Source organism: Panthera tigris, chromosome C1 (assembly GCF_018350195.1).
Source record: "Panthera tigris isolate Pti1 chromosome C1, P.tigris_Pti1_mat1.1, whole genome shotgun sequence".
Lineage (NCBI taxonomy): Eukaryota > Metazoa > Chordata > Mammalia > Carnivora > Felidae > Panthera > Panthera tigris.
In genome coordinates this window covers 94,263,459-94,395,119 of record NC_056667.1, presented here as the reverse complement: position 1 = coordinate 94,395,119, position 131,661 = coordinate 94,263,459, and the positions used below count along the sequence as shown (strand labels likewise).

Below are 131,661 nucleotides of genomic sequence, written 5' to 3'. Positions count from 1 at the left end.
GTGTAAATTGGTATAAGTAAGTGTCCTTTTAGGGAATGGTTAGAGGGTCCCCGGGAGAATTCCAATCATAACTCACTTTCTTGTCTCCATCCTGAGACTAGGTATTCTGATTTGGAGGAAAGGTTGCTGTTTTAAAGCAGAAGTGGGCTCCCTGTCTCTGAAAAATGCAGATACAGATAGAGCCTCTCTTCTGTGGAGCATTTGGATAAACAGGGTCACCCACAAGCACACCAGCGTGGGAAGGCAGCAACCGGGTTTAGCCATTCAGACACCTTGCTGGCTTGCTGATTGGCCTCTGTGAGGTGGCCCCATCCAGCAGATCCCAGTAGCTCCTTTGCCAGGTCTGCTATCAGCTCACCCACCTTTGCCCTTGAGCGAGAGCCAAGGTCTCTGGAGGAAGGAGTGTGCTATTACCTTTCATTTCGGGGCCTTCCCAGCACGCACTGAGGTCAGGCAGCACTCAGCACTGAGTGGCTCCCAGGGTCTCGTGCATGGAACATTGTCACTGGAAAGACCGAGTCTCTGGAAAACACAGCCTTTGAAGGACTGTCAGTCAGGGCCAATAGTTGCCATCCTCACTTGGGACTTCTCTGACAATTTTGATTTTTTTGGAGTATAAATGAGATTTTCTTAGTTTCTCCTAGGCTTGGATGGACTCCACTTTAGAACACAGCATGTTTTTCATTTGGGCAAGTATGAAGAGGTACCACCTTCCTGTCTCTTTCTTGTGGTCACTGTTTCATCTGCATATAGTAAATATAGCTATATTTTCTGAGTGAATATTATGTGCCAGGAATCATACTTGCATACTTCTCATGAAAAAATGCTGCAATAGGGAATATCACCACCATTTTATAAATGGATGAATCTGATCATCAGAGAAGAGATAATTGAGAGCTTGATCCAGGGCCACTCACTTGTGGCTGAGGTGGGATTGGAACCCAGGTCTGTGTCAACTCCAAAGCTGGTAAACGTATACATTACGTTTGTGCATTCTACGTTATGCTAGATTGCCCTTCCAAGCGCAAATAGGATCTATTTTCTATTCACGTCGCTCCCTAATAAATAGGTGTCCAGAGCTGTGGCATAAGCACAGAGCTCTACCTTGTCGGATCTAAGGTCTCAGATTCTCCTCTACCTTACTAGGTACAAAAGGCATTTGCATATGGAAACTTTGGCAGCTACATTTCCTCAGCTACTAAGCACCATGAGGTCCTAGAAGTGGGTTACTATATCCCCAAAGTGCCTTATTTATGCTGAGGGTGTAATTCTAGCGCTAAGAGGGATTTGCTCTAATTGTGTTCAGAGGCCTGCAGAAGGAGCCAAACTAATCCACTTCTCTCCCACTGCAAGGCCAATGGCAGTCTCTCCGAGCTCATCACTGCCCACAAGGGAGGTAGGTTACTACTGTTTCAGTGCTTTTGGCTAGGTCTCTGAGGAAGAATCATCGATTATCAGGGCCGATTGGTATCTGAGGATTGCTTCTCTGCTGATGGTGTCTCCTCACGGCGAGGCCATTCTGTACAGTTTGTTAGGGCTGGCCTCAATTTCCAGTGTCTCTTGTACATGATCTTAATGATAGTCTGTGTTACTTGGATTCAAGCTCTCAATCTTTACGCAAGTTTATAACTCCTTTGTAAAAATACGACTCAGGATGGTTCTGTTAACGAGGTGATTTTCTAAAGCTGGTTGACCTTTGCATGACTATACCCTGCAATGGATGGAATTTTATTACTCATGAAAATGTGTCTTTAAAGGCAGTGTTTTTTATACTCACACACACACACACACACACACACACACCCCACACTAAAAAAATACATTTTAGACTTTTAATTCCAGGCAAGATGGCATAAGAAGATCCAGATTTGCTTTCCCGGCTAAAACAAGTAATAAACAGTGTTTGGACACTGTCAGGCCCTGAAGACGGTACTCCCCGAAAGAGAGAAAAAGATGATGTTAGCCCCACAGTCACCCAGATTACTTCTGGAAGAGTGTCTAGGTTGCAAAGCAGAGCGGAAGGAGCGAGGCAGAACCTGGTGATTGAGGAAATGGACACGGGAGTCTGGCGAGCTGAGGTGGCCAGAGTCTGCAGAGAGAAAGGGCTGGACACCACACAGGGTCTCCTCCTAGTTGTCAGCTGAGTGCTGGTCAGCACACGCATGCAAGGAAACTGCAGCTGGACAGAAGCATCAAAAGGCAGCAGAGGACAGGACCATAATAGTTCATGTTCCCCCCAGCCAGGGTGGAAAACTTCACAATTAATGGGATTTGGGGTAGAGATCTCATAAAGATACCACCTCGGTTATAGGACAGAATTAGCCCTAGACTAAAGGCAGCTCTGGTCTCACCAAACAATGTTTGAAGCAAGCCTGGAAAGGGTAAAACTGTTTCCAAGTAACTTAACCATGCTCCAGAACAGAACTCAAGAATATTTGCAGGAATACAAAAATATCTAGCACTAACAAGGTAAAATTCACAAGGCCCGGTGGCATCCAGTCAAAAAAATTACCTGTCATGTGAAGAGCCAGAATATGACCAAGAATGAGGTGTAAAATAACAATATAGTGAAAGCTTTATCACATTTATAGAAGTAAAATGTATGGCAATAGCACAAAGTCCAGGAAGAGGGGTGGAAATGGATGTATACTGCTTTATGGGCTTATGCTTTGTGTGAAATGGTATAATACTGGAAAGGAGACTATTCTACAAACTCATGGTTATAAAATAATAGTTATAGCTAATGAGTCAACAAAAGGGGATAAAATGGAATCATTACAAATATTAATATAGAAACAGAGCAAGGATGTCCTCTCCCACTCTTCTATTTCAATATTGTACTGGAAGTCCTAGCTAATGCAATAAAACAAAAGGAAATAAAAGGTATACAGATTGGGAAGGAGGAAATAGAACTGACGGTTTTCTTAAGATGCCATGATTTTCTATGTATAAAATTCCAAAGAATCAATGAAAAGCTCCTGGGATTAATTTGCTACTATAGCAAGTTTGCAGGATACAAGGTCAATATGCAAAAGTAAAATGGTTTTATTTGTAAAACAGCAATAAACAATTGGAATTTGAAATTAAAAACACAATGTCATTTACATTAGCATTATTATGTAAATATGAAATACTTGGATATAAATCTAATTAAATACACATGAATTTATGTGAGGAAAATGGCAAAACTCTGATGAAAGAAATCAAAGAACTAAATAAATGGAGAGATATTCCATGTCCACGTAGGAAGACTCAATATTGTCAAGACATCATTTCTTCCTATCTAGAGCTATAGATTCAACACAATCCCAGTCAAAACCCCAGTGTTATTCTATGGGTATCAACAAAATAGTTCTAAAGCTTATGTGGGGAGGCAAATGACCCAGAATAGCCAACACATCATTGAAGGAGAATAAAGTTGGAGTACTGATGATACCTGGCTTCCAGTAAAGCTACAGTAATCAAAACACTGTGGTATTGGTGAAAGAGTAGACAGATCAGTGGAAGAGCATAGAGAGCCCCAAAATAGACCCATATAGATACAGTCAACTGATCTTTAACAAAGGAGCAAAGGCAGTACAATGGAAAAAAGATAGTCTTTTTGACAAATGGAGCTGGAATGATTGGACATCCCCGTGCAATAGTAAATTTAGACATAGACTGTGTGCCCTTTACAGAAATTAACTTAAAATGGACCATAGACCTCAATGTGAAACGCAAAATTATAAAACGACCAGAAGATAACATAGAAGGGAATCTAGATGACTTTGGGTATGTCGATGACTTTTTAGAACAACATCAAAGGCACAATCCATGAAATAATAATTCATTTATTTCTGGACCTCATTAAGTTGAAATTTTTCTCTGCAAGGTCCATTGCCAAAAAAATGTGAAGATGAGCCACACAGGGAGAAAATATTTGCAAAAGGCAAATCTGATAAAGGACTATTACTCAAAATATACAAAGAACTTTTAAAACTCAGCAGTAAGAAAATGAAAAACCAGATTTAACAATGGGCCAAAGACTTGAATAGACACCTCACCAATGAAAATATGCAAATTTTCAAATAAGCATATGAAAAGATACCCCCCTCATGTTATCAGGGAAATGCAAATTAAAACAACAATGAGAGACCACTATACACACCTGGTAGAATGGCCCAAATCCAAAGCACTGACATCGCCAAATGCTGGCAAGGATGTGGAGAAACAGGAACTCTCATTCATCCCTGGTGGGAATGCAAAATGATACAGTCACTTTGGAAGACATTTGGTAGTGCCTGACAAAACAAAACGTAATCTTACCATATGATACAGCAATCACACTCATTGGTAGTTATCTAAGTGAGTTAAAAAAAAAATATATCTATACAAAAACCTGCACATGGATTTTTATAGCAGCTTTTTTCATAATCGCCAAAACTTGCAAGCAACCAGGATGACTTTTAGTAGCTAAATGAATAATAAACTGTGGCACATCCAGACAATAGAATGCTACTGAGCATGAGAGATAAATGAACTATTAAGCCATGGAAAAACATGGAGGGACCTAAAATGAAAGAACCTACTAAGTGAAAGAAGCCAATCTGAAAAGGCTTCATACTATATTGTTCCAACTATATGGCATTGTGGAGAAGGCAAAACTGGAAAAAGCAAACAAACAAAAACCACTGGGTTGCCAGAAGTTGAGGGGGAGGGTGGGAATAATAGGTAGAGTACAGAGGATTTTTAGGACAGTGGAACTATTTTGTGTGATACTATAGTGATAGATACATGTCTATACACATTTGTCAAAACCCATAGAATGTACAACACCAAGAGTGAACCCTAATGTAAAGTATGGACTTGAGTGATAATGATGTGTCCATATAGGTTCCTTGATTATAACCACTTGGTGCAGGTTGTTGATAGTAGTGAGGCTGTGTGTATGTGGGGCAGAGGGTATGTGGAAACTTTCTGTACTTGTCACTCAGTTTTGCTGTGAATTTAAAATTGCTGTTAGAAATAAAATCCTTTTTTAAAAAAATTCTAACAGGGGCGCCTGGGTGGCTCAGTCGGTTAATCATCCGACTTCAGCTCAGGTCATGATCTCACCTCTCATGAGTTCAAGCCTCGTGTCAGGCTCTGTGCTGACAGCTCAGAGCCTGGGGCCTGTTTCCAGTTCTGTGTCTCCCTCTCTCTCTGCTCCTCTCTTCTCACACTCTGTCTCTTTCTCCCAAAAATAAATAAACCTTAAAAAATACGAAAAAAAAATTCTAACAAATAGTCCAAAAGAAGGCATACAAAGAGGAAAAAGGAAACCCAAAACAAATGGAACAAATACAAACCAAATAGCAAGAGAGTAGATTTAAATCCAACTATATTGATAATTACATAAAATACTAGTTAAGGCAGAGATGTCCAAATCACATAAGAACCACAAGATTCAACTATATGTTGTTTCAAAGAAATCTACTTTAAATATAAATTCATAAATAGGATAAAAGTAACAGGATGGAAAACAATATACCATGGTAACACTAATCAAAAGAAAGCTGAAGAGGCTCTATTAATATCAAAGTTTATTTCAGAGCAAAGAATATTATTAAGGATAAAAAGAGTTATTTCATAGTGATAAAAGGATCAATTCATCAAGAGGACACATTAACCCTAATTATGTATGTATTAATAGAGTTTCAAAATAAATGAAACAAAAATTGATAGAACTGTAAGAGGAAACAGACAAATCTACAATTATATTGGAATTTAACATCTCTCAATAATTATTAGAACACATAGACAGAAGTCAGCAAGTATATTGAAAAATTGAATAACAACCATTATTTAACTGGGCCTAACTTGGTATTCATAGAACTATCCGTGCAGCAACAGAAAACATATTCTTTTCAAGTACACAAAGAACATTTACCAATAAAACATGAAATAAGTCCCAATGTACTCAAAAGGATTTAAATTATACAAATGGTTTTCTAGCCACATGGAATTAAATTAGAAATAAATAATATAAAAATATTAAGAAATTTCCCAAATATTTGGAAATTAACACACTTATAAATAATCTGTTACGTCACAGAAGATATAAAAAAGCAAATTAGAAAAGTATTTTGAAATAAATAAAAATAAAAATATAACATCAAAATTTGTGGACCCAGCCAAAGCAGTGCTTAGAGGGACATTTATAGCACTAAACATTACTAGAAAAGTCAAATCAATGACTTCAGCCTCTACCTTAAGAAAGCTAGAAAGAGATAAGCAAACTAAACCCAGAGCAAGCAGAAGAAAGAAAATAATAAAGGCTACAGCAGAAATCAATGAAATAGAAAACAGAAAAATGATAGAGAAAAAATCAATGAAATCAATGCTGGTTCTTTGAAAATATCAATGAATTGACAAACTTTGTAAAAAGAGAAGACGAAATTGCTAAAGTGGAGGACATTACTGCAGCTCCCGTACAAACTGAAAGGATAATAATAAGTGGATGTTACTTATAACTTTGCTGGTAAATTCAACAATTTAGAAGAAACAAAAAAATTTTTTAAAGACACAGACTGTCAAAGCTAAATAAATTGAATTTCTTGTTAAAAAAAAATCCTCCCATAAAGAAAACTCTGGGGCCAGATGGCTTCGCTAGTAAATTGCATCAAACTTTAGGGATAAAATATCAATTCCACCAGAACTCTTCCAAGAAAATTGAAGAGAATACTTCCCAACTCAGTTTATAAAACCAGTATTGATTTCATATCAGTATCTTTCATGAAATAGATGCCCAAAAAAATCCTTAAAATTTTTAGTAAATTAAATCTAACAACACATAAAAAGGATAACACATATGTCCAAGTGGAATTTATTCTAGAAATAGGATGTTGGTTTACCATTCAAAACCTAACCCATAATTTGTATATTAACAGACTAAGAAAAAATAAAAACCATATAATTACATCAATATGTAAAATCATATGTAAACTCTGAACACTGTAAACTATAAAACATTGCTGGAGGAAATATGAAAAGGCCTACTAAAATGGAGAGATAGATCATGTTTGTGGATTGTAAGGTTCTGTGTTTTTGAGATGGCAATTCTCTCCCAAGCTTATCTATACAATACCAATCAAGCTCCCAGAGGCTTTTTTGAAGAAATTAAAAAGCTGATTTTAAAATGTGTATGGGGGCGCCTGGGTGGCGCAGTCGGTTAAGCGTCCGACTTCAGCCAGGTCACGATCTCGCGGTCAGTGAGTTCGAGCCCCGCGTCAGACTCTGGGCTGATGGCTCGGAGCCTGGAGCCTGTTTCCGATTCTGTGTCTCCCTCTCTGCCCCTCCCCCGTTCATGCTCTGTCTCTCTCTGTCCCAAAAATAAATAAAAAACGTTGAAAAAAAAATTTAAAAAAATAAATAAATAAATAAAATGTGTATGAAAATCCAACAGACCTAGAATAGCCAAATAAACTTTGAAAAAGAACAAAGTTGGGACTCCAACACTACTTAGATTTCAAGACTGACTATGAAACCACAGCAATCAAGACAGTATGGCATTGGTATAAAAACAGGCAAATAGATTGATGGAACAGAATATATAGAGTCCAGAAATAGACTCACATGCATATGGTCAATTGATTTCAAGAAAGATGTCAAGGCAACTGAATGGGGAAAGGACAATCTTGTTAACCAGTGGTGCTGGAACAATTAGATACCCATATGAAAGACAATGAACTTCAACTCTTACTTCATGCCATATGCAAAAATTAACTTGAAATGGTTCATAGACTTGAATATAAGGCTAAAACTATAAAATTTCTAGGAGAAAACACAGGCAAAAGCCTTAGTGGCCTTGAGCTTGGCAAAGATTTCTTAAATATGACACAAAACCCACAAACTATACAAGCAAAAATAAGTAAACTGGATATCCAAGCAAAAAAAAAAAAAAAAAATATATATATATATATATATATATATATATATATGTAGTAAATAATTTTCTCTTCAAAAGGCATTATTTAAATAATGAAATGGTAAGCCAGAAACTGGGAGACAATATTTGCAGAACATATATCTGGCAAAAGACTTGTATGTAACAAAATATGTAAAGAACTCTAACAACTCCTTCAGAAGATGAGTAATCCAATTAAAAATGGACAAAATATTTTTTTTTTTAAGAGAGAGAATGCGAGTGGGGAAGGGCAGAGGGAAAGGGAAAGAGAGAGAATCTTAAGCAGTCTCCATGCTCAGCAAGGAGCCCAACGCGGGGCGGGGGTCGATCCCATGACCGTGTCATCATGACCTGAATGGAAATCAAGTGTCGGATGCTCAACCGACTGAGCCACCCACGTGCCCCAAAAATGGACAAAAAGTTTAACAGTAATTTCACCAAAGAAGATGTACAAATGTCAAATTAAACATGTGAAAAGATGCTCAATCTCATTGGTCACTGGGAATATGCAAATTAAAATAATGAGATACGACCATGTAACCACTGGAATCACTAAAACTAATGTAATTGACTATTCCAAGCATTGGCAAGGGTCCATTTAGAGAAACTGGAACTTGCCTTCACTACCAGTGGGAATGTAAAATGGTACAATCGTTTTCCAATGTGTTTTGGCCGTTTCCGAAAAAGCTAAATATACACCTACCGTATGATTCAGTCTTTCCATAACCAGGTGTTTACCCAAGAATACATATTGTCCACACAAAGGCTTGAATGTGAGTGTTTATGGATGGCACTTTTAAATGTAGTAGCCCCAAACTGGAAACAATCTAGATGCCCATCAATAGGTGAATGCATAAGTAATTTGTGATAGATTCACGCAGTGGAATCCTATCCAGCAATATCAATGAATGAACTATTGAGGCACACAGCTACACGGCCGAATGTTAACATAAGCAGGCTGATTGCAAGAAGCCATGTAAAAAAAGTGTGCGCATTTTTTTGTAGATACCATTTCTACACTTTTCTAGAAAGTACAGACTATAATGGCACAGAGCAAAACCAGTAGTTAGTGGGAAGGAGTGGGGAGGAGTGGGGAAGAAGGAGAAGAAGGGATCACAAAGAGGCATGAGGAAAGTTTGGGGGGCAGTGGATATGGTATCTTTTTTAAAAAATAGAATATATTTGGGGGGATTCATTAATTTTTTTAAATTAATCTCTATGCCCAATGTGGGGCTTGAACTCATAACCCTGAGATCGAGAGTCACATGCTCTACCAACTGAGCCAGCCAGGCACCCTGGATATGTTATCTTGATTGTGGTGATGGTTTCACCTGTGTATACATATGCCAAAATTTATCAGATGGTGTGCTTTAAATATGTGAAGTTTAAAAGGGTGACTGCGTGGCTCAGTCGGTTAAGTGTCCAACTTCAGCTCAGGTCATGATCTCATGACCTGTGAGTTTGAGCCCTGCGTTAAGCTCTGTGCTGACTCAGAGCCTGGAGGCTGCTTCAGATTCTGTGTGTCCTTCTCTCTCTGCTCTTCCCCCATTCACGCTCTCTCTCTCTCTCTCAAAAATAAATAAACATTAAAAAAATTTTTTTAAAATATGTGAAGTTTATTGCATGTGAATTATATACTTCAATAAGGGTGTAAAACAAAAGGAATTAATTTTAGAGTACTACCCACCATACACTCAAACATATACCTGATGAAAAAGAAATTAGTCTTGCTATGTGCCCTGTCATCTGATACACCCATTCCATTTCATTCCACTCCATTGAAAATACACTCTGATCGTGATCTACTAAGCTGATTTCATAATTCACTAATAGGTTGATGCCTGTAGTTTGAAAAACATTGCATGGCTTGAGTCCAAAACAGTCCCTCAGTTACATTGACAAGCCCCCTCCCCCTCGTGTTAGTTTCTATGTCTTTATCACCAATGGTCATCTCCCCTTCTGTTAATGTGGTGACAAAATTTAGAGCCTTAAAGTAAAAGACCTTATCTTTCAAATTCTTGCATTGGCGCCTGAGATCGACCCTTACCCTTTGCTACCATCTCCCCACTGACTTGTTTGGAGATTGTTAATTTTGTGATCTCATAATGAAGATTCTTCTGTGATGACTCTAGGAACACTATGGGGGCCTTTTGGGGGACAGCGAGATGGCAGCGACTGGCCACAGGGTTACTCTGGTTGCCAAGGCGTCTGGACATCACTAACATAAGTAACAGCTACTGTTAGCTATCATTTCCCTCATAAAGGAAAGCAAGGTGGCTCTGACACTGAACCTGCTCTTTGTGATGACTTATTTAGCTTCCTTGAAGAATTTACTTTTAGTTGTTGTTTTATCTATGCACAAAGAGGGCCATATGGAAAGTGGTTCCTCTTTCCTAACACACAGTGCGTTAACAGTGGTAAGTACCTATGTCTGTGCCCAGCAGGGTCCAGCAGAGAAGAGGAAAAGGCTAGAGAATAAAAATGATGGAAGAAACCTAGGCTTGGGGTGGTTTCAGTTCTGCTATGAATTAGAGCTCCTGTATGCGACTTTGTATTGATGTATCTGTCAGTCTGTCTTCAATGACACATCTTTCTGTGTCACAGGAAGCGGTGTCATTTGCAAATTCAGTTCCTTTTATGTCCATAAAGATTTTAATAAATGAATTCGGAACCAGGGGGAGATGAAACTCAGGCAGAAGTTGTAAGTTGTGATTCTGTCCCCAGCATTTTTCTAGACAGTAGCCAGAGACAAGTAACAGAGAGCCGCCCTTATTTCCCAAGACCTCAGCCTTCCCAAGGCTCCAGAAGAACCAGCGTGGCATATGCCCAAACCAAGCTGCGTGGCATACTCAGGGGACACAGGACTGTAAAGGAGAGCTTCAGTTCCTAGGCTCAGCAGAGTGGCCTAGGTCTCAGTTGATATAGCTCCAAAAATCTAAGATCTAGATTCCGTTCAGATAAGTAGCAGCCGGAGGCTGTAAGTTCAGAATTTGAACAGTCTTGGGGGCGGGGAGTCAGAGTATATTGACGCTATTGTTTCTGGGCAAATAGATTTCGGTATCAGGTTCACACCTTCCTTGTTTAGAACCCGGAGAGAGCACGATACAGTGACAAATACGTGGTCGTGGTATCAGGCAAACCTTGGTTCAGATCATGTCTCTGCTGCCTGCCAGCCTTGTGACCTTGGGAAAATCATTTAACCTCTCTGAACTTCAGATTTCTCGTTTAGAGCAGTAGTTCTCCACTAGGAGGGATTTTGCCCCCACCCCCACCCCGGGAACATTTGGTGACATTTAGGACAAGGGGTGAGAAGTGCTTAGTGGGAACGGTGGAGGATACTGTTCAACATCCTACAATGCACAGATAGCACCCCCACAGCAAAGAACTATCTGGCCCCAAATGTCCATAGAGCTGAGGTTGAGAAAATCTTAGAGATAACATATGCAAAATGTCTGGCATAAAACAGGTAGGCGCTGCCTCAGTGGTAGCTATCATTACCAAATCATGCATTCAGTGTGGCTAATTGAAAACCAGATTGTAGGGAAGCAAGGATCATGCAAGTCTATGTGAGGTTCAGGAAAAGTCCCCAGTGGTGGTACCAGAGGCCCACTGAACCAGTTACAGACGTTGTGGCAAACAGGTTCAAGGTGGTGGCTCTGGAACCAGTCTGCCCACGTCCAAACTCTGCCTCTGCCATGCACTGCACGTATAACCTTGGGCAAATCACTTAACCACAGTCTTATCCCCACTTAACCGGGGATAATAATGATATACCTGCCTCACAAAGGATGGGTCTGCGTAGATAGCAACCTGCTCACCTAATATTTTCTCTTGTTACAAGGGGAATAAATACAGAGCCAGTGCCCAGAGGAGCCCTGGTTTTAATAAGAAACTCTGAATTTTTTGATAGGAAGTATGGAGAAGAACATAAACCAAACATAAAATGGGTAATTGACACAGCAATAGAAAGTTCATCAACCCACTAAGGACCCACTATGAGCGGCTGGGCAAGGTGCCAGATGTTTATAAATATCATCTCACTGAATCCCCTCGACAGCTCTTTGAAACGGCTTCTATTAACCTATTTTGATCTTTTTTTACCGACATGGAAATAGGCTCTAAGCAATTAAAGTACTTTGCCCAAACTCTCCCAGCCATAGGGGTAGAGCTGGGGTTTGGAATCTAGGGATGCCTCCAGCCTGTGTTTTGGTGAGCCGAAATTCACAAACGCTTAACTCGGGGCAATTCCAGGATGTACAACATTCAACCAGCTGGGATTCTCTGTATACAGGAAAGGAAGCAAAATGTAAAGCCAGGCATCTATCTCTAGTACTGGCTGGGACTGATGGCCCAGGGCATGTAGGGACGAGGAAAGAGGAGCAGGACACCAGTGACAGGTGCAGTCCTTGCTTTTCTCCAGGGATAACTGCTACACCCAGAGAGCCACCTTGCATCACCACTGCAGCCTGAAGCCGCTTCTGGGAACATTTCCTGGTAACGGCTTAGGTCTGGCAGGTTGGGTTACTCAGCGTTGGTGCTTCCTGCCACGAGGAGATATTTTCTAGAAGATTCCTGAGATGCCCCTCCCCTCACTAAATGTTTCATGAGGGTAGTGCTGTGTGTGTGTGTGTGTGTGTGTGTGTGCACGAGTGCACATGTGCGTTTTCTGTGTGTATAGTGGGATGACAGGATAGCCTGGGACTGAGGAGCCAGCAGAACCAGGAAAAGGTTCCTGGTAGAAGCTGTGGCCCTTCCTCTAAACAAACAGCTGTGTTTGGAGAAAGACGGAAATAGTGCCTAAAAATAGCCAAGAGGCCTGAGTATATCCCAAGACTGGCAGTACTAAGGGGTCTCACACACTGACGCTCAGGACCGAGGCTGTGAAGTAGGTGCTGTTTTGTGGATCTCTGCTTTTCCTGAGGGTCCCCTTCACTCTGTCTGGTGCTGGAAGGCATCGCACCTGCTCGCGCCCAGAGAGCCATCTGGGCAGACCTCCCCAGCCGCTCGCCAAACTCTGGGCTCCGTTCACTCAGCAGAAGCTGAGGAGGAGCAAAGCACAGGCCACAGGGCCTCATATCATCCTGTGCCCTGTGTGTTCTGTGGAGGGCTGTGTTCTTCCCCTGGGCAGAAATGCTCTCCCAAGTTCACTAACCTGGTTGTTTAAATATAGGAGAGGAAACAGATGCTGGCTGGGCGGAAGTCCCTTGAAGACGGGGTTTTGGCGGTGGCTTGCTAGAGCTGATAAGGACACGGGGTGTGCTCCCAGATGGGCCTCTGCCAATTCGCTTTTGGGTCTTTCTGAGGCTGCCCTGAGCCACCACCATCAGAACATGGCTCCTCTCCAAGCTCCTCCTCATGGCTGACAAGGAGAGGAGGGTTATTTTTAAACTGATCTTTGTGACTTCCTCTTGGCCTTCCTCCTTGCTCTCCTCTCTCCGAGGCCCTAAGAGCAGCTTCCTGGCCAAGCCAACTAGAACTCCAGTGATGGGGATGTGTGCAGGGTCCTGGGAGGCAAGGGCTGGCTGTGCAGGGCAGGGACCCAGCCCAGGGGGTGCCAGGGCAGGCGGGAATACTGGGGGTACAGGATACACCCAGCAGGGGTCATGTGGAACCCACAGTTCCTGGACTCTCCAGGGCCACGTAGATGGGTACCGATGCCCTGAGCCAGGGCATCACCCTGCTGATCCCACCAGGGGACTGACCCTTCCTGGGCTGGGCTGGGCTGGGCTGACCAGGCCAGCGCACCCCTGCAGTCTGCGGGGAATGCCCCTCCAGCGGCCCTTGGCTCGCAGAGTTCTGGCAGAGCGCGTCTGGCCGGCTGTACCACCAGCATCCTCAAATTGTGTCGTGGCTGAATCATAGTGACAGCCCCACCCCAGCATCCCCCGTGGAAGAGGAGGGGAGCTTTGCTGCTGGCATGGGGACCTCTGGGGGCTGCCTGGGAACCACATCCCTGCACAGAGGCCCTGGGGCTCTGTGGCTACTGCCCCTGGCTCCCTCTAGCTCCCACACCCACAGCCAGGCAGCTCATGTACAGCCACGGAGCCCAGCAGCTGCCCCACAGTGGGCCTGTTGCCTCTGGCCCAAGCCACAGTTCCTCCCAGGGGGCTCCTTCCTCATGGCTGCTGGGAGGAGACTGACAGCACTCCCAGCCACCACTAGGAAACCCACAGCACCTGCCCTCTCCCCACTTCTTGGCCTGGCCCCACAGCCAGGACCTGAAAACACCTCTCAGCTGGTGACTCCTTCATCCAAGAAGCAGGGCTGAGGACAGGCATGTAACAGTTTGGGAAACTGATGGTTCCTCTCCAAGACACAGGGGAGCCGAGGCTCAGTCCTTCCTCGAGGGGACTCCTGGTTCTGCAGCCCCTTGTGAAACCAGGCGGGAAGAGCCAGGCTGTGTCCCATGGGCCAGCATCCATGTGATGCTCAGAAAGGCCTTTCCAGGTGAGAGTCTGGGTCGAGAACTAGGCCTTCACTCTGGGTTAGAGTCTGGGTCAAGAACTAGGCCTTGACTCTGGAGATTCCCTCTTTCGGGGAAGAGAGGCCCCTGGGGGCATCTGTCTGTTGAATTCAGAATTCTAGACGCTCAACCTCCGTCACTCATCTGTGGAGACTGGCAAAACCCAGCGCCCGGGGCTGAGGCGGGCCGGGCAGCATGGTGGCTGGGCCAGTGACCGCCGAGGGGGACGCTGGTTCCGCATTCACAAACAGGGCCATCCTGGGAAAGCTGCTTCACCTTCCTAAATATCAACTTCCCCACCCTGCGAACAACAGATGTGATGAAAATGACGGACGCTATGATACGGCCATGGCAAGGGTCAAGCGAGATAGGGCACTAGGCGTCGTGCCCAGAAAAGCCCACGGGAGGGCTGTCGCTGTACCGCTGCACGGGAAAGCCCCCAGCGTGGCTCCTGGCACACGGTCCGCGATGGATGCTTGTTACTGTTTTCCCTTCCTTTCTTCCTCCTCAACCTGACTTGAGGGGAGGTGACATGGAAAAGTGTGTGTGTGTGTGTGTGTGTGTGCGCGCGCGCGCACGCGCGTGCCCGCCCACACTGCACACACACTCGCGGTGTGTGGGGCCGGTGCCGGGTGCTCGTCACTTATTACACCTGCTGCCTCTGTGGGCCCTTGGTGTCACCTGTGGAACAGGGAGTTGGACCCACTGGTTTCCAAGATCCATCCACGAAAGGGTGGATCCACGAAAGGGTGGGCACGTGGTCTCTTCATTCCGCTACCACCCAGCAGAGTCGGGGCCTTCCTTCCACCACGGCCTGGTGGCCTGTTTGCCCTTCTCTGATGCACGTGCCCTCAAGTCCGTGCATCTTCCTCCCACGGCCTCTCCTCCCGCGTCCCCACACCCCCACCCCAGCCAGCAGCTGCCCTGGCCTCCCTGCAGATGTTTCCAGTTTACAGATTGCATGGAGGGCACGTTGGTCATTTGTTCCATTTGCTCAGAAACAACAGCCAGCATTATGGGCAGGAAATGCAGAGGTCGTGCCAAACTGCAGGATGACACAAAACGCCCTAGTCATGGGCACTGGGCGCGCTGGGGGTGGGGGGAGGGAAGGAGCGCAAGCTGGCTTGTCTCGCCGTGACCTGGAGCTCTGTTGTCGCGGTCACTGAAGCAAGGTCCGGCTCCCCTCTGGGAATGGCCCGAGCGGCCCGTTGACTCATCGTGGAGGGACAAGGACAGAGCGAGATGCTATCTTGGATGCTGGGAGCAATCGGGGCTCGGCTCCGCAGCCCGGCCCTGAGGCTGAACCTCGACCAAGAACAAATTCTATTTCTTTGTTCCTGCAAAATCAGGAAAGATTGCAGGGGTAATGAAAGATTAGATGATGTTTGGTGTTGAAGGTCGAGAGCAAACACAAATAAATGTAATGCAAACTAAATTGTGGGCCTCACGGGCCCCGGATGTTTGCCATGCAGCTATTCTGGCCGGAGCCGGCTGTGTGTTCAGCAACCCTCACACCCTGCTCAGGCGGGGGCCCCTTCATAGCAGCAAGTAGTGCCAGAATGAATGGCACACGAGAAATGGGCACTATGATTATTGCTCAGCGTCATCTGGCTCTCGAGACCCAGGCTGGAAGAGTTTCGCTTACAGCAAATTGGGAGCCCAAGCGGCTTTCAGGGGGTAGTGAGCTGGCAGGCTGCCTTTCCCCAGGCCCAGAGGAGTCATGGGTGGGACTGCTGGTGAACCCACCGGGCAGGCCTGCTGATGCTTTCCTGGGTAAGCAGGTGCCACCTCCAGTGTAGACAAACCACTCAGAATGGCATAAGCAAGGGACTTCCTGGCAAGTGTGAAGAAGGGAGAGAGAGGTATTGTAGCCTCTGGAAATCTCCTTTGCACAGTTCTCATTTCTGAAGCCTGGGACACATCAGGTGGAATTGGAACTGAGAAGAGCCCCTTCAGTGAGAGACCGAGTATCCGCACTGGAGAAACACAGGATGCAGGGGGCACATCCTTAGTGGATTCCCAGTAACCCTGTATCTCACAGTTTGTGGCAGGGTGGTAGGTATGGAATGTGGGGTTTTTTAATGTTTCTTTCTTTTTTTTTTTTTTTTTGAGAGAGACAGAGACAGAGCACGAGCTGGGGGAGGGCAGAGAGAGAGAGGGAGACACAGAATCTGAAGCAGGCTCTAGGCTCTGAGCCATCAGCACAGAGCCCGACATGGGGCTCGAACCCATGAACTGTGAGATCATGACCTGAGCCGAAGTCAGATGCTTAACTGACTGGGCCACCCAGGCACCCCAGTAGGTATGGAATGTTCTAATTCAGGATTTATCAGGTACCTCCTAAGTAGAGCTCCCGTCTGGGTGCTGGAGAGGCCCTGACAGTAAAACAGCTCCCCCCACCCCACATCCCGGAGCCCTCACGCACACTGGGGCAGAGAGTGGAGAGCCAGCACCATGGACCAGTTTCCGTGACACCTGCTGTGCCTATGTCACTTCACTTGGTCTTCACTCAAGTGTCTTTGTTACCTATCAAAGGGGCAATTGGAGACACAGAGAATAAACAATTTGTGCAACATCATCCATGTAGAAACAGAACTGACAACAAGAAAGACGGGTGTAGTTTGAAGCACATGGCTGGCACTGATAGCACGCAGGCAGGAGCACAGTGGAAAGGGCCTGCCCCCGTGTGAAGAGGCGTCTGGCTGTGGCTGAGCACCCATTGGGCGCATCTGGGGTGCTCTGGTGTGGAAAGGCACTGTCGGTGTGGGACAATGTAACTTGCAGCACCCACCATTCCCCCGTTAGCGAGGACTGACAGGAAGACCGTCAGGAGTCAAGCACGGTGAAAGACCAACCCACCTGTGGGCTTGGTTGGAGGCTCCCAGGCTGTGTGGCTGGGGATTCAGAGAGTTGTGGACCAGGATGACCAAAGAGCCAGCAAAACAGAACAGGCATACAGCCCCTCCAACAAGTCACTGAGAGAATCAGCCCTGACGAATCACAGGAACTGGGGAGGGCATTTTTATGGATTCCCAACCGTAAAGGTCCCTAGCCATTTCCTGGCTGCTTCTCGAGGTCTGACCTTGAACCAACCACTCCGGGCATCAGTTTCCCACAGTGCTCCATCCCTCCCCAAATCCCCGTGTCCTGGGACCCCTACACTGAGCACAGCGATCCGGGGCCAGTCCCCCAACTTCCTGAGTCCTGTTACATCATGTGTCAGAATGAAGTGGCCAGCCAGGGCCAGAGGGGGCTCTGGGATCTGCAGACAGAGCAGTGATGAGTAAGGAGGGGATGAACTAGTTGTGATGTGAAGGGGAAATGAGCAGAGTGAGACAATGAAAAACACGTGTGTGAGCTTGTGTGTACGTGTGTGTGTGTGTGTGTGTGTGTGAGAGGACACACCTTAGATCTACCACAGAGATGAGAGAATGACACAGGCCGTTGCACGTACAAATGCGGAAACCACAAAACGCAATGCAAATATCAGACATTCTCTCCGAAGGTCCCTTTCACTAGAGCTAACTGGTCACACTCTATTTTCTATCTGTACTGGTTTGAGACTGAAGTTAGATGCCAAGAAAACTATTTCTGCTGAGGAGGAGGGCTCCCTGTGTGCCTCCTGATTCCTCACTGGACGTTGAGAGGTGCGGTCAGCACTCTTGCGGGGCGAGGAGGCTAACATGTTATATGTGCAGCGAGGATTTATCCCAGGTCTTGTTTGGGCCGGGTTCTATTTTAGGCTCTTGGTACGTTGGGGAGAAGGGGAGTGGGAAGGAGATCTAAAGGGGAGGAAGGCATCATTTCTTACAGAGTTTGCTTAAGGAGTTTACTAGCTAGTGGGAGAACAATCATATAAATAAAATCACTACAAATGGTGTAATACAGGCTCGAATAGAGAAACGTGTCAGCTGGCTTGAGCGTACAGAGGAGGAAGCTATTAACTCAGTCTGGTAGTGACTTCAATCCTGTGTGGAAGTGGGTGGGGTGTACATAAATTAAAAAAAAAGTGTAACTGGGAGAATCATAATATTAGACCCTGTACAGCACCATTCCTAAGGGAGTGTTTACTAGATAGCATTTGCTGGAGAGCGATGCTTCAAGAGTTGTACTGATAGCTTTTCTCCAAGAGCTCAACTAACCCCAGGGAGCATTTTCAGCCCCATCATTTTTTTTTCCCTTTTGTCCAAACTGATCATCTAAAATAATTGCGGGGGCGCCTGGGTGGCTCAGTCAGCTAAGTGTCCGACTTCTGCTCAGGTCATGATCTCGCGGTTCACGAGTTTGATCCCCGCGTCGGGGTCTGTGCTGACAGCTCAGAGGGTGGAGCCTGTTTCGGATCCTCTGTCTCCCTCTCTGTCTGTCCATCCATCCATCCATCCCTCTCTCTCTCTCTCACACACAAAAAATAGACATTAAAAAAGTAAGTGAAAATAAAATAAGATTGTGGACCACCTGTTGAGGAAAAGAACCTCACTCCAAGTCACGGAGGGACTGGCGAGCATCTTTGTACAACAGCCTGGAATAATCACCCTGCAGACCTGCCTCCGAAATGAACGCCAGTGCTCCTTCTAATGTTCTACGTGTTTATTATTAATACTTAGCCCACTTCCAAAAAGGATGGGAGGTCGCTCCCAGTAAACGAACAGGGTGTGACAGAATCACTCTCACACGGGGAGCCCAGGGATGACGTGGGACCTCAAGATGCCCCGGGAAACCACAGCCAAGCATGGTCACGGAGACAATACCAGCTCCAGCCTCTTCGCTGCCCCTGCACACCTGAGTTACACAAAGCTACCCCAGTAGGCAGTTACACAAAGCCAGCTAGTTTATTAAGAAAAGCCCCCTCCTGGCTAGCACTCAACTCCTCAGTGAAATTTACCCTAAGAAACTTTCTACAAGGAACAGGGCAGCAGACCATCCCCCTCGGTCATGATGAAATGCTGAGACATACTTCTGATGACAGCTTTCTATATTTACCTTTAATAAGCAGCGGAGAGAATCAGGTTATCTGGGAAGGCGTTTAGCAAGGAACAAACGTAATATGGTTTCACGATGCTGCTGTCTGATCACGGGCTGGGTGCAAGAGAGGCACACGGAGAACGCAGAGGAAGAGAGGTCGGCTGCCCACAGCGGTCCCAAACCGCCGTCTTCTAAGCGGAGCTGGCAGGGGGTGGGAGCCAGACGGTTGGTGGGATAGCACACTGCCCCTGATAGCTGGCCTGACCTAGGACACGAGACTTACCCCATTGGGACACTGAAGAATTTCTGCCTCAGATGACAAACTGGGTTTTGGCATAACTGATACCGTATTCTTCTTGTGGGGTTCACTGGGAAGAGCCAAGGCTTTGAAGCCAAGACAGATTTGGGTCCGGGCCACGGTCCTGTCGTTCACTGGCTTTGTTGCTCAGGTGGCTCACTGGCCAAGTCACTCAGGTGTCACCGCGGCTTAGTTTCCTCCTCTGTACAATGGATCCAACAGCACTTACCTCCAGGACGGCTATAGAATCGGAAGCGACACCTGGCAAAGTGCCCAGCCCGTGGTGGTTGGCGTTGTCTCCATGGCGGCTGTCATGAGAATAAACACGAAAGGCCTTGTGGAGTACGAGGGGGAAGACACACGTCAGCAGGAGAGGGAGGTTGCTCATCTCCTGCCATGGCAGGAGGGTTTGCACCCGATTCATTAAGGAGTGGCGCCACATTTGTTAGGTGGAAGGTTAAAAAAAAAAAAAAAAAAGAGGGGTGGGGGGCAGGATACGGCCCCGCTGTAAACATTTAGGATCAGAGTTCATTCCTGCACGTTCTGGTGTGTAGATAAAGGGCTTAGGGGTTGACATCAGGATGTACAGTTGGCTTCTGAGTCCTGCCCGCTTTGGGACTTGGGGGTGACACCCCGCGTGGGTGATTAGAAGAAGCCGGGGGCTGGGGTGCCTGGGTGGCTCAGTCGGTTAAGCGTCCGACTTCAGCTCAGGTCATGATCTCGTGGTCCGTGAGTTCGAGCCCCGCGTCGGGCTCTGTGCTGACAGCTTGGAGCCTGGAGCCTGCTTCGGATTCTGTGTCTCCCTCTCTCTCTGACCCTCCCCCGTTCATGCTCTGTCTCTGTCTCAAAAATAAATAAACATTAAAAAAAAAAAAGAAGAAGAAGAAGAAGAAGAAGAAGAAGCCGGGGGCTGAGTTGCAAAGACACCCAGAAAGTTTTGAGAAATCACGGGACAGGAGGCTCACCAGCAAAGGCCAGCAAAACTGCCCACAGAAGGGAGACGACTGGTCAGAGCCTGGCAGGTGCCAAGGGAGGGACCGGTGATATAGGTATGGCGGGGAGCGAAACATCCCAGCGGGACCTCACCTGACAAGCCCTCTCCCCGTCTTCACTGTCCTCTCCTGAGGTGAGGAGGCCGGTGAGAGGCTCCTGTCCCCGAGTCCCCTCTGATGTTGGTACAGGGACAGTCCTGAGCAGACCTCTCCAGCCTCTGGGCCTCAGTTTCTTCTGCTGTGAGCAGAGATGAGTAAGACGGGCCTCTCGGGTGGTGGTTTTGCTAACTGAGTGAAGCAGAGTGTGTGAGCGGCGTGGTGCACCCTACAGAAAAACACAGATACTGTTTTTCTTGGAATACTCACAAGCTTGAATAAGTAGAAGCAGCTTCTCAACCTTCTTGAGTCAAGAGCATTGAATTTAGTGCGGCCCAGAAATATTCCATGGGATCAGGTTGAACTTAAGCAGTTGGCAATCTATCCCTGTCTCCTTTGCCCTTCATTCTCGATTCCTTCGTGTTCGGCACCATCTGAGGTCACTCTAAGCAGCGCCGAAAGGGGGTGCCACCAACTCCTCCCAGCTTCTCGTTTTCTCGCTCAGCCTGCAGCCTGGGAGGCAGTGGGAACGTGCTGCCACCTGGTGGTCACTGCTGAGCACACAGCCCCTGCCGACGCTCGGGAATAAGCCTTGTGGACACTTGAAGCTGGTGCGGGGAAGCCTCTGCCCTCGCTAAGACTCTTGTAGTATGAGCATCTCCTTGCTTTCTGAGTGCCTAGAACCTGGAACAAGTTCAGAGTTAGCTGAACCCTTCCCTGGACTCTCCATTAGGGCCTGGAGGCCTCCTGACACACGAGGTGCCGCGGGGTGTCTGGAGGGTGGGGCGTGCACCCCCAAGGAGTTTCCCTTTGTTGAGCAGGATTTCCTGTTGCTCCGAGTGAAGGGACCTTGACCTCCCTCCGCCCCTTGTACTGGTTCTGAGTATCCCGAACTCGGGCCACAGTTCCTGGCTCCTTGGCCAAGCCGGTGTGGCTCAGGTCAATGGGTCCTAGTAGGAAGCCCCCTGGGGACAGTGCCTCCAGATCAGCCCCTAGAGGAAGGCTTCTGGAAAGGCCCAGTCTCCTCCTCCTGTGTTGACTGAGAGCAGGGAAGGGAGGGGTGCTGGGAGAGGCCACCTTCTTGGCCACCTCACTCTTTTTAAGCCTCCACTGCTGGCTAGCAAGCAAGAAGCTTTATAAAAATATAAGGTTTTGGGGAAGTGGTGATGGGGCCAAGAGGAAGCGGACAAACTGATTTTGTGCAATTCTGCAGGCAGCAGTGGAGTCCATGTGAGCCAACCTCAGGCGGGAGCCCCCACCTCCCAGCTGCCTGACATCCTGTCTCAGCAGCCTCCTGGACCAGTTTCTAGGACTCCAGAAGCCCCCCCCCCCCCCCCCCGGCTCCTGCTCAGACAGCATCTTGCTGTGAGTGCAGGGTGGTTGCTGGGGCTTGTCAGGCTTGTCTGGGAAGCTGCAAAGGAGCAGATGAACATCTGTCTGACCAGCCTCTCCTGACATTAAGCAGAACCCCAAGGGCAAGGTTGCAGCCCTGTGGCTGAGCTGTGTCCAGGGGTGTCGGGCCAGGGTTTGGGACAGGTGAGGCCTTTCCCTAGGACTCAGATGCTTTTCCTGTGGTTCAGGTTGATGGATTCCCTCCCCGATCCTTGCCTCTTCCATGGAGTCCATGTTCTTTTAATAAAACCGAAACAGACATGGCCCTTCTTTTAGATGGGGAAATTCCCTAAGCCACATCTCACTTATAATTTATTATTTAAAAAAATTTTGGTCGGTGGCGGGGGGGAATGGGTGGCTCAGTCAGTTAGATGTCCGACTTCAGCTCATGTCATGACCCGTTTGTGAGTTCGAGCCCCGCATCAGGCTCAGAACCTGGAGTCTGCTTCAGATTCTGTGTCTCCCTCTCTCTCTGTCCCTCCCCTGCTCACACTCTGTCTCTCACTCTTTCTCAAAAATAACTATTAAAAAATATAAAAAAAAATTTTTTTTGGCACTCTGGTCCAACAAAAGGTTTTCTTTCTATTCCAGATCTCCCCCTGAAGCCCTGCCAAGTGCCTGCTCATTCTTTCACCTGTCCGTAATTCAGAGCAGGTACCAGACCTACACTATGCTGGTGCTCTGTTCCCATGATCTTGGTCGCCTCTTTCTTTTCCATGCATTGAGGCTAGAACCTCCCAATGATAATATGGCAACGTCAAGTTCAGGGACACCTTGTACTTGTGAAAGCTTCACGTGGCTATTCCCTTGCCCACTCATTTACTGTAGCCAGGAGCCTGGGTTTGAATGCCGGCTCTGCCACTTTCTAGCTGCGCAATCCTGGGCAAGTTACTTCACCTTTCTTTTCTTCTTTCTTTCGTTTTTTAATGTTTACTTAATTTTGAGACAGAGAGAGACAGAGCATGAACAGGGGAGGGGCAGAGAGAGGGAGACACAGAATCTGAAACAGGCTCCAGGCTCTGAGCTGTCAGCACAGAGTCCGACGCGGGGCTTGAACTCGCGAATCACGAGATCACGCCCTGAACCAAAGTGGGACGCTTAACCTACTGAGCCACCCAGACGCCCCAAATTACTTCTCCTTTCTGAGCCTCAGTTTGTTCAGCTGTGATTACAGTAAACATTTCATCAGAGAGCATTGAATGAGACCATGAAAGTAAAACCCTCACCGTGGCAGGTGGTATGAGGGAACATACTCAACCGGTCCTAGCTGATTCTATACTTAGTGCCAAGCTGATGCCCTCTGGTTCACTGAGGAGCTTTCCTATTCATTCATTTAACAGAAATATTCTTGAGCACCTGCAACCTGCCAGCCATGATGGTGGGGCTAGAAATGATGAGTGGAGACCCCTATGCTCCAGGGGCATAGATAGCAGGGGAGGGGCTTAAAAACACAGCATGTCTGGGAAATTCTCTTCAGGGTCCTGTTCGAGAATAGTCTTGAAGGAAAAGTGCTTGTGTTCTAGGTGGACACAGGGAGAAGGGCTTTCTAAGCTGGGCACACATGGGGGAGGAAGAGAAATCATGGTGGTGCTTGTGGTTTTGGAGAAGAGGGGGATCCAGGCACCAGGAGGCTGCAGGGGGCTGGGACACCCCACCTCGAAGGGTCTCGTTCGTCATTCCAAAGGGGCCAGACTTGATCCTGAGGGCCGCATAGAGGCTGTGGGGAGACTTGCTTCTGGGGATGGCTCAGGGGGCTGAGACAGCATGTCCATGAGAAATGAGGGAAGTTACCCAAGAGCAGCTGTGGGGCGTGTGGGGGGCGGGGGACAAGATGACCATCTGTCCTGGCCTCTCTGTCTTCTTTTCCAGCCTGCTCTCTCTTCTTTTCCAGGTTGCCTTCTGGCACTCGGTCTGGAGTGAGAAGTTGGCTCAGGGTCCAATACTAGGCAAAAATGCTAAGTAATGTGGAAACCTCTCTCCTCATCCCTCCAGTCACCCCCCTGAGCACGGATGGGTTCAGCCTTCCCTTGGTTCCTGGACAGGAAATGTCCAGAAAATTCAGGAGACACAATTCCCAGGTGGGAAGAGGGGTCTAGGTCAAGGTGTCTCAAGTGCGGCCCCAGCCGCACTTTTCCCCCTAGATTATTCTCTCCCAGGCTATTCTGCACCCACCTCTCTGCTCTTGTTACAGGTGCGGGGACACAAAGCCCTCTCCGTGGCTTCTCTAACACAGCCGAGATGGGCTGGTTATAAAAGGACTCTCTCAGGTCCTAAAGGAGGATGAAAGGGGTAAAGATCAGGTTTCCGGCTCTAGCTGTGGAATCCATCCCCAAAACCTTGCCCACTTTCTGTGGCTGGATCCGTGGCTCAGGTACTTTCCTGGCCTCTGCCACCTTCTCCCTCCCCCAGCTTCTGGCTCATAATGACACAGCCCCCCTCACACCTCTCTCTCTAAATGTGGAAGCTGTCTGTTGCCTGACCAGCTCTCAAATGCAGAGCAAGGCAGACCTGGGTGGCCAAGCACCCCCCTGGAAACCGCTCCCTTACTATACATTCGCCCCAACGTAGCAATATGACTGATCCTTACCCCAGAGTGTCTTGCTCTCACATATTGGCTGTTTGGTCCTACCGGGTGGCAAGGGGCCCGCAGAGAGGGTACCTTTTTTTTTTTTTTTTTTTTTACACCCTGTCACCAAAATTCAACCATTGCTTTAGGGCGAGAGCAACTTCTTTCGGTAGCACACAGCCTCCTAGAAATTGCTCTCTGTGACTTCCTCCCCTGAAGCAGAGATAAAGAAAGCAGTTGCAGTAGATACTCTTGTGAGAAGCTGCACTGGAGGCTGGCGAAGCTTCTCAAATTCCCACGGTGCAGGGATGTGGGCATGGTTACCACTGGAAAACGCTGGAAAGGCGGCGATGCTTACTGCTGGAGAGGGCCGCCGCCCCTTAATGTCTGGGGGGTTGGGCCAGGGTGAAGTGGCAAGTCCAGGAGGCATGGGCAAGGTTATTCAGACTTGGGCCAACTTGAGATGGGGGGAGGGGGTGTGGGGGGAGCAGAGGGTGACGTGGAAATGCCACGGCCCCGAGGCGTCTCACTGGTGCCCTGGCAAGGATGTGAGCAACGCTGTTGTCGGTGTTGAATTTTAGTTCTGGCTGCGCGTAGATTGGGGTTATTTAAGGCAAATATTATAAACCTTCCGATCCACTGTGTGAGCTCAGGTCCACCCATCCCTTCTTGCTGGGTCTCTAAATAACCCCAGTGGGCAGGACTGGACCTTAAATAACAATTGCATTTGAGTGTCTCATTTCCAGAAGCTTCAGACCAGGTGATGAGCAACTTCCAGGGAAGCAGTTTGGTTCCTCTTTTCATGCGGGTGGGGGTGGGTGAGTGGGAGGGGTATGCTGTGTGATTATATACACGCGTGGCCCTTTCTCTCCTTTCTGCCTGGCCGGTCATCCTGTTGTCCTGTTGTTCCTCAAAGAGATTTGTCACAGCGGTGGTTGCTGGTGTGAGGGCATGTAAGACATTGGTGGGCGTGTGGGCTGACAGGGGGAAATGTGGAGTCAGCAGATGTGATGCTTGTGGGAGGTGCTGAGTGTTTTTGCCCTTCTGAGCAGGGGATCTTAGCTTGTCCTTTGGCAACGGGTCTCTCTCTCTCATATGAGGGAGACCGACAGTGCAAGTGGGGGAGGGACAGAGAGAGAGGGAGACACAGAACCCGAAGCAGGCTCCAGGCTCTGAGCTGTCAGCACAGAGCCCGACATGGGGCTCGAACTCACCGACTGCAAGATCATGACCTAAGCCAAAGTCAGACGCTTAACCCACTGAGCCAGGAGCCTGGGTAAAGGATCTTTGATGCAAAAGCTGGGTCCCAGCTGGCCTCAGTGCTTGCTGTCTGCACTGTCTTAGTCTGTTCAAGCTACTGTAACAGAATACTGCAGACTGGGTGGTTTATAAGCCATAGACATTCTGCTCTGGAGGCTAGGAGGTTCAAGATCAAGACACGGGCAGATTTGGTGTCCGGCGAGAGCTAGCTTCCTGGTTCATGAATGGCAGAGGGAGTGAAGGAGCTCTTTGGGGTGTCTCTTATAAGACACTAATCCCATGCCTGAGGGCTCTATCCCTAAGACTTAGGCACCTCCTAAAGACCCCACCTCCTAATACCATCACTTTGAGGATCAGATCTCAACATATACATTTTGCGGGGACACAAACAGTCAGTCTATAACATACGCTAAAAAACAAAAAACAAAAAACAATAAATTCTGGCTAAGGCTGCCACCACAATCTATTTCTTGTTCCCCTGTGGCTCCCGTTTGCTTCCTTGTCACGGGATCTTTCTGCTAAGTCAGCAGAAAGCCAGAATAGAAGAGTCTGTGTTTCCACTGCTCTCCCACCCGGCACTACACTCCTATCCAGTCCCCCCGTGAATGAATTCAGAACCTTCTCCCTGACATTCACACCCCTCCTCTTCTCTTTCCATCTTCTGGCTGAATGTCCCTGGTCTCTGCTTCCTCTTGGCCCATCTTACTTCCTGAAACACCCCTGAAGAGGGCTGCTTATCTCGATGGAGCTCAAGTGGCCCCCTGGGGGCAGGAGGCAGAGGTCTTGAGCGTGTCTGTCTGGGGAACTAAGAGCTGCAGCACTTTCAGATTCAGCCCACAGAGAACTGTCCTCCACGCTTCCGGGAGCCCAGGGATGTGTGGCCCACAAAGAGGCAAGAAGTGATTGCCCCTAGATGGGCTCTCTCTAAGAAAAGGTGGGGGCGTCTCCAAGGGAGTGTCCCATCGGAGAAGAGAAGGAATGAGCGAGTTGTGAGTTTCAGACTGCTGCTGCTGCCCCTGAACCTCAAGTGAGGTGCCTGGCAAGAGCTCGACTCACCGGGCTGCACGGATCCCGTCAGCACGCCTGCTACTAGGGAGGCTCCTTGGCGAGAGCAAGATGGCTGTCAACAGCACTGCCCTGTTGTTGGCCAACGTGACCTACATCACCGTGGAGATTCTCATCGGGCTCTGTGCCATAGTGGGCAATGTGCTGGTCATCTGGGTGGTCAAGCTGAACCCCAGCCTGCAGACCACCACCTTCTATTTCATTGTCTCCCTGGCCCTGGCTGACATTGCCGTTGGGGTGCTGGTCATGCCTTTGGCCATTGTCATCAGCCTGGGTATCACAATCCACTTTTATAACTGCCTCTTCATGACCTGCCTACTGCTGATCTTCACCCATGCCTCCATCATGTCCTTGCTAGCCATTGCTGTGGACCGATACCTGCGGGTCAAGCTCACAGTCAGGTAAGAGGGGAGGTGTGATGGGGGCGCCTGGGGCACGGGGCTACAAAATTCAGATCCCAGACGATTTTTCAGTGAAAACAAATCCAGACTGAACTTGAAAGAGGACACTACATTTCTTTGCACCGTTTGGTGTGTGAGGGGCTTAACGACGCTGAGCTGGGACTCTGGAACAGAGGAATGCTCAATCTTTCTCCACTGACTGTGGGCGTGTATGCTCGGGCCCCTGGGGCAGCTAAGGATGATGAAAGCTTGATGCATCTTTAATTAGTAAAAACTGTTCCTGAGTTTTAGAAATGTTGGAAACCTACCAGATAAAATAAGGAGCGAACAGAAAAGAATAGGCAGGGATAAATGGATGGTTCTGTTCTTTGCAGACGTAGGTTATTTTAAAGTTACTTTAACTTTGCTTCCTCTTCCATGTAGAGACGGGGATCAAAACGTTCTCCACTGCAGAAAGCAGTAACAACCTTTCCTGTGACCATGTGAATAGAGTAGGCCCACCAGTGGAGACATCTCATTCCCCAAGAGTCCTGAATAGCAGTTGTCTCATATTCCTCCTGTCTGGTCTTGGGGAAGAGACGTGGGGAGAAACCTGCAAATCTGCAAACAAGCCAGGGGTCAAAGCCCAGATCTTGAGCTCTGAGCTGGGGCAAGTTGTTTAACTTTCTCAGCTTTGGTTCCTCGTCTTTCCACGGTGGTTAACTTTGGCGCTCTGAACTCAGACTTACCTCGTTTCCATTTTTACCTCTGCCGCTTCCAGCTCATGCAGGTTACTTGCCCGTTTCTTTTTTTCACCTATCAAGTGGGGACAGTAACTGCAACTTCCTCATGAAATTCCATAGGTCGGGGCGCCCTGGGTGGCTCAGTCGGTTAAGCATCTGACTCTTGGTTTTGTCTCAGGTCATGATCTCACAGTTTGTGAGTCAGAGCCCCCATCAGGCTCTGTGCTGCCAGCTGCGGAGCCGGCTTGGGATTCTCTGTCTCCCTCTCTCTCTGCTCCTCCTTCGCTTGCACTCTCTCTCAAAATAAATAAACTTAAAAAAAAATATCTTTCTAAAAAAACGAAATGCCTGCCCAGTCTGTGCTCGATCAATGGTAGTTCAAATGACTGTTATCCTCACCCATCACCAGCAATGAAATGGACATTATCATAGGGATAGCTTTTGTTTGTTGTGAGTTTTTTTTCATTTTATTTTTTTAATGTTTATTTATCTTTGAGAGAGACACAGAGCACAAGTGGGGGAAGGGTCAGAGAGAGAGGGAGACCCAGAATCCGAAGCAGGCTCCAGGCTCCGAGCTGTCAGCACAGTCCAACGCGGGGCTCTAACCCACGAACTGTTGAGATCATGACCTGAGCCGAAGTCGGATGCTTAACCGACTAAGCCACCCAGGTGCCCCTGTTGTGAAATTTAATTGAGCTAAAGTCTCCTGAGGACACAGTCGGTGCTTAACAGAATCAGTTTCCTTCTCATAGTCTGTGTGGAATGTTGTCAGGAAGGATGCTGGAAGGAGAGATGGTGACTCTTGTTGGATGAGTCGTTTTAGGTCCTGGAAGCACTTGAACCTGAACTCTACAACTCCACAGACCCATGTGACTCAAACACCAAGTGTGGATGCCATTGCAAAGAGAGAAGCAGGGGCAGGCACGGGTGGGGGGGAGTGTGGGAGAGGCAAAGTGTAATTCCTGGACCAAACAAAACATGGCCGGAAACGCGCTTTGAGGAGATAATTTCTCACGAAGTAGGCGATGCCAGGAGACTTAGAAAACTCTTATCCTCCCAGGAATCAAAGAGTTCTTGAGCTGCGAGTGTGGCAACATATTTCTAATCCATTCTAGATGGTATTTCTTTGTTTTTTTTAATTTTTTTTTAACATTTTATTATTTATTTTTGAGACAGAGAGAGAGAGAGAGCATGAACAGGGGAGGGTCAGAGAAAGAGGGAGTCACAGAACCTGAAACAGGCTTCAGGCTCTGAGCTGTCAGCACAGAGCCCGACGTGGGGCTCGAACCCACAGACCGTGAGATCATGACCTGAGCCGAAGTTGGCCATTTAACCGACTGAGCCACCCAGGCGCCCCGTGGTATTTCTTGAAAAAAAACAAAAAACAAAAAAGAAGTCCCTGGAGAAATTTGCAGGAATGCCAGCACTCTCCAGCCTCATCTTCCCCTCCCCCACTCCTTTAGCAATTCCTACTGTAAACTCACCCATTCTCTTCCATTCAAACAGATACAGGAGGATCACCACTCAAAGAAGAATATGGTTGGCCCTGGGCCTTTGCTGGCTGGTGTCATTCCTGGTGGGACTGACCCCCATGTTTGGCTGGAACATGAAACTGACCTCCGAGTACTACAGAAATGTCACCTCCCTTTCATGCCAGTTCCGTTCTGTCATGACGATGGACTACATGGTCTACTTCAGCTTCTTCACGTGGATTTTAATCCCCCTGGTTATTATGTGCGCCATCTATCTTGACATATTCTATGTCATCCGGAACAAACTCAATCAGAGCTTCTCGAGCTCCAAAGAGACAGGCACGTTTTATGGACGGGAGTTCAAGACGGCCAAGTCTCTGTTTCTGGTTCTCTTCCTGTTTGCTTTGTCCTGGCTGCCTTTATCCATCATCAACTGTATCACCTACTTCCATGGTGAGGTGCCGCAAATTATACTTTACTTGGGAATTTTGCTCTCCCATGCTAACTCCATGATGAACCCTATTGTCTATGCTTACAAAATAAAGAAGTTCAAGGAAACCTACGTTTTGATCTTCAAAACCTGTATGATCTGCCAGTCCTCTGATTCCTTGGACCCAAGCACTGATCAGACTTCTGAGTAGTTATCCATGAAAGACCCCTCTTCACCCCATTGACCTTTGGATTCGGCATCAGTAAACACTTGAAGAACCACCCATCTGAGCCAAAGGCTTTCATGTCCTTAATTCCTTCTACTGAGTGGGGAGCATTTGACTGGCTGCCCCCAGTGGTACCTCCCCTAACACCCCCTTTCTATTATCCAATTTTTTCCTTGTCTTTCTTTGATTCTATGTTCCGGATGACTGACTTGAAGAAAGCGTTCTACTGTTACTACTGCCTCCTGTTTGGGAAGGAGGAGAAGTCAAGGTATCTGAAGGATGCTTTGTTGACTTACTGATGAAAGGTCCCGATCTGGATGTGTGTGGTGGTGACTCAGTTCCTTTCTGTCGTGGAACCAAGCAGAGACACCTACACCATCAGATGCCAGGGAGATGGTGGGAGCAGAGTTTAACAAAGGGGGATTTAAACTGCTGAATTCACCAGTATTTGAATAAATGTATTTGAGTAAATAAAAGATGATGGCTAACTGTTGTGTAGCTCTCTGCTGGGGGTCAGGGTCACTTGGGGTTGCAGACCCCAGCTGGCTGCTCGTGGCACTCAACCTGCTTGCCATGTTCACCTGTTTGGACTCTGGGGCCCTCACTTCTTGCCTAGAATATCCTGTTCCTTTTTCCTGGGCTGATCGGAGCATTTGCCAACTTTATGAACCATTCATCAATTGTTAGAGAAGGGTCAAAAGAGGCAAAGAGAGAGAGAGAGAGAGAGAGAGAGAGAAAGAGAGAGAGAGAGAGAGAGATAGGATAGCTATTCTTTGCTGAGCACTTTCTATGCACTATGTACTTTGCATACATTTGTCCGGACACCCTCTGGGGTAGGTCCCACCATTACTATCCTCTTCACTGTGTAGAAGAAAATGGAAGAACAGAGAGGTTAAATAACTTGTCTATAGTCAAACAGTTAACAAGTAGTAGAGCCAGGATTGAAACTCAGCCCTGCCTTCGGAGATCCCAAGCTCCTCTCTACCTATTCTCAGACACGAAGAGGGGCTTGTAACTTCTCCAAAGTCCAAACTGTCAAGTTCATCTAAGGTACAATCAGCAGACACATGGATACAAACTACAGCTTGTAGGGGCGCCTGGGTGGCTTGGTCGGTTAAGCGTCCGACTTCGGCTCAGGTCATGATCTCACGGTCCGTGAGTTCGAGCCCCGCGTCGGGCTCTGTGCTGACAGCTCAGAGCCTGGAGCCTGTTTCAGATTCTGTGTCTCCCTCTCTCTCTGCCCCTCCCCTGTTCATGCTCTGTCTCTCTCTGTCTCAAAAATAATAAACGTTAAAAAAAAAATTTTTTTTAATAAAATAAAATAAAAAAACAAACTACAGCTTGTATGCTCGAGCACGGCCGTACTTAGGTACGCCAGGCGGGGACAGAGTTCCAGCCACACCTTTCAAACACTGAGCGTGGCTCTAGAGATTCAAGGGCACATCTCTGGTGTGGTCCGTGCACACTTGCAGCTGTGGACTTTCCCCAGACAATGAATATATAAACTTGATGAGAGCAGCAAGATGGGGTTTCAATTAAACCACTTCCAAGAGGATAAGTATACCGAAAATGGTTTATTATTATCATCATTAGTATTAGTTCTTAGCCGATTCCGAAAGTTTATCCCGACCGCAATCTTGGGCCAGGGCATGATAACCATATTTATCTAGTTAACATTTCATTTCAGTAAAGCCCCGCTTGTCTCCCCCATCACCCCAGGAAGAAGAACACTGTCTGGGAAGTTGAAAAACTTCCGTCTACTTTCCTAACCCCAAACTGAGCTGGTCACCCACCCACCCACTTCCCTGCTCCGCTCACAATCTATCTTAAAGGCAAATGGCTGGACCATGGCGCCACTGTCCCCGGAAGTGTGGGAGGCTACCTTCAGCCCAGCAGCCTCCCCTTCAACATTTGGGGATCTATTTTCTTTAAAAATCCAAGCGCCGGCCCCAAAACCTCCACCAAATTTTCCCCTTAATGGCGTCCCTTGTTTGATTTAAGGCTTTCCCCCCTGAATTAGTTTTTGTGCTGAGTTAAAACGCCCCTCCAGGATGAGGCCCCGGGTTTACTGTGGGATTTTCTGGTGACCCTGTTGCATTCTGCTGGCCAGAAACCACCTCCGCCCCGTCGGACCCTTGAGGGAAGGGCTGATCAGTTTTCAGTCCCAGACACAGGCGCTTCATAATTTACAAACAATCTGTAACATTGCAGTAGCACACTTCACACCTACTGTTTTTGAAACTTGAGGGGCGCCTGGGTGGCTCAGTCGGTTAAACGGCCGACTTCGGCTCAGGTCATGATCTCACGGTCCGTGAGTTTGAGCCCCGCATCGGGCTCTGTGCTGACAGCTCAGAGCCTGGAGCCTGTTTCAGATTCTGTGTCTCCCTCTCTCTGACCCTCCCCTGTTCATGCTCTGTCTCTCCTTGTCTCAAAAATAAATAAAACGTTAAAAAAAAATTAAAAAAAAAAAAAAAGAAAGAAACTTCGTTTAAGGGGACTACTTCCCTCAAAACAAAGCAGCAATCTGTCCTGGGTCATCGCTGTGGGAAGATGAGTTTTCTGAGTTTCAGAAAAAACAAACTTTTCTCCTTTCTTCTCCCTTTCTCCTCCTCCCCACTCCCCCACTCTGAAGTCCACTGCTTAGCAGATCCACTGAGGATTTGCAGGGAGTTCAATTTTTTTTTAATAATTTTTCTATGTTTATTTATTTTTGAAAGCGAGAGAGAGAGAGAGGGCGCGAGCACAAGTGGGGGAGGGGCAGAGAGAGAGAGAGAGAGAGGAAGACAGAATCCAAAGCAGGCTCTAGACTCTGAGCTGTCAGCACAGACCCCGATGTGGGGCTCAAACTCACGAACCTCAAGATCATGACCTGAGCTAAGTCGGATGCTTAACCGACCGGGCCACCCAGGCGCCCCAGGAGTTGCTTTTTTTTTTTATGTTTTGTTTTGCTTTGTTTCAGTGAAATGGGAATGTCCTGAGCTAAGATGTTCCACCAGCCCAGAAGAAGCCCTTACAATGAGAATGCCTTTTCGAGAGGACTCAGAAAAGATGAACTAAGAATCCCTGGTGAGGGGCTCGGGTAGAAGTGGTGAGCTCCACCCTGGTTTCAGATTTAGAGATTAGTGTCACCGGCGCTTCCTCCAGGCTGTCTCCTGGCTAGCTCCCTTCAGCTGAACAGTTGAGGGTGGCTGTTGGGCTTTTGTTCGCAAGGAATAAGGAAAAAAAGACTACCCAGACAAGACCAAAGTTTGCTTCCTCCTCCTCCATATGAATTCGTTGGAATGAAGGTAGGCGCTGAGTAGCTGGGTTTATTAACCCATTTATTATTATTATTATTATTAAGTCAACTGTGGAAATAAGCTAGGACCAGATGGGAACAGGCAAAAGCTATCCCAAGCTTGCAGTAGCCAGGGAGTCAGTCACTGCTACTTGGATTTCGGCAGAGGCTTAAAGGCGTGCAGAGGAGGGGGGCAGGGTCTACAGGGGAAACTGGGAGGCTTTAGTTGTGCCCTGCCTAGAGGCTGCTGGCCCGGGGAAGCTGCGGGTGGGCTAAGTAGCAGTGGGCATCCTGTGGGATTGGTTAGGAGAGTGTATTTGGCTTTCTCTGGTTGGTCCCAAGTTGGAAGCAGGACAAGAATTTGGGAAGCTGTCAGTTATCCCTAGCCATTTGGGGTTGATGGTCACGGGGATTATCGATTGGCGTTCTGGACTTCTGCTAGAGATTACAGTCTGACTTCCTACCAACTGGACTTCTGGCAGGCCGGCTTCCCCGGCCATTTACTGTAGATAAGATGCTGGTTTCCCCGGCCAGAAATTCTGTCCAGAGATCTATTGTCATACGTGATCTGGCCATTGCCCACTGGTGTATTCAGTTTCTTACAACCAGATGCGTATTTTCTAGAGAAACTCTGCCCTTTGATGCCACGCTGGGTGTGGTGGGAATGGGAAAACAGGCTGCCTCTTGCCCTGACCACTCAGGTGATAAGTGTAGGTCACGTCCCCTTGTAAAACGTAAAGTATCTATAATTTTGCAGTGTTGTTACTGTTGAGGAAGAAGAAGAGTGTGATGGAAAGAACTGTTTGTGTGTGTGTGTGTGTGTGTGTGTGTGTGTGTGTGTTTTCCTCCGGATTTAGCATCAGATTATCATGGCTTTACTTGGGCATGTGAACTTGGGGCAGTTTCCTAAAACTGAACCTTGTAATATCTGAGTTTATTTGTTTGTTTGTTTGTTTGTTTTACTTTTTATTATGGAACACTTCAGGCACACAAAAGTGGAGAGACCAGAAAAATGACCCCTCCGATATCTATTATGCTGCTTTAATAATGGTCCACTTATAGCCAATCTTGTTCCCTCTATGCCCCTACCCACCCGCTTGCCCTACCCTATCTTGAAATTTGGGGACATCAATTTATTTCCTCTGCAAACATTTCGGGTTTTATTTCTAAAAGGTAGTTTTTAAATGATCAGTGGGCTTCTGCTTCTTACCCATTCATCTTCTTAGTTTGCCCATCTAAGGAGCAAAAATTAATTCTACCCTTATGAGGCACCAGGAGAACTAACTGCACCACCTGGAAGTCAGGATACTGATAAGACACATCCGTCCATTCTCTATAACTCCGGGCCTCTCATTTGCTTTAGAACGTCACCTTTTCATGACTTGCGCACTTCACTGACGTCTGGGCACAATCCATTTCTCCTTCTGTTGGTGCTTTTCTTTGGTTTCACGGCACTTTCTCCGAGCCATTCCCAGTGCACGATTTGCATGCAGCTTTCTCAGAAATAATACTGATTTTAAAAAATATGGCCACACAAATTATCAATTGCTATCTAATTTTCATTGGTTTTCTTGATCACACAGGCCAGCCCTGATTCGGCTGAAGAGGGAACAACAGCATGAATGCCGGGAGCCATCGGAGAGGCTCGTTCTTGACGATGTCAGGATCCCCTCTGAAACAACGTAACCATAATTTCTTAGCATCATCAACTATGGAGCCACTGTCTACACTTTTCTCAACTGTTTGCTTCAATCAGGATCCAAATGAGTTCCATATATTGTGATTTGTCATTATTTCTCTTAAGCCCCTTTTAAACTATAGATTCCTCCTTCCTTTCTTCCTTTTTTTTTTTTCCTCCACCTTGCGGTTTGTGTGTTGAACTCGTAGAGGTTTGATGAGGTGTAAATGAGGCAATATGGGTAACACAACCAACATGATGCAGGTGAAACTCGGCCTAGAGCTGGCCGACATGCTGACTTCGTGTGGATGAGAGAGAGGTCCCCCTCCCTCACAAGAGGACATGATTGAACACCCTGGACGCTCATCCACCTCTGGCCATTGATGGGAAGTGTTGGCTCCGGGGTGTGATAAGTAGTGCTCAGTCTAAATTCACCTGGGAGGTGGTTCCACAATTCAAACCCTAAAAGTCATTGGTCGGGGGGCACCTGGATGGCTCCGTCAGTTACGCCTCTGACTTCAGCTCAGGTCATGATCTCGTGGATCATGGGTTCGAGCCCTGTGTCAGGCTCTCCGCTGCCAGCACAGAGCCCGCTTCAGATCCTTGGTATCCCTCTGTCTGCCACTCTGCCTCGAGTGCACATGTGTGCTCTCTCTCTCGCTCGCTGGCTCGCTCAAAAATAAATAAAAATCAAAATCAGTGGTCAGGCCAGGAGTCCCAAAAGGAACCAAGAGAAGCTTCTACCTCTGCATGGACAGATACCCTTGGTTTGCCCCAGCTCTGCCTGGAAAGCTCTCAAGAGTTCTGGAGGCTGCGGCCCTGCCTGCTGACACTCAGACACTCACACCGACACCACTCCATGCTCCAGACACCAGGCACAGCTCATAACAGCTTCGTGCTTTGCCCCGACCCCGCTCCCTGGGTGAGGCTTCATGGTCCACGCGGGAGTCAGGGGAGGTAATTTCCTTACTGGTCTTCCTCTCAACTAGACGAGAACGTGCCTCTGAGCGTGTCGTCCTCTGGCAATAACCCGGCCCGCTGGCGGGACAGGGCACAGTTGGACACCTGAATGTGTGTCCGTGCTGATGTGTGTGCCTGTCCCGGTCTGCGTGTGTATAAGGCTTTGTTGTAGCAGGGTGGATTTATCCAGGAGGGGACTCTCCGTTGCTGTTTTGGGGGTGCCAGAAGCCCACAATTTTTTTTCAGCTGCCCGTATTGTTATAAAAGTAAGTTTATGTCCATGAATGGCATCCCTCTGATGAGGTACCCTTGTGCAGTACACAACCTGGATAGCTATACATAGTAGCACTGCTTGGATTGACTGGTCGTTTTGCCCTGGTCTCTTCAAACAGGATCAAACCGGCTTAAGCTCAAAGATATCTGTTTCCTTTAAACAGATCCAGGATTCCTGAAACCCTGGGGGGTATCTTACCATTCCAGGTGAAAGTTCACTTCCTTCCAGTCATGGGGCTCTTCATTCTGCTTCTCTTGACTGTCTTTTCAGGTAAGATATGGGGAAAGAACATCTGCAGCCTCCAAACTTCCCAGACACCTTGCATTTCCTTCTCCCCTCCTGCTTAGTAGCTCGAACCACCCAAGAAGTGGGATGGGAAAATAAAAGGAGAAAAGAGATCCTGTCCAAATTCATCCTTGCTCTTTGCTCTGCTAAGAGGGTTGTGAGGAATTTGAAAACCTCAGCGAAAATGTGGGCCTCTGTACTCTCTCTTTCAGTGTAAGGTCCCCTTCCCTCCCCCTTCTCTTCCTCAAAGTGTTTGAGCACATGGACGAGGCCGGGACTTTCCACTGTCTGCCGGTGCCTGAGCCTGAAGGTGGGACTCGGGGGACCAGTCCTGGCTCTGCTGCCCCCTACCCCACCCCCGGCGTGCTGACCTTGATGGCTGTTGTGCCGCTCCCTGGGTCAGGGTCTAGCCCTGTAAGCTGAGCATCACCCCATCTTCCTTGTGGGGTTGATAGGAAAACAAGATATCAAGTCACATCAGTTGACATCCGCGACGTGAACCTGCCGTGCAGGCTGGTTGTTGGCAGCATCTGAGGGGACCTAGCTGAGAGATGCCTGCTGCTCCCATCTCTGCTCCTTGTTCAGATACTTCCCCAGCCACCTTCTAGGGGGACACGGAGTACATGACTTCCTCACTACACAACACGCTGAGATGATGGGGCTGCCTGCGCAGGTCTTGTCCGGAGGGAATAGGAAGCTCTCAGCTCCTAAGAACAGAACATGACTCCCTCTGTTCCCAGCCCTCTGCAGCCCACAGAAGCCTCCACACCTTCTCGGTTTCTTCCTGAGGGGTCCACAGTGGCGTGGACACAGGGGATCTGCTAACAGTGATCCTCGGGCTCTTCCAGCCCCCCAACAAGCAATGGGGAGAGGCCTCCTAAGTTCTTGATCCCCCGCCTCAGGCCAGGGGACAAGACTTCTCCAGGGTTGCTACATTAGCTTGCTAGGCCCGCCGTAACAAACGCCACAGACTGGCTGGCTTCAGCCAGCCAGAGGTTGGCTCAGAGGTCCAGTCCAGAGCTGGACTCAGAGGTCCAGCCAACCACAGAGGTTGATTTCTTCACATTTCCAGAGGCTGGATAGTCCAAGATCAAGGTGTGGGCGGCTTTGCCTTCTGCTGAGACCTCTCTCTTTGGCTTGCAGAGGGCTGCCTTCTCACTGTGTCCTCACAGGACTTTCCCTCAACCTGTTGTCTGTGTCCTAAACTCCTTTTTCTTTTTCTTTTTTTAATTTTTTTAATGTTTTATTTATTTTTGAGAGAGAGAGAGAGAAAGACAGAGTGTGCAAGCAGGGAGGGGCAGAGACAGAGGGAGACACAGAACCCGAAGCAGGCTCGAGGCTCTGAGCCATCAGCACACAACTTTGCTGATAGTGGGACTTGAACTCACCAACCGTGAGATCATGACCTGAGCCGAAGTCGGATGCTCAACTGACTGAGCCACCCAGGCGCCCCCTAAACTCCTTTTTCATAAGGACACCAGTCAGGTTGCATTAGGGCCCATTCTTAATGACCCCCTTTTAACTTAATTACCTCCTTAAAGGCTCAATCCGTCACACTCTGAGATACTAGAGTTAACACTTCAATGTGTGAGTTTTAGCGGGACCTCTTTCTGCCCAAAGCAGTTGCTAACCCAGAACAAGCAAAATAAAAAATCAGCCCCCAGTGCTTAAACTGATTTTGCTCCAGTGTGGCGGGAGCTGCAACATGTTTAAAAGGACCGTGGTGTGTGTGTGTGTGTGTGTGTGCATGTGTGTCATGCCCTGAGGGACACAGGAAGCCAGCTCATCATCACTCTGTCCTGCCTGACCAAGGAGGATATAGGCTGGTACCCGTGTGGCATCCAGTGGGACTTTGCCAGGGACGACTTGGATTTTACAGAGCTGGTTGTGACTGACGACAGAGGAGGCCTCGCCAGTGATTTTTGGTCTGGGAAAGGTAGGGACCCTGTCAGGGGTCTAGTCAGGGGTAACCCGCAGTTGTGCATGTTTGTTGGTGTGGTACATACTCGCTGAGGCCAGTGAGCACCAGCTCAGGCCCCCCTTAGGTTCCTTGGGGTACCCTGGTATCTCCTTCTCTCCAAGGTAGGGTCGTTGCTGATGGGTAGGGTCATTGCTGACGGTTGTGCCGGGGATTAACTTGGAATTTGGGGAAGAGGAGGGTGGGTGGGCGCAGGGGTGCTCTTGGAACCTCCCTTCCCTCGCAGCGATCTGGCCCATGGCATTTGGAGAGGCTCCCGGGGGCTAACAGGTGGGAGAGCTTCGTGTTGCTGGCCAGGAAAGGCTCAGAGGTTCTCATTACACGTCTGTGCTCTGTGGCCAACCTAGTAGGTCTAGAATCTTGAAGATCCATTTCTTGAGAGGTGAGTGAAGCTGTAAAACATGACCCAGGTGTCTGGAAGAGGACCTTCAAAGACCGTCCGCTAACTAGTTTCCTCACCCACAGGCGTAACTATCACAGCCAAACTGGTTAGGAGTGCAGTTTACACGGGGAGGCCACTGGGTGGGTGTAGGTTGAACTTGAGCCTGTGGTGGGAGGAGGTCTGGCTAAGCCGGTCAACTGCTCCTTTGGGCCAGGGCTGAGACACAGCTCTCCAGATGCTCACCCAAATTCTTCTGTCCAATGCTGAAAACCTCTTTTTAAATCAGAAAGCCTCTGCTCAGGCAAAGAGCTTATGGAAAGTACCAGCCTTCCTCTTTTTCCTTCTGTGGCTTCTCAGTGTTTCCATTTCTAGAAGGGATGCCTTTCTATCATAATCCAGAACACAATGCCAGTAGGAAAACAAACCGAGGACTTAAGGGAAGCTATAGGAAGCCTCCTGGGGCTAGAGAATCTTGCTCACACTTGACCAACTAGTAATTTGTTTAGGAAGCATCTTATTGAATGTGTGGCATCCTTCACACCTAAAATGTTTCTACTGCACTGTTTTAGGCTCGGGATGAAAGAGGCCTCGCCTAAATGTGCTCCTTAGTTTCAGTGAAACAAAGACCCCTGCCCCTCCCCAACGAGATTTGCCAGAGACGGCAGTGTGGGTGGGCCATGGCAGAACTTCCCCCATTGGGTTTCAGTGGCTGCCACGAGCACAGTGTGGCAATGATGCCACCTATCCATCCGTTCCTTAAGGATTGGACTGGCCCTCTTGTGCCTCTGGTGTCATAGCCTTCAGCCTGGGACTCTCTAACCATGGGCCACATCTAGTCCACACAGGGCTTTGGTGCACCTCTGGAAAGGTGGCCCTTCCTCGAGGTGCCTGGAGCCCAGTGGCAGGGCATATGGCTTGGCCAGCAGAGGGTGGGCTGGATTTCAGCTCCTACCTGTTCCCTCCAGCCTGTGCCCTGTGCAGGGTGCATTTATACAGCTACGCCCCGTGCCTCTGCTCGACCCAGCAGAGTTGCCCAGAGCACTCGTTCTCTGGGGATTGAATGATGGGCAGAGACGCGGAGATGCCGAAGGCAAAGGGCAGGCCTGGGGCTGGCCTCGCTTGACCCCCAACCAGTCCTTTCTGCTGCAGACCTATCAGGCGACAGGAACCGGAGCTGCAGGGCCTCCAATGTGGCTCACAAGGCCAATCCCTCCAGGTGAGTCGGACCTTGGGGAGGACAGACCGGTGTTGGGGGGTTGGGGGGGGAGGCAGGCGAGGATAACACAGCGTGGCAACTGATTTGCACCTGCTGCTCTTTAGCTGCATGTCGTTGGTTCTTGTTCTCCACCTGAACTGTGTAGCTTCAATGTGACCACGTGGTTTCTTTCAGAACAATATAGTTTCGGACTCTTGAACATAAATAGCAAAAATGCCCTCTCATGATGTTAATTGAAAAGGAGGATCTACCCTAAGGGGAGAGCAATGTTGCATGCATGAAGGGTGAGACATGGCACCCTCAGCAATAGTCCGGAATGTCTTTGGGACTTTGTCTCTGTCTCTGATCCACTGCTCTCATGTGTGTTTGCTTCCTCTCTCTCTCTCTCTGCACTGCCCTTTTCTGTTTCGTTGCAGCCACTTCTAGCTCCGGAGTTTATGTCTCCCCTGTTCAAGAGGCCATCCAGTCTGAACACTGGATCCTCCTGCTCTGGGTCCATGTTAGTTTCTGAGGCAAGGGCTCAGCCCCGCTTGGTCAGACCACCAGCCCGGGTCCAAACAGGCGTGGGCTGGAGAACACGGGCACTCTGAAGGCACTTGGTGGCCAGGAGCTACTGGGACTAGGTGGGGTGCGGGCAGGGCAGAGGGACAGATCCCAGGAATGGGGATCCTGAGCACGGAAATGAAAGGTGGTTTCTTTTCAGTCGACATGAAGTCTGTCTGCGATTCCTTCCGGGATGTCCATTCTCATAATCTGCATACTGATCACAGGCTTGGGGATAATCTCTATAATTTGTCACTTGTCCAAAAGGCGGAGAAGCCAGAGGAATAGAAGGGGTAAGTGGCCATTGGGGTGGGGATTAAGGAAAATGAAAGGGCCAAGGAACAACTTTCACACGAGTGAACGTGCCCCTCATCTGTTGCCTGGACCCATGGAGGCCAATGCAGTCAGCCCATAGACAGGGGTAGATTCTGCTTCATGGTGACAAAGGCCCTGTAAGAGGTCACAGAGAGGACACAGTAGCCTTGGTAAGTGGAGGTATGTGTAGACTAGGGAGGAGGGAGGCCCGGAGATGGTCACACCACGGGTCCCAGTGTGTGCGAGGGCCACCTGCCCCCCCAGCACACAAGCTTTGGGAGGCAGCCTTACTCTTTGAAACTTTTTGTTCATCTGGAGGGACTTACCAAAGGACCTCTGGGGCCACTGGGTAAGCATAGAAAAGTCTCCTTGAAAAGGGTCAGGAGCAGAAGAGGACAGGCCCATGGCCTCAACTGTAGTCTTAAGCCAAGGGAGGAATAGCCCTTAAGCTTTGTGTCTCCTGCCCTTGGGCAATTACAGGTAAAGGCCCAGCTAGAAGCCAGAGAACCAGTCAAGCTCCTTCTGTGATCCCCACACCTCTGGTAAGTTCCTTCCTTGGCTCTTCCTGGGCCCTGCGCCCCACAGCCACCTGACTGAGGGATCTCCCTTCCTAGACAGAGAACAGGAAGTTTGTTCAGCAGGAACTGTGTGGATCTGGGCACCTTTCCTTTGGGGCAGCATCAGAAAAACCAAAATTCTTAAGGCAACCGTGGGGTGGTTCTGCTAACCCCTCAAGTGGACACAGGCTAGAAAGAACATCGTATACAAGTGCCACTGCTTGGCCAGTAGGGTTTCTTTATTTTAATTTTCTTTAGGTTTATGCTCAGAAGACACAGAAGTACCTTGGGCAGTGGAGAGACTGTAGGCATAGGTACAAAATAGACTCCCCCCTCCTGTGGGTGTGGAAGTGCAGAAAAACATTTCAGAGAATGATGGAAAACACAGGCGCGCACATGCACACACGTGCACGTGTGGCAACACCTGCTACGGAAGCACAAGGGTAACACCAGAGGAATCTGAGAGTCACAGTTAAGGCTGTGAGGTCTCCTAGTCTCTCTGTGATAACGTGGCCCCAGGTGGAGCAGGAGCCCTAAGAAATCAAAGCCATGGCTCCATTTTGTCCTCTTAGAGCTTTGGGAACCACGGAGGTGAAGAATATAGACAAGACAACATCTTTCTCAGTTCTACCCAAGACTGTTCCCTTCGGGACCCAATTGTATTCTAGGTTTTTTGCTAAGACAGACAACGTCACCGCCTTAAGGCATGATCTTGGGTAACTTGTCGTTTCTCTGGGCCTGTTTTCGTCTCTAGCGATTGAGGACTCCATTCTCATACTCCCCACGAGCTTTTAATTCATACATTCATTCATTCTTTCAAGCACAAGGACCGTGCTAGATGCTGGGGATACAAAGATGAGCGAAAGACATAGCATCTGTCTTCATGGCACTTATAAGGTAGAGTGGGAGGAAGACAAACTATCACACAGATGAAAAATGTGTCAGCTAGCATAAGGACGGTACAGGAGAAGCACATGGTGTCGTGGAAGTTGAGGCAGCGGAATCCAACCCCCTTCCCTTGTAGCCAGGGGTGGTGCAACCTGTTTTAGCCCCAGCCTGCTTCCTCACACTCAGCCAGTTGAAACATGGAAGCTGGAATCAAGGGCCCTTCTGGCTTTGACGTTCCTGGGCTTTGAAGGGGTCCGGTTGCATTATATCACTGAAGCTCGGTGGGAGGTGAATGCAGGCCCCATGTGCCAAGCATCCCTACTGACTGACCAATGGGCTTTGAAGCAATGACAGCTGATTTCTTCCCTGAAGACATACTTTGGTGTTTAGGCCCCGTAAAGCCACCAGGAGAGAGTTTGCAACTTCTGTGGCAGAAACCATTCGGCAGAGGTAGGCAACACATCTCAACTCCATTTCCTTTGTCTATTCCCCACAAAATAGACGACTCTTTGAAGCCCTCCTCCTGGTGTCCTGGCTCCAAAGAAAATGGCTCGTCCTGAACAGACATGACTGAAGATCTCTTTCATTTAGTTTATAAATAAAGTGATGCTGCCAGAGTCACCATGACGACTGGCCCACACCTTGGGGATGGATTGTGATCTCTCAGGTGTTCCGAAGGCCAACCCCCCCCCCCTCCCCCCAGGTTGCCGGCGCTGGCTTGCAGCTAGGTAAGAACAGTATTAGCCACGGGAGCTGTGCTAGGCCATGCCAGAGCAAGGCTGCCCCCGCGGTTGACAACATCTCAAGATCTTAGTTTCCACACCCTCGGCTAGCTGCCAGGTGAAGAGAGGGCAGCATCTTGGTCAGGGGATCAGGAGATCCCTTGTGTTTTATTGGTTCACCCATGAACTCCTCACTGGTGTTGAATAAACTCTGAGGCATGACTAACGTCTCCTGGGATATCACTGGAAATGGATTTCTGGGAAAGTTTAAACTATGACATTGCAATATCTGCTTCTACATTGGTATTACACCCTGTCCTACCCCCATGAGGCGAAATCAGCATTTCTCAGATCTTCTTGGTGAAAAGGTGGTCCTCTGTGGGAAACCGCCACCAGACTGAACGGATGCTGCCCTTGACCGGTGAGAAGCCGAGGCGTGGTGGGTGAAATATTCGGTCAAACCAGGAAACACAAATCAAGACCAAGGCATTGGCAGCCATGGGTGCAAGTGAAGCTATACCGTCATTAACGGCAGAATTACCTAAGCTCTCAGCAACACCTGCACGTCTGCACCTTCTCTCCCCATATAAAGTCTTTTCCTACAATTTCAGGGGGTTCCCAGGGGCTCCCCATCACCGCCTCTGCTGCCCTCATAAAAACCCTGCTCTTCTGGTATCTTGCAGTAGGGTGCCGGCCAGTGTCAGCGCTCAGGGTAATCAGCAGTTCTGAGGTCAGTGTGGAGCGGGGGCAGGGAGAATGGCTTGTGCCACGATTCTGCACGTGCCCCGCACATTTAGGTCCAGGCTTTCACGGTGTCTTCCACCCAAACCCCTCTGTCGGTGGGCAGCTCAACGCTACCCAGAAGCCCGATGGGAAGGGGCAGGGGTGTGGGGACCATCCGTTTCCTGCCATCCTCCCTGTGTCCTTGTGGCCAGACCCCCTCCCTCCCAGAGTCTCAGAGCAAACAGTGGCAAAAGCGTTGCCTTTTCCCTCATCTACAAAACAACTCCAGGCCCTCCTCCGTGGCCACGTTCAAGCACAAGCCTGCCGATTCTACAAATAGCAATCCAGTCTGGGCCCCGTGGGGCCTCTTACTGCACGAGGCAAGACAGCAGGCAACAATCTTCCGTGACAGATGAAGACATCTATCGCTATTCTTGGAAGACGTATACTTATGAATCTGGAGAGCCATTTCCCTGAGAATCCTACAGGTTGGCTCTGATTCCATGAACCAGGGTTCTAGAGCCTTTTTTTCCCTCCCGTCCCTGGCACTGACCTTTTGAATCTCTGGTCAATTACTTAATGGCTCATTTCATCCAGCAAGACCCGGTGCACACCAGTTTTCACGACAGGGAGACAAAACCCAAAACTTTGTAAACGTATGGCTCTGCTACTAAGAATGGGGAAGCTTCAAGAAAAAAGCAAGAGCAATTAATGTGATACTTCATGTCCAAGTGGGTGGCCCTGGGACAATGCTTACTCCTCCTCTTGGAGCCATGTAAAAAGCACTGGCTCTCGACTGGAAAGCTGAGGTGGCTTCTAGCTTCACAGGTCTGTAGAATTGTTTGCTGTCAGCCTCGAGTCTGGGAATGGGTGACAGCTAGAGAGACCTCCCTGAGGTGCTCCCCACAGCCAACGACAGAAGGGCCTCGACTGCCCTCCCGGGGCTGGCCACTCTGCTGTGCTGTGGCCTCTGCACAAGACTCGCCCCCAAACCGTCTTTCTCCTCGGTTTGTTTGCTCCCAAACTGGGCCCACTCTTCCACTGCCTTCTCAAAATCCAGCTGTCAGTGGATGCTAGGGTGGCTCAGGTGAAGCGTTCGGCTTCGTGGTTTGTGCGTTCGAGCCCTGAATCAGGCTCTATACGCTGACAGCGTGGAGCCTGCTTCAGATCCTCTGTCTCCCTTGCTCTCTGCCCCTCCCTCTCTCTCTTTCTTAAAAATAAATAAACACTTATTTTAGGGGCGCCTGGGTGGCTCAGTTGGTTAAGTGTCTGGCTTCAGCTCAGGTCACGATCTCGCAGTCTGCGAGCTCGAGCCCCGCGTCGGGCTCTGGGCTGATGGCTCGGAGCCTGCAGCCTGCTTCCAATTCTGTGTCTCCCTCTCTCTCTGCCCCTCGCCCGTTCATGCTCTGTCTCTCTCTGTCTCAAAAATAAATAAAACGTTAAAAAAAAATTTTTTTTTAAATGAACGCTTATTTTAAAAAATCCAGCTCTCAGGAGCCACTGCTCCATCTCAGAATGCACACGCTCTCAATTAGGTCACCTGACTTTCCCTTGCTAGTTTCTCTGCCATTCTATCTGCTCTGGGTGGGCCAGCTTGGCGTGCAGGCAAGATGTCAGGAATCGGAAGTTGGAAGACTTGGATTTAAATGTTGCTCTGCGGGGCACCTGGGTGGCTCAGTCGGTTAAGCATCCGACTTCGGCTCAGGTCACGATCTCGCGGTCCGTGAGTTCGAGCCCTGCGTCAGGCTCTGGGCTGATGGCTCAGAGCCTGTTTCCGATTCTGTGTCTCCCTCTCTCTCTGACCCTCCCCCGTTCATGCTCTGTCTCTCTCTGTCTCAAAAATAAATAAACGGTAAAAAAAAATTTTTTTTTAAATAAAATAAAATAAATGTTGCTCTGCCGCTTACTAGATGCGAGACATTGGCTAAATTGATTTCTTTGAATGTTAATTTTCCTACCTCAGTTTCTTACAATATTACCTAATGTATTTTTTAAAGCTTATTTAAGAGAGAGAAAGAGAGCGAGGGAGGGGCAGAGAGAGAGGGAGAGAGAGACAATCCCAAGCAGGTTCTGCAATGTCAGTGCAGAGCCTGATGCAGGGCTCAAGCTCATGAAACATGAGATCATGACCTGAGCCAAAACCAAGGGTCAGATGCTTAACTGACTGAGCCCCCCAGGCACCCCTTACCTAATGTTTTTTTAAAAGAGATTTGTGGAGGCTGCTTGCCTCCCATTCTTGCTTCCTTTGCTGCAGACTGAGCTCCATTAGGGTAACACTCCTCAATGATACCCCAACAGAGAAGAAGTGACCTATCTGATGTGAGTCTATGGGTGGGACGCTGGGTGTACCCGCTCTGCCCTTCCTCTTCTTTTTTTCTTTTAATTTTTTAAGTTTATTTATTCTTGAGAGATAGAGAGAGACAGAGAATGAGCGGGGGCGGGGGGAAGAGAGGGGGAAACACAGAATCCAAAGCAGACTCCAGGCTCTGAGCTGTCAGCACAGAGCCTGACACGGGGCTCCAACCCACAAACCGCGAGATCATGCCCTGAGCCAAAGCCGGACGCTTAACTGACCTAGCCACCCAGGCGCCCCTTCCTCTTCCTTTTTTAACCGGCAAGGGAAAGTCTGGGTGCAGCTTTCAAAGAGCACATGATCTCTTCTGCAACTCCTGGGGGCAGCTGAGCCACTGGTTGGGATGTGGGGAGGGGAGGGGACTTGCCCAATTCTCTGACGACACACTTTCTCTGTGTTCTCCAGCACTACGTTTGTAATAAAGGTGGTTACTTTGTTCTTTCTCTGCTGAGTCCTCTTGTTTCTCAGTTGGTTCAGAATTCAGGTGGAGACGGGAGCACTGGGTATCAGGTCCCCTGAAGATCCTCATCAAGGTAAATGAAGAACTTCAAAAGTCACAGAAAGGATCTGGCACCTGGGTGGCTCAGTCGGTTAAGCGTCCGACTTCGGCTCAGGGCATGATCTCGAGGTTCAAAGGTTTAAGCCCCACATCAGGCTCTGTGCTGAAAGCTCGGAGCCTGGAGTCTGCTTCGGCTTCTGTGTCTCCCTCTCTCTGCCCCTCCCCTGCTCATGCTCTGTCTCTGTCTCTGTCTCTCTCTCTCTCTCAAAAATAAATAAAAACATTTAAAAAAAAAAAAAAAGGTACCGAAAGGCTTTTAAGGGACAATACCTCCTCCCACCCTTACTCCTCGGTCCCTCAGTTATCAAGCTCCCAGGGGAGCAATCACTAAGACCAGTTCATGGTGTTTTCTTTCAGAGACTAGATGTGCACAAATACAGGTGCGCACCCGTGCAGGCACACATGTGCATACACACACACACACACACACACACACACACACACACGTTCTCTACTGGACATGAATAGAGTGTATTCAGAATTCTGTTCTGTAGCTGGTACTTTTCATCTAACATAACTTGGAAATCTTTTTTTTCTTCAAACATAGAGTGGCTTCCTTCTTTTTAATGGCTACGTTGTACTCCATTAGCCAGTCCCCTCTTCAACAGACACTGAGGGTTTTCTCCATCTCTCACTATTTCAGATCATTGATGATAATGGAAAAACGGGCAAACTCCGGAGCCAGCCTCCGTAGGTGTGAGCCTCAGCGCCCCTACTTACTTAGCAGTGTGAACTCGGGCAAGTTACTGAGCCTCTCGGAGCCTCCCTTTCTGTTCTAAAATGGGAACAGTAAAACTGTCACCTCCTAGTGTTTTGTGAGGCTTCCATGAACACGTGCCAAACACTTAGAATACACTTCGAGTATAACAAGCCTTGCTAAGTGTTAGGCGATCTTATGAACTGCGATTTCAACTACATAGGCGACTTTCCATAGGATGTGTTCGCAGCAATAGATTTTTTTTTTAATATAAAATTTGTTGTCAGATTGGTTTCCATACAACACCCGGTGCTCATCCCAACGGTGCCCTGCTCAATGCCCATCACCCGCTTCGCAGCAGCAGATTTTAAAACGTCACCAGCTCTTGCCAAATTGCCTCCGTAGCAATTGTATGTGTGCCTTGGGTCTCCACAGTCCTGCCCAAGCTGTTTGTTAGCAAACTTTCTGAAGGTCGCCAACGTCACTGACAGAAAAGATCTAATTGTAGTTTTAACTACTGTTTCTCTCATTACGAGTAAACTTGCGTACCTCTTCATATGTTTCAACAAGCCACTACATTTCCTTTTCTGTGACCAACAGACCTATCCTTGGTCTTCTATTTTCTCCTGAGTTGCTGATTTCTTCCCTGTTGACTTAATATATTAGGAGCCCTAATATATTCCGGAGCTCTTAATATATTAAGAAAATTAGCCTTTTGGCTATAAGGTGCTTTGCAAATATTTTCCAAGCTTGGCATTTTGAATAGTATTTTGTAAGCCCAGTTAATCAGTCTTTTCTGGTTTACTGGCTCCAGGTCATACATTTGAGGCATGCACCACTATGTTTTAAAAATTCTCCTATATATTCTTCTAGTACTTTAAAGTTTTTTATTTATTACTTTAATTTTTTTAAATGTTTATTTATTTTGAGAGAGAGAGAGAGCGTGCACCTGTGTGCGAGCAGGGGAGGAGCAAAGAGAGGGAGAGAGAGAATCCTAAGCAGCCTCCACACGGTTAGCACGGAGCCCACGAACCGTGAGATCATGTCTTGAGCTGAAATCAAGAGTCGGACCCTCAACCGACCAAGCCATCTAGGCGCCCTTCTTCTAATACTTTTATAATGTTTTTACAGTTAAATTTTTTATGTATCTTGAATTTATTATGATTTAAGAAGGGAGGTGTGGATTCTGGTCTTACTTTCATCCATATGGCTACCTACCTGTCTAAACACCGTTTATGAATTAACCAATTTCACCCAAATGACTGGATACGTTATCTTCATCATACTCTAAATTTCTTCATGGATTTTGATCTTTTTTTAGTCTTTTTACTCTATCCCATTTGTTTATTCATGAACCAGGAACATGTTTTAGTCCATCATGCTTGATAAAATAATACTTTTAGTTAGCTGTGAGGACTAGCCTTCCCAGATTACCTTTATTTGCTTCTTTGTATAGATTTTCCTGGATTTACTTTCTTGTTTATTATCTATACAGGAACCTCACTGAGTGAAAAATAATCTTATTGGTATTTTTACTGGGATTATATATGGGATTATCCATTAGGATTTAGGGGAGTTAACATTTAATCCTTAGTTCCATGTAATATTGCCTGGCATATCTTTTATGCTATAGCAAGAAGGTGGTTTGAATAGCACTTTACACAACAGGGACTTTGTATTTATGTAAAACTGGAACGTATGAAGTACCTAAGTAGATGCCATCTCACTTATTCTCACACTAAGAGGTAAGTATTATTCTGTTTTCAAGATGAAGCAGTTGAAGCTTTGAAAAGTTTAACAACACACTTGGGGCACTTGGGCGGCTCAGTCCGTTAAGCATCCGACATGGGCTCAGGTCATGATCTCAGGGTTCATGAGTTCAAGCCCCAGGTCGGGCTCTGTGCCAATAGCTCGGAGCTTGGAACCTGCTTCGGATTCTGTGTCTCCCTCTCTCTCTGCCCCTCCCCTGCTCACGCTCTGTCTCTCTCCCTTTCAAAAATAAACATTTTAAAAAATCAAAAAAAAAAAAAGTTTCACATACTTACCCAAAAGAATGCAGCTAGTTGGTGCAGAGCTTGAGACCTGTGCCCCAATCAATCCTGAACTTGATCTAGAGTCCCTTAGTTAGGCTTCTGGCTGTGCATGAGCTCTGCGTCTTTGGAGGTGACGGGGACAGACAAATGCATGATGCAGGAGGGGCTGGCTTTGCAGGGGGTTTGCTTTTATTTGTAATTCTTGCTAACTTGCCCAGTTGGTTGACTTCTCCCAAACTGATCAGCGGCCCTGAGTGAACACTCTTTGTGCCATGAGCTCTGTACTACCACACTCGTTGAAAGGGGACGAGCGAGGCAGTCTCAGCCCTTGAGGGGCTATCAGACTGTCCGTTCAAGCGGCTGGGCCAGCAATCTTTTCTCAGGCCAAGGGAAAGATGGGCCCTTGGTCTTCAAACATGCTGGCTAACATGGCCAGATCACACCCCAACAACTCCACTGTAGTCTGGTCAGGCTGTGGTCCCAAATTTGTCCAAAGGGAAAGTGATTATATAAAGACGGAGCTGAGATAAGAGGGACTGGCGTCAAGCCTCACTGGAAAGGTCGGGTGAGTTTGTCACTTTGATCTGAGAGTAGACAACCGGATCCAAGCCTGCAGAATGTTTCTCAGTCAGGTAATGATTCTTTTCTTCTGCGATTTGGAAAGTCATGCTAGCATAGGTGAGTGCTTCCTCTGGGGATGAAAGCTGCAGAGGAAGGAGGAGGAGGCAGAGGAGTGAGTGAGTTGGATTTGGAGGAAGGTGTCTCTTTAGAAGCCATTTGGAAGCTGTGGTCACAGAGGACCAAAGAGATCAGAAGAACCCTTCCAAGATGCACTTGCCCAGGGTCCCGGAAACAACGTGGTCATCTTACCTTGGCCGGAGAATCTTGGCCAGAGTGAGGATCGAAGGGAGGATCCAGGGCGCAGGGACTAGAGTGACCTGCCTCAGGTGCCAGGAGAGAGAGGGACAAGTCTCAGCAATGGGGTCTGGAAGAATAGGAAGGCTTTCCCTGCAGGCTGGGGTGAAGGCTGGGTGTTGGAGGTGGGAAGCGTGGAGGGTGGGAGGGCAGGTGGAGAAGTTTGGGGATTCAGGTCCTCAGTGTGCAGACAGGGTGAGCTCCCTGGGTTCTACTCCCCCCTCAGAGCCACGTCTGTTCTCAACGGCTGGGCAGTGAGAGCCGTGCCGTCTCTCAGAGACCACTTACGTTTCCTGTAGCTCTTTATGACGAAGAAGATAAGGGCCAACAGCAGCAGCGTGATCAGGACCCCGGCAAAAAAGGCCAAGAGCAAATACTGTATGCTGTTTTGGCAAAGAAAGGGAGGAGACGGACCACTGGACCTTCCGAAGGCCTTTGCCAGAGGCCAGAAGGTCCTCTTTCCCACCCGTGCATAAATCCCTGCAATAGCTGCCATGTTGGTTAGGTGACTTTCACTCTTACCCACTGCTTTTCAGCATTTTGCTTTTGGGTTCCAGAACTATTTGAGGCCTCAGTGAAAACTGTGGGCTCTCTTCCCTCCCTGAAATCTTCATAGGTACCCCCCCAGAGCAGATTTCATGTATCCGCCGAGGGGATTCATGGATCTCTTGAGGGATCTCCCCTCCCTGGGCAACCTAGGGTTAAGAACCACACTCTGAAAATAAAAAAAACCAGTTCAGTTCTTCAGCTGTTTCTGGTCCCTTTTCCCCAGACCGCCCTCCTAAGTTCCTCCTAAGTCACCCTCCCAAGCTGGCAACGCAAAATCCGGGGCCTTGGGGTTCCAGACGAAATGGGCGGAGCACTTACTTGGTGCGCTCCCAGAAGGAGAACGGAGGTGTTGGGGCTACTGTGTTGGTGTTTTGTTCGTCTGTGAGAGAACAGAAAGGGGATTAGTGTCCCTGTCCCGTCTCATGAATGTCCCCAGGCGCCCCTCCCTATGCAAGCAACCCGTGGAGATAAATGCTGGGGGTGCTACACTCTGCAATAGGGGAGGGGTGCCTGAGCGGCTTAAGTGTCCGACTTTTGGTTTCAGCTCAGGTCACGATCTCACAGTTCAGGAGTTCGAGCCCCGCTTCCGGCTGAGCGCAGAGCCTGCTTGGGATTCTGTGTCTCCCTATCTCTCTGCCCCTCCCCTGCTGATGTTCTCTTCCTGTCTCTCAAAAATAAATAAACATTTAAAAAAAAAAAAAAAAAGAAGAGAACAGTGTTTCCTAGATCCTCGATCCTTTCATGTGAAAATTAGAGTTGGAACTTAAAAAACAATCAGCTTAGGGGCACCTGGGTGGCTCAGTTGGTTAAGCCTCCGACTTCTGGTCATGACTCACAGTTTGTGAGTTCGAGCCCCGCGTCAGGCTCTGTGCTGACAGCTCGGAGCCTGGAGCCTGCTTCAGATTCTGTCTCCCTCTCTCTCTGCCCCTCTGCCACTCATGCTGTCTCTCCTTCTCTCTCTCAAAAATAAACATTAAAAAAACAAACAAAAAACCCCATCAGCTAAACCAATGAAAGAGAAGCCTAGCGTTTTTGTAGTCCCATGTGTCCCTTTGACAAACAAACAAACAAACCTCTCCTGTGGCCCCTCAAAGATTTAATAGGACCCCTAGGAGATATGCTCCCTGGGACTTAAGCCAACAATCTCAAGGCCAGGGAGTAGAGAACCAAAAGCAAAACCCAGAACTAGCATTTCCCAATGTCTTGGGGAACTTGGCCTTGTAAACTGCTACCTATTTTAGTTTGTTCCTTTGTTTGCAGGGCAGCTTTTAACAGTGACTAGCCAAAGGCAGCGACAGGGCAGGGTCTTAATGCCTGCACCATAAATAGGGGACCAGGAAGAGAAGGGAAGTGTATTGCCATAAACTATCCAGCCCGTCTGGTACTGAGCACAGAGACATGCTTTACTCAAATTGGGAGGACCAGATTGTTCTCTCTGGTTCCCCTTTTCTCTCTTCCTGTCATTAGATTCTGCATCAAGGTAAAATTGATGGTGGTGATGCCAGTCCAGATTAACTCAGCAGTGGGGCAGGTAATGCTTCCTGCCCTGGACTTACCGTTGTTGCATTCAGGTTTGGAATGACCTCCTCCCATGCCGTCTTCCCCTGAGAATAAAAAAGATTCCTCTTAGAAAGCCTGGAAAGGAAAGGCAACAAAGGGGCAAACTCTGAGAGTGTGATTTTAATATCAGAGCGGTAGCAATGAGAGAGAGGCAAGTCAGGGTGGGTGTTCTGGTGAGGCCAGGGGTCACAGACTTCATATGGTATGGTTACCACACCTCAGCAACTAGTCCTCAGCTTTGCACGTCCGGAATTAATCTTAGCGGAGCGCCAAGAATAGGCTGATTGGTCCAGAACTGACTCACAAGCAAGTAACTCACAGGAGACTGATGTAGACACTGAAACGACATAAGGAACATGTTGTGTCACTAGTGTGTTCTATCAGAACATATAAGAAAGTCCGTTAAAACCAGTTTTTCTTGGTAAACATTGAATCGAACTAAGTATGAGAGAAGATGAAAGCATGACTTTAAGACTGAACGTCATATAGGTCTGATGTATTTGCCTTACTCCTCCCTGGCGGTGCTGGGTAAGCTTGGACCCATTTTTTTCTTCAAGGTCCTTCCTCTAGGCTGTATCAGAGCTTTTATTCTGTCCACATATTGTCTTTCCAAGTGTGTCAGTGTCCTTATCTAGGTTATGGTTCTGCTTGTTATGTGAAACTTTCTGTATTTTCTCTTTTATTTATTTGTACTAAAAAGATAAAGTACCTAAAAGCAGCAGAGTAAAATAACCCCAAATCCCACTACCAATTATTAATATTTTAGTGTATTCTTTTTAGTTATACTTCCATGCATTTGCCTAAAATCTGGTTGAGCCTTCTTCATGTCTCCTTTTTTGTTATTTTTACTAAGTTTTTTTTTAATCATAAACATCCCTCCCATGCCACTCAAAACTCTCCATAAGCATTTTTAGTGGTGATAGGCCTTTCTGCTACAGCTATGTACTATAGTGTGCTTAACCAGTTTCTTCACTGATAAAAATGGTTTCCACTTTTCTTTATATAAAATAATAAAACAATTTTAGAAGACCACAGTTCTACTTCATATTGAGACATGCCCTGACAAGAATTTTTGGCTCTCCTTATACCTGGTGTACTTTAAGGTCATGTATTTAGACAACAAATGTCATCAATTATTTGTGTTTAATTGTTCAGCTTTCAAAAATGAATGAATTTCCAAGTCCTTGAACATGGGGAGGGTCGGGAGAAGGATACCTCATCGCCATGTACCAGTTACAACCGCAACAGCAACATTAAGTGCCTTACAATTGGCCAAATAACGTAACCTAGGATAATAAGAAAAGTGCCGACAGGAAAATTTGGTGAGAGTTCTGAGACACGAGATATAGGAAGCCCACTATTACAGCAGAATCACCGGTGATAACAATTTTTCTAGCATTTGTTGCTCCTTTTCTAATTTAAAAGTCAACAGTGGTTTTTGTAGAGCACCATAAAATATTTAGTACAGAGTATTTTTGAAATATTGAAATATGTGTCTGCCCTAAAAAGACTCTGATCCCCTAGGGATTTATACTGAACCTTACCACTGGGGAGATGAGAGGGAGAGGATCCGGATCCGTAGGATTCTGTAAAATCTTAATCTTCACTTGAATGGCTCTCAATTTACCACCATCCACAAAGAAATGTCCCTGTTGCCACCTTTAAAATATTTTGGGCCACCCCACCCTGAAAGACAAAACCCTCACACACAGTGCTGCGGGGAAATAACTACTTACAGATCCAGGCCAAGAAAAGCAGGAAACACATTTCCATTTGAAAACAACACTCCAAACAAACATTTGACAGAGCATAAATTAAAATAGAAACAGCTTTCTACTTTCCCACATTTTCCCCCGGGGAAGAATCTTACTGATTGCCACAAATTCTACCAACTAACTGCAGCTACTCAAAATACAACCCTTCCCCCACCAAATAAAATTAAACAGAAAAAAAAAAAAAAAAGGATAGCAACCACTAAAAATTAGATGACATTTTCTTTTGGTGAATGATTATTTCATCTAGATTAAAAGCATGGGAGTAAAGGCATTACCTTCTAAGAAAAAGTCCGGTCACAAGACGCCAATCGTGTAAGACTGAACTTTTCATTTGTTTCCGTGACTTAGTACTACTTTTCAGAAATGACGAAACGATTACTGCTATTGCCGCCATCAGGCTGTATGTCGCAAAGATCTTATCTGAACCTGAGGGCAGACTTCCTCTTTGAGGCCAACACTATATATATATATATAAACTTTTAATTGTTTTTTATAAGAGCATATATTTTTGAATCCCATAAACAGCTTCTTTTGTATCTTTTGACACACGAACACCAGAATGTAGGGGATTAAGACAAGTTTATTTCTAATGAAGTGTTTCTTATGTATGTAACCACCATGCTAGATAAGGTGGAGGTCACAGCAGGATGATATTATCGCTGCCACCAAGCATCTTAAAATCTCATTTGTTCTAACCAGAAAGATGAGGTCGATAAGGAGAAACGGAGAGCACTATCAAGGGTGAAGGGCCGGCTGGCTGGGCACACATGAAATGTGTTGACAGTTATGGCGATCCCTTCAAAGGGAAGACGAATCATTTATTTCTTTTTAAAGTTCACTTTTTTATTTTGAGAGAGAGAGAGAGAGCACAAGCGGGAAGGGGCAGAGAGAGAGGGAGAGAGAAAGGATCCCAAGCAGGCTCTGCACTGTCAGCGCGGAGCCAGATGCAGGGCTGGAACTCACAAATCGTGAGACCATGACCTGAGTGGAAACCAAGAGTCAGATGCTTAACCAACTGAGCCATCCAGGCACCCCACGAATTATTCCTTTATAAACATGTATTCATAACATAATGTTAATAAAGTACCCTGCCTCTTATTTTTTTTTTATATTTTTTAATGTTTATTTTTGAGAGAGAGCACAAGTGGGGGAGGGGCAGAGACAGAGAGAGAGGCACAGATTCTGGAACAGGCTCCAGGCTCTGAGCTGTCAGCACAGAGCCCGACGTGGGGCTTGAACCTATGAACTGAGAGATCATGACCTAAGCCAAAGTCGGATGCTCAACCAACTGAGCCACCTAGGCACCCCTAAAGTACTCTCTGCCTCTTAAAAGGGGTAGTAAAAAGTAGAGGGAAGATGAATTTAGAAAAATAAACATAAGGATCTAGAAATATTATCCAAAATGGAATTTATGAAAGATGTACTATTATGAATTCACAGATATTTAAGAAATTTGGAGCATGGCAATTTCTAAGAACACCGCCAAGGTTCTGGTCACTCTTGTATTTTGTGTTTGACATTATAAGAAAACAACACCTTCAGAGTGAAATCTGATATTTAAAGGGTTCAAGAAGTGTGAAAAAAGAAAATAGCCCCTGAAATTATTACTTTTTAGGTATCTTTTTTTTTTCAAAAGAATGTCCTCAATTTTGTAGTTTATGGAAAATAAAGCAAGAATTCTCATGCTTATGAGGCTAAAGCAATCAAAGAAAGAGAGGGCTCAGTCGATTATCCTCTTAGTATAACTCAAAGAAACTATTGAAATAGAGGAAAAACACCTTTTTAAAAAAAATTTTTTTAATGTCCATTTAAAAAAAATTTTTTTTACATTTATTTATTTTTGAGAAACAGAGTGAGACAAAGCAATAGAAGGGGAGGGGAAGAGAGAGAAGCAGACACAGAATCTGAAGCAGGCTCCAGGCTCTGAGCGAGTGGTCAGCACAGAGCCTGATGTGGGGCTCGAACCACAAACTGTGAGATCATGACCTGAGCTGAAGTCGGTCGCTCAACCGACTGAGCCACCCAGGTGCCCCTTAATGTTCATTTTTGAGAGAGAGACAGACAGAACGCAAGTGGGGGTGAGGCAGAGAGAGAGACACACACAGAATCTGAAGCAGGCTCCAGGCTCTGAGAGGTCAGCACGGAGCCTGACTCGGGGCTTGAACTCACAAACCGTGAGACCATGACCTGAGCCAGAGTCAGACGCCCAACCAACTGAGCCACCCAGGTGCCCCAAAAAACACCTTTAACTTGGAATTACTATCTCTGGATTGTTAATCAAGAAATGCACACTATTTTTTTTTTTTTTGGTATAGTATTTGAAAACAATAAACATTTGATAGTTTGGAAAAATATATAAAATATTAATACATATAATCACTAACAAAAAAATAGTGAACTGGGTGCAGTGGATATTTCAGAGAACAGGGCAGAAAATCTCGTGAGGCCTACCATCTAACTGAGAAGAGAGATGGTAAGAAAACAACAGACTGATTACAGATTGTGTTGAGGGCCATGAAGGAAAGAAGCTGAGTACCATGCTAGAGAGTAAATGATGGGAGAATGTCATTAGATGAAATGGATGACCGGGGATGGTCTGTCCAAGGAACAAGCACTGAGGACAAGAGGACGGGAAAGATGGTTCCAGGCAGAGGGCAGAGCAACTTGTGGGCCTGGAGAAAGGAAGAGCTGGCGGAATGGGCAGAGCTGGTGAAATCAGGCCAGGCTTTGCACAGGTACACCTGGAGCTGGGGCTCTGGGCCTAGATGGGGTTTGATGGAGGGGGCAGAAACGAACCGGAACCGTGTATAAAGAGTGCCTCAGGCCTGGGACTGGTTGCTGGAATTCAGGGGATGTGTTTCTGGGATATCAGCAAGGTTCCAAAAGTGGGGCATTTGGAAGGAGGGGGAAGTAGGAAATAGTTCCACAGATCTGAGGGCAGACTGTGGGGGTCTTTGAATCCAAGCAAAATACATATTTTAAGTAATAATAAGGAACCACTATAGGTTTTTGACTTGGGATATAATACGATAAACACGGTCTTTAAGGAAGATTGTGCCACCTCATCTAGGATAAATTATGGGTAGAGAAAGAGACAAGGAAATCAGCTAGGGGAATATGGCAATATTTTAGGTATTTAATAGGCACATGAGCATTGGGGATGGGGAGGAACCCGCCTTCCAGGTGTAAGGAGACTGGAAGTTGTAAAAGTTGGGACCTGGATACAGGGAATGAAATGAGCGATTATGTCAAGGTTTTGAATCTCGGTGGCTGAGAGAATTCATTTTTTTCATTCGCTCCAAAATCATTTGTTGAACATTTACTGTGTGCCATGTGCTTACATCCTGAGGACATAATGGTGAGCCCAAAACAGCCTTTTCATGTCTTCGTAGAACTTTCAGGCTAGTAAAAGAGGCCTATACCACACAAGGAAATGATAAATTGCAATAATTCCATGCGCTGTGAAGGTGCAGAATCCCCACTGTATATGCCTATGATACATACAGGGAACCAGGGAAGGCTTCCTGGAGGAAAAGCAAGCCAAAATTCTAAGTGTGAGTTGGGGTTCCACTAGGCCAAGATGAGACAAAGGATCAGAGGGAACAGAATGTTAAAATTCAAAAGCCCTGTGCCAGAAAGGAGGGTAGGAAGTTCAAAAAGGAAAAACAAGACTCCTATGACAACAGCCTAAAGCAAGGAAGCCTGTGACTCTGGGGTTGGGGGGTGGGGTGTGGAGCATGACGGTGGGGAGGGGGGGATTTGAAGAGGCAGGAAGGGGTGGGTTCCCTCAGAGCTTTTGTTTTTATTGTAAGATAATTGGGTTGATCTACACTAGAGGTATATAAGCAAGGGTGACACGATCAGACTTGCGTTCTTAATCACTCAACCTGGGGGAGAGGAGCAAACTAGAAGACAGTGGATTAGGTATGAAAGGACAGGCTGTGAGGTTACTGCAGTGACCCAGTGGAGGGATGGATAATAGTAACTCGGGCTAGGGCAGTAGCAGTAGAGAGATGGACAGGCGTAAGTGAATTTGAGAGATATCCAGGAGGGTGGTGGCAAAAACAAGGAAGGGCAAAGTCAGACTGTGAGCAAAGTTGTTACCAAAGTTGTTACCAAAGAGCTGACAGAGGAAGAAGAGCCAGAACGGGAAACAGCAGTAGCTCAAGACTTAAAGTAATGAATTTATTTATTTATTTATTTATTTATTTACTTACTTACTTATTTATTTATGAGAGTCAATGGGGGAGGGGCAGAGAGAGAGGGAGTCAGAGGATCCGAGGCAGGCTCCACACCCTGTCAGCCTGAGCCGAAGTCGGATGCTGAGCCACCCAGGCGCCCTGAGACTTAGAGTGATGATTTAATTAATTAATCAGACCTTGACCGAGCGCTTACTATGACCCAAATGCACTGCCAAGTTCTGGAGTCAACAGTAAAATGAAACATGGTAGATGCTATGTGGGCGTCTGCACAGGATGGAATGGGACCCAAGAGAGAAAAGGCCCAGCTTACAAAATAAGGAAGAAAAGTGAGTGTCACCAGAAGCATCATAGAGGAGATGATGTATGAGCTGCGTCTGGAAAGATGAATCACATTTTCTAGGCAGGCAGAGGAAGGAAGCGTATTCCAGGTAGGGGGACTGCACGAGCAAAGACATGCTCTGTCACGCTGGTTAGGGTCCAGGAAATGCAAGTGTTTTACGTGGCTGGTGCAGTGGGGAATGAGGCTCAGGTGCGGATGGGGAACAGAAGAGGACAGGCTGGAGAGGAAGGGCAAGACCAGGTGATGGAGGACCCTACACAAACCTTACCTTACAGGAAATGGAGACACTGCTGAAGAGGAATCACATGGTCACATTTAGGTGTAGGCAACAGAGCGCTGGAGGGACTGATTGGGATCCAGGAAGTGGGCGCAAGTCCTCTGCCACTGCAGAGCTCTGGCCAGAGGAAATGACCACAGGGAGGAAGAGATAGGGCAGAGAGATGGGATTATTTATCAGTTGTGAGAGGAAGGCACGGGAGAGGAGCTCAGGGTAACTCCCAGATTTCTGCCTTGTAACCCTGATTAATAGTGCAAATATAGAAGAAAGGGGTGTGGGAGTGGGGGAATAACGCATCACTCTCGGACACGTTGACTTTAGGGTGGCCGGGGAACATGAGGTAGTTGGATGCACAGGTCTAGGGCTCGTGAAAGAGATCTAGATTTGTGTGGACAGTACTCGTTCTCACCCACAACCGGTTCTCCTCTCCTGGCCCAGAGCCTCACCTGTAGTTGGGTGGTGCCATGTGACTAGTTCTGGCCAACAGCCCATGAATGAAAGTGATGTATTCCCTTCCAGTTGAAGCATTTACTTGCTTAACTAAGACCTCCTCTGACCCCTTCTCCTGCAGGGTGATCATGGAGATTTTGTGGTGAGAAGCTAAGGCTGAAAGCTCTAAAGCTGGATCACTATGTCATCATATGGAGGGCAGTTTCTCTGGAGGGTCGCTTGGACCTGCGGTAGATTCTTTATGAGCAAAAAAATAAGCTTTTCCATATTGACACTAAGGAAATTTTGGGATACGGACTTCAAGCTGTATTACAAAGCTGTAATTATCAAGACAGTATGGTCCTGGCACAAGAACAGACACTCAGGTCAATGGGACAGAATAGAGAACCCAGAAATGCACCCACAAATGTATGGCCAACTAATCTTCAACAAAACAGGAAAGAATATCCAATGGAATAAAGACAGTCTCTTCAGCAAGTGGTGCTGGGAAAACTGGAGAGCAACATGCAGAAGAATGAACCTGGTCCACTTTCTTACATCATACACAAAAATAAACTCAAAATGGATGGAAGACCTAAATGTAAGACAGGAAGCCATCAAAATCCTCGAGGAGAAAGCAGGAAAAAACCTCTTCGACCATGGCCGCAGCAACTCACTCAACACGTCTCCGGAGGCAAGGGCAACAAAAGAAAAATGAACTATTGGGACCTCATCAAAATAAAAAACTTCTGCACAGTGAAGGAAACAATCAGCAAAACTAAAAGGCAACTGACGGAATGGGAGAAGATATTTGCGAATGATATATCAGATAAAGGATTAGTATCCAAAATCTATAAAGAATTTATCAAACTCAACACCCAAAAACCAAATAATCCAGTGAAGAAATGGGCAAAAGACATGGAGATTTTGGGATAGTTCTTATCTCACATGTGCTATTAGAAGCCAGGGAGGAAAGGAAGGAAGGAAGGAAGGAAGGAAGGAAAGGAAGGAAGGAAGGAAGGAAGGAAGGAAGGAAGGAAGGAAAGCACGAAAACTGTGGCCAACAGTGCCAGATGCTGCTGAGAGGGAGGTGCAGTAACATGAGGGCTGGAAAGAGTGGATTGGATTAGGAAATTAAGAGATCATGATCTCTTCTGTGAATGTAGCTTAGGGTTGGCAGTGGCGGGAAATAAGACTTCAGTGGGTTGCACAGTTGAACAGAAATCCCGGGACATAGAGCAGATTGGATCTTTAAAGAGATCCTCTTGTTAAAGAACACCAATAAGTGCTGGGTAAAACATTTTAAACACCATCATTTAAAAATGCATGGCTGAACTAGATGTTGGAAATCCTCAAAGGTAGAAAGGAAGCCCGCTGGGTGAGAGCTGGAGCTGGTGTTTGCTTGGGGAATAGCTGGTAATCTTTGTTGAGCCAGAGCTAGGGTTGAAATGCCATGTGCCTAAGATCTGGAAACCAACTCTAAAGCCTGCACAAAGGTGGGAATTTGCATCGGACCCTCTGAAAGGGGACCCACAGTGGGTAAATGAGGAAAAGTCATGCCACAGATGGAAATGGTAGGGATCCTTGTACCAGCTTTCAACAGCAGCATAACAAATGGTCACACAATTAGAGGCTTAAGAGAGTGCACATTTATTATCTCACAGGATCTGTGGGTTACAGGCTTGGGTACAGCTTAACAGGGTTCTCTGCTTCAGGCTCTCACCAGGGTGCAGTTCAAGTATTGGCTGGGGTCTTGGTTTCATCAGAGGCTTGGCTGGGGGGGGAAGATCCACTTTGAAACTCCATTTGTTGGATGAATTCGTTTCCTTTTGGCTGTAAGACCGAGGAGACCCCAGCTTGTCACTGGCTCTCTGTTGGAGTCTGCCCTCGGGTCCTAGAAGCTGTGTGCAGTTCTCTGCCGTTGGCCCTGTTCATAGGTAGTTCAAAACACAATCTCCTGCTTCTTTAAGGCCGGCAGGAGAGTCTTACTAGGCTGCTGGGATGGTCTTACACAGCGTAATGTAGCAGTGGGAGTGACTTCTCATCACCTTTGGCCCCATACAGTAACCCAATCAAGGGAGGGGCACCCCACCACCTTTGCTATATTGTATTGATTAGATCCAAGGCACAGATTAAACCTGCGCTCAGGGGAAGGGATTTCACCCAGGGTAACACCAGGGGGCGGACACTGTGCCGCAGTGTAGAATCCTGCCTACTACTCTGGCTTATTCCAATCTTGGCTCTGGGCAAGAGGAGGGCAAAGAGAAAAACAAAACAAAACTTCTTTGAGGATCCTCTAACTGCAAACCCAACTTCAAGTTTTGGGCCAGATTTTGCACTCTGTGGTTCTATATCTTCTATCATTCATTTTACAATAGTTTTTAATTTCCTTTCTGATTTCTTTGATGCATGGATTATTTAGAAAGGTGTTTCTTAATTATATGTAGATCTCCTTATCTTTTTGTTAACAACTTTAAGCATAATTTTTCTGTGGTTAGCAAAAATACTGGGCACGATTTCAATCCTTTAAAATCTGTTGAGACATGCATCATGCATATTATATGGTCAAGTCTTACATACTATTTCGTATGTACTTGAGAAAAATTGTATAGCCTGCAGTTATTGGGAGCAGTGTTCTGTACCTCTATTAAGTCCAGTTTGTGTTTGTTTGTTCAGACTCTATATCCTAACTGCTTCCTAATTCTTTAGTTACTGATGTAATTATGAATCTCTCTCTCTCCATATATATATATGTATATATATACTTTTTTTTTTTGAGAGAGAGAGAGCATGCACATGAGTAGAGGGGCAGAGGCAGAGGGAGGGAGAAAATCTCAAGCAGGTTTCATGCTCAGCGAGGAGCCTGACACAGGGCTCAGTCTTGCCACTGTGAGGTCATGACCTGAGAGCCTAAATCAAGAGCGGGATGCAAACCACTGAGCCACCAGGGCGACCCCGAATTTGTCTATTTCTACATAAAAATATTTTAATCTCCAAAGGTTTTATATTTATAATATTCACTTAGGTTTACTCACATATTTAATAGCTATGTTTTTCTTCCTTTTCCCTTGTGTTTCTGGCATGTTCTATGGGATCATTTTCCTCGTCTTAAGAATAGCTTTTAGTCTTTTAATGAAGTGCTACTTACTGGTTGCTAACTCATTTTTAGTTCTCTTGAAATCCTTCTCTTTCATTCTTAAAAGAAGATATTTTTGCTGCTATAGAATTCTAGTTAGGTACTTCCCCCCCCCGCCCCCCCCCCCCCCCCCCCCGCCGATCATTTCCTTTCATGATCTTCTGGCCATAAGCTCTTTAAATATTCCTTCTGCCTCGTCTTCTCTCATTTTCTTTTGGGACTCCAACCGCATATTTAGACTTTATTGTATCTTCTCCCCTACTCTCCCTTTTGTGTTTTTCATCTTTTTGTCTCTCTTCTTCATTCTGGATGTTCTCTTTTAAGTTATTTCCAGTTCATAATTGCTCCTTTCTAATCTGCTATACAAAATGGCCAATTGAGCTAATTTCTGTGTATTTTTTCAGTTCTAGGATTTGTTTCAAAACTTGTTTCTTTTAAGAGAGTGCCTCGTTCTCTGTCCACATTTTTTCTTAAGTAGGCTCCACACCCAACGTGGGACTTGAACTCACAACCCTGAGATCAAGAGTCAGATGCTCTACTGACTGAGCCAGCCAAACACCCCTCTGTCAACATTTTCGCACTCGACTTTTATCTCCTTCACTACAATAAGCATAATTAGCTTATGGCTTGTTTAGTCCTGGCTTACGGTATCTTATCTTCTAATTATCTGATTACCTCTTCCTCTAAAATTGGGTTTGAAAAATCATTTGCAGAAGAAAGAGAAGACTAGGATCATGTTTTCTTCCTCCAAACGAGGTTTCATTTCTTCGTGGGTTTTTTTGGCCAGAGACCTGGGGGCATCGGCAATCTGGGATCACCTTAATCCGAGTTCAGGGCTGAGTTCACTGAGTGGGTCCACTCACAGCAAGGCGCTGTCAAGTGTAAGGACTGGTGTTTTCTGGCTTCACCTGTGCTCTGAGCGCAGCTGACTGTGTGCACAGTATGTGGTGATGGTGGGCAGTGGTGATGTTTACTTGCGTTTCATCCTCGATGGGTCCTGGGCTCCGTCTTTCATTCCTCAAGCTACCAGAGGCCGGTGAAGCCACCAGAAGCATAGCGTAATCTCTTGGCTATCTCCAGATTGGCAAATGCTCCCAGGGCAGAAGTGGTCCCGAGGGCTACACTCATCTCTCTGAATTTCCACCATCTCTCGGTTCTTGGCCTGATGATTTCTCGTTATCTTGTGGTGCTTTCGTACCCCTAAGATAGGTTTTATGTTTCGCTCAGATGTTAAAAATTTCTTCAGTCAGACAGTTGGTCTGAATTACCTTGTCTACCACTAGTGGAAGCCAAAGTTTCAAGATTTTGCAGTTTAATTGTATTTGAATCCCAACAACAAAGCTCCAGGAGTCCACATCTTAATTGTACTTCTTACTTCAACAGCAAACAGAAAATTTAAGCAAGGTACATTTTATAATACTAATAAAGGACAGAAAGTGTTTAAAATAAGTGTTATAAAAGAGGTATAGGACCTTAACAGAGAACATCAAAAAAATTTAAGGGAAAACACAAGACCTAATATATAGAAAAACAATCCTTAATTTAATTACTTCCTTTAGTGTCATTTATCTTGTTCCTCTATCTCCTTCATTTCCTGGAACTGGAATTTATATCTTAAGCCTTGATAGATTCAAGTTAAATATTTTTAGCTAGATTAACATCGCAGGTGACATTGTCTAGTTTATATCTAGTCCCATCAGGAAACATTTCTGGTTATCTCACCATGCGTGTTGCTAAGAATAACCACTGAATTAGGGTGACTGACTTGACTGGAGTGGTCTTCAGATTATTATTAGTTATCGTTGATAATAAATTTTCTTATGGTCATTATCACATTTGTAACAAAAGTAAAGGATCTAACAACAGTTCCCTTTTCTCACTGACCTTGTAATCTATTTCTTTTGCTGACACAAAAATACTTCAAGTTCAACTGGACTTTTTCATATCACGTATTTAAAAAATAATCATCCTACTCTAACTTGCAGACTGCACAGCCAATCACCACGCGGCCAGTTTGCAAGTACTAAACCACATCTACCACATAGAAATAAACGTCTGGTAATTTGAAGGTGGAGATCTGGAGCTGTAGTCTGTGGAGTTTTACCTCCAGGAACCCTGTTCAGCTTATCACCTCCTCTCTTTCCTGGCTGGCTTCACTTTGGGCCGTGACACCACACTCCTGGGGCACAGGTAAATAAATTCCTCCATCCGGGGCCTCTTGCCCAAGAGAAGCAGCATGTGCTCCTATAACTGGCTATGGCTAAGGTCTAGGTTGGCAGAGCACTGTCTTGGCAATGTTTCAGTGTTGCTGAGTGCAGGACGTCACTCATCCGGCTCTCTGGTTCTGGGGACTATGGGGCATGCTTTCAGACTCTGCTCAGATCAGGTGGCCCTGTGAGAAACCCAGATGCCGTTCTCAGCCTGAAATCATTGGCCTGAGGCCTCGAACAGCCCGGCTGCTCCACGTATTAAGGAGAGCAGTATCTCCTGGCGTTATTTGCCATTCGTGGTAACCTGTCTGGGAAGCTCTAAGTTTGTGCCAACGCTGCAAACTGGAAAGGTTTAGACGTCTGAGGAACAGCAAAGAAAGGGTAGCCAAAGCAGAATGAACAAGGAGTGGTAGGTGAGGTCCAAGAGGCTGCTGGGGACCAGATCATACAGCATCTTGTAAATAATGGTGAGGACTAGATTCTACTTAAGTGTGACGGGGCATTACAGTTTTATGCAGGGGAGTGATGGGTTTAGACTTACATTTGATAAAGCTCACTTTGGCTACGGAGGCTTGTTAAAAAAGGTGCAAGTATGGGAACAGAGAATTGTAGTAGCCCGAAGTGCAGTAGCCGAAGCGAAGCGGCAGCTTGGATTAAGCAGTGGGAGGAGTGGCCAGATCTGAGAGAAGTTTGAGAGTAGGGGTAACAAGACTGGCTGATGGATTGGATAGGGAAAGTGAGTAGAACTTAAGATTGACTCCCAGTTTTTGGCCTGAGCAGCTTGGGTGAATGGTAGTGCCATTATTTGAGGGAAGGGCAGGCTGTGGGCACAGACTGAGAGATCTATTTTTGACTTCAGTTTGAGATGCCTTTAAGTTGTTCATTGGGCATGTAGACAATATGAGGGAGGGTGAGTAGCGTTCTGGAAATTATTCCATGAAGGTCCATTTCCTCACTGCCTTTCAGTCCTTTACCACCGCTGCGATCTTCTGTCCCCACCATTCAACCAAAACTACTCTAGACAGGGCCACCAGAGACTTCCAAGTGATGAACTCTGATGGGCGTGAAGTCCTCTTAATCTCCCTGAAGAAGTGGCTCTTCTGACACAGAACTCGCCACCGTCCTGATTTTATTCTATTGTCTCCTGGTTTTCCTCCAGTAAGTCGCTATTCTTTCTTTGGCAGAATCCTCCTTATCTACCATTTCTCAAACACTGATGTTCTTTCATGGCTCTACACTGAGCCTTATTCTTACCTGAATCACAGTTTATCCTGTATTCCAAACCACAGTGAGAATATCTCCCTTTCACTTCTCTTTCAAGCAAGAAAGCTGTGACTCATGTTTTTCCCTTCTTTCATATTCTCTACACTCAATCCCACTGTTACCTTTAGTGTTTCTCAATTCCTTTCCGTCCACACTGCCAAGGCCTTAAAGGTCTTCAATGTCTTTTCGCTAGAACGTTCCAGCAGCCGAACTAGCTTTGCCTCTCCAAACTGTCCTCTACTGTTGATAGTGACTTTTCTGAAATGAAAGTTAGCATTCCTCTGCTTAAAACCTTTCACTGGCTTCCCTCTCCTCGGAACAAAATCCAACTTCTAAGCACAGCATTAAGAACTCTAATATAACTCCTATTCATAGTTCATTCAAGTTGTTCAGTTTTAAGAATGCTGCTCTGTTACATTAGCTTCTCTACAATCATGAATGCTGCTCCTTCCTTCTGGACTTGAATCCCTCACTCTTCTGGCCAACTTCCTCTTTCAAATGCCAGCTCAGCCTTTCTTTTCTGACCTGCCACCTTTCTGCTGTCTCCATGTTTTGTTGTTTTTTTTTTAATTTTTAAAAAATGTTTATTTATTTTTGAGACAGAGAGAGACAGAGCATGAATGGGGGAGGGTCAGAGAGAGGGAGACACAGAATCTGAAGCAGGCTCCAGGCTCCGAGCTGTCAGCACAGAGCCCGACGTGGGGTTTGAACTCGCAGTGTGAGATCATGACCTGAGCCGAAGTCAGATGCTTAACTGAGCCACCCAGGCGCCCCATGCTGTCTCCATGTTTTATTGGAGGTTCGTTGAACTTCCTGGGATTAGAGTTTTTGCTTTCTTTATTCAGGGTAACATTTATTAACAGGATCGTTATTGTGGTGGTTCTTAATGTGTCAAGTGGGTTAGGCTGAACTACTTTCCAGAATTCTCTTCCCTGAATGTTTTGCTTAGAGTGAGCCATTTGATTCTTGAGCAATTTCAGAGGGCAGGTGTGAAGCAGCAACTGTCCAGTGGCTCGTACATGTTGCCGATCTGTGGCTCAGCAGCTGCAGCTGGGCCTTCCCCACCTTTCCCGCATCACCCTTCAGCTTTTCTAACCTTTGGACAAGGCATGTGTGAAAAAGGACCCGGGCTTTTCGAGGAAATCATACCATCAAAGTCAGAGGTAATAAAAACGGACAAGGGTTTCAGTCTGTGCTTGCGATTTCTAGTTGTTCCTGTGTCTCCCACTTTACATCCACCTTGCCTTCTTTATTGCCCGCTCTGTGGACTTCAAGCTCCTGCATCAGAAACCAAGGTAAAAAAAGACTTTCAGAGACCAGCTTAACCAGCTCCCACAACAGCAAATTCCTTACAAACATATATCTCTGAACGCTGATAGTTATACACAAGAAAAACGATGAGGCTAGTGAGACTATCTAAAATGGTACTTGTCATTATACTCTCAAAGTACCTGTGCTAAAGGCTCTATTGTTCACATATTCTTACTGCCTTTCCAAAGATTTTTTAACTTTTTGATAGGGGATTTTCTCTCTGTATTATCAGTACAGGGTGGTGCTTAGCACCAACTAGGTTCTTATAAATCCTTTGCTAATGAATAATGTGAAACACCTCTGTTGACCCTAGCAAAATCTCTTTAACAAAAAGGGTATCAATCTAATTTCTATAGTAAGTGAATATATTATCCATCAATAAATACTGAACTGATATCTATTGTTTCATAAATTAAAATCCTAAGAAGTCAATGAAAATAGCAATTATCCATATGGTACATATTTTCAAATATTTCCTATTATGTAAGCTGTCCTGTGTACAAGGACATCCTTATACAAGTATTGGAGAATTAAAAGCAGACAAACCTATAGAAGGGAAGATTTTTTAAATTTATTTGCTGGATTCTTTAGAATAATTTTATGACACATTGGGTCCATATTTTCTGTAGACATATTACTAAAATAACAAAGTCAATAATGTGACTTGATACACAAGATTTCCTTTAGTTATTTTAAGAATACTAAAAAAGCTTTAAGTTTCCAATAGCCTGTCAGTTTGGCCAGGAATAGCTTACACTAAATTATCAGTTCAATGACATGTTTGATTTTTACCCATATGACAAATGTTGAAATATTTTAGAGTATTACACAACTTGAAAAACCTAGTCTCAACTGTCACTTTACCGCAAGATGGTAGAATTAATTACAAATTTAAACTCTAACTTGGTAATCTTTAGTCAGGCAACAAATTTATTAAAAGCAAACTGCTTATTCAAAAGTGATCATGGAACAACTCAAAATACAGAGCAAGAAGGATGAAAAACATCTCACTGGCCAACAGACTGTTTTCATTCTCATGTGAAATTCAAACTTCACTTTTGGGAAAGGTTAAGTGTAACTTCAGTAGACAGCAATACAGAAAGACTATGCCACATCGATGAGTCTCCTTGGTCAACTGCTTCTAGCTGTCTCCACAGAGATAGATGCATTTACAAAACTGGCTGTGCTTGAGCCTTCTTTGCAAGGAGCTTCAGATCTGCAATGCACTTGGCAATTGTCTCCTTCTCCTGTGATAAAGAAAGAGCAATCTGTTTAGACATCTCCAAATCACGGAAGGGTATAAACATTGTAATTCTGAAGGATACCTCCTACAAGATCTTGAGGCTCCTACAGAATCTCAAGATGGATTACTGGCTTGATATGATAGACTAGGAATTCTTTATGTGACATAGGGGAGATACAATTTATTTAAAGCAAATCCCAGAAACTAGTTAAAATCCCCTGGCTCACAGCTTTTATGAGTGAAACCTACATAGAATTTGAAGCCAGACATTCCTGTAACCACGTGTCACCGATGTTACACAGCTAACAGTTGCTTGAAAACTACCAACCTAACATTAGTAACACAGAAATGTTAAAAATGAGAATAATTTTGTCTCTTTTCTGTATTTTGTTTTTCCCGTTTCTTAAATAAACGTGTTACTTTTACACAAGACAATTTATTGAGAAAAAAATCATTAAATGTTGATAGACCCTGTTTTTCTAGTCCTTGAGTGTTATACAGAAAATGACTAGAAATGCCTACATATACTATATATTTGGGAAAGAAGAAATCAAGTTAAAAAAAAAAAAAAAGACTATAAACTTTAAAAAGGAAATGAAATTTAGGTAAATAATAAAAACATTTCTTTTCCATTCATGACCAGTGATTTAAGTGGCAAGGAAGAGGAAATGGAATAGAGATCATGGAATGAGGAAATGGAAGGGACTCAGAAATAGCTTTATTCAGTCTGCTATACAGAAAAATGAAATCTGTTGGTTAACGTTTCCCAAATGATGGAACCTGAATACAAGTCTGCCACAAGCTGTGCCAACTACCTCCCGCTGTCTCTGATACTGAGAGATTCTCTGATACCAAGTTCTGAGTGAAGAGGAAAGCCACCAAGGCAGGTGGGCAGCATCCTCCAAGTTACCACTACCCAGAGAAACAAAACAGGGTGACCCCATCGTCTGGAGCCTAAAGACTCCCCACCAGCGGGGCGCCTAGGTGGCTCAGTGGGTTAAGCGTCTGATTTTGGCTCAGGTCATGATCTCACGGTCCGTGAGTTCGAGCCCTGCGTCGGGCTCTGTGCTGACAGTGCAGAGCCTGGAGCCTGTTTCAGATTCTGTGTCTCCCTCTCTCTCTCTCTGACCCTCCCCCACTCATGCTGTCTCTCCCGTCTCAAAAATAAATAAACATTAAAAAAAAAAAAAAAAAAAGACTCCCCACCAGCAATTCCTAGCCTAACAGCGCACCAGCAGAGGCTCGTCAGAAATGAATACAGCTCCAGAAGTTTCAGAACATCATGTACCTGCTGTGCAGAGATGCTCTGCACCACATGGTTCTCCACCCAGTTTATCATGTGCTCTTGTTCCTTTCGACGCATCATGTTCTGCACAGAGATGTGATAGTCCAGGCGATTCTTTACCTCCTTGTATACTCTATGCAGCCGTTCCCGGTAAGTAAGTTCCAGTGCCATAGCAATGTTATTCTGAGGCAAAATTAAGAATTGATGAAAACTGTTTGCATAGTTGAAGGATCATTTCCACTCTGCGGATTCTGCCAGTCAGAACACCCCACCACTTTCTTGTACTTTACACAAAATTATTTTATTTAATATGAGTAAGAGACACATGTAATAAAAAATTCTAATAGCATATTTACAGTAAAAGTATGTTTGAAAGTATATACAGTAAGTTTCCTCCAGTCCCCCCACAGGCCACCATCTTCCTGTATATCCTGTATTTCCTCCCAGAAACATTCAATAAACAAAATACAGGTAAAGGCAGGAGCACGCATGCGCACACACTCACACATCCCTTTTACTAATTATGACACGTAGATCCACCTCAATTTTAAGTTACATTGAATTCTACCATACTGGTGGTTCCATAAGGCAGTTTAATTAACTAAGCTCTATTAATAGATTAGACTGCTTCCCGTTTTTTTCTACTACAAATATTGCTGCATCTGCTGCGTATGTCTGCACTTGTGTGTCCGTCTCTATTGTAATAATAACATCTGTTGAGTACCTACTATGTTCTAAACACTGTGTGTCAATTCAATGAAGTCTTATCATCACACCATGGGACAGTTACTATTACTATATCCATTTTATGGTAAACAAACTGAGGCAGAAGCTAAGGAACTTGCCCAAGGTTACAGAGCTAATAAACTGTGAAGCCAAGATCTGAATACAAGGAGCCAGGCTCTAAAGCCCATGCTCTTAAACTGATCAATACTGTCAAATTCCACATAAACTTGTACTACTTCATTCTCCTACTGGCAACACAAACTCTGACCAATGATGTTTAGAAAACCTTTTACCTCATGCTATTCTCATAAGCAGAAAAAATGCACTTTGTCATTATCTAAGGAGAAAATTTACATATTTAGGAACCATTTACATGTACTCACTTATCAATGGTCCATGTCCTATGCCTAGTTTTCTACTGGGATATTGGTCTCCCCTAAGGTAACTACCCTTTTGTGTCACATGGAACACACACAGTCTTCCCAGTTGGTCATTTAACTTTGTTTATGCTAATTTGTACATGTAAAATTTTTATGAGATCAATTGAACTTTTCCTCTTATAATTTCTGGAGTTTTGCAGTTTTTCTATTTTTATTCTCTTTCAAGTTTTTATTTAAATTCCAATAAATACGCAGCATATTAGTTTCAGGTGTACAATACAGGGATTCAACACTTCCGCACATTATCCGGTGCTTATCACAAGTACCCTCCTTAATCCCCATCACCTATTTCACCCAACCCCCTGCCCCCTCCTCTCCAGTAACCACCAGTTTGTTTTCTATAGTTAAGTGTCTGTTTCTTGGTTTGTCTCTCTCTTGCTCTTTTCCCCCTTTGCTCATTTGTTTTGTTTCTTAAATCCCACAAGTGAAATCATACAGGCTGTCTTTCTCTTATTTCACTTAGCATACTACTATCAACTCTATCCACATCGTTGCAAATGTCAAGATTGCATTCTTTTTTTTATGGCCAAATAGTATTCCATTGTGTATATATACATCTTTTTTATCCATGGATTTTTTTTAAACTGAGGTATAATTTAATTTTTATAAACTGAAGTGTAATTTCAAGTATATAACATAAATTCAGTATTTTGCATTCATTGTGAAATGGTCACCGAAGTAAGTGTAGTTAACATCTGTCACCACACAGAAGATCCTGATTTTGTTATCTTTATTAGAAAGGCTTTGCCAACTCCAAAGGAACTGTATTTTTTTTCACGTTCTCTTTTTCCACTTTTATGGTTTCATTCCTTAGAAAGACCTTTAATTCATTTGAAATTTATTTTAGTAGAAAGCAAAAGGTAGGAAGCCAACCTCATGTCTACACAGGGGCCCAATTCTCTCCCCTCTATGACGAAACTGGCACGTCTAAATTGCCTTAGTGTTTAGACCTTCTCTTCCGTGGCACCACCCTGACCTTCTTTTCATGCAATGCACATACTACGTATAGTTTCTTATAATCTTATAATGGGTTTTCATATTTGGCAGGATAGGTTCTCACTACTTCTCTTTTCCAAAATATTCCTGGGTATTCTGCTTCTATTAATAATCAATTTGTCCAAGCCCCAACATCCCCTACCCTCAGGCTATCAGTATTTTCCTTATAAGAATGTGTTAAATTTAGAGATTAAAGCAGGGAGAGTGTACCTCTTTATAATATTGAGTCTTCCAATCTAAGAACAAGGTTCTTAGAACCTTAAACCACATGAGCATTTTCTATTTTTTGAAGCAAAAAGTTTGTACTTTTATAGCGAGGTGTACTCGATTCATCTCTTCCTGGATGGTTTATCTTCTTCAACTGTATTTTCTAACTGACTGCTATTTGTATACGGAGGGCACTGATTTCGTTTCTTAGTAACGTTGCACCCAAACACCTGACTGAATTTGATCATTAAAATTTTTTAATATTTATTTATTTATTTTGAGAGAAAGAGAGAGCACATGCACAAGCAGGGGAGAGGCAAAGAGAAGAGACAGAATCCCAAGCAGGCTCCACACCATCAGCGCAGAGCCCGATGGAGGAGTCAAACTCACAAACTGTAAGATTGTGACCTGAGTCAAGATCAAAAAGTAGGATGCTTAACTGACTATGCCACCCAGGTGCCCTAAATTTCGTTATTAAAAGAGTTATGTTGATTCTCTTAGGTTTTCTAGGTATATAATTAGGTAAGCTTTAAATTATGATTAACTGCCTCTGCTAAATTACAGATCTTTTATTCCTTTCTCTTCTCTAATACCACCTACTACCTCTAGATTAAGATCAAATCTACAACAGTGACAGGGACATTGCTATCTTTTAGTCTGTAGTGTGAATCCTTACAGATCTGCCTGTTACACAGAGACATTAATCTCAAGTAGGCCCTTAATACCTCTAAGTACATTTCTTTAGTCCATTCATCTTCCTGGCCTTCTTTCTCCTAATCTCTGGTACTTCCTTGACTACTTTCACTCTCAGCAAATGACCATCCTGCTTCACTGAGAAAAGGGGAGCAGTAAGAGAACTTCCACAAACTTCTACCACCACTTAACCTAGTACACCTGAATCCATACTCGTGTACTTGCCTTCCTTTCTGTAACTGCGGCCGAACCGTGGATGCAGCCCATCCCCCTGCATGCTATGTTCCAAGCCCTCTGGCCTACTAAAGGACATCATTCCAGCAAACCTCTCTCCCCTTTTCTTGCATCAGTTTTTCTCTCTCTCCTAAATTCTATCAGACACTAACATGTAATCATACTTTCCATCTTTTAAAAATCTCGATTCCTACATCCTCCCCTCCTAGCTGCTAATTTCTGTGCTCACTATTACAGTAAAACTCCTTGACATTTTTGACAGTTGTCCTGACTCCACTTTCTTCTTTCCACTTTTTCTTCAACCTACTCCAATCACTTTACTAAAATAGCCCTTACCAAGGTTACCAAGAACCTCCATGTTGCTAAATGTACAGCAAATTCTTAGGCCCTTTATTTCCTCACCATAACTAGGATGACTACAGATTGAAACTGTCCTTGTTTTCACCTGTTTTGTTTTTTTCTTTTCATCATGTTCTAGTCTTGTAATTTTAAGTACCATCTGTCAGCTCATGACTTCCCCAATCTCCAGCCTAGAATCCTCCCCATAAGTTCCAGACTCCTACATCCAATGGTCTGTACCTAACAACTGTACTTGGCTAACTTGTAGGCATTTCAAACCACTGCTACAAGACTGAAGGCTATTTGCCAACAAAGCAATCAGAGTGACACTTCAACAAAAGTGGGATTGTATTACTCCTCTACTTAAAAGCTTCAATGACTTTCTCATTCAGAGGACAAAGTCCATAGAGAAGCCTACAAAACTTTACCTGATCCAGCCCCTGACCACTACCTACTTTGCTACATTTTCTCTTCCTCACTCATTCCTCTTCAGCTACACTGGTGTCCTCACTCTTCCTGGACTACACCAGACAAGTTTCCAGGTGTAGGCCCTTGTGATTTTTCTTCCCTCTGCTGCAACGCTATTTTCCCAGAAGTCCACATAGCTTGTACCATCACTTCTTCAGGTCTCTGTTCAAGTATCACATTAGAGATCTTTCTAGACTGCCTGATAAAAGTAACTCCCCCCTTGTAAATCTCTTTTCCTCTAATTAGTTCCTTTTAACTCTATTCCTTTCCTACCTAGTTAATTGTTCTACATCTCACTTATTACCGGTTGGCATTCCCATCTGCTCAATTATTGTTTTTCTATCATTCTCTCAACCCCTGGCTAGAAAGCAGACTCCATGAAGGCAGACTTTCTTTTATTCCCAACACCTGCCTTGACGATCAGGAGCTATTAAGTATTTCATAAACAGAAATGTAGTGACTACCTATTTGAGTCCTATGAAAAAGCTGTATCTTCAAAAGTCAGATTTTATTTCATTCTCTGGTTGAAATCTAAATTATGTATAGAAAGGTTTTAAAGTTTTCTGAGGTTTTTAAACATTTACGTGCTTGAGAATCCTTATGAATCAGTTTTTAAAAACATAGATTCTGTTTCCAGTCTTTGACTGGGTCCAAAAACCTGCACCAAAGACGACTGACACATGTGGAGACCACACTAAGAAATACTGGCCTACATCCTTAAAGGATATCAGGCATAAAGCACTGGGCTCAGAGGAGATAACAATATGATTGTTAAAACAAAAATACTTGAACGTGTTCCAAAAATGTTCCAGAAACTAAGTAGTTTAGCATCTAATGATGTCTTGACCGTAGTAAAAAGTTCCACTGTTTTCTGAATTTGCTTTGTAAACTGGAATATTAGGTATCACATTTCCTCAGAGCAAGCATATATGAAACACAGAGCATGTACTTTGCCTATGGCCTTAGAGAGCGAATACCATTTTTTAGTCAGCTATAATTTAATAACTACTTTCCTTCTGTGTGGATCCAAAATATGTTCTTTTATACCTTTTAATTTTAGAGTAGTAATTCTAATTATTTACCCATTTGACAGATATTGAATATCTAAATAGCTGTAATTGCCAACCCCCACCCAAATCTCTTTTCTTAATAAAGTATGTTCAACATATTCAACCATTCCTCATAAGAGATTCTAATTTTTGTTTTAAATGCACACAAACGAGTAACCATTCTCCTTAGAAGGTTCTGAAACCTACCCTCTGGACATCAAAAAGGTAATGGCGCTTTTGAACCAGTGCTTGCTGGGACTTCTCCATATCAATTGCATCCTGGATCTGCTTGATGGAAGCCTGTTTCACCTCTTCTAGTTGGGCAATTTTTTGCTGCAATTATAATTTTACGACAAAGATCAATGAAAGCATAAAGGATAACAAGAATAACTTCATTTCATGCTTCTTCAAAGTTATATTCTTCATTTGTGAAAACACCCACAAAGAGACATACAGATACAGGAAAAAATGCACAAATTCTTTTTTTTTTTTTTTTAATTTTTTTTTTTTTAACGTTTATTTATTTTTGAGACAGAGAGAGACAGAGCATGAATGGGGGAGGGTCAGAGAGAGGGAGGCACAGAATCTGAAACAGGCTCCAGGCTCTGAGCTGTCAGCACAGAGCCCGACGCGGGGCTCGAACTCACGGACCGTGAGATCATGACCTGAGCCGAAGTCGGACGCTTAACCGACTGAGCCACCCAGGCGCCCCAAAAATGCACATTCTTAAAAATAATTGCCCACAATAGTTACACAACATCCTGCTGAATGAACAAAACTGGAAAAACTGGAGAAAGTTTGGTAGATTTAAAAAAATTTATCTCAAATTAGTAACTAGCATTAACACAATTTTCATCATTATAATTAAATTCACTTCTTGTTAATTAACATTAACATCAGAAACATCACTTGATGGCATTGATGCTTTCAATTTTTTTTAACATTTATTTATTTTTGAGAGAGAGAAAGAGAGAGCAAGCACAGAGCCTGACGCAGGGTTTGAAGTCATGAACTGTGAGAACATGACCTGAGCCAAAGGTGGATGCTTAACCGACTGAGCCACCCAGGCGCCCAGCATTGATGCTTTCAGCACAATCTAAATTGAGAAATAAGGTTTATGATTCTTACCTCATTGAGTTTATCAGCAAATTCTCCAACAGAGGCACCATATTTTTTAACTACATAGATAAGCAATCCTATTGTTGATACGGCAGTAAAGGTCTCTGCAGTGATCACATATATTTCTTTGGACAGAAAATATAAGATAAGCCCAGTTCCAAGCACATAGGGTCCTAAAAGAAAGAAAAGTTATTTTATGATGGATATACTGTATCTGAAAGGGAAGACAAAAACCTCTGCATTTTATTAGTTGAAGGTATTATATAACGATTTAAGATAACTGGATTTAAAGATGACCCTGCCCTGAGGAGCCATATGGTAGAGTTGAAAGAATAAGGATGTGGACTCCAGGAAATCTGACTCTATAACATAAGAAATATAAATAATCTCTGAATTTAGTTTCCTCATCTGTAAAATGGGAATGGTACCTTCTTCACAGGGTGGATGAAACTGAGAAATAATGTATGTAAAGTGCCTAGCACAACTGCTTAACAAACCTAAACGTCAGGTTACTTCCAGAAGTAATTTGTGAAGCAAAATATACTATTTCTTTATATTGAATAGGAAAGACACTGGAAATAAGCAAAAAGAACCCAATATAAAAGCTGTATGAATTAAGTAAATCGCAGGATTCTCAATTCTTACAGCACCTAATTGCAATGCTCCAAACATAGCTCTCTTTTTCTTTAACCAGGAAATGAGTTCTGAAAGGACACAAAAGCATGATATATGTCTCTTTAGGATCTTCTGCTATGCCTCAAAACATGCGAGACAAGGACAAAGCAGGCTTTAGGGCAGCATTTTACAGTTTTTCTGAGCAACACTAGTACCAAAGAATGTTAGGATGTATTATGAAAATAAAAGGGTTATAGTCTAAAATGTATTTTATCCATTTTCCTGAAAAAACTTTCAACAGTTCCTTTTAAAAAAAAAAATTTGCCTCCAATATATAAATTTTATTTTTTTTAAGTTTACTTATTTTGAGAGAGAGTGTGCATGCATAACCACGTGGGGGTGGGACAGAAAAAGAGGGAGAGAGAATCCCAAGCAGGCTCTTCACTGTCAGCAGGGAGCTCCTAGAAACAGTGAGATCATGACCTCAGCAGAAATCAAGAGTTAGACGCTTAACTGACTGAAGCACTCAGATGCCACTCCAGTATACAAACTTTAAATCTGACTGTGAATCAAAAATTTTATTTTATTTAATGTTTTTCTTATTTTTGAGAGCGCACAAGTGGGGGAAGGGCAGAGAGAAGGGGACAGAGATCTTAAGCGGGCTCTGCACTGACAGCAGTGAGCCCAATGTTCGGCTTGAACTCATGAACCATGAGATCATGAAATGAGCTGAAGCTGGATGCTCAACCAACCGAGCCACCCAGGTGCCCTGAATGCAAATCAATTTAAGCATGAATTTGCGAAAAAGCCTATTCATATGTAATGTTTTTTTATCACCTACGGGGATCTGAGGACCCTAATGTTTCTTGCAAATTCAGGTACAGAAATGCTATTTTAGGCCACTCCCTGGAGGGTTAAAAAAAACCCCAAACAAACAAAAAAACCCAAAAAACTTTGGTTTCCTATGTTCCACAGTCACACCAGTAGTTGTAGCAAGAAAGGCATTGCAGTAAAAGTAAAAAACTAAAAGTAAACACTGAATTGGAGACCCTGGGTGTAAGTCCAACTCAGTCACTAAAGACAGAATAAATGTCAGCAAATTCTTTATTTGCTGGTTCTTCTGTGAAATAAAAAGTTCTTACAGGACTGTTGTTAAGGATTAAATAACGTAAGTGAAAGAATACTGCATTATGAAAATGTAAGATCTCAGAATAGTTTATGCCTTTTTAAAAGGGAAAAACCTAATATGGCCCAATTTGTTTTAATTCTTATATATACAATTTAATAATCTCTATGATCTTACCTAGCTTTATTTCAATCCATAGTTCTTCCACTGACAATACCTTATACAACTACTCATTTCTTTACTGTCTGTCCTGTAACAGAACACGTGTTCCATGATGGCAGTCACCTTAGTTTGCCCCTGTATGCCTAGAAGAATGCCCTGCATAGGGCAGGCATTTAATAAATGTGGTGTATCAACAAATGGCACAATGCTATAAAATCAAGTTAAAATCCCTAACACATTTACTCCAAAGACAAGTTAGAGCAACCAAATCAAAAGTGTTACATTGAATCACTTCCACAATTTACTTTTGACTTCATTTTTGGGGTATATATGGAAGAGGTAAGAGGCCACTTAAATCCTAGGTACACATAAACCATACCATGTAAACGTACTATCAAACACTGGGCAAACGCTTACCTGTTACGCCAGTTTTGGGATAAAGGAACTGGAAGAACTCCTCGGGGATCAGCCCAAAACGAACTTTTCCTCCATATTCAGGAAGAGGTGGTACAGGGGCAAGGCTTGGCTGCCCTGTGTGAAAGATCCTTGTTGCCTGCAATACCCTTCGGGTAGCAATTATACAAATTTAAAGCCTATTCTTTAAAAAGAACACAATGTACGCACAATTAGTAGAAACAATGAATGGGGATGAGGACAGAGGCGGTTTCCCACTGTCATCATGGAAAGAGAACAGACCACGAACAGGAAAGGGAGGGTTCAATAATTAGCTGTGTGACAAAGGTGAATGACTAAAAGATTTGTTTTGTTTTTTAAAATGTTTGTGTATTTTTGAGAGAGAGAGTATGCAAGTGGGGTAGGGGCAGAGAGAGAGAGAGAGAGAGAGACCGAGGCTCTGAAGTGGGCTCTGCCCTGACATACGGCTCCAAATGATGAACCACGAGATCATGACCTGAGCCAAAGTTAAGATGCTTAACTGACTGAGGCACCCAGGTACCCTGACTGAAAGTTTTATGTAACTATCCACCCAAACCAGAAGCCCTTCTGTAGGTCTTAAAGGTCATCTGTCTAGCACTTTGTATGTCTATTACTGGAACTGAAAACATAACATAGACTCTGCAGCCAGATTATCTGGGTTTAAATCCTAGACGTGCCACTAGACTTTGAGCAAGATTAAGCTTCTAATCAGATTTCTCTCAGTAAAGTGGAAATAAAGAACATGCTTTTATAGGGTTGCTGTGAGGATTTTATGTAAAGTCTCAGAATGGTGCTAAGCATATGGTAAAGTTCTATGTAAGCGATTAGCTATTACAGTACAGGTCCACTGTGTTGAGAGCACCTTGATGGCAAGGACTTTGGCCCTTCTGAATATGCTCTGCGATGGTGTGCTAACTAATCATGGTTGAAACAGGCCTTTTCAGTATCGGATAGATCTATTATGTTGGTCTTTAAGCTGAACTGCTGTGTACAAACTCAAGACCTCTATCCATTACTTCTAATGTTATTTTTCTATGTAACACACATAACGCTCGTGCATCTGGGTTAAACATCTTCAGTTCTCTCACAATCCTAACTGTCCCCCACAAGGAGCTGTCTGGTTTTATTTACTAAAAGGAGGTATACAGAACTGAACATAATACTCTAAATACAGCTTGTTCAATTCATTCATTCTCCAAATATACATGGAAGACCTGCAAATGCCATTACTGGGCTTGAATCACTGTACTATTACCATGGGTTTGTAAACTATGCTCATATTCCAACAGCTCAAGGTTGCATTTTTAGAAGTTACAGTATATTGGTATCTCATTAAAATTCTGATGAAATAAAATCCTCTAGTCTTTTTATATATGCTGTCAGCTCTGTCTCCTTCAAATTCCCAACATGTTTTTGTCCCCCACCCCCCTGCTCTGCCTCTATCCCTTTGCAATGTAGGGGTTTATATTATTTCATTGATGTTGGTTTGCTGCTTGTCTTTTGAATATTTCTGCCTCTCAGTGTCTTGGCTAGCCCACCAACTTTTGAAATCTGAGAAACATGCTCAAGACTCTTTCATTTAAATGAGGGTTTCTCAACCTCACCACTACTGACTTTCTGGACTACTGTCAATTTTTTTGTTGCTGTGGAAGGCTGTTCTGTGCACTGTAGAGTGATTAGCAGTACCCCCAAGGCCTTTATACACAAGATGCCAATTAGCATCCCCTCTCCCACCCAGTGGTGACAACCAAAAATGTCTTCAGACACTGCCAAAATGTCCCCTGGAGAGCAATACTACTCCAGGACGAGAACCAGATTTAAATCAGTGGTTTAAATCTTGAACTATAGAAGTTGCTTCAACAAGTTCTTGAACTATTCAAACTTGCTTGTTTAAACGATAAAACTTGCTTCAGACCAACTCAAATTCTCTCCCCAACTGCCTTAGTTCAAGCCCTCATTATCTCTGGCCTAAACCAGTTAACAATCCCAAACCTGGTCTCCCTGCTTCTCGACAAATATACCTCTTAAACTTAGCTCCTCCCCGCTACTGCCAATGTTTTTAAAATGCAAATTTGACTTTAAAACTCTTCAATAGGCTCTCCTGCCTACAGAAAACAAACTCCTTAATATAGCATACACGATTCAGCACCTGTCAGATTTTATATCATCTTCCTTCATTCTCCTACTCTCTAGCCATATGGAACTACTCAGAGCTCTCAAAAACAAACAAAAAAACCAAAAACATGCCTCATGCTGCTCCTTCTGCCTGGTATGTCTTTCACTAAACGGCTGCCAAGCCCAAGCAGCCTTCACAACATTTCAAGCATATCCTTTATAAAGGCCTCCCCAATCTCACATTCAGTCATCCTTATGTCAGGTGTTGGCAGTACAGCAATGAGCAGACAAGGTCCCAGCCTTCACATTCTAGTGGGGTTGTGGAACGTATGAGTGTGTAGGTCCACATACAATTTCAGGCACTGAAAGTCTATGAAGAAAAATGGGGTGGGGTAAGGTAAGGAGCTAGGGAGCAATGCAGTGCAAAAGGCTTTTTTGGTAGGAGGTCAGACAACACATGAGTCAATGACCTGGGGAAAAGAGAGAAGAACAAGCACAAAGACCCGAGGCAACAGTAAGCTTGGCAATTTTCAAAGGAACAGCGAGAAGGCCAGCATGGCTGGAGAGTGTGCTAAAAAGAAAATATAAAGAGATAAATCAAGAGGGAGGATGAGATTAATTCATGTTGCATCTTCTGCATTATGGTAAGTCTGAATTTTATTTCAGTGGGATGGGGAGCTCTGGAGGGTTTTGTTGGGACTGGGTGGGGGGGATGAGGGTCATGTAATCCTTAAGGCTACTGTGAGAACAGGTTGTAACAGGACAAGAACGGAGATGCAACAAGACTAGTTAAGAGACTACTGAAATAGACCAGGTGAAAGTTGACAGTGGTTCATACTTCAGTAGCAGTGGTAGTGAAAAAAACAAGAGTCCAGATAAAATCTGGAGGAAGAGCCTTGTTGAATGAATTAAATATGGAATGTGGAAGGAGAAATCAAGGATGTTCCCTATATCTTATATACAGTTATTTTATTTATGACTTCTATTGCAATTACTTGTTAACTTGTCCGTATGGAATCTTTTTTTTTCTGATAAGCTAGAAGCAATTATAGCCTCACTTTATTGCACACGCAAAAATGACAGATGGATTAAAGCCATTTTTTCAAGGCACAAATAGCTATCAAATCTGGCAAGATTTAGGACTAAGTCGGGAAGCAAAAAGAAATTCCAAAGAAAACTGACATGTTTTACCAAACATTAGTGACAGACGGTACCACTAATCACATACTATGTATCAAGCACTGTTTAAGCTTAGAGTTTCACAGGAACCAAGTCTCTTACTTCTCATAACCCACAATGTACTATTATCTCCATTTTGCAGATGAGGAAATTGAAGTCACACAGCATTACAAGTGGAGGAACCAGGTGTATCATGTTCTAGCTCTAGAGTCTTTGCTCTAAACCACTACTCTCTACCACTGCCTTCTCTAGAAGACTGAGCTCCACAAAACCAAGTTAGTTAGCCTTCCTCATTTTTCTATCTTTGGTTATGTAGGTAGGAAGATATTTACTGAACGAATGATTTCTCTGACTCTTAAGATTTGGTAGTATAAGCTGGAATCTGGGAGAGACTGAAAACAACATTCTTCTTTTATTTAATAGAACTCGTTTTTGGGTATGCAATCTATCAACTCCGATTCCGGCTGTGGACTGTGGCAGCTACCTCTAGCTGAAGGTCAGAAGGGAAAGGGGCGGGGCTTAGAAGACACCAAACACCAGTTTCCAGCTTAGTTAGAACACATCACTTAGCCTATTAATCTTTGCCGTGAGATGACACAATGTTCCTGGCGGTTAGAACAACACAAATGTTTGAATAAGGCTTTAAGCTTTTCAAAATTACCTAAAGAGGGTAACTTCAGGCCTAAAGCTAAAAGGGGGTTACAGAGAAATGAAACGAGGTGATAAAACAAGGACGAAGGGCAGTATTACACCTCTCCTACTTACCCTGGACCGAGGAAGGCTGCGTTCTTCAGACGGGGGGCTACACAGAAACAAGGCGCAGGTCAGCAAGGTCAAGGTGAAATCTAGTCTACCCCTCCCTCGGTCCCCGCGAGGCCCGCCCACTAAGACCATGGACTCCTCTTTCCTGTCCCCCGGGACTCCCGCGCTCCCCTTACGAGAGACGTAATTCATTTCTCACTCAGGCCCAAGTCTTGCTGCGCCTTTCTACACCCCATTTCCTCCCACCCCTCCCATGGAATCCTAGACGCATTCCTTTGCAATCATCCTGATAGCCCGGACTAGGGTCTAGACGGCTCACCCGCTGCAGCGGCCGCAGAAAGCACCACCCGGGACAGCATAATCAGCGAGGGTCCACGTAGCACTCTCCGCGTCCTGGTGACCCGGGCAAGAGACACTGTCAGGGGCGGGAGCAAGATGGTCGCTCACAAGTCTCGCGATAACACAACGTTGCGTCCTCTGGCCATTAACTTGCCTCGGATTTTCTTCTCGCGATAAGAGGCACGGAACGCGGAGAACCTTTTGCCGAAGCGCAGCCGACTGCGGAATGGAACCGTACAAGCAATTCTCGCGAGATGTAGAGTGACCGTAGCTTGTGGAGAGGGGCGGAGGCCCAGAGGGGCACCACGTGGGGACTGCCGGAGCTGTCTTGGGCGGGCGTTCAGTTTGGGTCTAGGTTGGAGTTGGAACCGTGGAGATGCGAAAGGAAACGCCGCCCCCACTAGTGCCCTCGGCGGCCCGCGAGTGGAACCTTCCCCCTAATGCGCCCGCTTGTATGGAACGACAGTTGGAGGCTGCGCGGTATCGTTCTGGTGAGCCAAGATCCCGGGCCTGGGAGCTCCCTCATCCCGCCCGGGATGCCCTTTCCCAGGACTGGCCTTTCCAGCGCTCCTCCCCGCCCCGCACGCCTTCCTGACCCCCACCTCGCGTCGCCTAGTTCAGTCCCCAATCTTAACCCCGCGTTCCTGAGCTCAGACCCAGACCCGGCCCGCGTGCTGTTCAGTGTGGTCACCATGGAGACGAGCCCTTCCACTCGTCCAGTGCTGACAGCTTGTACTTCCCTTAGATGGGGCGCTCCTGCTCGGGGCCTCCAGCCTGAGTGGCCGCTGCTGGGCTGGCTCCCTCTGGTTGTTCAAGGACCCTTGTGCCGCCCCCAACGAAGGCTTCTGTTCCGCTGGAGTACAGACGGAGGCCGGAGTGGCTGACCTCACTTGGGTTGGGGACAGAGGTATCCTAGTGGCTTCCGATTCAGGTGAGTCACTTTCTCCTCGACCCCACAGGTGAAATAGATGATGGGATACTGGTAGGGCTGGACTCAATCTTTAATGTTCCATAATCAGTGCTTGGGGGGGCTTGAGGGTATTGGCCAAAGGAGAGCTCTTGTGTAGTGGGAAAATACCTTTTGGAGACTCTAAATTGCATGGGGGGAATTTCTAACAAAATTAAGGAATGGATAAGAACCATTTTATGTTTCCAGTAACCTTCCCAGTATCTCTCCTCAAACCCAGACAATCTTGATCTTAAAGATGATGCTTAAGTCAGTTTGTGTTGTCTCTTTCCATTTCTTCCCATTTTCTTCTTTTTAAATGTCTTTATTTTGCTTCCTTTGTTTTGAAAGTCAGGTTCAGCAATGGAGTCTTTGACATTAAAAAAAAAATCAGTATTTGGGTGTTGGAAGGCATGCATAGAAGTGGGGTATTAAAAACTGAGCCTCTCTGACAGTTGAGCATGAGCACTACATATTCAAGACAACTTTTGGGGTGTTTTCTGTACTTAATCTGTGCCTGTGCAAGACATTCAGTTATTCAGCATATTTTTAAAGATGCTGTGAGACATTTATGCAAGTTGTTCAACAAATACTAATGTTCAAGCAATTGGGAAGATTTAACCACACTGGGCTCTGTGCTACACAGATTGTGGAGACTTTAGCCTTGTGTCCTGGGACTTATTTTCCAGTGTTTTCTCACTGGAAGCCAGATAATGGATTTTGCCAGTCATTCCACCTTTCCTTGTCTTTCTAGAAGTTTTCCCCACCTCGTTTTCTGGATTGTTAACTAAGAAAACAGTAATGCCAGCATAAAGCCAGATGGCTTGGAAATTAGCTAAATCCTCTGATGATAATGGATTTTGCTTTTATAGCAATAGCTTACTTTGTTAGTTTAGTGACAATGGATTCACTTGAATCTTAGACGTGAGTTACTGTCTTGGTGTTGTCTATGCTCATTTCCCTCAACCTTCACCCCACTCCCAACAGGTGCTGTTGAATTGTGGGAGCTGGATGAGAATGAGACACTCATTGTCAGCAAGTTCTGCAAGTATGAGCATGATGACATCGTGTCTACAGTCAGTGTCCTCAGCTCTGGCACACAAGCTGTCAGCGGTAGCAAAGACTTCTGGTGGGTCCTTGTGTTCATCGCTCCTGTATTTTAGACCTCTGCTGGGTGCCTTTACTATCTTATTAGCCTCATCCAGTAACGTTTTGGGTTTATTGTAAGAACCCGGTGATTAATTATGATTAAGATTTTCTTAGAGATATTGCAATCTATTGTGAATAGACCTTAGTAGCAGCCCAGTAAGCAATGACATAGGACATGTCAAAGGAAGTTCTTGTTTGAACACGTGTTTTTATGTAGATAGTATAGGTCAAAATTAAGACTCTGTTTCCTTTTGCTTCTTAGTATCAAGGTTTGGGACCTTGCCCAGCAGATGGTACTGAATTCATACCGGGGTGAGTACACATTCTTTTCAGTCTGGCCTTAGCTGTTTTGTTGTTATTCTCCCCTTGGGCTCATTGACTTTGGATGTTAGGGGCAGCAGTTCCTTGCCCTCTGCCTGATGGTTTTCTTCCAAAACTATAGTCAGGCCCCAATATCTATCCCTAGCCTTTTCTGAATTTCCCTGTTTCTGGTGATGGCCCCACCATCTTCTTGGCCACAGGGGACTCCACCTCTCAGTCCTGTTCCCCCCTCCTGCTTCCTCACTATTAGTGGGTCCCCAAGTTCTTTGGAACCTTTTTCCCCTTGGTCAGGGATCTTCCTTTCCGTTTCTTTCTTTCTTTTTTTTTTTTTTTTTTTGTTTATTTTTGAAAGACAGAGTGTGAGTGGAGAACGGGGAGAGAGAGAGAGGGAGACACAGAATCCGAAGCAGGCTCCAGGCTCTGAGCTGTCAGCAGAGCCCAATGTGGGGCTCAAATCCACAGACCGTGAGATCATGACCTGAGCTGAAGTCGATGCTTAACCGACTGAGCCACCCAGGCGCCCTCTTGCTTTCCATTTCTGATGCTTTTTGTTTTCAGGCTTTACCTCGCATAGATGGTGGTACTCACCTCATCTCTCTACCTGTAGTCCCTCATCTTTTGTGGTTTCTGTGGCTTGTGGATTAACATCCCATTTTCTTGTCCTGGCATTCAAGCCCTTCTGTCACTCTCCCTTCAAACATACTGCTCTAATTAAACCCAAGCATAGTAGATCCTTGGCCTTCTCCAAGTATAAACCTGAAACTTGGGAATCGTGAGCTTTTGAGTATTCACTTCCACAGAAGTTTTTTCTGGTGAGAACCATCACTTTGTATTAATGTTACTTTTTCTGCTTACTTTCATTAATAGCAGTACCAGTTGACTTTATTCGGAGAGCCATTCTTCATGAAGATGACATCTTCGCGAAGATAACGCATAGAACATTAATGTGTGTGTGGCTAAGAGATATTCATTCAATGACTAAGGGCCTTTCCCTGCCAATTCTAACTTTGGAGTGCGTGATTCACTATGTGCCAAAGCAAAATCAAACTCATACACATCCTGGACCTTCAGGGTCCAAGACTCGTAAGCAGTCAAACAATGTTAAAATGCTGGTGCTAGAGTCTATTACGTGTGCCTTTTGTTTCTTAGGCCCACGAGGGGTTTTCCTGGTCTGTGCTAACTCTTTCAGTACTTCCTCTGTTCAGCTTTTTTCATTAGTTCTTTGTGTTTTTGTCTGAATTGCAAATCCCCTGAGGGCAGAGGCACTACGTGGTATCTTTTTTTTTTTTTTTTTTAAATATAATTTATTGTCAGTTTAGCTAACATAAAGTGTATGTAGTGTGCTCGGTTTTGGGGGTAGATTCCTGTGATTCATCGCTTACGTACGGCACCCAGTGCTCATCCCAACAAGTGCCCTCCTCAGTGCCCATCACCCATTCTCCACAGTGTGGAAGTTCCTCAAAAAGTTAAAATAGAACTACCCTACGTCTTCTTTATCTTTTATACTTTCCCATGGTGCTTGTGTCTGAGCTTTGCTTTCACTTGAACAATCCTTTGTCATTGTGTTGGCTTTCTATGGATTCTAGGGCAAGGAAAGAACTATGGAAGGTGGTTTGATTACATTCTCCTGTCTTGGGGCAGAGCCATATTCAGACCACTTCAGGTAATCTGGTCAGATGCCATTATAGTAGGTGGTTTCCACAGCCTGTAATTAACACATAGCAGCGATCTTCAGAATTTTTAGCATGTTGGCCTGAAAATTTTTCAAAAAATTACCCTCTTACACGTTTTTATATTGGCAACTAATTTAAGTTTAAACGGTTGCAAAGGAAGTAATTTCTGGTCATTTATTGTGTACTGGTTTCAAGGATATGTTTGTCAAAATTTTGGACTTGGAGATTAAGCCTCTTCAATATGCAAAATATCTACCGAATAACCTAACTGGCTAAAAACCAATCAGCACTGTTATGCCAGCTGGCCAAGTTAGACTTCACTTCCTGTCAGAAAAAGTCCGACTTCGTTTTTAGGTTCAGTTAGACTTGTCAGATGTGTCCTTACCACAAACGTTTGCCATATTTTTCAAAATTTTCATTGTTAGGCAGAAACAGAGATAAGTCCCAGAGCCACCCTGGTGCTCATGGTGTGTTGTGGTTTGTGGTCCGGTGAAATGGGGCCAGCCCCTCCACTGGATTGTACCCAGGTGCTCTTTCTTTTACTCTCTGGTTCTTAGGGAAAAGCCCCTTTGTTTTATGCCTGTGGGTTTTGTACCCCTAGGCATCGTGCCATGGTGAGGTGCGGGACGGCTGAGAGGTGCGTGTGCCTTCTACACCTGGGAAAACGGGAATGTGAGAGCGGAGGGAGGCAAGGGGCACAGGCAGACTGAGGCAGCTTCTCGGTTCGATTTCAGGAAAGAGAACATCGGAAAAGTTTACTTCCCTAAGAGTAGCAGCGTCTAGAAGTCCCTTGAAAGGCTCTGTGTTACCTGGAGGTGTGTGCGTGCTACACAGCAGAATACAGTTGCTGTTCTGGGGTGTACATTCTTTCATGCTTCTTGCTCAGCCCCTAATTCCTCTTTCTTGTCTTTACTAATTCATTTTTCTCCCCCAAGCCTTTTTAGGTTCTGTAACTCCAACATTTTCTCCGGGGTTTTGTCTAATCCAAAATCTCTCACAGAACGGGTTAAGTCGCATCCTGAGACAAGGCCCGTTTCTCACACCTCCCTCGGTAGTATCTGAGCTGCTCGGTAGTAATGCGTCCAGCTTCTGCTCTGTCCTACTTCGCTTTCTCTCTCCTTCACAGCTCACTCCGGGCAGGTCACCTGTGTCGCCGCCTCTCCCCACAAGGATTCCGTGTTCCTTTCATGCAGTGAGGTGAGATACAGCCTCTCCTTCCCTCCCCACTTCCTAACCACACTCAAACCTCCGGCCACAAGTCTAGAGTGGACACCTGGCCGGCAGCTGCTTTGGGGATTGTGAAGCCCTTTTTCCATCCCTCCTCCTTCTAGGACAACAGAATTCTACTCTGGGATACCCGCTGTCCCAAGCCAGCATCACAGATGGGTGAGTCTGAGAGCCGGTGGTGGGAAAGTGTACTAGCAACCCACCTGGAAGAGGCTTCCTTGGCGAGAGACAAAGGCACAGTCACCAGATCCTCAGTCATTGTGACATAGGGGACGTAGTCACTCTCTTTCCCTCTGAGGTTCTATTGATTCCATTTTGTGCAGTGGGGACCAAAAGGAAGGGTAGGCTTGTGGGTGGCCGATTCCGTTCCTGGGACGGGTGGACAGAGGGGCCAGAATTGTTCTCTTCACGCTTTATGCCTGAAACTTGCCTGTGACTCGGGTCCGTCCAGAAAGGGCAGGAGGCTGAGGGATCAATGAGGTTTTGAGGGTCAAGGGCAAGGACACAACTGTCTTCACAGGGTTTGGGAAGGCGAATAAAGGTGCTTCTGGGACTTAGAGTGACTTCGTTTGAGAAGCTTCTTCACAGAGCTAGGCTCTGAGTCTTATTTCAGAGCCCTCTTCTCTCTGCAGGCTGCACTGCCTCCGGCTACCTACCTACCTCCTTGGCTTGGCATCCTCAGCAGAGTGAAGTCTTTGTCTTTGGTAAGCCTGTCACACCACATTTTTATGCCAGGAAGGGGGAGGACGAGGGCACGCTGACCCTGTAACGCACAAGGCTCCAGCTGCACAATCTCAGCAGTGCACTTGGCCATCACCTGTATTATGCCAGTGATAAGGTGGGATGATCCAGAAGTGGTTTTCGTTTGGCTTTGGGAAAAAAAAAAGCCACGACGACTTTTTTCCTGGTAGATTTGATTGCTGATTGTGCGTTCCAGCTCCTGTATTCCAGGCTTGGCTGCAAGTCGGTGGAGTACAAAACAAGTGGATTGCTACATAGGGACTTCTGTTGCAGAATAGGGCTCACTCGTGCTCTTCTGGTGATGAGGCTGTGCGTGTGGTGACATAGTCTGTGGTTGAAATAATAACTACCTCGTTCATTAATTTTCAACAACCACCAGTGACTAACGATCCCTACTTTACAAAAGAAGAAACTGATGCTCAGAATGGTTAGCTTGTGTAAGCTTGAGGAACTAGCATTCAGATCCAGGTCTGGCTGACGCCAGGGCCCATGCTCTTACCCACTGTGATGGGCTCCCTCTTTTCTCTAGGTGATGAGAGTGGGACCATCTCCCTTGTGGACACCAAGAGTGCAAGGTGTGCCCTCAGCTCAGCTGTGCACTCCCAGTGTGTCACTGGACTGGTGTTCTCCCCACACAGGTACTGTCCTTTGTTCCCAAGGGCCTGGTGGGTATGAATGGGAACTGCACACGGGGAGTGCTTAGTTTGCAAAGCATTAGCTGATTAGGTCATTCCTTAAAGCAGACGGTGCTCTAATTAAGGTTTCAGAACACTAAAGATCTCTTAAGACCATAGTCCTTTTTTGGGTAGCACGGTCTTGTGTTCACATGGCTAAAATAGGGTCTTGTTCCTGCACAACACCCAAAATGATGAATATCGTGGGCTTCTGGGACTGTGTGGTTGGGAAAGCCTGTGTTTCTGGGTTATTGCTGAAGCTGCAGGGAGGGCCTAGATGGGGCGGTTAGTTGCCGGGATGATGGTCAACCCCGGCTCGCTCCATTTCCCTCATCCTTCCCTGCAACTTGTAATGTGGACTTGAGTGGTAGCCAGACCTTAACCTGAGGTGGGGATCAGGCCACCTCCTCTGGGTTACTTTGGGGTGGGGGTTGAGGGCAAACCAGGTAGGATTTGTCTTGGAACCATGGCTTTACCTCTCATAACCGCCCCCTGCCCCCTTGCTCTCCTAGCTCTCCCTTCCTGGCCTCTGTCAGTGAGGACTGCTCACTTGCTGTGCTGGACTCGGGCCTTTCCGAGGTGTAAGTGTGAAGTGGGGTCCTGTGACCGGGAATCGGGGACAAGAGCGGAGGGTGGCTGGGTCCTTTCTGTCTCCATGCACTGTCTCTCTCAAGGGGGCTGGGTGATGGGAGCCAGCTGACACCGACCGGCTCCCCGTCCCCAGTGCTGGCTCACAACTGGCCCTGGTAGAGGAGGGGTGTGGTGGTCAGTGGGATTTCCAAGTCTGGTGTTCCAGCTGTCTCCCAGAAGGGGGCAGTCGACCCTTTTCACGCGAAGAACACGTATATGAAATGCAACCTGCTGTGCAGTGAAAGGCACCAGAGTCCCTGAATTATACTGCCTTCTTTGCCATGATGTGCTCTCTGATCCTGGCCCATGTTACTACCCTTGCTCTAGCCACCATTTCTTCATGAAGTTAGGGTGCTGGATTGAAGGGTCGATGAAGTTCTCTGGATGATTACACTCTATCCTGGTGACGAGGCCACACATCAGGTGAAGTTGGTATAACACATCCCAAAAAGGTGCCCTGGATGTGTTGGATTCTCTCTTTTCTCCAAGCCTGCTTTCTCCTCGTTCTCACCGTGCCCAGACTTTCCTTTTTTCTCTTCTAGGTTTAGAAGCCGAGCCCACAGAGACTTTGTGAGAGATGCTACGTGGTCCCCGCTCAATCACTCCCTCCTTACCACAGTGGGCTGGGACCATCAGGTCACCCACCACATCGTGCCCACGGAGCCTCTCCCAGCCCTTGGACCTAAGAGTGTTGCCGAGTAGATAAGACAAAAAACAAATCCCCCATGAGTAACCACTCCCTTTGCCCTGCCCTCTCAGTCTGTGAGACCACACAGGAGCCTTATACACTATGTTGATACACTAGATCTGGGCAGTTAATAGGCATTGTCTCTCAGCCCAAGGAAGGCTGGATTCTGGGATCCTGTAGTCCTAGGGAAGAAAAACTTTCCTAAAATTGGATATGTATGTGTGTCTGAGTGTGTGTGTAGATGCATAGTTTTTGGTGGGGGGGGGGAATTAAAATCCATCTTATGTCTTTCCCAAGTCCTTCCCCCACCAAAAAAAACCAAAAAGCAAAACCAAAAAACCCCCAAAAAGTTCACAAAAGGGTTTTATGCTTCCTATGTAGCTGTGCATGAGGAATTGGCCGTGGCTAGATGAAATGTGGGATGTGGGCATCCCTGGATTCTTGGAAGCAGCTTATATACTACTCATGGAGATAGAAGCAACTTTATTTTTTATAAAACTTAATCTGCCTTTCTCATGGGCAATGCTTCCATCCACAAAACTCTTGCCCGACTCACCTTGAGGAAGAGCCAGAACACTCATCGTAGTTTTGCACATCTTGCCGTGAAACTGACTCAAAAATACATTTTTTGGCTGGTGCCTGTGTAATGCTCCCCACCCCTCGTGGAGTTGTGTGTATGAAAGATGAGTGTTTTCCTGACCTAGATTCCATGGAAAAAGTTGGGGGGTGGTACAGAGCTTAAAGGCATTTCGATTAAGTGAAAAACTGACCCAGGCTTGCAGAGAAACATGTGTCACGTCTCCCATCCCCAAACAGCTTGGGGCCTGACCTCTCCTGGCCTCTGGATCCCTTTCTCTGGATATAGAAAGTCTGAATGCTGTTTTTGTGGACTCCGAAGATTTTAAATGCAGCATCAGAGAATCAGAAATACTGGTTGGTGAAATAAAAAGTTTAGGCTTCGCTGGCCTGTCTTTTGAAGTGTGTGTTATGTGCAGTTGGACACATCTCACTTACGTGAGGCATCAGGGTGTTCGTCTTCTAGCCCGTTGTCTGTGTGCTTCCCCAGCCCTTAGAGCAGCTAGTTGGAACTTAAAGTAAATGTTGAGTCACTTGGGTTGATGGGCTGGCTACCACCATAAATCATGGTCAATTACGGATTATGAAACTCAGTACAATCAATTATGTACTTTAGTGCTTTGCAAGTTTAGCTCAGCTAAAATCACATGAAACTGAGGTAGTTTGAAGGAATATGGACGAAATATAAATAAAGCTTCCATGCTGCACCCTTGCCAAGCATGAGCTCTTGTCACAATAACCCCCAAGTAAAAACAGTGGAACTTGTAGTCTTGTGCTGTACTGGGTTTGGGGTAGGTGGGAAGAAACCCTTCACCGTTCTTAACTACAGCTTCTTGGAAGGTAATAGGGTGGGTGGGTAGAAACATTTTAAGTTCTTCTTAGAGGTAAACTTCACAAAGTTGTGATGGCCTAGAGAAAGGAGGGGTGAGGTGGGTAGGAACTAAATTTGCCTAGTCCTTTTCCTGGTGAACTCAGCCATGGTGGAGAGGAAAGCAGTGGAGATGAGAACCCAAGGAAATGTCCACCTGTATCAGGGTGTTTAAAATGACAGGAAAGAAAGAAAACCTAGGTTTTGAAGAACCACATTATTGTAAAAAAAAAAAGGGGGGGGGCGCCTGGGTGGCTCAGTCTGTTAAGCATCTGACTTCGGCTCAGGTCATGATCTCACAGTTCGTGAGTTCGAGCCCCACGTCGGGCTCTGTGCTGACAGCGCAGAGCCTGGAGCCTGCTTCACATTCTGTCTCCCTCTCTCTCTGCCCCTTCCCTGCTCATGCTGTGTCTCTCTCTGTCTCAAAAATAAATAAACATTTAAAAAAAATTGGTTTAGATTCTGATCTGTGCTGATGAGAGTGATCACATCTGTTGATTGCCACCGAGACATTTGCAAACCTAATCAAAATCACCACCCCGCCCCCGGGGCTGCGTGTGTGTGTGTGTGTGTGTGTGTGTGTGTGTGTGTTACAGTGAGCAAACAATGAGAAATGCGGTATTACACGTAGGGTTATTCACTTGGGTCCTGGATGTGGGAATGGTTTCAGTAGCATGAGCATAGACTTACTGGTGAGTTTGATTTCCAACCGGTCATTTTACTTTGTTTAAAACTGTGGGCATTTATGTTGCATTTAATTTCACTGGTTCAGATGTCTAATGCTGGAATGAATCCATTTCCCTGACTTCATTGTTCTTACTCTGAAGCCCATCAGCCTGACTCACTCTATTCCACTGCTAATCCCCAGTCCGTGGTTACAGGAAGCTTGCTCCTTGGGTAGTGAGTGCCCAGAGCCGAATCTGAAGGAGGCTCAAGTATGGTTTCAGGTGGCACCAGACATTGCTCTGGTTCCCAAGGTCTCTCTCCTGCCCCACAGGACAGGAGGTCAGCTCTTTAATAAATAGCTACATAGGCATTTCATGCTGACTCCCCACGTTACAGCAGCAAAAATACCCGAACAGTACTACCTTCATCAAATATTCTTTTTTGAACTGCCTCGTTTAAACTATATGAAATTAGAGGTTTGGGAATAATCCACATTTTCTAGTACACGTTAGTATTTTAAAAATCCTCACGCACGGGGGCACCTGGGTGGCTCAGTCACTTGAGTATCCGACTTCGGCTCAGGTCATGATCTCGCAGTCTGTGAGTTCAAGACGTGCGTCGGGCTCTGTGCTGATAGCTCAGAGCCTGGAGCCTGCTTCGGATTCTGTGTCTCTCTCTGCCCCTACCTGCTCATGCTCTGTCTCTCTCTCTCTCTGTCAAAAATAAATAAACATTAAAAAAAAATTTTTTTTTAAATCCTCATGCACAACGAAAAATAATCTTTTATCTTGAATACTGGGAAACACTGCTCTGTCTAGCCACTTTATTGTTAAAGACATTTTTTTTTAAGTTAACTCCACGCCACTCGTGGGACTTGAACTCACAACCCCCAGATCAAGAGTCACATGCTCTTGATCTGAGCCAGCCAGGCACCCTCATCCCATTCATTTTAAAGATGTAAAATGGTTAAGATCTTTCAAGTTTGCACCAATCCATAGTCAACACTCTGGGCTCTTGGATTCATTCAATCAATTGATTTTGTTCAAGTCATACTTGTCCAATTTATCCACATGAGTATCACAAAAGTTTGGCCAAATGCTTTGCTAAAACCGAGGTATTTTGGCTCTGATCTTGCCTTCGTCTACTTGGGTATTGTAAAATCTGGGAGGGGGTGCGCTGCCGTAGGCATTTCTTCAGTAAGCCAACTAAAAGACGTTTGTAAATGTTTTCCCATGAGAACAGGCTAGGCACCAGGGAGGAGTATTTTCAAGTATCCGGGTGGGTGTGTAAAATAACAATGGTATTTTCTGACAGCAAAATGTCAAGGATTGAGAGCAGACAGAGCGACATGGCATACTGACTTTCAACAGAACCCTCACTCGGCATTTACTATTCATCATCTGCTATACACATGGAGTCATAGTTCCTATCCTTGGCATGATCGTCCCTGAATGAAGCAGAGGTCCCTCCCGGGCATCCATTGTTACATCGTGGTGTTCTTTGCATCCATAGCAAAGGAATCAATGCATCCATAGCAAAGGCATGGAATCAATGGTTAGGTCTGAGATCCTGCCCTGTCCACTGCAGCAGAATAGGATCCCAGAGGACTGACCCAGGTACAGATGAGGATAGTGCAGATTGGCAGGCAGACTGAGCTCTGTGCTGGGGACAACATTAGGAGCTAGTGCTTCCTGGAGGGAGTCGGGATGGAAAGGCACAAACCAAGTGGGAAATCTCAGTGATACGGAATCTGGGGGACAGGAGGTGGCAGGAGGGAGGCTCAGAATTAGAGAGAGGCATGCATCCACATCAGGGAGGTCTTAAAAGATAGCCAGCAAAGGCCCCAGGTGCCTGGCAAGACTGAGTCAGGACCCAGGCGCTGGGAAACAACTGTAGCGCCTACAGTTTACAGAACAGGAAGAAAAATGAATGCGGAGACCCATTAACAAGAATTAGGGGACCTGGGCTAGAAATTGGGAAACGAGTAAGAGCATGGTCCTTAGTGTTAGAAACCACACCAGGGGTAATGTAGCCAGTGGTACAAGTTGTTGCCCATCCTAATCCAGTGTTGCCCTCAGGAGGCTTAATTATTTCCTGATTCAGGTTACTGTTAGCCCAAGGAATGGAGGGTGGCATTGAGCAGGTAGGTGGGACTCCAGTGGCCTCAGTGACGGTACAGAGTAAGTCTGTTTGGTGATAAAACTCACATTTTCCGCACTGCACCTACCCAAGAGAGATAAGAGAGATGCATACATCTCCAAGAGAGAGACATACACTCGGGGGTGTGAACAATCTGTTCACTAGACTAGAAGCTCCCTGAGAGCAGAAACTGTCTTGATCACCATTGCATCTAGAGTGCCTAGCAGGGCCTGGCACATGCTCAACAAGTATTCATTGAGTACTTAAGGCGAGGCAAAGATAGATGAGTAAGTGGAGACAGTCTCTTTTAGGTGGGGTATTCCATCAGGCTTACCCAGAGTTTTACTGAAATATTCCTTGCCTACACATCCTATAACATCTACTGTTTTTATTCCATGATATCCAAGCAGTCTTCTTTTTTTTTAAATTTTTTTTTAAAGTTTATTCACTTTTGAGAAAGAGAGAGACAGAGCATAAGCAGGGGAGGGGCAGGGAGAGAGAGAGAGAGAATCCAAAGCAGGGTCCAGGCTCCAAGCTGTCAGCACAGAGCCCCAGGTGGGACTCAAACTCACGAACCGTGAGATCATGACCCGAGCTGAAGTCGGACGCCTAACCGACTGAGCCACCCACATGCCCCCAAGCAATCTTCTGATTAAAAAATTTATCTTCCTGGTTTCTTCATACTGGAAGTGAAACTAATTTAACCACTAGTCATTGTATTTTGCCGTGTCATTTATTATATTGACATCTGGTTAGTACCTCGGTGAAGTGTGGATGAGGTGAGCAGTGTCAGTCTCTGAGAAGATGAGCATCCGATTTCTGGTCCTCCATGATTGAGATTCAGATCAGGAAATATGGGACCTACTCATGATTTGAGATCCTCCGTAGCAGAAAAAGAAAACTGGCGGATCATAAAAGCATCTGGCTACAGATCTATTTTTGTTTATCCTTCATATTGTTGTTGTTGTATTTTTAAAATATTGGCTTTCAGGTATCCAGAATTGTATTCCTTATATTCCTTAGGTTCATAACACGTTCTCAGCATTGGCTCGTGTACTGGCTCAAACACCGTTGACCCACAGGAAAATTCAGATTTTTGTCTTCTCTTGAGAAACTAAGGGATCTTCCAACACTGGGTCTATTTCACTACATGGCAGCCGTGAGTGGTTACTCAGAACAGCTGCCTCTGTTCATACCCATCTCTAGTGTCTCCTGACCAAGAGGCTTCATGTTAGTTGGTGTATGTCACTCGGCTCGGACTGCTATCCTTCTAATAAAGTGGAGAGTGAGCTATTTTATTGAGCCCGCTTCACCCATTTACATTACCTGCCTGGCGAGTCTCGAATGGGAGTTTGAGAACCCCGCTCTGCTGGGCAACTGTTCTGGCATCCTTAGTAACAGCTACCGTTCGCTGAGCCCTTATTATGAGCAAAGCCCTGAACTAACAATGTTTTGTACGTCATCTCGTTGACTCCTATAAAACCGTATGAGCTGTTTTACGAGTGCGGAAGCCGAAGCTCAAAGAGCTAAGCAACACGGAGGTTCAAACCTTACCGTGCCTAGGTCTAAGGCTGGGACTTTTAAACTTTATATTCCACCCCTTCCCCAACTAATAATCCGGTAACAATGAAATGACTGCCTCCATATAGTGTATACTCCTCATACTCAGTCCCTGTGGCGCGAATCCCAGGAACTGGGCTGAGAGCTGCCCTGCCCTCGCCATGGCCCGTGGTGGACACCCACCGTGTGCCAGGGTCAGACCCAGCTGCTGCTTTGTTGGTTTTGAGGGAGGACGGGAGGCTGCTGGCATCGCTGTGGCTCTGATGGAGGACGGGAGGCGCTGGGGTCACTGTGACGCGGCAGCAGCCCATTCATCACCGCCCCTGGTTTTGTGTGTGTGTAGCCAGGCTATGTCAGCACTGTCCCGGGGCTGTGCCCGGGGAAGTTCCTATAAAGGCACTCGAGCCCTAGCCTTGTAGCTCTCAGACCTTTGAGATGGGGAGGCTGTTGCTGTGGGTTGGTGAGTGTGGCAGTTCCCAGGCCCTGAAAGGTCACTCAGTCCAGCAGACGGCAATGTTCAAGGCCTTTTGAGCGCCTGAGAAGCAGCCTAGGACTCGAGATGGGGGAGGGGGGCAGCTTAGGTGGAGGTGGGATGGGACATGGGGAAGGCACAGAGGAGCCCAGGCAGGAGTCATCTGAGCAGTGGTTCTCAAATCCAGCTGCCCATTAAATATCTTTATGCCCAGTTCCACCTTGGACCAGTGAAATCTGAATCTCCAGGGGAGGAGCCAGAGTATCACTTTTTATACTTGCAGCCAAGGTGACAACCACTGGCCTACGGCTTTCGCTGACTTCTAAGTCATCGCTGTCCCTGTGCCGAGCCTGTGTGTATCCACATGGTGTTGGTTGGGGTTAAATAGGAGCTTTGATAGATTTGGCTCCACTGGTTCAACTTAGAGAAGAGGAAACAGGTGAAGGGAGGCTGTCTCCATTTGTGCATCTGTGTCTGGCTCTGGGGCACGGGTGGTGGGTGCCCGGGAGGACTGGAGGGTGGCCGGGGCAGGTCACTTGGGGCATGCATGTGAATCACAGCGTGATTCCACCCTTTGTTTCCTGCAGGGCTGGTTCTTGTGCTGAGGCACCACAATGGTAAGGAGAGTGTGTCCTCCTCTCTGGAGCCAGGGAGCTCCCCCAGCTGAGGAGCGCTCTGTGTTGTGTCTCCCGCAGCCCCTCCCTGCCCGGGTCCCTGTGTCAGGGACCATCCATCCACTGCAGTTGAGCAGAAGATTTTCAGTCACCTGCCACTTGTCACTCTGCGTTGGCAGGGTCCAGACTTGAGGATCCATCCTATCAGGATTTTATAAGGCGTTCTTTCCCCCCTGGGGCCTCAGCGGTTGGGGTGAAGGGGGAATCAGACCTCAGTCTAGCTTTGGGGTGTGTTTGTATGTGGGGGTTACGGTGGCCTGGCCTCTCGGGCTGTGTTCACACCACTCTGTGGAAGCTGAGCTCCACCCTCTCCCTGGGTCTCTGCCAACTAACTCACGTTCTCCCTTGCCAGGCGCCGCCCACAAACTGGTGTGTTATTTTGCCGGCTGGGCGCAGAGTCGACCTGGCCCTGCCTCGATCTTGCCCCGTGACCTGGACCCCTTCCTCTGTACCCACCTGATATTTGCCTTCGCCTCAATGAACAACAATCGCATCGTTGCTAAGGATTTCCGGGATGAGAAAATTATCTACCCAGAGTTCAACAAGCTCAAGGAGAAGTGTGTTCCGATGGCCTGTGGGGATCGGATTTTCAGATTTTACAAACAGAAGAAAATTAAGCCTATTTCTCTTGTGACTTATCAACTTTCTTCTGATTCTTCGGGTCCTAGCCTCCTCTCACAGGGGGCTTGGGATCATCTCTGCCTGAGAATTCCCTGAGGAATAACACCCTGAGCTCATTCTTGCCTCCTTGCCTTTGTTGCCTCTGCCTGGTAACCCTCAGCTCACCCTTCAAGCCAGAGGGAAGGAGTTCATGTACTGATGCTATTAAAATGCTTCGGGGAGGGGGGTGGGGCGCGTGGGTGGCTCAGTCAGTTAAGCGTCTGATTTCAGCTCCGGTCATGATCTCATGGTTTGTGAGTTTGAGCCCCACATCAGGCTCCACACTCACCGCGTGCAGCCTGCTTGGGACTCTCTCTCTCTCTCTCTCTCTCTCTCTCTCTCTCTCTCTCCCTCTCTGTCTCTGCCCTTCCCCAACTTGAGCTTTCTCTCTCTCTCTCAAAATAAATAATAAACTTTAAAAAAATTTTAAAAATGCAAAAAAAAAAAATGCTTCAAGGAGGGTCCGCATATCACAGATGCTTCACAAATGCTAGTGTCTTTATTACCATTTGTCACCTGCACCCCACCCCCCCAGGACAGCGAGGTCCCTGAGGGAAGGAGCAGTGTCTCCTGTATATTTGCGTACCAGTGGTTAGGTGAGTGCCTTGAGCAGAAGTGGTGCTCAGTAAGTGCTTGTATTCCTGTCCCCAGCTCTCTTGGGTTCTCTCCCTGTCCAAGGAGAGGTCTGTCACTGCGCTAATAGTTATAGATGGCCAGGGTATAAATCCCACATCACTCGATCACAAGCTCCCTGTGAGCAGGGAGCTTGTCTGTCTTGTTCTCTGTTGTACCACAGTCAAGCACCTAAGGCAATCAACGGCACATAGTAATTACTCAATAAATATTTGTTGACTAAGAAAACAGTGAAGAGAAACATCTTGAGACTACTTCTTCTTTTCCTTCGCACGAGAGCATCATGAGATGTGGAGGAGTTTGGTGGACTTTGGACAGCCTGGGAGGTCGGGTTGTGATGATGCATGGGTTGAATGTTCTCCCCTCTTTTCCTTTCTTTTCTTCCCTGTTCTCTGCTCTGCACTTCTCTGCCCCTCCCTCCACCTGACTTCCCCTTTCACTCGCCTCCCCCCCTAACTTTCCGCTGTTCCCCAGGGGCCCACTGGAGTGGGGACCCAGCTTACCTCCCTCTATCCCGCATCACAGGAACAGGAAGCTGAAAACACTGCTGTCCATTGGTGGGTGGAACTTTGGCACAACCAGGTGACACTTTGGGGCCCCTCCCTGCTGCTTGAATTCCCCATCCCTGGGTATTTGGCCCCCAGGGCTGGGAGGGGCTTTTAAGAAGGGTTGAGAGTTTCAAAGACCTGCCTTTCTTTCTTCCAACCCCTGTCTGCGGGCCAGCTGCCAGGTGCAAACCAAGGGGCTTTGTGGGGGTTGTGGTTCTGAGACAAGCCTTCCTTGCCTCACCCCGGGGTCTCCTGCAGGTTCACCACCATGCTTTCCACATCGGCCAACCGGGAAAGGTTTATTGATTCAGTTATATCCCTCCTGAGGACGCATAACTTTGATGGTCTGGACCTCTTCTTCTTGTACCCTGGAGTAAGAGGCAGTCCCATGAGGGACCGATGGACTTTTCTCCTCTTAATTGAAGTAAGGCCAAGTCTGGCAGCTCCAGAATCCAGAAATGATTCTACTTTTATCATATCTGGGCTCGGGGTGTAGGAGGAGCAGAAGGCCAGGTGGGGGGGCAGGGGCAGGAGAGCGGTAGCAGAATGTTTTTTTACTGCCATCCTAGAAGGGTCTGGCAAAAAGAGCAGGAGTCCTTGTAGTGGCTCTTTTTCACTGTCACACCCAGGTCCTGCTCCAGCACTGCAGCCCAAGTGATGCCTCCTCGGTGCAGCTTCCTGGCCTCCCACAGGCAGCCTGTGGGAGCCCGGCCAGCCCTCTATTAAGTCACTTACCATGTTGGCTCAAGGCCGCCTCTGTCACGAGCCTGGGGCAGGGGCTGTGTCTGACTCACCTCTGTGTCCCTAGAGCCTGGCTCAAGGGGCTCTGTAAATAAAGGTATCCTGGATGATTCTTTCTCTGACTGCTCTGTCTGGATCTGTGCATCTGCCTTTTTTGGCAGGAGCTCCTGTTTGCCTTCCAGAAGGAGGCGCAGCTTACCAGGCGTCCCAAGCTGCTGCTCTCTGCCGCTGTCTCTGGGGATGAACAAATCATCAAAACAGCTTATGAAGTGCTCCTTCTGGGAAGGTGAGTGGGTGCTGCCTGGGGGGCAGGAGAGAAGGAGGCACGTCACGCTCAGAACCCTGGTGTGGCACAAACACTCTGCCTGTGAGCTCTCCATGTGCAAGTGCTATTTGGGGGGGCCGGCAGAGGAACATAGGTGGGGACAGGAATCAGCCCCACATACCCTGGGCTTTCTTTAGGAGACCAGACGGAGCTGTAGGACCAGTGGCCACAGTCACATCATCTCGGGCAGAGCCTTCTGCAAAGCTCTTTGCTGAGTCTCGAAGGAGAGAATACCAGGGGCCTGGCCTCTGCCGTCCCAGAGTACAGCTGTAGACATACACTGTGGGGCACACGGCGGGCATCAGAGAGCCAGATGAGTTAGCAGCCACTGACACAAAAACAGAAATAGGCATGCCCAACCAGGCCTAGTTTTCAGAGCGCGGGTCTCTGTAAAAAAGTTACAAAGCTAAACAAAGAACCGCTCATAACTCACTCTCTCTGGACACGCCAATTCTGGGCTAATTTTCTTGAACCTCAAGAATCGAGTGTTGACAGAGGAGCCGCTGAGGCTAACAGAGACCAAAATAGAGGATGGCGTGGTTCGGTGTGTGATTACACCAGGGAGCCTGGTTTCAGTGTGGGGACAAAAGGGAGGGACCCCATGGGACATAGAGTTTGTCAGCATTGGTCTCAACGGCCGGGCAGGCCAGCTGGGTGACTTGAGGCCAGTTAGTTAACCTCGGAGTCTCAACGGCTTCAGCTCTAAAATGGAGAGAGTGATGGTACTGAGGCCAGCGGCCAGATCAAAATTAAATGCTGGCATTTTTGTGCACTGGTGCACTGCTGACCTGGTAAGTACTTGGTTACACTTGGTCATCCTGAGAGTGTCCCGGAAGAGATGGTTTCACTGGTGTCTTGAACGGCAGAAGCATGGAAGCTGTGTAGCTGCTGTGGGGAGTACCGCCTTCCTCATGACAGCATGACTGAGGTCATGACAAGTGACCTTGGTTGGCACTCGTGTCAGGCGTGAATGTGTTTTTTGGTCCGACTCCCGTCTACTTCCATGGAAACTCTCAGGATGGCCTTGGTCTTCATGCACGGCTGTCCCTAGCCAGCATTTTGCTGTGGTGACACATCTCGAGTGGCTGGCACAGATGGGCAGGCACCCCAGGCCGAAACGGGGGAGAAGCTGGAGTGGCCAGTACACAACCAGTCAGCTGGTTAGTCCTCTGGCGACCTGACTTGAAAATCTGCTTAGCCCAACCTTCGTATCTCCTCCTTCTGCCCTTGCAGGCTCCTGGATTTCATCAGCGTCTTGTCTTATGACTTTCATGGAAGCTGGGAAAAGTTCACAGGACACAATAGTCCCCTGTTCTCTCTGCCTGGAGACCCCAAATCTTCGGTAAGGAAAGATCTCGAGGGGCCCCGACACCTGCCCCTGAGCCCAGGCCATTGGCCGTCAGTAACAAGGAGGGGTTTGTGTTCTTCCCACCTGCAGGCACATGCCATGAAATACTGGCGGAATCTGGGGGCACCCCCAGAGAAGCTCCTCATGGGGCTCCCCACCTATGGACGGACGTTTAACCTCCTCAAGGCCTCTAATAATGGGCTACAGGCTGAAGCTAAGGGTGTTGCGCTTTCAGGAAAGTACACCAAGCAAGATGGCTTCTTGGCTTATTATGAGGTGACAGGAATAGAGACCTCTGTCTATTAGTCAGGTCTCCATCCTCTGTTGGGGCAAGAGCAAAGACAACAGGGCAAAGGCCAGGGTGATGGCAGGAGGAAAAAGAGGTAGTTTACTAGCGCAAGAGAAATCCACTATATAAAGAGAATCTTAACTGTTATACAAGTCAATCCTGACTTACTATCTGGCCTAAATAAAAACTATTAGTACCTGAAATAGATATAATTTCAAACATTTGCAAAAGTAAAAGAATAGTATCACCTCCTCCCCTCCTCTGCCACTACCACCTACCCCTCACCAGCTTCAATCTGAAACCGCTCTTGGCCCATCTTGTTTCATGCCCGCTCCTTGACTCCCTCCCTCCCGCTACGAGATTATGTTGAAGCAGTTCCAAGACCTCCTCTACTACAGATTCTTTCCTCTTACCCCGATTCCACTCCCTGAATCCCTATCTCAACATAGCTTGCTACTGAGTGGAGGAAAGAGACTTGGACCCAAGGGAATATAAAACATAAGAGAGGACAATAAGAGGCACAGGGTGTGTGGCTTAGGGATCTGGAAAGGTCTCATGGAGCAGGTAGCTTTAGAGCAGGGCTTTGGAGCACAGGAATGATCCTGATGGGCAGGAATGACAGGAGGGAAGGGCCCCGCAGGCCAAGGATGACGGGTACGGAGGCACATGGTGTGCATGGGTGCCTTAGGTAGGAGTGGAGGCACAGTGCTCTGCGCTGACTGGGTAGAAATGTTTTCCTGCTAATCCAGTGAAGCGTGGTTATGAGTGATGGCATAGTTGAAATAATGGTCTTGAAAGACATTATAGACTGAAGACATGTTTGATAGACAGAACCTTTAAAGAACAGAAAGGAAGGAAGGAAGAAAAGAAAGAAAGAAAGAAAGAAAGAAAGAAAGAAAGAAAGAAAGAAAGAAAAAGAAAGAAAGAAAGAAAAGCCTCAGACATTGGCTTCTGCAACCAGCTTGAATACTTCTGCTTCTTTGTGGCGTATGGTTTCTAGCACAATGCGGGCACCTAGCCAAACTCACATGCTTGACTGATTGTAACAACCCAGTTCTCCTTACTTGTGAGAAACCTGAAATTTATTAGAGATTCGCAAGCTAGTTTGATGGCCTCCAAGACTGGGCCCCTTTATGCTGATTTCTAAAGAAGACAGGAGAGGTTTGTTTATGGGAACTCTCTGAAAAAGATACAGGTTTGGTCAAGGGTCAGATAGGTTACCATTCGTAGTTTGATATTGGCATTATTTAGCAAACCCTGATTTGATTTTTAAGGATGTCAGCCACTCCTTGTTTCTCTCTTTCTTTCCATCACGGACATTAGAGAAAGGAACATATTTTAATACGAATTTGCTCAGAAAAGAGAGGAGGTCCTTTGTGAGTGGCTTTCCCCTCCCTCTTTGGTTTGCCTCTTCTTATTCCCTGGCAAGGGATTCTTGGATTCTTTGTCACTGGGAAAAGAGCAGTTTGCCTGCTGGTGCTTCTCTCCATGGACTTCCCGGAACTAACCTGGTGATCCTCCTGGCAGATTTGCTCTTTCGTCCAGAAAGCGACGAAGCGCTGGATTGACTATCAGCAAGTCCCATACGCCTACAAGGGGAATGTGTGGGTTGGCTATGATGATGTCCTCAGCTTCAGTCACAAGGTAAGACATTGGTCCTTTCTTGCTCCAGCATATAGTTTCCCTCTGGCTTCCACGAAGCTCTTATCTGTACGATGTGTGTGTGTGTGTGTTTACTGGGTGGAGGTGAAAAGGTGAGATTTACTAGATCAGGTGAGTTTCAGGCATACCTGACCTAACTGGGGTTTCCTAAATCCATCTATCCAATCCTCTTCTTCCTCCTTTTTTTTTTTTTTTTAACTTTTATTCAGTTTTGAGAGACAGAGAGAGACAGAGCGTGAACAGGGGAGGGACAGAGAGAAAGGGAGACACAAAATCTAAAGCAGGCTCCAGGCTCTGAGTTGTGAGCACAGAGCCCTATGTGGGGCACGAACTCATCAACGGTGAGATCATGACCTGAGCCAAAGTTGGACACTTAACCAACTGAGCCACCCAGGCGCCCCTTAAATTTTTATTTTTAAGAGAGAGATAGAGAGCAAGTGGGGGCACGACAGAGAGAGAGGGAGACAGAATCCCAAGCAGGCTCTGCATTGTCAGCACAGAGCCCCATGTGGGGCTCAAACTCATAAACCAAGAGATCATGACCTGAGCCGAAATCAAGAGTCAGATGCTTAACTGACTGAGCCACCCAGGCGCCCCCTGCCCCAACCCTCTTCTTTGGAAGAAAAGGAGTCGTGGTTTTGAGGGGAGAAATGACTTCTCTCAGTTTATGCAGATTTTTGGCAACAGTTTCTTCTTTTCTGCTTGGGCCAGATAACTTCACAACAGCTAAATACCAATATGAGGTAGAACTTCCTAAGCGCTCCATGAATATCACTGAGATGTGTGTCAGGAGTAGGGAAATCAAGGAGGGCTTCTTCAGGGAGGTGAGCGGCAGGAGATGATGACATTGGGTCAGAGGGTGCTGAAAGCTCATTCAAAGTAGGTTCAAAGAAAAATTTGGGTGGGGCAGAGAAGTTTTGTAAAGCGTAAGAGAAGGCAGTAAAGTGCAGGTCAGTTTATAGAGGGACTTGAACGCTGGCAAAGACGTTTGGACCTCTTCTTGCAGGCATTTTAAGGCAAAATCAGGTTTCCGTGCAGGTACATGACCTGCAAGTTTGAAACCTTTAGAGCCTAACGGTGAGCACCTCCTCTCCCCATGCAAGCAATGTTAAATGAAGTCGAGTCTGGCAGGTTTTTTTTTTATAGTGAATTAAAACAGAAATGACATGCTTTGGTAATTTCTGAACCTGCCTCTGCTTTGGAATCACCTGAGACTTGATAAATGTAGAAAGATGTGGCTCCACCCCTGAATATTCAGCAGGTCTTAGAAAGAATCTGGGAACTGTTTTTACTATGTTTCCATGTGATCCTGCTGTAACCGGTTTGGCATTTTGGAAGCTCTGAGAGAGACTGGGAAGTGTGCCGGTGACATACTGAGGGTTGGACCAGGTGGTCGGAAGTGGAGGTAGGGTCTGAATGAGAAATTGTCAGCACTTGGCAACTGCCTGGATATCGGGTCTCATTAGAGAGAAGTCACAGTCTACTCTACTACAGGTGATGCAGAAGCGACAGGTGTTGGCTGTTCTTTGGGGGAAGTTTGGGGTAGAAAGCACAAGGAGATAGGGCAGCATTCGTGAAGACCCACCATGTACCTCCTCTGTGCACAGCACTGGGGGAGGCCCGCCGTGCAGAGAGAGGTGCAGAGTATGGCTTTCAGCCTCCAGGATCTTACTCCAGTTTGGGAACAGAGGACACACACAGAAAAATCCAGTGACTCAGTGGAATTACCCAGTTGGATGGAATTCAATATATGATCCACAGGACATGGGGGAGGGCAATGACCTGTGTGTCTGGGGAAGCCTGAGACCAGCAGGGATGGTGTTCTCGCATTGAGGGGCAGTTACTGTGCCTTGCAGAACTAGAGGGGAACAGAGCCCCGTGTGAGGGTGATTAAGGGATTTCATCACGGAACCCCAGAGCTGGAAGAAACCTCAGAGATCATCATCGGGAGATAATTATCCCTGGATTTCTCAGCGTTTCTGTGCTGTCTGGGCATTCTGAGCAAAAGAAACAGAGCAGCTATAATAAAAATAGAAAGCTGCCTTCCCCTCTTCCCCCAGAGCCTTTGCTGACTTTCAGAGATTGTAGAAGTCCCCTCCCCAGAGGGGACTTGTCTACATCCCATTGAAGCTCTCAAACCATCCAGAGGGGAGAAGGGTCCGATTTGCCAGCTGTCTCACATAAGTTCAAGGCTCATAGTTTCAGGATCCCTCTCCTGTGCCGCAGACCTCACTGCACGTACAGGTGTATATCTGGCCTTCGCCATGTCATTCTTTGGGCAGTTAGGCCATGGGGGGCAAAGTCAAAGTGCTGTTGTGATTGGTCTTTTGCCATGAGTAATAATGGTCTGTCCTCTGATCCAGAGGTCATGTGTGCGCACACGTAAACTGGCAGGCTAATTTGTTGGTTTGTAAGCAGAGTAAAATCTCAGAATCTTGACAATTTCAGCTTATCTATAATTGGGTTCCTCCTTCTTCTTATTTTACATTTGGGGAAAGTAAATCTCAGAAAGGAGCCCATTGATTTGGCCAAGTCATGTAGTTATTTGGATGTGATGGAGTCTGTCTTTCCCATCAGCCATGACAGAGAATACTAGCAAAGTAATAATAGGACCCGGATTTGGGTCTAAACCCTGCCATTTAGTTATAGGTGAGGGTTTTTTTTTTTAATGATTTGTAAAAAATATTTTATTTTATTTTATTTTATTAACAGAGAGAGATGCAGAGGTGGGGTGGGGGGGGGGAGAGAGAGAGAGAGAGAGAGAGAATCCCAATCCACGCTGGGCATAGAGCCTGACTTGGGGCTCAATCCCATGACCCTGGGTTCATGACCTGAGCTAAAATCAAGAGTCAGACACTCAACTAACTGGACCACCCAGGCACCCCTATATCTGAAGTTTTAAAAATCATGGACAAAAGCCTCTCTTTTCTTATCTGTGGAAAGGTGACAGTATTACTCGCTTTATCTCTTCTTTATAGTGTCACTGTGATATACGGTGTGAGGAAGTGGTTTTAAAATAATATAGCAACATCTGTGTTTCAGCACAATGACAATAATGATTGGCACTGGGACCCTGGTGAGACAGTTTTCATTATGTGCAAGGTTTGATCCAAATATTTTACATGTAGGAATTCTTTTTTAAAAAATTGTCTTCCATTGTGGTTTATATACACAATGCAATACTACTCGGCAATGAGAAAGAATGAAATATGGCCCTTTGTAGCAACATGGATGGAACTGGAGAGTGTTATGCTAAGTGAAATAAGTCATACAGAGAAAGACAGATACCATATGTTTTCACTCTTAGGTGGATCCTGAGAAACTTAACAGAAGACCATGGGGGAGGGGAAGGAAAAAAAAAGTTAGAGGGAGGGAGGCAAACATAAGAGACTTTTAAAAACTGAGAATAAACTGAGAGTTGATGGGGGGTGGGAGGGAGGGGAGGGTGGGTGATGGGCATTGAGGAAGGCACCTGTTGGGATGAGCACTGGGTGTTGCATGGAAACCAATTTGACAATAAATTTCATATAAAAAATCATCTTTAAAATTGTGAAATATACATAAACATAAAATTTGCCATTTGGCCCATTTTTAAGTGTCCAGTTCAGCAGCATTAAGTGCAGTCACATTGTTTTGTAACTATCACCACCTTCTATCTATCTCCAGAACTTTTCTTTTAGAGAGAGAGAGAGAGAGAGAGAGAGAGAGAGCAAGCAGGGGAAAGGGACTGAGGGCGAGAGAGAGAGAGAGAGAGAGAGAGAGAGAATCTTAAGCAGGCTTCATGGTCAGTACAGAGCCCAATGTGGGGCTTGATCCCATGGCCCTGGGATCATGACCTGTCCCGAAATCATGAGTCGGACACTGAACCAACTGAGCCACCCCGGTGCCCCTATCTCCAGAACTGTTTCATCTTTCCAAACTGAAACCCCATTCGCTTCTCCCTCACCCCCGATAGTGACCACCACTATGCTTTCCATTTATGGGAATGTGACTCCTCTACCTCCTACGAGTGGAATCGTACAATATTTGTCCTGTTGTGCTGGGCTTATTTCACTCAGCATAATGTCTCCAAGCTCCATCCATGCTGTAGCATTTGCATGAAGGGATTCTTTCATTCCTAAAAAATATCGGAAATGTTATCCCTTTTTTTTACAAACGAGGCAAAGGTTTGTGTGACCTTTTCAAGATCCCTTAGCTAATAAGTGGTAAAGGCTAGATTCAAATACAGGCTGTAACTACCAACCATGCTACTGTAGTGTTTCCTGAGGGTCTGTCTTCCGTGTTTTGCCATTGTACCCAGTCTGGGGGATGGCCAGCACAGCAGGTTGACTGACTACTCCTTTTTCAGGCAAGGTTCATAAAAGGAGAGAATTTTGGGGGAGCCATGGTGTGGACGTTGGACCTGGATGACGTTAAGGGCACTTTCTGTGGCACTGGCCCTTTCCCCCTTGTCTCCAAGTTGCGTAGTTTCCTGGCGCAAGCTGGTAAGTACCTATGGCTTGGAAGTGGGGTTGGGAGCTGTATAACGAGGCTCTTTGAGATCTGCAGGCTTCGGTGAGACAGCATGGCACCGAAGGAAGAGAACAAACTTTGATGTTAGGCCGGTCCATTTCCTTGGCTTAGAGGCAGGCTCCATTTGACCCTCTGAGCTTTGTTTTCCCTATCTGCAAAATGGGAATGATCCTTATACTCATGACATTATTATAAGAACTATATGAGATAAGAAGTGAAAACTGCTGGCTCAATGTTAGCGCTCAATATATGTCAGTTTATTTCTCTGTGGCTTCCTCCTGCTTTCATGGGACAAGGGCCAGAAGAGGAAGTCAGATTTCTTTTGATAACCTCTTTGATAGGAGAGACTGCCCTGGTAGTTAGGAGATGGAATCTGGCATGCTACAGCTACAGCATCCTTTGAGATGATTTATAACTATCATTTTAGGGACAAGGACACTGGGGCTCAGAAAGGCAATACTGCTAGTCAAGGGCAGAGATGGGACTTCAACCCAATTCTTTACCAAATGCTGTCAGGAGTGGTCTCCTTGCCCTCCATGTTGTTCCTGGTGCCTTCTACCATGGGGGACACAGGAGGTTTCTGTTATTAGGCCTTGGGGGGCAGCAAGGTCTTGCCGAAGGTGCCATCAGTAAGGTCAAAGTGAGGCCTTAAGCATAGAAAACTGGCAGGCTTCTCGGGGTCATTCCCCAGAAATGTAAATGTGCTGAGTGCCCATAGGTGCCTGGGATCATATCAACATGATGAGGTGAGGGAGCAGGGCTTCAATGTGGTGGGATTTTATCTATGCCCTCAAGTCAGTGCATTATGAAATACTTCACTTCTGGATTTTGGAAGCAAGTACTTCAGCCCTGGAGTGGTCGTAGTCCTGCCAGCAATTAACAGGATGGGGAGGAAGCGGTAGGACTCTCATCCTGTTCCGATGATTTCCTCTAGAGTTCAGCTCAACTCCTTCACCAAAATTTTGGCTCTCAACTGCTATGAATTCTTTAAGAACTGACCCCGAAAGTCCGACTGGAACCAATGATATGGGGCTTTTGTCCTCAGAAGGAAAGTCTATGGCTTCTAACACCCATAGGAAGTCTGCAGATACGACTACAGGCCACCAAAGTGGGATTGTGACCCCTACGAGTGAAACTATGTCCTTTGGAAAGCACACTGTGGCTGTGGAAATGAAGACTGAGACCCTTGGAGAGGCTATGACTCACGGAGAGATGAGTATGGTTTCTATGCATGGTCAGACTAAGTCCCCTGGAGAGAAGATCGTGCCCCTTGGAAAGAGAGCTGTAGCCCCTGGAATGATGACTACCCCCTCCGGAAATATTACAGTCACTCCTGACAGGCAGACCAAGACTCTTAGAAGAGAGCCCACCACTTCTGAGGTGGACACAGACCACCCGGTTGGTCACGTTGGTCTTCAGACAGAAGCCCAACGCAGGAGGCCATCCTCTGGCCCTGTCATCTAGCCCCAGGACACATTCCTCTTGCTTTGGACAACCCCTGTGTTCCCATTAATGGGAATGAGTCCTCTGTCAGTTCGATGACCCTTCCAACAAGTGCTCTCTCTCTCTCTCTAAAGAAAGAAAACCCAGAAAACTCTGCTGTGTGTCAAGGAGCCTAAGCTCTGTTGAAGGCAGAAGCTGGGGAAAGCCCTTATCTTTTCTTGTAGATCCCCTGACAGGAGCTGCTCTTACCCAGACATTCATAAACCATTCATGGTTATGAGCAGGCCCCAAAGCCACAGGGAGTTCGTCTCTTTTCTGTTGAATAAACTGGAAACACAAGGATCCATCTGAGTTCCCTGGAGTTCTTTTCTTGAAATGACCTGAGCAATGCAATTGTCAGCTCTGCCTTTCAAGTTCACGTTCCCCTACTGCTGTTTTTGGAAGGAGGGAGTTTGGGTCTAGCCCATGCTGATGTTTTCCAGTGTGGATTATGTTGCTTCCCTCTCTGCCTTGAACAACACTCACTTTGCAGGTGGTCAGAGCCAGAATCTCTTCCAGGGCGGTTTCCCACAATCCTCTTATGTCACACCGGTGTAACATCTCCTCCCATTAATACATCAGAACTACTCTTTGCCAAGGTCACTGGTGATGCCCACGTTGTTAAATACAGAGTTCAAGTCTCACTTCTGATTCTCCTTGATGCAGCAGCAGCACTGGCACACTTGGTCACTTTGTCCTCCCTGATCCACTTTCTTTCTTTCTTTCTTTTCTTTTTTTTTTAATGTTTATTTATGTTTGGGAGAGTGAGTGTGTGAGCGAGTGAGGGAGGGGCAGAGAGAGAGGGAGACAGAGGATCTGAAGTGGGTTCTGCACTGAGAGCAGAGAGCCTGAAGTGGGGCTCAAACTCACCAACTGTGAGATCATGACCTGCACCGAAGTCGGACCCTTAACAGACTGAGCCACCTTGGCCCCAGTGACACACTTCCTTAACTATGCTTCTGGGTTTTGATTTTACCTGACTGGTCATTCCTTCACAGCGTTCTGTTCTGATTTCTCCTCTTATCCCTGATCTCTTAATGTTGGGGAGCTCCAAGTCTCTTCCCTGGGTCCCTTTTCTTCGGTATTTACATTCACACCCTCTTGGTGTTGTCCTCTAAGCACATCATTTAAACAGCATCTGTATTATTGTCAAGAGAACAAAAGTGCAGAGAAATGTCCGTAGTACACTATCTTCCACGTAAGGAAAAAGGGGACATAAGAAAACACACGTCTGCTCGTTTGTGCACAGAGTAATAGAAAGTAACAGAAAGATTACGGAAGGAAAGAAACAGAATAGTAACAGAAAGGATAAACACGGAAATAATGAAATCGGTACTGGCAGGTGTGGAGTGAGGGTGGTGTGGAGAGAATGGGAGATCAGGAACGGGGTACAAAGGGTTGGGGGGGCGGGTTGCCACTTACCTGAGTACACGTGTTTGTGTCATTCTGACTTTTCGAACCATGAGAGTGTTTCACATCCCACAAATAAATAAAATCAAGGATGGTGGTGGTGGGGCTAGAGCAACTCAAAATTAAAGCACAAACAGCAACAAATGTATTTAGCTGTGTTAAAAATGCACCAACAGCGTAATCACATTGAAGGAATTAGGGAAGAAAAGAGCTAGCCTTAGTCACTTTGGAAAACGGCATTTTGCCTCCTTATTGAAAAGCTAAAGAGGAACCATGGACAAATACTGGCCTCTAGCAAATTTGCTTTTGACACGTATATTCTGAAACTGCTTTCTATGCATTCCAGAATTAAACACAGAAGGAAATCCACTGTGGGTAAGAAGGGCCATGTTTCTCACTGCCAGAGAAAGTAGTTACAAATAGGAAAACAGAAAAGGCTAGAAAGAACCCTGTGGCGTTAGGCTCAGAAGTATCAGTATGAAATCATGATTTAAAACTATATATGGATTGGTTGATATAGAAATATCTGTATCCATACATATATTTCCTGCTTGGACCACTAGAAGGGGCTACAGCAGTGACATCCGAATAGGCCCCATACCTTGAGGAGAAGGTGCCCAAACATCCCCGGACTAACTGGGGAAGGAGGCCTGTGTATACTGCTCCCGTCTCCCCTCTCCTGGTGGATGATTCTGAGTGGTGATTCCGAGTGGAGGCCGCTGGGCTGAGGACAGTGGGTGATGTTTCAAGACCAGGCTTCTACAAGACTTGACTCGCAGGTGGGAGAGAGAAAAGTACTCAAGTGATGTACCTCTGGGAGCAGCCAGTGGCTGGTCTGTGCTTCACCATTTCATCTCATGCTGAGGAAACAGACTCTGAGAGCTCATGTACTACTATCTCGCTGCAAAGAAGCCTTGGTAAATGCTGTAAGGGAGCCTGGAGTAAGGAATGGCAGGTGGCCAGAGGCACAGATGTGCGATCAAGTCCCAGGAACACCTGGCAAGGTTTGACGCGGATGGGCAAGGGGGCAGGACGCGAGCTCCACGGGCATGACTAATGAGCGGGCTCCGGTTGTCTCCGCACAGGAAGGTGATCTGTGGACACCATGTTAGGAGCTGTTGTCACTTTCTCATTTGACTTTGAAGAGTTACATAAAAGGTTCCCAAACCCTGTTTTTGTTGAGTTAGGAATATTGCCACCAGGAGGCAGCAGCATACAGGGTTACATTTTCTCTGCAGGTGGGAAGAAAAACTAGGAGAGTAGAAAAAAAGCAATTAGAATACCTCTGTACAGAAAATGAAATCAAATCTAAATCTGTCATTGTCTTTAAAGTCGATACATTTGGAGCACCTAGGTGGCTTAGTCGGTTAAGCGTCGGACTCTGGATTTTGGTTCAGGTTGTGATCTCATGGTTCCTGAGGTTGAGACCCATGTCTGGCTCTGTGCTGTCAGCATAGGACCTGCTTGAGATTCTCTTTCCCTTCCTCTCTCTCTCTGCCCCTCCCTCGCTCGTGCTCTACTCTCTCTCTCTCTCAAAAATAAATAAACAAACAACAACAACAAAATACAGTTGATGCTTTTGTGCACATTGAAGCAGAGAAAGCATGAGCGCCCTGGGCTTGGAGGAGGGGCTGTGCTGAGATACAGGTTGAGTCCAGACAAACCAGACTTGAAATCCCAGCTCTGATTAACTATGTGATCATGGGGTAGTTAAATCAGCTTCTAAGGTTGTTACAATGGTTAAATGAAACATGTATCTGGTACAAAGCCAATAAGTGGGAGTTACTGATATAAGCATATCTTCTGTAGACCTTCAAGTTTCCATTTTAGTATTTCTTGGAGCGCCTGGGTGGCTCAGTCAGTTAAGTGTCCATCTTTGGCCCAGCTCATGATCTCGTGGTTCATGAGTTCAAGCCCCACATCAAGATCTGTGCTGACAGCTCAGAGCCTGGAGTCTGCTTCAGAGTCTGTGTCTCCCTCTTTCTGCCCCTCACCCACTCACACCCTGTACCTCTCTCTCTCAAAAATAAATAAACATTAAAAATTTTTTAAAGAATTTCTTTGTATAAAGAAAGAAATATGAAATTAGAAACTCTTTAGGTTTTGTGCATAGCTCAAAGTGTTCAGGAGTAGATTCATGACAAAGTTCCAATAATCTCTCATGCTGCTACAACTTTATGTAGGGAATCATTTTATAAACTGGCTACTTTTACCACATGCTTCTAAAACACTACAATCTAGAAGCTAGTAAAGTGTTACAAATAGGAAAACAAATAGGTACAAATACCTACAAATAGGTAAAGTGTATTAAGTGTGTCATTTCCAGGATTAAAAAAGGTAAGAAGGTATTAAGTGTGTCATTTCCAGGATTAAAAAAAATTAATGGTTCCTTAACTCTTTATGGAATATAGCCCATATTGCTTAGCATGGCATACTGGGTCTGCCTCACCATCTGGTCACGTCTGTGTAGACACCTAGTGCTGTGCTCCAGGAGTTTGATCCGGGTGCTCCAAGGTGTGCTCCATCAGTATGGAGCATGATAACAAATAGTTCAATGGACTAGAAGTTAAAATACTGTGGATACTGAACATACGTTGCTTTAATACAGTTTGGCAGAATCAAGAGTATTCCGATTTTAGCATTACAGGCCTTTCCGTTGCAATGGGTCCTGAGTAGAAAATAATTTCCAGAGCGACAGTTAGCATGATGAGGACCGCTCAGCCCCAGTGCAGGTTCTTGGGCTGGGTCCTGGCTTCCGAGGAGCCATGTTGAAAATTGCTCTTCTGGCCACACTGGTCACGATGTTCTCTGATTTCATCACATCACTTCACTCCTGGGTGCCGTTGTCCAGGCTCTGCTTCTGCCGCCAGTGGATTTTCCACTTTCCTTACTTTCTCAACTACCATCTGGCAAGATCCTTCCTCAAATGTTACCTCTTCTCTGAAGGCTTTCCATCCTTCCAGAAGCTATCACTCCTTGTCTCTGCTTGCTTTATCATACTGTTCTTCTCCCTCTTGTTCACTCAACACATATGTGAATGCTAGGCTGTCAGTCATTTGACAGGATGCCGACTTTGCATACAAGGACCATTTCTGATTTTATTTTGTGCTCCCAGAGCTTAGCACAGAGGTGAGCACAGAGTAGATATTCCATAAGTGTTGGCTAATTGTGAACTAAGAGATAGAAAATAAAGATCAGTGTCATGGACTATGAGAATCGCATTCAGGAGACTATAGATGAGTCTGATGAGAGGAACAAGAAAGAAAAGGGGAAGAAGTGGAGAGTCTATTGTAAATCTCCCAAAAGCACATGGACTTTGGAGTCAAAGCACAAATTGTTCCATTGTTTTGGCAGAAGTTGCCAGCACCCATTTCCCGGTAGATGTGGGCACCAGGATCCTTTGTTCCCAGTGCATTTCATATTTGTTATCACATCCTAATCTGTGGATTCGATGAGCAAATCCACTAATTGCTTTTTAAGTTGACTACAGAGTGGATAAGAAAGGCCATGATACTTACCAGAGGGAAAAACAAACAGAATCCATGGACTTGTAGGGGCACAAGCTGGTACAAAGGTTAAGAAACTCACGTGCTTTCAGATGAAAAGAGCAGGGAGATCAGGGTATAAAAGAGAGATCCAATCTCCCTCTGTGTGTCCCATCCCTTGGGTCTGCCACTGTGTCCTACGTGTCTCTGGGCCATTGAAATCAACGCCATGAAGATCCTGGTCTTGTTGTTGGTTTGTCTACACCTCTCACAGGGTGTGGAAAGGTTTGTATGGGGATTCAGCTTCAGCCCTGAGGGAGCATCAGAAGCTATGGTAGAGCAAAGGCCTCCCATACAGATCTTATGGAGAGGCAGTCAGATCATAGTTTGGCACCATGAACTGAAAAACCCAGGAAGCCAAGACTTACAATGGATGGTGTGTGTGTGTGTGTGTGTGTGTGTGTGTGTGTGTGTGTGATTAAAGGTGGGTTGGTGTTTTGTTGGACAAGAAGGAAGGATGTACAATATCTATAAAGCTTAGAGGAAGGACTGGGAAGGAATAGATATTTGTTCTGTGTAAACAATATGTAAGCAGAAAACCCCAAATACATATTGCAGTGCATTTTCATGCTGGAAATGCTGGAGTGACTGCAGTGGTCAGAACTCACTAAAATCCAGGAGGATTTCTTATAAGAGGCTCTTCTTGAGTAGAGTATAAGAAGGTTTGAAAACCCACATCAGATCAATGAAGGCATTGCTTTCATGGGGAAGGTGAGGTCACTCCTTTTGCCCTATTCTCTGCAGAATCATTCTGAAGAAAGGCAAGTCCATCCGCCAGGTGATGGAAGAGCGGGGTGTACTACAGACTTTCCTGAAGAACCACCCAAAGGTTGATCCAGCTGCCAAGTATCTTTTCAATAATGATGCTGTTGCTTATGAGCCCTTCACCAACTACCTGGATGTAAGTGAGGGTCGAGGTGGTGTCCATAACTCTTGGCTGATAACTCTTCTCAGATACTCATTTAGACCTCTCATTAGCTCTGATTTTGGACTTTTTACTAAACCCAAGTCTCTCCTTCCTCAGGAAAGTATCCGGAGAAGTTATGAGTTGGTACCATTTAACACTATCATATTCCCTCTCCTTCCTTCTTTCCTGTCATTACTGGCTCACTCTCTAAAGCTCCATTTACATGGTTAGGAGATTCCGAATGACCATGTTCCAGTCAATTGAGCAATCGAAAGGAAGTCCTAGTGATGAGCTGTAGGGGAAAGAGGGAAAGCACAGGCAAAGCGGCCAGGCAAAATCTCCATAGCTCCAGATGCTATGTAGCTCCCCATTTGGGAACATACACTGGTGCTCAGAGCAAGTATTTGCATGTTCTTGAGACTGCAGTGTCTGCTCAGGGCATCCCAACACACTGGTGTCCTATGGACTGTCTTTAGTGAGATGTTACATGAGTGTCAGATCTAGAAGCCACTTCAGGAATCTCCTATCTCAAGTCCCACTTTTATAGATGGTGGATGAAGAGGCAGGGCAGTGACATGACTGGCTAAAATTCACTTAGAACTCAAAGTGTGTCTCAGTGAAGTTCTCTTCTTGCTTTTCCAGCCACCTTTCTTTTTTTATTTCTGGCACCTTGGCTACTAAGTGACCAAGGGAGGAGAATGGTGTGGAAATATCTAACACCGGAAGAGAAAGAGGTGTGTGTGTGTGTGTGTGTGTGTGTGTGTGTGTGTGTGTGTGTGAGAGAGAGAGAGAGAGAGAGAGAGAGAGAGAGATGGGCACTGGGAATGGAGAAAAAAGTGACTGCTTCTCCAGCTTTGCATGTTCTGGCATAGAACGGCAAATCCATGGAGGTATCACCTTATGGCAAAGGAGAAAACACATTTGGAAGAAGAGATTGTCTTGCCAGACTAATTCTCACCTGGTCAAAATCTTGCATATAAGGACAAAAATGGAGAATATCGAGGGGGTCTGGCTCCAGAAGTGAAAGAGAATTTCTGGAAAGAGAAGAATATAATTTGGCCACAATGTGGTTTCTAGTGAGTCAACTTCATCTCAATCTTTAGGACATGGCTTGGCTGCTTAATACACTGGGGTAACAAACTTTTCTTTGCAGTCCTACTACTTTGGAGAGATCAGCATTGGGACACCACCACAAAATTTCCTGGTCCTCTTTGACACGGGTTCATCCAACCTGTGGGTGCCCTCCACCTACTGCAAGAGCCAGGCCTGTTGTGAGTATACCACCATCACCACCCACCCATGGATAGGAGCAGAGGGCGACGCAGAGTTGGGATTAAGCACAAGCCCATCATCCAAGTCTAGAGTTCTTGGTGCATATCCATGATCTCAGCCTCCTTAAATTCAGAACATCTGGAAATCTTGCTCTTGGTCTGTATTTCACAAGTGCTGCATCTCTAGAAAACGAAAGAAGTAGACCAGGGCTTCCATTCCTTTCTCTATTGATCCCTTTCCTCAGCTCTCTCCTGTGGGCCCCAATTCCTGGCACTTTTGAGTTGACCCATGCTTCAGGAAATGGTAGGTTGGAAGGAATTGGGGCAACATCTGTTTCCCAAGGGGACAGACTTTTCTGGGGTATTGATTGCCTTCAGCCCAGAGTCTGAGGCTGAAGCCCAATCCCAGGCTTGGTCTGATGGTCCCAGGCCATCAGGGATAAGTGTCCTCCGTGTATTTTGGAAAATGTGTTAACACTAACATTGCATTGTCTCTTTGCACAGCCAATCACAACACGTTCAACCCCAGCATGTCCTCCACCTACCAAAACAATGGGCAAACCTATACACTATATTATGGAAGTGGCAGCCTGACTGTGCTCCTGGGATATGACACTGTGACTGTAAGTGCTGTTCTCATCTTTCTGTGGGTCTGCCATTTGGCTCCCCTTTTCTAGACTCTTAAGCTGTCAGAGATATCAAAGGTTGTTAGTTAGGTACACATTTCTAAAAGCCGACTCTTGGAAAGAGTGCCACAGGCCATCTAATTAAACCTTTGTCCCAAGACAAGAATTGCCCCACAGCAGTCCTGACTGCTGCAGGTTCTTTACGTTGTGCCTCCCCCTTGAATTTGCTCCTTGGTCTTATCTGCCCTCCTCAACCACCTGGAGCACATCTGCTTCCTCCTCCACAGGACTTCACTCTGGGTATTTGAAGACCTTCCTTTCACTATTTTCTTTTCTTTACATCAAGCACACGCAGTTCCTATGTCATTTGTGCACACAGATTGTTCGATATAAAACCAGCCACTGTCCTTTCACTGTCCATGGAAGTGGAAACTCTAACTCCAAAAAACAATGGCCTCTACTTTGCCAACACCCACACTCTTCTTTCCAAGACATGTATGTTTGGCTGATGCTGTTGTCCCTTCTTTTTCCATGCCCCACGCTAGGACTGAGCCAACTCAATGAAAGAAGCCAATTTCTTCTCCTTAAAAAAGGGTCTAGGTTCCATTCCCCGGACACCTAAGTCTGGGAAGGATTTGTCTACCCTGAATTGTTAATCTTTTCTTTTCACTTGTCTCAGGTTCAGAACATCGTCATCCATAACCAGGAGTTTGGTCTGAGTGAGATTGAACCTAGCAACCCCTTCTACTATGCAAACTTTGATGGTATCCTGGGAATGGCCTACCCCAACCTGGCAGTAGGGAATAGCCCAACAGTCATGGAGAGCATGGTGCAGCAGGGCCAGCTCACCAAGCCCATCTTCAGCTTCTACTTCTCTCGGTGAGCATCTTTGCCCTGTAGGGCTCAGCAAATGAGGCACTGTGGGGGCTTTTATTTTACTTTATTAATTTTTTTAACATTTATTTATTGTTGAGAGACAGAGTGCGAGCAGGGGAGAGGCAGAGAGAGAGGGAGACACAGAATCCCAAGCCGGCTCCAGGCTCTGAGCTGTCAGCACAGAGCCTGACATGGGCCTCGAACTCACAAACTATAAGATCATGACCTGAACCGAAGTCAGATGCTCAACCGACTGAGCCACCCAGGAGCCACTGGGAGGGGGGGCTTTCAACATCAAACAAGGCCCAGGTTTTAACATATCCTGACATAATGGGGATAACTTGCCATATGCAATCCATTTATTTTTGAAGATTTGTAATATATTTGGGGGGGAATTTTATTTAAATACACTAGAAGAATTTTTATTTTAGGCCATAAGCCATAAGATGACTCTTTTCTTTTTTAAAAAAAATTTTTTTAATGTTTATTTATTTTTGGGAGAGAGAGAGGTAGAGTGAAAGCAGGGGAGGGGCAGAGAGAGAGGGAGACACAGAATCCAAAGCAGGCTCCGGGCTCTGAGCTGTTAGCACAGAGCCTAACATGGGACTCAAACTCGTGAACATGAGATCATGACCTGAGCTGAAGTTGGATGCCCAACCGACTGAGCCACCAGGCACCACAAGATGACTCTTTTCTTAAAAATGGACTACAATCCCTCAACATTTAATAAGTAAATGTGGAGATTGTTGTATTAGATTCACCAAATTCAGAGCTATAGGACCAGCCACATGATCATTTCTTAATACAATAAATATAAATTTGGAATAAAGAGAACTATAACAAAATGATATTTATAAGAACATATCTGGCTCCAAAAAGAGTTCTTGTAGTCATCACTTATAGGGGTGAAGCCATGACTCAAATGCAAATACCTTGGTCACAAATCCAGTACTTTTCTTACTCTGCTGGCCTTGAACTCTTGTGGCAAACTTTACTTACTGCTTCATCTTCCTAACCACATGATCCCCAGGGGACCTGAGTCCAAATGTTCAATGACTGGCAGGCCCAGGTTAGGGAACAGAAGAGGCCTGAATCCTCTTAACACCGTCTAGTTACCAACCTGAGCACGACAGGAGCATCCCCATCACTGCCCACTTGAGATCTCTGTCTGTCAGGCCCCCTCCAGGTACTCTCTGAGGGGTTTCTTCTTGTTCTCACTTTGCCCTCAGGAGGGTGTCCCTGGGAGGCTTTTAGAGTTTCTTTTCACAGGCCTGGTTTCTAATCCCATCGCCTCTTTTATGGGCATAGTCTGTGTTTCCAGTTCTCTGATACTCTGGGTGTTCCTCTGAGGAGACTCCTCTCCCTTATGCCTTAAGCCTGGCGGAGCCTGAAGAGCAGGTCAGAGGATGGGACCCCTCTTCCTCTGGTTCCACTGTGTCTGAAGGAGAGAGGGACAGTGAGAGGGGAGGGAGGGGCTGCCTGGCCATGTGTGTTGTGGGAACTCACGCTCTTCTCCTCTTCTCCCTAGCCAACCAACCTATGAGTATGGTGGAGAGCTCATCCTGGGAGGAATGAACAGCCAATTTTATTCTGGTGACATCGTCTGGACTCCTGTCACCCGGGAAATGTACTGGCAGGTTGCCATCGATGAGTAAGTACAGAGGACAGTTCCTATGGATTATGGACACCCCTAGAGTGTCCCTCCAGTGTGACTCTATCTCCTGTTCTTGTCATGGCATAAACCCCTTAAAGAGAATCAGCAAACCCTCAGGCTGATTATTCCTGGAGCTCAGTAGACTTTGGCATCTAGCTCTCAACTGAACTTTTTGACTTGGTCACTGAGCCTTGCCATGTCAGCAGGTTGGTCATTCCTAGGTCTCTGTGAATCTACATCTTTGTTCCTGGAAGCTTCATTATCCCAATTAGCATAGTCTTTACCACTTCCTTCATCAGGAAATGTAATAGCCGTCATGGGTGTTTTCTATGTGCCCAATGTGCTAAATATTTGTTGAATATATTATTGCATGTAATCTCCACTACAACACTATAAGGTGGTCAGCAGTATATTTCTTTGCATAGATAAAGAAATCAAGGCTCAGAGGTTAAGTGACTTATCCAAAGTCACACATTTCACACATTTCAAAATTTGAGCCCAAGCATATTTGATCTCCTAACCCACGATCATGAATCAGTTACTTCTACACCCCAAGCCTTCAGGAAATGTCCATCACTGCCAGATAAAGATACATGTCTTTGGCCAGTAGTCGAGACCATCCAACAGCTGAGCCCTACCTATCAGAACAGCCTTCCCACCACTTCCGGATGTGCAGCATGGACCTGACCATGTCCTTGCACCTCGCCATGACTTTCTTGCTTCTTTTCTTTTGACTATAACACCTGAAGTGGTCCTCGTGTCCTTGCACATCCTTCTGAGCCCAGATGAATTATTACCTCCCTTGAAAAGGCCTCTCAGGGTCCCAGTCTCTCTTTCAGTCCCATAGTCTTACCAGCTTGCATCTCCTCATCTTTGGGTATGTCACAGTGCAACCAGCCCAATGTGAAGAGTAGAGAGAGAGGTAATTGGTTAGGTGTCTTATTCACCATTACATCCAAGTACCTTGGTTCACCAACAGTACCCAAAAGATACATGGACTGAAGAGGAAGGGTAGAGAAGGAGCCGGCGACTGAATCACATAGGACCACATTACGGAGATTACCAGCTACTGCATTAAGTGGTAGCTTAACGTATGGTGTTGTCTCATGTCTCTTAGAAGGTACTCTTTAAAAACAGTGAATACAATCTTCTCCTGTTTGTATCGCAGATAATTCTTGCAAGAATGTCTTGCACATATTAGATGCGCAAGTGATTTATGAAGTGATACCCAGCTTTGGCACTGTGTGGACCTCACATAGGTAGATATAGAAAGGTAAGACACAGAAAAAGGAAGATAAGATAAAGGAAGATAAGCCCTGCCTCCCCAGGCCTCTCAGTCAGAGCTGGAAGGGTTACCTGACCAAGAAGGCACAGCAACATTATAAGGGCAGCTGTGTCGTGGGGTGGCCAGGCTTCCTAGAAGAGGCAGAAATGTCGGAGCTCCGAGGTTGGGGAGATCAGGGTGAACATGGCACAGGCGTGTGGCAGTAGTCCACTCATTTCTCTTGTACTGGTGTTCCTCTCAGGTTTCTCGTTGGGAACCAGCCCACCGGCTTGTGCTCCCAGGGCTGCCAGGCCATTGTGGACACAGGGACCTACGTGCTGGCTGTGCCCCAGCAGTACATGAACTCCTTCCTGCAGGCCACAGGAGCCGAGGTGTCTCAGTACGGTGATGTGAGTAACCAGAAGCCCAGGATTTCTCTGCACACTGATGCAGCCTCAGCACAGGAAGAGGGGTTTGGGTGGGGGACTAAACCCCTGGCAGGACAGATTAAGTGGGGACACAGCATGGCCTTTCAGGCATGAACCCTCAAAGCAAGGAGGGGTGAGGGGAGGGAGTAACACCAACCAGACTGTGAGTATGGGCTGAATGGTTGTCAGGAGGGACGGCTGTTCCATTGCAGCCCTAGGAGCACATTTCACCTTGGTGTGGCCAGTGTCATTTGACGTGTGCCGATAGAGGCAGGCATACCACATTTCCCCATTCCACCGAGATTTCTTTTTACCTAGAAATACTCCTTTGGCTTTTATCTGAGCAGCCTCCCGTCCCCACCCCTGCTCCCCTTGTACACACTTCTGCAGTTTGCTCCTCCAGCATGCAAGAGTCTCGTTTAGTCAGACCAAATCTTGGCTCCTCAGGGTGTGTGTGTGTGTGTGTGTGTGTGTGTGTGTGTGTGATGAGTACGTGGACAGGTGCACACAAGCAGGGATATGAATTGTGTGAGAGCATGCTTTTACAGGCTGGGCCTGTGTTTCTTCTCTGTAAGTTGCACTTTCTGAAGGTAGAAATCTGTTCTGGAATGAGTCTAACTCTTTACGGCCATACCAACACATTCCAAACCTGAGATGTGCTCAGGTAGACCCAGGAAAGCAGAGCACCTGGTCAGTGTTGTGCCTGGGAATCGGGCTTTGCCTTCCATGCTCTCAGCCTCTGCTGGAAGGTCAGGAAGGAAGTCTCACAGGGAAAGGGGGATTGGGGCCCTTTGTCTGGGCCCCCCGTGTCCTGGCACGCTACAGCTCTGCCTCTCCTCTCTCTCAGTTTGTGGTCAACTGCAACTCCATACAGAGCATGCCCACCATCACCTTCGTCATCAGCGGGTCTCCTTTACCTCTGCCTCCCTCTGCCTATGTCCTCAACGTACGTATGCACTCCGGGCTCCACGGACATGGGATTGGATGGGCCCAAACGGCTGTTCCGTGTCCCAGATCATGTCTGGACACCTATGGGGAGTCACCAGTAGCAGGGCTGAGGGTGAACAAGAAGCCAGAGGACCCTGCAAGTGTCATGGAATATAGGGTGGGAACTTCCTGTGGGGAAAGGCTTTTATATGCAAAAATGTTATATCCCTATGTCTTTTGTCTCTTCAGAACAATGGTTACTGCACCCTTGGGATTGAGGCCACCTACCTGCCCTCCCCCAGTGGGCAGCCCCTGTGGACTCTGGGAGATGTCTTCCTCAAGGAATATTACACTATCTATGACATGGGCAACAATAGAATGGGCTTTGCCCTCTCTGTCTAGACAGGTGAGAGGCAGCTGTCTCCACCCTCACTGCAGGACTCTGGGATTACCCTACAGTTTCTCTGGGCTGACCGCAGCATTTTAGACTAATCTGACCCTTCTGTGCACTAGAGTCTTACTTCCTGCAACTAATAAATCAAGAATCTCCAAATGTCTTTGTTGCTCGTTCCAAATGTCTTCTTTGCCTTATGTTTGTAGTAGTTTATTCTAAATTGAAAATTAGCGCCCGCTCGTTGGGAAATCTGTGAATTGACCAATGGGAGAGAACATGGAGCAGAGATCTCTGAGTGAGGACCCACTGCACAGACCTTAAGGACGCAACAGTCCCTTCATGACGAACTCTGGCTGGAGGTGACCAGCTCTCCCAGCCCTCTCCCTTCCAACACATTCTTCTTTGCATTCTTAGACAAGAACGTGAACCAGAGTAGTCTCTGACTCAAGAATTTTAGAGAAGAAAAAGAAACTTTAGAGAACATTTCCAACTGGTGCTCTGAGAACAAATCTGATCAGAAAATGTGGTTCTTTTTGAAGGGAGCAGCACAGTTTTAATGAATATTTTCTGGTATTTTCATAGACATTATCCTTCCTATGGTGCTTTCAGGCTGCTCACATACGCACTTTACCTGCCTGGGCCTGACTGCTTTTGAGTTTAGAAACCCCATCTCATTTTACAGTGGAAGAAAGTGAGGTGTGGACAGGTAGTCATACAGTTAGTGTTAAAATCAGATCCAGATTCAAGGTATTAAATACTTTTATTGTGCTGCCACGTGATGAAGTCTGCTATGTGCAAGGCATGGACGCATGCAATTATAAATGAGGCGTGGCGTTGGCTCCCTAGGGATTTTCTATCAAGTAGAGCCTCTGGCTCCAGAGCGGTTTTCTGATGGCAGGAAGACCAGTAGCTGAACTTGCCCTCCATGGTAGGTTATGAGCAATCATCTGCAGTGGGTTCTTCGACCACAGTAGTGCTGCCTTTGGGGAGCTAAGAACTGGTGTGGCTCTGGGACTCAAAATTGTTTCCAGAAATGTAATTAGAAAGATGTATCTGGGAAGAAAGATGCAAAGAATTCTCAGTCCAGATGTGCATGGGTGGTGGTGGTGGACGGAGGTGTGCCTTTCTCCACAGCATTGCATCGTTCCCCTCTACCGACATTACGATGTTGTTGATCTAATGGAACTGACTAATGTAAGCACTTTGGCCATTCCTTTTCCTTTTTGTTGTGTTTCTCTTATAAGAGATACAGACTTTTCTTTTTCAATTTTTTTTTGCCAAAGGGACAGATCTTAGTTCAGCTGCAATTCACCTACATCCTCACCATCTGCCCTGTCAGCTACTGTTCCTGCCTCAGTATCACCTCTATTCATTCTCTAGTGGTTAGCCTCAATGATATAAAGCCATGATCTTTCGTTAGTGGTAAAATTTCTGGAACGTTCTCAATCCTGAGATACAGAAAATCCAAGTTATCATGAGTAACCTGAAATTCATCAGCAGGGGACCATCCGTAGTCACTGGGAACATATGGCATTGGTAATGAGGGCTGCTGAGGATCAGGACGATTCTTGTTAGGGTGTGGAATTAAGGTAGCAGTAGAATGTGCTAGTTTAGAACGGATCCATCACTAACTTTCCAGAAATTAGAAATCTTCGTGGGAAACAGTTGCCATTTTTATTGTCTATTTGTTTGCTCTCACTCCATTCCTAGGTCTTTGAGAAGGGGGTTTGGCTTATAGTCTTACCTCACCAAATTGGCCCATTGTCTGCCTTCCTCACATCTCCAGCCCCAAAACCAGAGGGAGAACTGGCATCCCCAGAGTGTTTCTGTTGCTCCTTTCCTGGTAGCCCACGGAAAAGTCCCAGGGCATGGAGATGGCGAGTTTCAAGACTTCCAACTCCTTCCTTCTGGTCTTCCCGTCCGGGTGTAGCTATGAAACTTGTGTGTTACTTTACCAACGGGTCCCAGTACCCAGATCCTGCCAAATACATGCCAGAGAACGTGGGACTGTGCCTGTGTGTAGACCTCACCTATGCCTTCACTGCTTGATCAATCACAAGATCATGCCCTGCGAGTGGAATGATGATGTCCTATTTCCCAGTTCCAGGCCCCCGAGCAGCAGTCAGTACTTTGTTCTGAAATACCTGGGAGAGTGACAGGACAGACACCCTGGGTGGACTTGAAATCCAAAGGTAGTATTGGGGACCACCTCCCCACTCAGGACTAAAGTACACAGTATAGAAAGGGTGGCTCTGGAGGAGAGGAAAGAAAATGTTAAGCTACCTTGACAAAAATAAAAACATCCTTTTCCTCGGCAGTAATTTTATCTTCTAGAAAAATTGGCTTCTTTGCTCTAATCCTCTATTTCTCATTCCCTACTCTTACTTCTAAACTGGAAGCCCCTGTTGTGCTCTGGTCTGTGTCCCTCTGAAGCTCCTTAGCCAAGGGCAGTGAGCAAAAGAAAGTCCAGAATTGCCAGAGGGACTTAAAAGGAAAGTAATTTCAAAGACTGACTGAAATTCACCTCACTTAAGGAACTTTCTAGAAGAATTGCCTTCCTCCTGAGATTAGAATGGGACAAGTCAACCCCATTTGGGAGATCCCATTTTCTGTTTTCTAATAGGTGATGCATTTGACAATTTTGGGGGCTTGTGGGAAGGGGGAGAAACAGTAACCTCCAGAGTCTCATGGATGTCTTTGGATAAATGTCCACCATTCCCTCCATGAGGCTGTCTCCAGGTAGAAAGCAAGGTTCTCTACAAGATCCCATACACATGTTGTATTAAGTGGAAGGCTCTCTTCCACTCAGTCTGGCCTCTTTCCCTCTGCTCCAGAAAGGATGAGTGGGTGTTCCAATCTGAATGGCTGGCATAAAGTTGATCCTTGGAGAAGCAGAAAGAGGATCCCAAGAGAAGATTTCCTGGGGACATGATTCTGTCCTTTTGGTGCCAGAACCATGAGTCTGAGAGAAGACCATTTTGACTCTGGTGGCAGTTTCCTCATGCCTGGCTAAAATGGACTTCACTCTGTCATTTCTCTGTCCTTCCTCATTAGGAATGAAAACCTGGTTATGCTTTTGATGGTTAGCTTGTGGGACTTCGACACCCAGAAATAAGAACCTCTTCTTTCTATGGGGAGTTGGCCTAGGGACTGATCTCAGGAAGATGAGGCTGAAGCACTTTGAAGGTGAAGAAAATTGTGGTTGAAGGTGGCACAAAAGATCCCAGAAGTGTATCAGCAGGAGATTTTCCAGAATAGGGAAAAAGCTAGAACTGGGAAATGAGAAATTTATTTATCTTCAAATAAGAGCTGAATGGAGTCCATAGTTTTTATTCCTAGGATCATAGGATGAGGGAAGGCAGAGAACTAGAGGTAGAGAACCAATAGGAAAGGCTGCTCTATGGAAGGAGTCTGTAACCTACACAAGACCTACACATAGCACATGCTTAATGTTTATCTACAATGCTCCAATTTATTTCAGTGAGTGTTTACTGAACATATATTGTGTGCTGAGTACTATGGCAGGCACTGAGGATCCAGATCTGGGATACCCAAGGATGAAGGGGCTATAAAAGAGGAACTCTTGAGAATATGATGTATCCTCCTATTTCAACAAAATAAAGAAGATGGATAGAGGGATATTGCCAGCCTGGGGAATTAATGAAGGATATTAGATATCATCGAGATATCTCAAGGATATTAAATATTTATTGAGTAGCATAAGACACCTTTTAAGACACTGTAAAAAAATGGATGAATGAGAGTCCCAGGAAGCTTCCTATCTAGCGGAGAGACAAACATATACACAGCCAACTGAGTAGTGCAGTGGGCAAATGCCGTGATGGAGCATGCACGATGTGATAAGAAATGGTGAGAAAGTAATGGCAAATTCTGCCTTTCTGGAAGGACATTGCAAGAGAAGGCACCTGTGTGAGCGAAGGCATAGAAGTTTGAGAGTATAGAGTGTTGGTGGAACTCTGAGCAATCAAGTAGCAGGAAAACCAGATCTTAAAAGTAGGAAAAAAGAAAGAGGGTGGGAAGAATTAACGAACATGCTGTGAATGGACGAGATGCCATTTTTCTTTCTTTGTTGATGAATTATAATGCCCTTCCTAAAGGGATTTGGGAGTTGAGGAGAGAACATGAAATGTGACTGGTGAGTGGTTGCAAGACTTGCAAGGGATGGTTTATCAGCAAGCCCTAAACACCAGTCGAGTTTTGTTGCTCTCCGGGCTCTATAGGAGGATTTTTATGATATCAGATCATGGGGAGTAAATGCTGGAGATGAGGTGGATTTAAAGACAGAGATTCATATGCTGCTGATGGTTCCTCTAGTATTTCTTGGAGCTCAGAGAAAGAAGGAAGGGGAAAGGTGATGGCATCTGAATGCCAGCAAGGATCATGCCTTCTCCAGGGTCACCACCAAGGTGGCCACAACAGGCAACCACATGATTCTCATTGACTCAGTGATCCAGCATCTCCAGCTATATGAGTTCAATGGCATTGACATTGACTTTGGGTACCCACAGTCCTGGGCAGCCCATCTGAGGACTAGCAATTCTTTACCATCCTCATCAAGGTAAAGACCTGCAGGTGCATTCTTATAGCCCAGGACCTATGGGGGTTTCCCAACCTTGACAGATTTCCATGTTTAAACAAAAGGGAAAAAGAAGATACAGGAATCAATAATTGTTGAAAATCTACAATGTGCCAGACACTGTGACATGCACTGTGTATATGGGACTTTATTCGATATTCAGAACATTAAATGGAAGTATGTACTTTATATCAAACCAGAGAGGAGAAGTAATCATAATTAGAAAGTAGTGGAGATCTCTGAAACTTCTTTCCCTACAAGGCACCGTTTCAGTGAGGAAGCAGGGGAAAATATTACAGACAATTTAAGTTTCAAGCCTTAGCTCACTCACTTATACACACATATACATGGTGAACACATACATTCTAGTACATGCAAGATTTTTTTCTTCCATCAAATATTGATATATTTTTAAATTAAAATTTAGCCATTTATTAACACTGTCTTTTTCCTACAATTATTGCTACCTGTAATCATCAATACTGTCCTAGCTTGCAACAGGAAATATAGCGGCTTTTGAAGCTAAGGCTCAAGCCACAGGCCACCCCCGTCTGCTGATCTTGGCAGCCATACCTGCAGGCAAAGGAACCACGGATGTGGGTTTCAGAATTGCCAATATCAGAGCATGAGTCAGGCATGGAAGCAATACCCCAAGGCCTGAAGGGCACGTCTTATTCCAAGGCTGGAGTTAAACCTACGGACCTTTGGAGCTACATTCAGGCTAAAGTTAATGTAGTGTGTACATCTTTGCTTGGTGTTTGTGGGATGCCACTCCCCGTTTTTCTCCTCAGCGTTCTTGACTGGCAGCTGCTGTTTTCTAACCACTCTGGTCTCTGGCTTAGGACCTAGAAGGTGTTCTATATGTTCTTTGCTGCTTGAGGCTCCCCAGTGGGCTGCATAAATGCATGTGGGCTTAGCTACTGTGTCGATCCACTAGGGAGAAGAAGGCGTGCCACTAGTGGGAGCAGAGGAGGAGAGGTAGGGAAAGTTTTTACTTGGTGTGCAACCAAGCCTGTTGTCAATTCCTGCCCCCAATTTTTTTGCCTATCTACTCACACTAGGGCATGGAGGAGTGAAGAGAATCTGGCTCCAGGGTATTCTCCTCCAGCCTCCAACAATAGCTAGTACATCAGCCTGCCAAGCTATCCACTGCATGAGGAACCAGAGAGGCCTCTGAGGACCCACAGCATCGTTACCCAGAGTGCAAGAGAGCTTGTTGGACGGACACTGTGTTCTTTGGAGATTTCTGGGAATAGTGAAGTCTTATTTCATTCCTGGAAAAAGTTCAATTCATTGTCTGTGAGAACTGAGTTAACAGATAATCAAAATGCTTGGTTTAAAAAAAATGTGGTCAGGAAATTGTGTATAAATACTTCTGATAGCATAGACTTTTGTGGAGGTTGGGACACTATCACAGGAGGCAACAGTCCTCAGCACCAGGGTTCCGCTGACCATGGAGAGGTTATCTATGTCAACACTGTAAAGCAGGCATCTTGGGTTAGGACTGGGAAGCAGACATGGGAGGAAGGTGGAAGGGAATGGGCTTGAAGCCTTAAGCTAAATGTCCCCCCAGTAACTGGCCATGAAATATTGGTGAGACAGTGGAGTTCCTGCTGAGAAGCTCATCATGGGGGTCCCCACTTATGGATGGAAATTGTGCCCACTTCTTTGAATGTGTCTGTGGGAGGACCCTCCTCAGAATCTGGGTCTATCAGACCCTACACCCAGGGGGACTGGCTAATGGGCCAGCTATGAGGTAACCCCCCCCCCCCCACCGTCCCCAGAAGAGGCTTAGGGGAGACTCTGGCCAGTTGGTGAGTGGCATTAGACAACTTCTAAGTTCCTTCCAGTTGTAAAAGAACTCTTGCTACATTGATTGCCCATGTCTTCTGTATACCCCAAATGGAAATGAAAAGCATTCCCCAGGGAGAGATAAAACATCTTGGCAAATGACGGGGTCTTGCTATATGTGACCCAACTTCAGTTTGACTTATATGAGAAGTAAACTCCTTTAAAAAAAAATTACTTTTTAATTTACAACCAAGTTAGCATATAGTGCAATAATGATTTCAGGGTAGAATCCAGTGATTCATCCTCTACATATAACACCCAGTGCTCATCCCAACAAGTGTCCTCCTTAATGTGCCTTGACCATTTAGCCCATCCCCCCACCCATGACCCTTCCAGCAACCTTCACTTTGTTTTCTATATTTAAGAGTTTCCTGTGTTTTATCCCCCTCCCTGTTTTTATATTGTTTTTGCTTCCCTTCCCTTATGTTCATCTGTTTTGTATCTTAAAGTCCTCACATGAGTGAAGTCGTATGATATTTGTCTTTCTCTGACTAATTTCACTTAGCATAATACACTCTAGTTCCACCCATGTTGTTGCAAATGGCAAGATTTCATTCTTTTTGATTGCTGAGTAATACTCCATTGTACATATATACCACATCTTCTTTATCCATTCATACATCGATGGACATTTGAGCTCTTTCCTTACTTTGGCTATTGTCTATAGTGCTGCTATAAACATTGGGGTGCATGTGCCTCTTTGAAACAGCACACCTGTGTCCTTTGGATAAATACCTAGTAGTTCAATTGCTGGGTCGTAGGATAGTTTTTTTTTAACTTTTTGAGGAACCTCCATCCTGTTTTCCCGAGTGACTGCACCAGTTGGCATTCCCACCAGCAGTGCAAAAGGGTTCCTCTTTTTCTGCATCCTCACCAACATCTGTCATTGTCTAACCTGTTAATTTTAGTCATTTGACAGGTGTAAGGTGATATCTCATTGTGGTTTTGATTTGTATTTCCCTGATGATGTGTGATGTTGAGCATTTTTTCATGTGTCTGTTAGCCACATGGATGTCTTCTTTGGAAAACTGTTTGTTCATGTCTTTTGCCCATTTCTTCATTGGATTATTTGTTTTTTCTGTATTGAGTTTGATAAGTTCTTTATAGATTTTGGATACTAACCCTTTATCTGATATGTCATTTACAAATATCTTCTCCCATTCCATCAGTTGCCTTTTAGTTTTGCTGATTGTTTCCTTCGCTGTGCAGAAGCTTTTTATCTTGATGAGGTCCCAATAGTTCATTTTTGCTTTTGTTTCCTTTGCCTCCAGAGACATGATGAGTAAGAAATTGCTGCGGCCAAGGTCAAAGAGGTTTTTGCCTGCTTTCTCCTTGAGGATTTTGATAGCTTCCTGTATTACATTTAGGTCTTTCATCCATTTTGAGTTTACTTTTGTGTATGGTGTAATAAAGCGATATAGCTTCATTCTTCTCCATGTCGCTGTCCAGTTTTCCCAACACCATTTGCTGAAGACACTATCTTTATTCCATTGTATATT

At 46.0% G+C, this 131,661-nt stretch overlaps 6 protein-coding genes, 1 long non-coding RNA gene and 1 other non-coding gene across 10 annotated transcripts; 4 read left to right on the top strand and 4 right to left on the bottom strand.

Annotated features, from left to right (window-relative positions):
- Positions 1 to 9,143: 9,143 nt before the first annotated feature.
- Positions 9,144 to 9,216, bottom strand: TRNAE-CUC. The gene has a single exon. It is a non-coding gene; the product is annotated as a tRNA-Glu (tRNA).
- Positions 9,217 to 18,940: 9,724 nt separating this feature from the next.
- On the bottom strand, positions 18,941 to 19,937 carry LOC122241556. The gene is made up of 3 exons (XR_006221795.1): positions 19,633 to 19,937; positions 19,368 to 19,550; positions 18,941 to 19,166 (listed from the first exon to the last, which is right to left on the bottom strand). It is a non-coding gene; the product is annotated as an uncharacterized LOC122241556 (long non-coding RNA).
- Positions 19,938 to 26,420: 6,483 nt separating this feature from the next.
- On the top strand, positions 26,421 to 30,800 carry ADORA3 (adenosine A3 receptor). Its single transcript, XM_007076378.3, has 2 exons — positions 26,421 to 27,419; positions 29,648 to 30,800. The coding sequence occupies exons 1-2, from the start codon at positions 27,070 to 27,072 to the stop codon at positions 30,252 to 30,254; spliced, it is 957 nt and encodes a 318-aa protein (XP_007076440.1). The 5' UTR covers positions 26,421 to 27,069; the 3' UTR covers positions 30,255 to 30,800.
- A 5,888-nt stretch (positions 30,801 to 36,688) lies between these two features.
- Positions 36,689 to 45,242, top strand: TMIGD3 (transmembrane and immunoglobulin domain containing 3). Its single transcript, XM_042993863.1, has 7 exons — positions 36,689 to 36,728; positions 36,994 to 37,157; positions 38,460 to 38,679; positions 40,253 to 40,318; positions 41,054 to 41,526; positions 41,658 to 41,719; positions 43,124 to 45,242. The coding sequence occupies exons 1-5, from the start codon at positions 36,689 to 36,691 to the stop codon at positions 41,275 to 41,277; spliced, it is 714 nt and encodes a 237-aa protein (XP_042849797.1). The 3' UTR covers positions 41,278 to 41,526; positions 41,658 to 41,719; positions 43,124 to 45,242.
- Positions 45,243 to 49,651: 4,409 nt separating this feature from the next.
- On the bottom strand, positions 49,652 to 54,858 carry CC1H1orf162 (chromosome C1 C1orf162 homolog). Of its 3 annotated transcripts, none has more exons than XM_015534996.2 (7): positions 54,784 to 54,858; positions 52,951 to 53,070; positions 52,730 to 52,777; positions 51,492 to 51,552; positions 50,913 to 51,007; positions 50,580 to 50,647; positions 49,652 to 50,413 (listed from the first exon to the last, which is right to left on the bottom strand). In XM_015534996.2, exons 3-7 carry the CDS (start codon positions 52,764 to 52,766, stop codon positions 50,252 to 50,254), a joined length of 423 nt encoding a protein of 140 aa, XP_015390482.1. In that variant the 5' UTR covers positions 52,767 to 52,777; positions 52,951 to 53,070; positions 54,784 to 54,858; the 3' UTR covers positions 49,652 to 50,251. The 3 variants fall into 3 exon arrangements, with proteins under 3 accessions (XP_015390482.1, XP_042854112.1, XP_042854113.1); XM_042998178.1 differs by lacking the exon at positions 54,784 to 54,858 and adding an exon at positions 54,278 to 54,753; XM_042998179.1 differs by lacking the exons at positions 52,730 to 52,777; positions 52,951 to 53,070; positions 54,784 to 54,858 and adding an exon at positions 51,147 to 51,339.
- A 13,725-nt stretch (positions 54,859 to 68,583) lies between these two features.
- On the bottom strand, positions 68,584 to 83,322 carry ATP5PB (ATP synthase peripheral stalk-membrane subunit b). Its single transcript, XM_007076382.3, has 7 exons — positions 83,189 to 83,322; positions 82,873 to 82,909; positions 78,796 to 78,941; positions 76,485 to 76,648; positions 75,564 to 75,689; positions 70,208 to 70,387; positions 68,584 to 68,923 (listed from the first exon to the last, which is right to left on the bottom strand). Exons 1-7 carry the CDS (start codon positions 83,226 to 83,228, stop codon positions 68,846 to 68,848), a joined length of 771 nt encoding a protein of 256 aa, XP_007076444.1. The 5' UTR covers positions 83,229 to 83,322; the 3' UTR covers positions 68,584 to 68,845.
- Positions 83,323 to 83,439: 117 nt separating this feature from the next.
- Positions 83,440 to 92,235, top strand: WDR77 (WD repeat domain 77). The gene is made up of 10 exons (XM_007076381.3): positions 83,440 to 83,699; positions 83,954 to 84,139; positions 85,142 to 85,283; positions 85,566 to 85,615; positions 88,424 to 88,494; positions 88,629 to 88,683; positions 89,157 to 89,228; positions 89,795 to 89,903; positions 90,452 to 90,520; positions 91,112 to 92,235. Exons 1-10 carry the CDS (start codon positions 83,585 to 83,587, stop codon positions 91,269 to 91,271), a joined length of 1,029 nt encoding a protein of 342 aa, XP_007076443.1. The 5' UTR covers positions 83,440 to 83,584; the 3' UTR covers positions 91,272 to 92,235.
- A 2,681-nt stretch (positions 92,236 to 94,916) lies between these two features.
- On the top strand, positions 94,917 to 123,864 carry LOC102964203 (pepsin B-like). The gene is made up of 12 exons (XM_042998176.1): positions 94,917 to 94,983; positions 100,956 to 101,080; positions 102,353 to 102,461; positions 104,284 to 104,400; positions 116,112 to 116,268; positions 117,428 to 117,545; positions 118,050 to 118,168; positions 118,851 to 119,050; positions 120,576 to 120,698; positions 122,228 to 122,375; positions 123,241 to 123,339; positions 123,570 to 123,864. The coding sequence occupies exons 2-12, from the start codon at positions 101,035 to 101,037 to the stop codon at positions 123,720 to 123,722; spliced, it is 1,389 nt and encodes a 462-aa protein (XP_042854110.1). The 5' UTR covers positions 94,917 to 94,983; positions 100,956 to 101,034; the 3' UTR covers positions 123,723 to 123,864.
- Positions 123,865 to 131,661: the final 7,797 nt, after the last annotated feature.

Excerpts from the sequence above, each read along its gene's own strand:
- ADORA3 (XM_007076378.3), top strand. The coding sequence starts at position 27,070 with ATGGCTGTCAACAGCACTGCCCTGTTGTTGGCCAACGTGACCTACATC. Across the intron at positions 27,420-29,647 it reads CGGGTCAAGCTCACAGTCAG|ATACAGGAGGATCACCACTC; the intron begins GTAAGAGGGGAG and ends CCATTCAAACAG.
- CC1H1orf162 (XM_015534996.2), bottom strand. The coding sequence starts at position 52,766 with ATGGGAGGAGGTCATTCCAAACCTGAATGCAACAACG. Across the intron at positions 51,553-52,729 it reads CAAACCTGAATGCAACAACG|ACGAACAAAACACCAACACA; the intron begins GTAAGTCCAGGG and ends GTTCTCTCACAG. Across the intron at positions 50,648-50,912 it reads CATAAAGAGCTACAGGAAAC|GTCACTCTAGTCCCTGCGCC; the intron begins GTAAGTGGTCTC and ends CACCTGAGGCAG.
- WDR77 (XM_007076381.3), top strand. The coding sequence starts at position 83,585 with ATGCGAAAGGAAACGCCGCCCCCACTAGTGCCCTCGGCGGCCCGCGAG. Across the intron at positions 84,140-85,141 it reads CCTAGTGGCTTCCGATTCAG|GTGCTGTTGAATTGTGGGAG; the intron begins GTGAGTCACTTT and ends CACTCCCAACAG. Across the intron at positions 85,616-88,423 it reads GGTACTGAATTCATACCGGG|CTCACTCCGGGCAGGTCACC; the intron begins GTGAGTACACAT and ends TCTCCTTCACAG.
- TMIGD3 (XM_042993863.1), top strand. The coding sequence starts at position 36,689 with ATGGGGCTCTTCATTCTGCTTCTCTTGACTGTCTTTTCAG. Across the intron at positions 37,158-38,459 it reads CTGGGTCAGGGTCTAGCCCT|GACCGTGGTGTGTGTGTGTG; the intron begins GTAAGCTGAGCA and ends CATGTTTAAAAG. Across the intron at positions 40,319-41,053 it reads TCACAAGGCCAATCCCTCCA|GGATGTCCATTCTCATAATC; the intron begins GGTGAGTCGGAC and ends CGATTCCTTCCG.
- ATP5PB (XM_007076382.3), bottom strand. The coding sequence starts at position 83,228 with ATGCTGTCCCGGGTGGTGCTTTCTGCGGCCGCTGCAGCGG. Across the intron at positions 70,388-75,563 it reads ACCTTTTTGATGTCCAGAGG|AATAACATTGCTATGGCACT; the intron begins GTAGGTTTCAGA and ends ATTTTGCCTCAG. Across the intron at positions 68,924-70,207 it reads AGAGCATCTCTGCACAGCAG|GAGAAGGAGACAATTGCCAA; the intron begins GTACATGATGTT and ends TCTTTATCACAG.
- LOC102964203 (XM_042998176.1), top strand. The coding sequence starts at position 101,035 with ATGAACAAATCATCAAAACAGCTTATGAAGTGCTCCTTCTGGGAAG. Across the intron at positions 119,051-120,575 it reads TTCAGCTTCTACTTCTCTCG|CCAACCAACCTATGAGTATG; the intron begins GTGAGCATCTTT and ends TCTTCTCCCTAG. Across the intron at positions 122,376-123,240 it reads AGGTGTCTCAGTACGGTGAT|TTTGTGGTCAACTGCAACTC; the intron begins GTGAGTAACCAG and ends CCTCTCTCTCAG.